This window comes from Eumetopias jubatus, unplaced genomic scaffold, assembly GCF_037043125.1.
Source record: "Eumetopias jubatus isolate StellerSeaLion01/CBP00866 unplaced genomic scaffold, mEumJub1_p1.0 scaffold_6, whole genome shotgun sequence".
NCBI lineage: Eukaryota > Metazoa > Chordata > Mammalia > Carnivora > Otariidae > Eumetopias > Eumetopias jubatus.
In genome coordinates this window covers 148,781,365-148,893,339 of record NW_028274812.1, presented here as the reverse complement: position 1 = coordinate 148,893,339, position 111,975 = coordinate 148,781,365, and the positions used below count along the sequence as shown (strand labels likewise).

At 52.6% G+C, this 111,975-nt stretch overlaps 2 protein-coding genes across 2 annotated transcripts; one reads left to right on the top strand and one right to left on the bottom strand.

The window, feature by feature from the left end:
- Nucleotides 1-29,438: 29,438 nt before the first annotated feature.
- On the bottom strand, nt 29,439-103,306 carry LOC148164225 (voltage-dependent N-type calcium channel subunit alpha-1B-like). Its single transcript, XM_088023785.1, is given in 25 exon segments — nt 29,439-29,836; nt 29,839-29,969; nt 30,376-30,616; nt 30,852-31,059; nt 32,447-32,563; nt 32,613-32,630; nt 32,751-32,868; nt 34,224-34,351; nt 35,038-35,150; nt 35,653-35,760; nt 41,621-41,729; nt 44,730-44,826; nt 50,796-50,923; nt 57,132-57,276; nt 59,496-59,587; nt 60,926-60,994; nt 61,395-61,511; nt 70,903-70,986; nt 71,403-71,513; nt 71,808-71,972; nt 72,246-72,447; nt 73,221-73,283; nt 102,862-102,926; nt 103,027-103,167; nt 103,277-103,306. Coding segments are annotated over 25 exon segments (3,198 nt in total).
- On the top strand, nt 52,297-52,719 carry LOC148164226 (ribonuclease P protein subunit p20-like). The gene has a single exon (XM_088024402.1). The coding sequence runs from the start codon at nt 52,297-52,299 to the stop codon at nt 52,717-52,719; it is 423 nt and encodes a 140-aa protein (XP_087880528.1).
- Nucleotides 103,307-111,975: the final 8,669 nt, after the last annotated feature.

The window sequence follows — 111,975 nt, the reverse complement described above, 5'->3', positions numbered from 1 at the left end:
CCACCATCCCTGAGGACAGGGGGCACAATGCTAAGTTGGAGTCCCTTGGTCCTGAAACCAGCAGGAACGGAGCTCCAAGGGCAGAGAGGAGACTCCAGGAGGATTTCCATCCAGGGAAAGGGGGCCCCCTGGAGGGCACAGAGGCAGCAAGCCCCACTGACCCACAGGCCATTTGAACAGGATCGCCTCCTGCACTTACTTAGCACGTTGTCCGTCTTCATGTGTGGACAGTGACTGGCCCACTCAGGCTGGTGCACTTCCAGAGGAGGGCTAGAAACTTTTCAGTGCTTGCTCGTGGGTCAGAGCACCAACACCCAAAGAAGCAGAGGATATCCCTCTTTCTCTGGAGCTGGGGAAGGCAGCCACCGTCCTGGGGCGGGACCGGGTCCAGGAGTGTGTTCTTTCTGAAGCCCCTGCCTTCCATGGGTGTTGCTATGCCTAAAAAAGGCCCACTCAGCCCCAGAGTCAGGAGCAGTGACAGGCTGTCTCCAACCCAGGCCCAGGACCACGACCCGAAACCATCCTGGCTTTGGGAGGACAGGTCTCCTGCAGGAGCCAGGGAGAGGAGTGGCCCCTCTCCCCTCCCCAGGTCCAGGATGCCCGGGACCTGCAAGAGCTCTTCATCTGAGGAGGAGTCATGGAGAACAAGTGTATCTCGGCTGCCCAGCAAGTGAAATAACCAAACCCCAATGCTCAGGTTCTAACACAAGCAGAATTTCAATGTACTGTTTGGGGGAAGCTTCCTCCCCCCTTATGTGGCCTTGGGGGACCCCAAGGAAAGCCTTCTTTGTTCTCCTTCCCTCAGAGAGAGAAGCTGGCCCTATGTCCCGGGGTCCCCACTGTGTCCCAGTGCTGAGGAAGAGCCACACGCAGGGGCCTGGTGTCAGGAGTGTGGTCGGCCACTGCTCCTGGGATCCCACCCAGGGGCCTGGCGGCTGCATGGAAGAGCTGAATTGCTTTTGGGGGAAGGAGTGCTCACTGCCCACACTGATCACCATCCCCCTCTGCACTCTGCAATCCAGGCTCTGTGCCCAGCTTACGTCGATCACCAGCACTCCACATGTTCCTGCCATGGGAGGGATCATTCAGCATCACCCCATTGCACAGAGGAGGAGAGCGAGGCCCAGAGAGGGGAGGTAAATGGCTCCAGTCCCAGAGCTGGTCAGCAGAGAAGCTGGAAAGCCAGCCCTCCGGAGCCCCTGCTAGACCAGCCAGAGACTCCCTGAGTTGAACGTGAGCCCTCCCCTGCCTGAGCAGCCACGCACTGGCCCCTGACCTTCATGATGGCCTGTTCTTGACCGTGAAGGTGAGCTGGCCGACTAGGAGGGGGAGTCCAGCTGGTGGGACAGGCTGTAGCTACAGGACAGAGTGACACATCTGAGCTAGCAGGAGCCACACTCTGGTCTCCCTCCCGGAGCCTGACCAGGAGCTGGAATCTGGGTGCCCTAGGGGCCAGCACACAACAGGGTCTGCACTGACCAGGGAGCCATGGCCCCCAGGGAGAGTCCACTCTGCCCTCTCCCCGCTCCTGCCTGGCCTCACCTCTCCTCACTGTGGGGCTGCAGGACCCGGAACCAGGCCTCATAGGGATGGCTCGGTTCCAGCTTGTAATGATTTCGCAGCCCCCGGAGCCCCTGGGGCCAGAGGGAGGACTGGCTGTGTACCAGGACTGGGCTGGGGAGGATGCAGGGCCTTGTGGAGAGTGAAGGATGGGGCAGGGGCCGAGTCCTGGGGCCACTGCTCATGTCTAAAAAGGGCTGAAATCCCTGAATGCCCATGGGGTCCCTCATTACAGTAACGACCCCCTTCACACTCGGGCATCCTGCTGGTGGGCCCCTCCACCCCGGCCTCCTTCCCGCCCCTCTGACTCCAGCCGGGGCTGCAGCCAGGGACAGGCTGGACCTCTGTCCCGGCTCCTGCCAGGAAGACAAGGCAGAAGGAGGAGAAGAGAAGGGGAAGGGGCAGACTGATCTTCTCCCTGTCCTGAGTCGGCCTCCACTGATGCCTCCAGGTCCTCTGGCCCAGCCCTGCACTTAGCTGGACCCTGAGAGGGAGTCTGCATTCCAGGGCAGCTGGGTGGGAGGGGTATTCAATGACCTGTGCGTCCCCAGACGTCCTACCCACCTGGCCTTGCACCCTAAGACCTGCGGCCCAGGGTGGGTGTGATTGCGGGGCCCAGTGGACTTTGGGGCCACAGAGCAGTTGGCTGTGGTGAGGGGATGTGGGGGACCGGTCAGGTGCAGAGCCATGGGTCTCATGTACATCTGCTGCAGGGCTGGTTCACCGTACAGGTGCTGCGTGCAGGTCTCCTTTGCACACCTGGCCATGACACACCTGGCTGGCCCTCTCGGTGGGGAGGTCTGGGTGCCTGGTGCACCTGTCCCCCACCTACCCCTGGAGGAGCGGCCATGTTCAAGCGTTTCCATGTCCAACCCTCAGGGACAGTTGGGAACCTGGGTCAAGAGAGGCAGGCACTGGCCCAAGACAAATGAGGGGTGCAGAACCCAAGGAGCAGGGCTGCTCTCCAGTCCTGGGCCAGCCCCAACCCTCCCATGAGGGTCGCTTTGGGGGTGAGAGCCCCTCAGATCCTCGGGGAGAGCTACCCACCCCGTCCCATGTGGGGACATGACCTTGGCATCCCCAGGCATGCAGAGGCATGTGCACCTGCACACCCACCCAGACAAACACACCACTCTGACTGCCCAGCTGGGGGTCAGAAGGGGAGGACACCCTGGGAACGAGGTGGGGGACAAGGGGGAAAGAAGAAAGAGGTTGGAGACAGCTGGGCCATGGGGCAGGGCATCACGACTCCTGGCAAGGACCTGGATCCAGAGCATGGGGAGGGGAGACAGGCCAGGCTGATGGTCAGGGGTCCCCAAGGGGCCCAGGGGGTTGCCAGGGCACTGGGAAAAGACAGGGTCTGGGTTCCGGTGTCCACCACCACCCTGGGCACTTGGGAGTAGGAAGAGATACCCACCCCCAAATCCAGAGCCCAAAAGGCCTCAGCTTCCTCTGCTGTCACTTGGGCTGCAGAGATGCAGTGTCCCAAGGGTCCCACAGGCTTGTAGAAGAGCCTGTTGGCCTTGGATCTCCATCCCTGACCCTTTGTGATCCCAGTGCTGGGAAAATGCTTTGTACTCACTCTTGGTCCTTCTCAGCAGAGGACAGACTCGGGGCTTGGGAGGCTGAGGACCTGGCTACACAGAACTTGGCAGAGCACTGGGCCACCAGTCTGGAGACCAAGGTCAGGGCCCTCCTTGTTGCAGCCTCAGGGTCCCCATGTGGAAGAGGATCCAGAATCACTGCTCTGGTCAGGGGGAGGAGGCCTTAGGAAGGAATGGAGCACCGGGACCGGAGAGGGAAACGGGGACAAGGGAGGCTTCTGAGGTTTCTCACATCGCCCATGGAACCCACAGATCCTGCTCCTGGGAGAGACACAGACACAGAGACAGAGAAGGAGACAGAGAATGAACACAGGACAGAGGGAACCAGAAGTCATAGACTTTCCTCCACCAGCTTGGAAATGACATCCCGGCATTTTGTGCCATTCTATTCCGGAGAGCGCCGTCACATAGGCCATCCACCCTGGAGGGGAGGGGATTCCACAGGGATGTGTGACCAGGATTCAGGGGTATTAGGGGCCACTGTGGGGACTGCCCAGCACATGGGCACAGACGAGGCCCTGGGATCTGAGCCTAACCCTAATGGGAGCCCCTGGAAGTCTGTGTTGTGAGAGGACAAGGTCAGAATCAGTTCATTACTACCTTTTCATGGGGGCTGGGACACAGGCAGGAGGGGGGTGGCTTTGCCTGGACCCCAGAGCACACCCAAGCCCCACTGAGCTGTGCCCCATGCCAAGCCCAGCTACTTGGCTCATCCTTGCATTGCCAAGTATGCACCAGCCTCCTGTGATAGCAGGCACAGAACATGTGTAGAGGTCCTACCCCTGATGGCATCCCTAGAACTAGATGCCGGAATACCCCAATGTGCAGATGGGGAGCCTGGGGAGGCCCTGAGAGGCACGGGGTCTGTCCAGGGTCATAGCCCTGGGCATGCGCAGGAACCAGGTCTGAACCCAGCTCTGTGTCCTCACAGCAGGGACACCGGCTGCACCCAGGCCTCCCTGGGGCTGTGGGTGGGCTGTGAGGGTGTCACTGTATGGATGGGGCATGAGGGGAGGGTGAGCATTCCGCAGTGGGGGAGGGGGTCCCTCGGGGGGCTCTTGTGTGAGGAGGAAGTTGGGTAAGGGGACCCCAGGCAGTGGTGACCTCACTTCCCTGACAACAGAGCCCAACAGAATTTGGAACCCCGGTAACCAGGCACCCACATTCCACAGACAGCCCCCTGCCCAGCTCATTTCATTGGAGATCTTAATGGCAAAATGTTCACGTGTTGCCTGCCAAGGTCCCGAGGCTGCAGGTGGAAGAAGGCGCGCCTTGAGGACGCTGTCCCCCGCTGGGGATTTCATGTCAGGACTCCCCACCGCCTCTGGCCATTTGGTCGGAAGGACAGAAAGGTGACAGCAGGAGGCCCAGAGCCGGCCACCCAGCCCCACTCGCTCTGATGACCTGTGTAGCCCCAGGTGCCCTCCCTGTGTGTGTGTGTGAGTGTGCACATGTGTGTGTGCGTGTGTATGTGAGTGTGTGTGTAAAGAGGGGTCATGGGGGTGGGGACTGGGCAGGAGGACAGTGCGGATGGCCGGGCAGGGCTGTGATGCCTTGGGGCCGGCTACCGGTCCCTGTCTTTGCAGAAGGCCACGGAGGACACGGAGAGGCAGCTGGCGGACGTGCCCTCCTCCCTGACAGAGGGGGTGACCCCAAAGGCATCCCAAGAAACAGGTGCCCTGGATTGCCAGGCAAGACCTCCGACACCACGCGGACCACCGTCCCAGGTGGTCGTCCACTGGACAGTGGTCCAGGAGCCGGAGCCCATGGAGGCCGAGGCCGAGGGTGAGAAGGGTGGGGCTGGGTGTTTGTGGTGTGTGGGGACGGGTCGGTGCGGCCCCACAAGGGAGGAGCTCCCAGAGGCTGGTGTGGGGCCACGAGCAACGACTGGGCAGAGAGCACACAGCGGGTGGACTGCAGTTGGGGAGACGACCCCGTGAAGGTTCCTTCCCGGCTGTGGCTTCTCTGGGAGGCCCTGGGCTGGGCTCTGTCTCTGCAAAGGCCCACGGAGAGCAGGCATATGGGTGAGCTTTTCTCCTCTCACAGCTGCTCCACCACCTGAGGAGCCAGAGCCCGATCTGGAGGGAGGGCTGGTGCCTGCAGTGACTTCAGGAGGAGACCAGGAGCCGGCAGGTGACCCGGCACCTGCCCACGGAGAGCCTGGCGCTGTCCAGGAAGAACTGGCACCTGCTCCTGCCCCAGCCCCTGCCCCTGCCCCTGCTACAGTTCCTGCCACTCCCCCTTCCCCCACCCCAGCCCCTGCCCCTGCCTCGGACCTAGATCCTGACCTGGCTCCTGCCCCTTCCCTTACCCCTGCCTCTGCCCCTGCCCCAGCCCCTGCCCCTGCCTGTGCTCTTGTTCCTGCCCCTGCCCCTGTTCCTGCTCCTGCCGCTGCCAGAGCCACTGTCCCTGACCCAGATCCTACCCTTGCTCCTGCCCCTGTCTGTACTCCTGCCAGAGCCACTGGCCCTTCCCCTGCCCCTGCCAGGGGTCCCGTTCCTGCCCCTGACCCAGATCCTGTCCCTGCTCCTGCCCTGGATCCTGCACCTGCCACTACTGCTGACCCTGTCCCTCCCCTTGCCCCTGCCCCTGCTCTTACCTCTGTCCCTGCCCCTGTCCCTGCCCCTATCCTGAGCCCTGCCCCTACTCCTGCTCCTGCAGGGCTCCCACAGCCACATCCAGAGCCCACAGCCCTGCAGGGAGAGCTCCTCGTACAATCACCCTTAGTTCCATCCCCGGAACCCGAGAGCCCGCCCGATTGTTTCATCCCCTCCCCCTGTGTTCTTTCTCTCTGGTACATATTAACTGTTATTTTATCCTTCCATGTCCTATATACTGTTTATTATTTGTTTTAAATAAAATTACTTGTTTTCAATTGAACACGTCTTGAGCATTAAGTACATGCCCAACGCTGTGCCACCACACCCCAGAACATTGCCGCAGAATATCTCATTCCCCAAAGGAGTCCCCGAACCAGAAGCCCTCCCTGCCCATTTCTCCTGCAGCCCAGACCCCGGTGACCCCTAAGCTGCTTTCTCTCTCTGTTCCTTTACCTATTCCTGATGTTTCTGTAAGTGGAATCACACAATAGGGGCCTTTGTGTCTGCCCCCCTATTTTCAAAGGGGACTCGTTTTCTTCTGTGTTTCTTTGTCATAAAATTTCCCTTATTTGATATTGAAATCCCCGACGGATGACACATCAGATGGAATCATAGAGGCCACTTTAGGAATTATGGGCACAATCTCGGGGCCGAGACCCCTGGTCCTGCTGGGACACCACAGCCTGAACCCAGACAGGACAGGGCTGGTTCCTCCTGAGACCCACACAGAAACCAGGGAAATGCAGAAAGCTGGAAGACACACCACAAAGGGCAAAAGCATTGCTCACAACCCAAGGCCAGAGAAAGGGTTCACCTGACTCTGGTCCAAACCACGCTCCAAGTCACTGGGTTCCACAGGGACGGAGACCAAACACATGCAAGTCCGGAAGGATAGGCACGCAGGGAATATGAGTCAGAGATGCGGGAGCTCCTGGGGAAGGACTCCGGCAAAGGAAACCCTATGGAGGCAGCGCTGGTCACCCTCAGACTGGCAGGTGTCTGGTCTGGGGACAAGCAGCCCTGGGGAGAACATGAGGAAGTAGAGGTCCCCTGGAGAGGAGGGTGACAGGCACCCCTGTCTGGGAGAACAGTGAGCAGCACCCATCCCAGGCCACAGGTGCACCCATCCTCAGCCTCGGACTCAGCCCCGGAAACTCTGGCTCGGTTTTTCACACACCTATTGTCAGGAGTGTTCATCACAGCGGTGCTGGAGAGAGCAGGGAATGGAACAGCACTAATGCCCAAGGAGATGGATGGGATCCACAGTCCCAGTTCTCATGACAGAATGCCCTGCAGCTACTGTCCCGGTGTCATCCGGGGCACAGGATCCGGGAAGCCCCTCCTGAGACCCACCCGTCCTGCCACCCTGCCCCTGGGAACATTGGGAATTGTTTGAGGAGGAGGGGGAGAGGATCCAGGATGACAGCGGGTCCAAGGAGAAGGAAGGTCAGCACTGGGAGGACAGATGGACGTGCCCTGAGCCACCATCCAGGGCCCAGGCTGTGATGCCCTCGGACTTCACCCCAACTAAGGACTCCTGATTTATGGACCCAGCTTCTGTGGTTTTACTCCCTCCCTCATTCATTCTCTCCCTCATTCATTCCCCACCTCCAACCCTCCCCTCCCTCCCCCTCCCTCCCTCCCTCCTTCCTCCCTCATTCAGCAGAGGATCTGGGGTCCCTGCTGAGTACTGAGCACTGGGGCTTCATCAGTGAGCACCCCCCAACCCACATGGTCACGTCCACTGTGGGAGGTGACGGGGGCAGTCCTCAGGGCTAGCACTGGTGATGAGCACCAGGAATCTGCTCCTGAAAACACCGGCCAGTTGCACAAAGAATGGAGAGACCCATGCTTAGCACTTCCTCTAGAAAAATCTAGTCCTGAAAAGGGATGAAAAGTAAGTATATCCTAGACTTCATGTGATGTGAGTTCTAATGGCAGGTACCTACTGATTCCTAGAAACAACAAAGAGTAAATCATCCAGTGTCGACTGGGGTGTTGCGACCCAACTTTTCTGACCAAATGACACGTTTCAGCCAACATCTCCAGGGCCTCTGAGTTTTCCCAAGGGTCTCTGCGATGCTCTGATCCTTCCATCAACCTCCTTGGGAAGCTCTATCCTGTCGTCTTCCTTGTCTCCTGCCTCTTCTGGGACCCTTCCATGGCCTCCCCACCAGGGCCACCCCCACAAGGACTCCCTGTGCCCCCTGGCCTGATGCCCACATCCCATGCTGGGTCCCATGAGCCCGGTGCTTTTTGCAAGGACTGTGTGCTCCCTCTGGGGTCACTTGGCATCTCTCTCGCAGTGGCCTGCATCTTCCTGTGCTGGGTCTCCTCTGAGCAGTCTGTGAGGCCGGACTGTACCCATGTCACGGGCATGGAAGCGAGAGTCCAGAAGGTCCAGACGACCTGCTCCCAGTCCCAGCGTGTGGAGCCTGGGTCAAGGATGGTCCGCGAGCAGAGGAAGACTTGGGCCCAGGGAGACTGAGGGAGGATGTGGCACAGTGAGCCTGCAGGAGGAGAGTGAGCACTATGTGGGCCTGGTGCTCAGACCTGCTGGGAGACCGCATCTCACCCACAGCAGCTCTGTCCCCAGGGCTGGAGGGTGTCAGGGTAGCCACCCTCCGAGGCTCTAGGCTGACAGTGACTGGCAGGAGAGGAGGTGCACCTGATGCAGGAGAGAACCCTCAGGCAGAGAGGAGGGGGCAGGTGCTCCCCCAGCAGCTGGAGGAACTCGGGGTAGCCACCCTCCCGGGGTGCAGGATGGCAGTGGCTGGCAGGGGAGGAGGCACCTGGTGCAGGAGAGAGCCCTCAGGCAGAGAGGAGGGGATAGGCTCTCCCCCAGCAGCAGGTGCACTGGGGCAGGCTGAGGGGGCATCCGTGGACAGCAGTGCCTGCAGCTGGGGTCTCCACACAGACCCCCTCCTCAGGCTCAGCACAAGCTTGTCTGGATGGCCTTTGTCCCCCAGATACAAAGTCTGGCCCAGGACCCTCCTCAAGCCCTGACTCCCAGTCCTTTGACCTCAGCTCAAGTGACAAGAAATGTCCAATAGTTTAGGTGGGGTTGGGTGCACAGGGACATTTCCTTTTCTGGCCCATGCTGTAACATTGCTGGCATTTTAAAGATCTCAGGGCTTTGATTCAAAAACGGTAGGATGCCGGGGACCCCAGTCGGCTTTCTGGAAACCTGCCTCTGGGCCTTGCAGCCCTCCCATCCCACCAGCTCTGCTCAGAATCCCTCCAGGTCACAGACCCACAGTCTTGGCTCCTCAGATGGCCCGGACGATGTACCTTCAAAAAGCGATCCCGGTGGGGCAGCAGGACACACTGTGGATTCCAGCAAATACACCTCCCAGAAACTGAGGGTGCTGCTGGACGAGCTGTCTGAAAACAGCCATGTCAGGGTTCCAGGAAGATACCAGAGGCACAGGAGTAACTGAGGAGCATCTGAAGGTCAGGTAGGGGCAGTCAGAGCTTCCAGACCCTTCTTCCCTAAAGCTCCTCATTCCTCGGCCTTTCTTCCGGTGATTCTGCCTGGTTTCTATTTGCCCCAACTGTTATCCATTGCCTTAGGCAGCAGAGACTCACGTATGCCTTTAAATGTTTTGGACATTGAATGTCCTCCAGTAGCCACTTCACTACTGGGAAAGTTGGTAGCAAGCAAGAAGTCCCAGAGGACTCCAAGGGTCTGGACTTGGTGTTTCCCTCTCCTGAGATGGGGACACCTGTGGGAGGTGCAGGTGGTCAGCTGGGGGAGGGGGGCAGGCACCTGACGTGGACAGATGGGGCATAGGTGAGGCCCGAGGCCCCCGGGGTATGTGCCTGGCATCCGGACTGAACAGGTCTTCAGAGCTGCAGACTGGCTGGGATCATCTTCAGGCTGAGGAGGAAGGTGAGGGGAACAGAGGGGACTGAGGAGGTTCGGCTCAGACAGGAGAGGGCTGAGCCACACTTTTGGGGGAAAAGCGGGGTCAGGTTCAGGCTCACAGGGACAGACCTTGAGGCCATTATGCCATGTGAAATAAGCCAGTCCCTAAAGGACCGACACTGGAGGACCCCACTTGTGAGGGATGGAGAGCACTCCCATCACAGAGGTGGAAGGAGCTGCTGGGTGCTGGGGAAAGGGAATGGGGGGTTAGGGTCTCGTGGGTAGAGGTTCAGTTGGGGATGATGAAAACATTGTGGCAATGGACCGGAAGTAGCCGGTGCAGAACAGGGAACATACTTATTGCCACTGAAACACGCTTCATGGTATCAACTGTATGTCCATTATACCATAATACAAAAGAAATGAGTCAGGACGTCGGGGCCATCGCAAATCCCTGGAGGGCCCAGGAGCAGGGAGCCTGTATCTTAGTTCTCGCTCTCACGCTCTGCCCCTTGTTGGGTGACTGAGCTCAGTAAGTGCTTGCTAAGACACAATGCAGGCAGCTGGTCCAGAGAAAGTGCACAAGTGCAAACCCACTGGGGGACACTGAGGAATCCCAAGGGGACGTGCATCCAGACGGAGCGAGTGCCCACATTTCACAAACACCAGCATAGAAATAGCCATTTATTTTTTTTAAAGATTTTATTTATTTATTTGAGAGAGAGGGAATGAGAGACAGAGAGCACGAGAGGGAAGAGGGTCAGAGGTAGAAGCAGACTCCCTGCTGAGCAGGGAGCCCGATGTGGGACTTGATCCTGGGACTCCAGGATCATGACCTGAGCCGAAGGCCGTCGCTTAACCAACTGAGCCACCCAGGCGCCCAGAAATAGCCATTTAAAACCAAGGCAGGAACCTTATATAGCCCAGAGGGCTCCACGCTCCTGGAGGCCGAGCTAGTGGCCACGGCCAAGGCCTCTGGTGGTGAGGGCACTGGGGGGTCTGAGAGGTGACTCGGCGCACCCTGACCCTGAAGCCCCATGGCTGCGGTGAGGTGTAAGGACTGGGAGGGAAGACCCGGCCAGCGCCTGTTCTGGCTCCATGGCTGCTACAGGGCTGCTCCCAGCCCCAACAGGCAATGTCTGTTTAGAACCAGAGAGAAAACCTTTTCCCTCAATCATTCTTTTTAAAGATGGTTACTCAGCATTGACACAGAAAAACCTCTGACATAAAACTGGAGCCGTTCACAGTTGCAAATGACCCCGAAATGATCAAAATGTAGTGACCACAAAGAGAGGAACGTGTGCCCCCAGGCAGGCCTCCTGTGCACAGGGGTGCCTGGGGCGTTGGTGTGCCCGTGCAAGCAGTGCTGGGCTCCACAGTTTCCCTCAAGGGGACAGAAGTAGGAATCTGCTCTGACAGCTCCGCTCAAGGCAGCACCCCCTGATGGAGACGGGGGCAGCCCCTAGTGACTTCCAGATGTCCTGGTGATTCTTGGGCACAGCCATGGATCTCAGCTTCTTCATGACCCAGGGAATGATGGGGGGCCAGCCCAGCAGCCTCGGGTCCCGCAGATCCTCCAGGGGACAGCCCAGCAGCCGCGGGTCCTGCACGGCCTCTGGGAGCAGCCCCTCATGAGTTCTGTGTGTCCTGGTGATTCTTGGGCATGGCCCGAATCTCAGCTTCTTCATGACAGGGGCCAGCCCAGCAGCCGCGGGTCCCACAGGTCCTTCAGGGGACAGCCCAATACCGTGGGTCCCATAGCTCCTCTGGGGACAGCGCCTCATGAGATCTGGGGGTCCTGGTGATTCTTGGGCACAGCCATGGATCTCAGCTTCTTTATGACCTGGGAAATGATGGGGGCCAGCCCAGCAGCCGTGGGTCCCACAGGTCCTCCGGGGAGAGCACCCTGGTGGGCCTGTGCAAGTCCCGTGCGCTCCCTCTGGGGTCACTTGGCATCTCCCTTGCAGCGGCCTGCGTCTTCCTGCGCTGGGTCTCCTCTGAGCAGTCTGTGAGGCTGCACTGTGCCCATGTCACGGGCACGGAAGCGAGAGTCCAGAAGGTCCAGATGACCTGCTCCCAGTCTCACCATGTGGAGCCTGGGCAGGGAGTGGTCCCTGAGCAGAGGAGGACTTGGGCCCAGGGAGCCTGAGGGAGGATGTGGCACAGTGATCCCACAGGAGGAGAGTGAGCAATGTACGGGCCTGGTGCTCAGACCTGCTGGGAGACCACATCGCACTGGCTCTGTCCCCAGGGCTGGAGGTTGTCAGGGTATCCACCCTCCCAGGCTGCAGGCTGGCAGGGACTGGCAGGAGAGAAGGCCCCTGGTACAGGACAGAGCTCTCAGACAAAGAGGAGGGGGCAGGTGTTCCCCCAGCAGCTGGAGGAACTCTGGGTAGCCACCCTCCCAGGCTGCAGGCTGACAGTGACTCGCAGGAGGAGGCGCACCTGGTGCAGGAGTGAGCCCTCTGCAGAGAGGACGGGGCAGGTGCTCCCCCAGCAGCAGGGGCACTTGGACAGCCTGAGGGGGCATTAGTGGACAGCAGTTCCTGCAGCTGGGGTCTCCACACAGACCCCATCCTCAGGCTCAGCACAAGATTGTCTGATGGCCTTTGTCCCCCAAAGTCTGGCCCAGGATCCCCCCTCAAGCCCCAACTCCCAATCCTTTATACTCAGCTCAAGTGACAAGAAATGGCCAATAGTTTAGGTGGGGTGGGTGCACAGGGACATTTGTTTTTGTGGCCCATGCTGTACCGTGGCTGGCATTTTAAAGATCTCAGGGCTTTGATTCGAAAACGGTAGGATGCCGGGGACCCCAGACAGCTTTTGGAAACCTGCCTCTGGGCCTTGCAGCCCTCCCATCCCACCAGCGCTGCTCAGAATCCCTCCAGGCCACAGACCCACAGTCTTGGGTCCTCAGATGGCCCAGACGATGTGCCTTCAAAAAGCGATCCTGGTGGGGCTGCAGGACACACTGCATATTCCACCAAATCCCCCTCCCAGAAAGTGAGGGTACGACTGGACCAGCTGCCAAAAACTGACAGGTCAGGGTTCCAAGAAGACACCAGAGGCAGCATCTGAAGTCCAGGTAGGGACAGTGAGAATCTCCACTTTTGCCTAGGGGCAGCTCCCGTCCCCCTAAACCCTCAGTGGGATGGCTTTACTGGGGGATTGGGGGGGACCATGCCTGGAGGACCCATGGCTCCACTGTTAGAGGTCGCCGACTTGATCAGTGCACAGGTGGGGAAACCTGGCCACACCCAAAGAATTTCTAGAAACAGTAGCCATCTCAGTGGTAGCTGACCTGGGAGGTCAACCTTCCAGCTGCCTGAGGTGGGATCGAGCCACAGACCAGCACACTAGCCAGAAATGGAAGAAGGAGAACAAGTTCTTCATTTCATAGTTTCTAAGTCACCGGTTTGTTCCTACGGTCAGTATACTTTGCATCCTGGGAAATCTCTGCCTGTCTAAGGTCATGAAAATGTTCTCCTCATGTTCTCTGCTGGAGTTCTTAAAAAATCTCTGGTTTATAGGTAAAAATCATCCGGAATTGACTTTGGTTGGCACAGCCATGCTGGGAAAAGGATGGATTTTCCCCAAAATACTAAAAATAGAACTCCTGTATGATCCCACTGTCAGGTAGACCTTTTTAGGAAATGTAAGTCAGTTTCTCGAAGTAAGATCTGCACTCTCCCACCCAATCTCCCTGAGGAGGGGCGGCCACCCTTAGCAACCCTCCCCTTGAGGCAGGCGCCTCCCTGGACAAGGGGCTACCCCAGGGCTGGGAGGTCTCCACAGCAGCACACCCAATATCCTGGATACTAGGAGACAGAGTACAGCACCAGGCCAGTGAGGGTCAGGACACACTAACCCAAATATGGCACCTTGGCAAATTAAATATAGAAGCTAAAAGAACTTTTGCATAGAGCAGAAGCAAGAAGGTCTCTCTGACCCCCAGCCATCAGCCCTTCTTCCCTTAAGCAGGTCAGAATACTCCCATGTGGAACTTTCTCTCCCCGGACCACAGGGATGACGTGCTTATCACCAGAGTCAAGGAATTTAGGACCACGGGGTCTATACGAACACACCTGGTTAAACGAACCCTTATCTTCCTAGTTAACTTCTTTACCGTTTACGAGCCCTAGTCCAAACCCCTGTGTCTGTCAATTCTTCACACACTTACTGCTTCTTTGTCTAAAAGGTAGAAGAGCTGTCTGCTCCAGTCACCTCTGCTGGTCGTCATGGTCTTGTGAGGTTCCCACCAAAACAATCAATACATTTTGATTGCTTTTCTCCTGTCCATCTGTCTTTGTCAATTTCCAGACTCAGCCAGGGACCTTAAAAGGGTTGAGGAAAACTTTTTCCTCTCTTGCAACACTGTGGGGCGGGGGGTAGGGAGTCAGAAAAACCCATCCCATCTTCCTGGCTTTGGTGAAAACGGACCTCTACTGGGAAGCAGCACAGGACAGTGCATGGCTGGAGGAGCCAGGGAGAGAGGCACATGGAACATGTAGGAGCTACTTGGCCCCCAGCCAGGGGACTTGGCCCCAGTGACAAGTCCAGGGTGTGATTATGATTATTATAATGGAAGCATCCCAAACATCAGAGCTTCCCCACGCCAGGCTTCATGATTGCTGCTCGTTGTAGTTGCTACTGTTGGTTTAGGACTTTTCTGAACTAACTTTGTCAAGTCTGTATTCTTTGCTGTGTGTATGGCTACTGAATCCCTGTGCTGTTAACTTAGTGGTCAGCCAGTGGCTGGGCAGAGAAGTCACCCCTGTTTCCGAGCTATGGGCTACAGATTGGAGGTCCCCACAACCTGTTCAGGTTTGAATAATCTACTCCAGTGGCTCATGGAACTCAGAGAAACATGTTACTTACTAGATGACCAATTCATTGAAAGGACAGAACTCAGGGCCAGGCAGCCAGAAGCGATGAGCAAGGCAAGGTGTATAGAAGCAGCTCAGAGCTTCCCCGCTCTCTGAAAGAGGCCTTTGCCCACCTCCACTCTGACCTTCGTCTATACTTCCTAACTGATGACGTCCTTCCTTCTGACTCATCTGTTAACTCGAGTGAAAGACCCGGTGGGCACCAAAACGACTCCTCAAGTACTAACCACTGCTGCCGTCCTGGTGATTCTTGGGCACAGCCATGAATCTCAGCTTCTTCACGATGGAGGGCAGCCCAGCAGCTGTGGGTCCCACAGGTCCTCTGGGGGCAGACCAGCAGCTGTGGGTCCTACAGGTCCTCTGGGGACAACACCTTAATGGGCTTATGGCCAAGCAGGTACCTGTTCAGGTGGCTCTCGTCGTGCCACACAGCCTCGATCCCATTGGCCAGGTTGACCCCCATTGTCTGGTGACAGGCCAAGGTCAGTTGGTGAACCTCTACCACCGACCCCCCAGAAAAGGCCCCCTTGTAGTCAAAGTAGCCCTTGCCCCTGGGAAATGTGCACCTGGGGCTGTGGCCAATGCTCGTAGCTGAAGTCCTTGTGGGCCGCCTGGTAGAAACCGGGGCGCAGGGTGCCGAAGAGGGTCTCCATACTCACGTGGTCGCGGAACTTCATGTCCACCTCTGTGCACACCAGGTAGTCCACCTCACAGAGGAATTGTGGAGTTAATCTTAGAAAATATATTGTCAGCCCTAAGGAGTGATTGTGGAAGCAGCTGAAACATCAGCAGCGTTCCTGTTCTCAGGCTACTGACCAAAATGGCCCGGTAGGAGCAGGATCCCATGATCCCCAGGGGCAGGGCAAAGGTTAGGAGCCAGGAAAGAATGTAACCCTCCGTGCCCCCCTTCCTGCACCTGGCGTTTGCTAGCACAAACATCCCACTCTTCCCTGATCCCATGACAGCCTCCCTGCGTGCCTGCGCGTAGAGGAGGGTGCAGGCCTGCTTCACAGCTTCAGGATACTTGCCATACCTTTGTCCTCCTTTCCCACGCTTTGAGGCGTCTGCCTTTGCTTTTCTGATAAAAAATGACGTAAAAGCGATGTGCAGAACCCAGCTGCTGCTGCCCTACTTGCAGAGGCAGCCCTGCATGGCCGCTCAGATTGGTGTCTGAGAACTTTATTTCAGTGCGCGATGACGGGAAGAGCTGCTTACAGAAGTGGCGGATCATCACGTGCTCTGCATGGACACGTCCTCCCAGCGCGGGGTGCCGGGAACCTCGAGCACCACCACCCTCCGGCCTTCCCGGAGGGGCACATGGGGCCCGGCGGGCAACTGATTGGTGAAGACGTAGTAGGTGACCCTGTGTCCCACCATGAACTGCTTCTCAACTCTCTGCAGGAACATCTCCAGGAAGACCATGTATCCACAGGGACAGGGGACAGGGCTGGAGGAGGGTCACTGCCAGAGGCTGGCGGCAGGACCCCAAAACTTGGGCCGTGAACGTGTGCACTTTCTTCAAGGGGAGCAGGCCCTGGGCTGCTTTAAGCAACAGCCACCCTCCTGGCCTGGCCTGAGCGCGTCTGCTGGTGGGGCCTCCCTACCTTCGGCTCCCAGAGATGGGAGCCATCAGGACCCCATCTTACAAAGGGGAGCCTGAGGCTTAGAGGCTAGAAACCCGTGCAGCTGATTCTACCCAGTCTGTAGGCCATAGAAACAAGGGCTGTGCCCAAAGGTGCTCAACTCATGGCAGGTGGGGACAGAACCTGCAGGGGGTCAGCCAGGGGAGGGGACGTACAGGGTTTGCCGGGGAGCTCAGCACAGGGGGAGTGTTCCTGGCTCTAGCATGCTGACTGTCGGGCTTCATGGGTCACAGGGTCACCTACCCTAACCCTAACCCTTAACCCTAGCCCCTAACCCTAACCCCAACCCTAACTCTAATCAAACATCATGCTCAATTTTGAGGACTGACAGCTCTACTCTGAAATCAAACACAAGTCCATCATGCTGGCTTTCACTCATTGCTCAGTATCGTACTGAAAGTTCTACCCAGAATGATAAGGCAAGAAATCCACATGTGGAAGAAAACAGTAGAACTAGGTCTATTCAGAGACCAGAGATGACATCATCTTATAGACAGAGCTTCCTAAACAATCCACAAATGATTACAGCCAGTTAATATCAATACACAAGAATCTCTCTTATTTGTATACATTAGCCATGAATCATCCAAAAAATAATTTAAGAAAACAATTCCATTTTAGGGAACGTTATCATTGACAAAATACTTAGGAATAGATGTAATCAAGGTGCAAGTCTTGTACGCTGAAAATTACAAAACATTGCTGAAAGAAAGGGAAACCTAAATAAATCTGAGGACCCCACGGTGATGAAAAGACATACTATTGATAAGATGGCAATAGTGCACAATGCAATGTGGAAATTCAACGTGTTCCCAAGAAAATTCACAAAGGCCTTTGGAAAGAACTGCACAAGCTAATCCTAAGAGTCATATGGAATTTCAAGGGACCACAAAATAGCCAAAACAATCTTGAAAAAGAAAATCAAAGTTCTTCCAAAGTTCAAATATTAATACAAAGCAACAGTAAATAAAACATTTTGATACTGTCATAAAGGTATGCATTCACCCTGAAACAAATAATACATTATATGTTAATTGAATTTAAATTTAAAACATTTTTAAAAATAAATCATTTTTTTAAAAAAGATATGCATACACATCAGTGGGATTTAACTGAGAGCCCAGAAATAAACCCCTTCATCTATGGTCCACTGAATTTTGACAAGGGTGGACAACATTACACTGGGAGAGAGAAGGGTCTTTTCAACAAAGGGTGCTAGACAATTGGCTATCCATGTACAGAGGAATGAAACTGGACCCTTACCTCACACCACATATAAACATTAACTCAAAATACATTAAAGGCTTAAATGTAAGAGGTAAAACTATAAACTCTAGAAGAAATAAGTGGGGATAAATCTTCATAACCTTGGATCTAGCAATGCTATTAGATCTGACACCAAAGCGTAAGAAAGCAAAGAAAAAAATAGATAAAATAATATCCTCAAAATTAAAAATCTGTTCTGGGTGCCTGGGTGGCTCAGTTGGTTAAGCGTCCGACTCTTAATTTTGACTCAGATCATGATCTCGGGGTCATGAGATAGAGCCCACGTCAGGCTCCACACTGAGTGTGGGGCCTGCTTAAGGTTCTCTCTCCTTCTCCCTCTGCCCCTGACCACTCGCACACTCACTCACTCTTAAAAAAGAAATGTAAAAAAAAAAAAAAATTAAAAATCTTTGTACATCGTAAGATACTATCTGGAAAGTGAACAGATAGCCCGCCGAATGGAAGAAAATATTTGTACATTATGTATCTAGTAAGAGTCTGTTGCCCAGAACATGTAAAGAGCGTTTACAACTCCTCAGCAAAAAGACGACCCATTTCTTAAAATAGACAAAAGACTTGGATAGACCTTTCTCCAAAGAAATCATACAAATGGTGAATAGCACATGAGTAGATGTTAAACATCCTTAGTCTTTATGGAAATGAAGGTTTAAACCAGTTAGATGTCCTTTTACACACAAGAGAATCTCTATAATCAAGGAAACTAAAATAACAAATTTTGGAAAGGATGTTGAGAAACGGAAACCCTTACACCTTGCTTGTGACAAATGGTGCAGTCTACGTATAAAATATTTTGGCATTTAGGCAAATAGATCAAAGTAGAATGACCGTATGGTTCAACAATTATACTCCCAGATACATACCCCAAAATCGAAAGGAGAAGTACCCTTATTCAGCGCAGCATTTGTCACCGCAGCCAAAAGGGGAAGCAACCCAAGTGTCCACTGACAGCCGAACGGATAAACGAAACGCGGTGCACACACCACGGAGCACGATTCAGCCTTAAAAACGAAGGGGGCTCCGACACAGGCGACAGCACGCATGAAGCGGGAAGTCATCACGCTGAGCGACATCAGCCAGTCACAGAAGGACAGACGCCCTGTGGTCCCACTTACAGGAAGTGTCCCGAGACACACAGTAGAATGTGGCTGCCGGGGCCGAGGGGAAGGGGACGGGGAGCTGGCGTCTCCCGCAGACAGAGCCGCCCTCGGGGAGAAGGAAGAAGTTCTGGAGGACGACGTGCCCCCGCGGGACCCCAGCTACGGCCGGGAACGGCGCACCGGACACGTTCTGAGGGCTCGGTGGCGGGTCCGCGGGACGGCGCCCCGTCGGGGGTAACACGCCCTGAGGCACCCCGCGGGCGGCGAGGACACGCGGCTGGGGTCTGAGTGCGGAGAGGGAGGGGCTGCGCTGCGCGGGCGGGTTTCCCGCAGAGTCGGCTCCTCTTCAAACCGCCACGTCCGCGCGGCCCCGAGAAGCCGAGCCGCCGACGTTCGTGCCGCAGGCGGAGCCCCGCCCCGACCCCGACGGTGCGGCCGCGGGGAGGACCCGCAGGGCCGAGGCCCGGGGAGCGCGAGCGCCGCGGCGGGGGTCCTTGGAACACCTGTCCTCGCCCCGGAGGAGGAGGGCTGAGCGCGCATGCCCCGCACGGGTCGCGGGGCGGGACTCGGGCGCCCCCTGCGGGAGGTGGGGACAGTGCAGGATGCGGTGCGCTCAGTTCCGTGGAGGCACCTGTCCCTTCTGGGGTCCAGCTGAATCCATTACATTTGGGAAATTCGAACTGAAATGGAGTCCAATTATCCCCTGACTTCTCCAGAAATAGAAACTATTAATTAGAAACCGTACGGAATTAAGTGAAATGCAGACACAGGCTTTACAACTAACACCAAAATTCATTTAAAATTGTAGATAAATTTAAAATGTAAAACTAGCAAAATAAAGGGGGCTCCTGGGTGGCTCAGTCGGTGAAGCGGCTGCCTGCGGCTCAGGTCGTGATCCCAGGGTCCTGGAATCAACCCTCCGTCGGGCTCCTTGCTCAGCAGGGAGCCTGCTTCTCCCCTGCCTGCTCTTCCCCCTGCTTGTGCTTGCTCTCTCTCTCTCTCTCTGTCAAATAAATAAATAAAATCTTTCAAAAAACAAAAAACAAAAAGTAAAAAAAAAGAAAATCCACATGGTCTTGGGTTCAGTGATGAGCTTTAACACACAACACCAAAAGCCAATCCACAAATGAAAAAAATTGATAACATGAACTTCCTAAAATTAAAACTTTTGCGGGGCGCCTGGGTGGTTCAGTCGTTAAGCGTCTGCCTTCGGCTCAGGTCATGATCTCAGGGTCCTGGGATCGAGCCCTACATCGGGCTCCCTGCTCAGCGGGGAGCCCGCTTCTCCCTCTCCCACTCCCCCTGCTTGTGTTCCCTCTCCCACTCCCCCTGCTTGTGTTCCCTCTCTCGCTGTGTCTCTCTCTGTCAAATAAATAAATAAAATCTTTAAAAAAAAAAAAACTTTTGCTCTGTGAAAGACCTTGCTCAGAAAACTAAAAGACAAGCCACGAACTGGGAGGAAATATTTGCAAAGCGCAAATCTGGTAAAAGATTTGTATTCAAAAAATACAAAAGACTATCAGAACTCAATGATAAGGAAACAAACATCCTAATTGATAATGGGTAAGGATCTGAACAGATGCCTGGACAAAGAAGATATTCAGATACAAAATAAGCATACAAAATTATGTTTGACATCATCATTAGGAAAGTACAAATTTAAACAACAGTGAGACAGCACTGCACACCTATCACAAATACTAAACTCCAAAAACAAGAACACCAATTGCTGGAAGGTGAGGAATGGCAGCAACTGTCCCTTCAGAAGACATTTTGGCCATTTTTTCCAAACCTAAGTTAGTCTCATGTTAAGATCCAACAATTGCACTTCTAGTATTTAGCAACTGCTTTGAAAAACTATTTCTGAACAAAAACTCACATGCAGTTATGCACGGTAGCTCCATTCATAATGGTTACAAACTTAAAGAAACCAGGATGTCCTTCCATTAATGAATCCATAAGCAAACTAAGTGCATCCATGTGAAGGAAGCAGAATATGCCATGCAAAATATACCTCTTTGGCACAAGGGATATTTGGGCTGATTAATTTTAAGAAACGCCAGACATGGGAGAATCTCTGAAAACTGGGTAAAAGTTGCCATTTGGTGAGTGAAATGTACACTTATAAAGGAACGCCCCATTTGTAAGCCTGTCTCCCTCTGTATCAGGAACAGAATTACTAAATCTCAAGAAACTCTTACCAAAAGAGAAGGCACAGACTTAAAGCTGTGTAACAACCATACCCTCGTTTACTGTGCTCACCTGAGAACATCCCTTAACTGGCCTTCCCACCACCCAAAATCTTTTGGTCTTTAGCTGAAGATAGCATTTAGGGTGAGGGCTGGGCCACTTCAAGGAATTACACCATTTTCCTGGGTATCTCCCATGAATACAGGACATATGCATGATATTAAACTTTGACTTGTTTTTCTCCTGGTAATCTATTCAGCAATAAAAAGAAATGAACCATCACCCCATACAATCACATGGATGAACTTTACATGTATTTTTCTAAGTGCAAGAATCCAGTCTGAAAAGGCTGCACACTGAGTGACCCGATTTGTAGGAGATTCTGGAAAAGGCAAAACTAGAGATGATATAAGGATCTGGGAGTGAATTCCATGATATTTTCATGATTTATACCTGCCATTAAGCATTTGACAAAACCCAAACCTTTTGGGGCACCTGGCTGGCTCATTTGGTGGAGCGTGCAACTCTTGATCTTGGGGTTGTGAATTCGGGCCCCATGTTGGGTGTGGAGATTACTTAAAAATTAAATCTTTAAAAAATACAAACATTTCTACATCCCAAAGAGTAAATAATAATCTACAGAAAGTAAGTTGTTTAGGATGTGGGAGTGTCACAGGATGGTGTGGGGGCCAAGGGCAGGCTGCTCCAAATCTGCCACTTTGACATACAGATCATTTTAAATAAAAGTTACTTAAGAGACAGCCTATGCAATGAGGACACTTAGACCCTCCTCTGTCCCCCTGGAAAGGAAATCAATCTCCCATGTGAAGGTGTCCCTATACCAGGAGGTAAAGAGATTTTGACATCACCAGAGATGGGAGATTTGGAGCCCATAAGGCTGTATAAACAACCCTTGTTACTTTTTACTAATTTACAACCCCAGCCCAAATTTTGTTTAGAATTCCTTACTAATCGAAGCTCCCAAGGTTAAGTTTTCTTTGTCCTGCGATTTCTTCACAGGTGTAGTTACTCTTTGCCCAAAAAGTATAAAACCTGGCTTCCTTGGTCATTTCTTTAGACCTCAGGTTCATTATTGGGTCTCCATGTGCACATTATTGCACTTTAGGTTTTTTTCTCCTATTTATCTGTTTCACGTCAATTTCTTTCTTCATCCCGCAGTAAGAACCTTGGACCAAGGAAAATTTCTTCCTCCCCTTCAATGGACTACAGAACGTGACACATAATCTAACTGTATTAGAAACATATGGGGGGAAAAAACCCTCACTGTAGGTTGTATGACAAAAGGTGCTGACCTAAGTAACTTTGGAAATGAATGGAATCTGTAGATTAAAGAAAAAATGTACTGTACGTACACAGTGGACTCCATTTGATAAAGTTCTCTGCCATCAGAGTGGTAGCTAACAGTTCTGAAAACACCACATCTGTAATCTGGAATGGAGCAATGAATTAAATAAAGGGCCGGTGGTGAGAGCCAGGTTTGTCACTGTTAGAGTAGGAAGTTACAGATCAGCAAAGGGAGTAGATCACAATCTCCATGTGGTGGCGGACCAGGTTGGAGACATCAGTATAAACTCATCCTTAGCTTAATATGGACGCAGACGGTTCCACACAGAAATCTTTATCATTAGGTGTGTCGACATAGGTGGGAATACAGGCATATATTGCCTTGCATTGTCCGCTGAGCATGGACATTTAGCTCCCCCGTGTAAGACTTTAATAACGTTCTCTACTACCCAGAGCTCCTTAAATAACTTGCTGATGCTAGAACTTGGACAGTAAGTATAGGAGCCAGGATAATCTTGACGTATCAGAAAGTAAGGAAGTACCAAGAAAAGAGCCACAGAGATGGAATGATGTCAATGGAAAGCAGGAGCCAATGGAAAGTGCTCTCCATCACCAAAGGAGGAATGAGCCAGCGACCAAACACTGAGGTGCTGGAACATAACCTACCCTGGTGTCCGTGCTGGTAAAAATAAATGATTCTTTTTAAGATTTTACTTATTTATTTGAGAGGGAGAGAGAGTGCATAAGCAGAGGGGAGAGACAGAGGGAGAGGGAGAAGCAGACCCCCCACTGAGCAGGGAGCCCGACGTGGGGCTCGATCCCAGGACTCTGAGATCATGACCTGAGCTGAAGGTAAACACTTAACTGACTGAGGCACCCAGGTGCCCCCAAATAGACGATTTTTTAAAAAGAAACCACAGGGCCAAAATGGAGTCACTTACGTCAGGAGACCCAAGCCAGCAAACCAAGACTTACTACCTGACCTAACTGCAGTTCCACACACCCTCACCTCCACGTAAACTTTAACCAGTCAACCTGGAAAATGAACTGAATGGCCCCTTCTGTTCCCCTTAGGGGGGGGACATTGCCTAAAATAGTGCATCCTTTTCTAGTAATTTCTTTTTTTCAATGCCCTCTCTGCCTTTAAAATCCTTCCCCTCCCTGCAGCTCAAAGGAGCCCCTTTCTTTTTGCTAAATGGGATGCTGCCTGTTTCATGAATTGTTCAATGAAGCCAATGGGACTGGGATCTTTTAAATTACTTTGTTGCCTTTTTATTAACAAATTACATAGCTTTTTATAAGCGGGATTGCATAGACCTCTCCTATAAGAATTCCAACTAATAGATGTAGATAACCATTCATCAAGTAAATGGAGCTAACTCTCCTCTCCTAAAGTGGGGGCTCAGGGCAGTTGTCTTCCTGCACATGGGAAAGAGTAACTTCCTGGTGGGGAAGCCTGACCAATGCTGCCTCAGCCAGGTGACCAGCGTTAACATGGACAGTGACAAGTGTTCCCTTGTTGTAAAGTAACGACAAAGCACTTTACCTCCCTGATCTGCTTCCTCAAAACCCATAACCCCAGTCTAATCAGGAGGAAAACAAGTAAATCCCAATGGGGGACTTTCTACAAAATGCCTGACCGGTCCTCCTCAACACTGCCAAGGTCACTGAAACAAAGCAAGACTGAGAAAGTGTCACAGCCAAGGAGAGCCTAAAGACACATGATGAACACATGTCACGTGGTGCCCTGCATGGGATCCTGGAGCGAGAAAAGGTAGAACAGAGGGAACCTGAATAAAATACGGGCTCCCGCTAAAAACAACATATCAATATCTGTTCACTAATTGTGAATATTCTGTAGAAAACTAGAAAAAGAGGAGAAATTAGGGGCACCTGGGTGGCTCAGTCAGTTAAGCATCCGCCTTCGGCTCAGGTCATGATCCCGGGGTCCTGGGATTGAGCCCCACGTCGGGCCCCCTGCTCCGCGGGAGGCTGCTTCTCCCTCTCCCTTGCTGCTCACCCTGCTTGTGCTCTCTCTCTCGCTCGCTCGCAGTCAAATAAATAAATAAGATCTTTATAAAAAAAAAAACAGACATTAAAGGTCAAATAAGGGAAACCTATTGCATCGGACTGGAAGCCTAGAGGAAATGGGTGATTTCCTAATAAAAATGCACAATAATAAAATGGACGCTAAAATAAGGAAAGAACAGGCAGACCAATGAGCCATCCAGGGCCTCATCTTACTGCTGGTTCTCCTCTCACTGTTCTGGGGTTTTCCTCTCCTAGGACAGAAAAGGAACAGGGACAGAACTGTTCTGGAGCTGCCCTTAGACCCGACCCCACTCACTGTCTTCCTCTCCCCCAGCCATACCCTGCTCAGCGAGGACACTGTGCACGGGGAGTCTCAGGGATTGTGGATCCTGATGTGTCACCCAGTTCTTTTTGGATGGCAAGGGACTGGACACACTTACTAAAGTAAAAGAAGTTAATATTTTTTAATGGTAGAAATACCTTAATACTTGCAAGAGACAAGAGTGGGTTTGGACCTGGCAGGCCCAAAGGCTCACACTCTCACAGTGTGACCTAGACCCTCTCCAACCCTCCATCCTGCTAAGTGCTCTGGGGTGGCCCCATTCATAGGCACAGTCTCTCTCACTGCATCTGGGGCCTCCCACGACTCCAGGCTGACACCCACTCACCATCCATTCTACTGGGAAGGGTTTCTCTTTCCCTTGGGTTCCATGAAAAGTCATGGCTTTAACTGTCTTTGGCCCGGCTTGGGTCACACTCTCATCCTTGAAGCCATCAGAGCACCCAGAAAATAGAGCAAGGGGTTGGGTAGACTTGGATCATACACCCATCTCTGAAGTGGGTGGAAAGTGGGGTCTGCCCTCTGGAACTGTCTGGATGGTAGGCAGGTGACATGGGGTTCCCAAAGGCAAGCTGAGATGCTGGACTTGGACGTGAGAAGAGATGCCAGGCTGGGAAAGCAGCAGATTCCGCATCACTGGTGACTGACTGCACGGCTTTGGAATCTGAAGCCCAAGGAAGGAAGGGGTCACTTCGTTAGGGTCATGGGCTGCAGCCGCCCATCCAGTGCTCTTGCTATTTTCCCATGACGGCAAGGCGCTCTCCTACTTGCTGAAAAAGCAACTTTGCTGTTGGTAGGAAACTCGAGGCTCCTGCCTTGGATATTGGGTCCTCACATCTCAGAGACTGGAAGGCACACAGACCTCACTCTTCTCCCTGGGAGGAAGGAGCCCCGGAGTCACACCTGCCCCCCACATTAATCGCTCCTCCTCAAAGAACTGGCTCATTCTCCAGTCTCTTCTCTCTCTTTTATGAAGAACAGAGAGCGAATGTGAGGATGATAAGGAAAGTATCGCTCATTGAAACAGTGGGAGGCTCAAGGATTATTCCACACCACAAATCCACACATGGCAGACTTTCTGGGGGCCACAGTCCCTGAATCATGCATGTGACTCTCTGAAACCAGGCAGCCTCACTGAGAAACTGCCTGCTGGGAGGCACAGTTACTCCCATAACCTTAATTCTTAACAAATACGTATGTCAAAGGTTTACATCACAATCGGGAGGCCAAAGGACTGCAGGGTCAGTCTGCTGTATGGCTGTATGGCTGCTGTGGACAGGGCCACATCCAACATTTGGAGGGTTAAGAGACTGTGAAGGAGGAAGCCCTTGTCTCAACCACACAGACGTTGGGAATGGAAACATCCTGTGGGGCTGTCTACACTGCCCATGGGCCTGTTACACTGCCAGGAGCACAGTCAGCTCAGTAATGGCTGTGGGGGTTGTCAGGACCCTTTCTGGCCTGAGCTGGAGGGCCACAGATGCCTCCCTGGATGGTCAGAGGCCAAGGGCTGTCCTGTCTACTGCCTGTTTCCTGCCGATCACTCAGATGGGATGAAGGATCTAGCCAGCGCCAGGGGGGGGGCCCCCAACAGCCCGAAGAAGGCTGTACATGGGGGCGGGCAGGCCACGGCAGTCAGTCCTATATGAATCCATTCGTGTCTACAGAGTGCCCTCGTGGGGTGGGGCCGTGCTGGAACTTGCGGCTGCCCAGGCAGAGTGGGGCCAGCAGCACCCTTCCCAGGTGGGAGGGCGGAAGAACCCTGTATAACCTCTGAGTCCCCCTATAACCCCTGACTGGGGATGAGTTGGATCTCAAACTGTCAGGAATCAGGTGGACATTTCACTTTTCTTCTGTCTGAGCCCAGGAGTGAAGGGCTGAAAACCAATGCTCCAGCTCACCTCTGACTCTTGTGTGACCCTGGGTGAGTCCTGTCTACCCTGGAGGCCCAGGGAGTTGGAGGAGGGGGAAGAAAGCCAATTATGCTTAAACCTAACCCCGATCCAGACCCTGGCCCTGACCCCAACCCATGACCCTCACCCCAACCCCACCCAGATTCTCAGGCTGATCCACACTTGCATCATGAACAGGCCCAAATCAGCTTTAGGGGGTTATTTTCTCCAGAGAGCTGCTCAGCTCTGCACTCCTGCCCACACGCCCATGGAGGTGGCCCTGCCTCCTGAGGACGCACAGGTTGCTGACTCCCACACCTCTTGCATACATCACCCAGCAGCATGGTGGGTTTGTTTTGATTTTTTGCTAAGTTTTATTTTAATCCAAGGACTTTGATTCATACCAAATGTCATTGTAGAAACAATAGCAGAATCCAAAGTCTGGGTGATCAATATTACTCAGGCAGCAAACTCGTCAATCACAGAATTGTTTTAAAGCAGGTCCCAGTTGTGTTGCATGGTTGGGACTTCTTTTTGGGTTTTTTTTTTAACACTGTTCTTAAATATAAAGCTTTGCAACAAACCTTTGACTTATGTCAAATATAATAAAAATTAACAAATGAGTATACTGTATCAAAAAGTACGAAGATATACATTTCATGCACATACTTGTATATATGTATATATGTATATATTTTACATGCACACATAACTTATTCAAACTACGGCCACTGCTTGACTGGTCCAGATGCAGACAACTGGTTAATGCATTTCAAATTTGGCAACTCACTATGAGATCTCAGTGGAAACATATGATAGCTGAGAAGAGAGGATACAGAAACAAAACCCAAAGTCAGGAAAACAAGACACAGTATCTCTTCCCCCACTCCCTGTAGTTTTCACCAATTCCAGTGTCTAGAAGAATCCAGACAGACTGGTGAGGCCGTGTGGGGCTAGAACAGTGATTCTCCACCCAACATGGCCTGGGAAGCAGCTGCGGTTCTGCACAGAATGGATACATTCACAATAACGTGGGCCAGAGATGAAACATCAGTATCAAAATACACATCCTTCTGCTTTGCAACAGGAACAGAGCTATCTCATGCAGAGTCTGAGATACCATTCCAGTTATTATTTCCTATTGCAGTAAAATACTCTGTAATCTTAAAGTTTCAGAGTATTGTGCCTTCCAGTAAGGAGATTCTATAAAATGGTTTGGTCACAATCATGCTGAAACCCTAGAACAGGTGGTGGTCTTACGTGATTTATTTCTATTGAATGTGTGTCTTTTGTTGCATAGCCCTATGGGTTAAGACATCCACTCACTGGGACACACCTCCACACAGAGAAATGCACACACACGTCACAGGCCAGGTTTCTTTAAGGTGAGTCACGGGGCAACAGCCAATGGGAACACTCAAATGATCCAGCGAAGAGATCATCTGACATTTCCAAACACGGAGGATGCACCAAAATCTACTCATCTAAATATTCCTTTTGTTCATGAAACAAAGGGTCTCCCGGCATTTTATGCACAGCCTCCTACCTACGGTGTTTCCCTTTTGACAGTGGCCATGAGGTTGGATTTCCCTTTCGCTTCCTGCTTTCCCGTATCTTGTGCCACAGTGCTGGGCTTCAGATGGCTCCTACCTGAGCCTCAGTCGCCAAGCTTCTCCTTGCCCCATCGCTTCCTCTGAGTTTTGGCCTCATTTCAGTCGGGCCGTCCCAAGTGCCCACACCTGCACAGACACAGGCCCTCCCTCCTGCCCGCCGGGTCCATCTCCACTCCCCCACCTCTCCCTCTTCCCACGACCTCTCCCTCTCTCTGGCCTTATCTGAAAAGAAACTTTCACAACAGATACCACGCCCTCTTTGGCAGGCATCCAGTCCCTGAGATTCAGATGTAGAACAGACTGAAAACACCCCATACAAGGACAGGCTCTACACTGCTCTGTGGCTTCCCAGGAAACCCTTCCACTCGTGGGAGGAAAACAGGGAAATGGTCGCTTCATTTCCAACTACAACCGTCCCACTGGATGTTATATGAGTGTTCTCCATGGACACCAGCTTTCTATTTGGTTGATATTTGGAACTGGAAACAGTTCCAAGGACTCACCCACGCTTCACACAGGCTTCACGTCACCGCCCCCAGGAGCCTGGCACGAGAGGGCTCAGAAGTCAGGCACTTGGTCGAGAGCAGCAGAAGCCAGGGGAGCTGGGGGGGGGCACCTAGGCTGGACGCAAGAGCATCTCCTCGCACAAGCCACACACACACTCACACACACACACACACACACACACACACAACCAAAGAGCTGAGAGCTTCCTACAGGTTGGATTTTTTTTTAAGTTCTGTTACTATTTCCTTCCCCATTTTTGTTTTTCTCTTCTTTCTAGATCAAGTGTATGGAATTGACAAAAGAGGGAAGGGTATTTCGATTAAAAACCAAAACCAACAGCAAGAATGTTTTCCAGATTTGGTCCCTGTCAAGGTTGACAGCATCTGGGAGAGGACAGAGAATGTGTGAGTGTATTTCTGGTGTCCATCTGCTGTTTCAGGTACAAAGAGCCACGCCGGATGTGTTTGTGTTTGTGGGCACCGACAAGAATGCACAGAGCCACAGGCTGGGCTCCCGAGGCTACTGCTGTTGACCATCAACTCTGTCTTATCTGGCCAGGCTTGTAAACATGCCTGGCTCCGTGCCACACACGTGGATAAAGGATGGTCTCTACCAGATCCAGACCTCCTAAAAGTGGCCCCGGGCACACCCCCCAGACGCTGGGAGCCATCACACAGGATTCAGACTGACAGGGTCCCACTCAGCACATGCAGCGACTTCCCGTGTAGGGTCTGTGGTACAAGACCCAGGCAGGCAGCATACAAGGGGACAGAGAGAGCCACGTCCCTCTCCGAAAGGGCTTTAGGAATTGGTCCAGTGTGAAAGAGAAGGTGGGGGCGGAGGGGTGGGGGGAACCATGGGGCCTCCCCCCAGCTGGCCCCAAAGGTGCGGCCCCTCCTCCCAGGGGCTGCTGCCCCTGCCTCGGTGCCCCTGCGCATCCCTGGGAGCCCAGCATGGATGATAAAACTCATCGGCTGGAACGCGCCCACTGAGCAGGTGCGCGGCGGAGGTGCGGCTAGCACCAGTGGTCTTGGTCGGGGTGGTGGTAGCTATGCCGAACCCGGCCACCCGAGCTGAGCCCCAGAGTGCAGTGGTAGCCGTTGGGCACGCGGCGGAGGGGGTGCGACTGGGAGGTCAGAGAGGACACATAGGAAGTCCGGGAGGAGCGGCCTGAGTTGGTGGCCACAGCCTCCTCGAAGGTAAGCGTGTCCTCGGGCTGGGTGCGGGCAGTGTCCTCACTGTCCAGACGCTGCCCCAAGTAAGGGTCAGAGCCGATCCTAGAGCCGGCGGCCAGGGGCTGGCTGTGGGGGTCTCTCTGGAGCAGAGCGTTGTGTTCGGAAAGGCCACGGCTAAGCCGGCCCGGGGAAAAGGTGGGGAGGCTGGTCTGTGCCCCAGCAAAGTGGACAAGCGAAGATTGGCCATCTTGTAGGTGACACTGGGAAGGGGGGTCAGCGAAGTCTGGGGGAGCTGCCTCCGCCCACCACGGCCAGGGGTGCTAGCACCGGATGTTGGCAACAAGGGGCTCCCATTCACTGAACCACCACCCAACAAGAAAATAGAACAGAGAAAAAAAAAATCAAAGTCCCAGACCAGAGGCCAATGCAGGTGAGAACCATGGAGGTGGGGGGTGAGGCATGGAGAGAGGCAGGCACCCTGGGAGGGGACTCGTAGGGTGTGTGGTGGAGGGGGGAAAGCCGCTGGTGCCGGTAGGCCTGGGGAGGTGGTTGGGGAACAGTGGGGAACAAAGGGACAGGCACAGCTCAGGGAGAAGGGAGACCAGAGGCCAGTCCAGGGCAGTTGGGAGGGGAGGATCGGGCTGGTGCGGGAGGAACGGAGCAAGGAGGGGGGGGAGCGCAGACTCGGGCCTGGGAACCAGGACATGAAGGAGGATTCGGAGCATGGTGGGGGGGGGCTCATAAGGAGGGGCAGTGAGGGGGTCCTGTCTTACCGGTCTTGGGGGTCCTGGCTCCTGCCCAGCTGTTGGTGACGTGGGGTGGCTGCTGAGGGAGGGTTTGGGCTGCGAGGGCTCCCGGCCCCCAAAGCGGTCACAGGAGTAGAAACACTGCTTCTCCGAGGAAGAGGAAGAGGGCTGCCTCCGCTCTTGGGACCGGCCCCGCTCCTGTCTGCGCTCCGTCCGGCAGCCTGTGGGCCCCTCTCGCAGGGGTGGGCCTGGCCCTGCAGCACTGCTGGGTGCTGGCCAGGAAGAGGGGAAGTCAGCACAGCGAGCCAGGTGGGGAGACAGACCCCCAGCCCAGACCCAGTCCCCAGGGCCAGCAGGGGGACCCAGGGGGAGAGCTGAGGTGCGTGGGTGATCCTGCCTGGTTCCCAGACCTGGGCCTCACAGCCCCCTACTCAGGGCCGTTTGGATGGTGGAGGCACAGAAAGGAATGCCTCAGGCCCTGGCCATAGGAGGGACCCCCGCATGCACTGCCATCTGTGTCTGCGGACAGGCTGGGCCCCTTCTCCAAGGACTTCTGCTTCCTGTCCCTGCGGCGATGGCAGCGGTGGTGGTGATGGAGCAGAGCCTGGCTGGCTGGGGCACAGTCCAGGGCAGCGCTGCAGAGATGAGCCACGTGGGGACGCTGGGGCGCCAGTGTGGAGACGGAGCACTTCTTGGGGCTGGCGTTGGGGGCCGGCTGCGGGTGGGATGTGGGTTGGCACACAGTCTGAAAGAGGGGCCTGGGGCAGGCTCCAGGGCGGCACTGCAGGCCTGGGGTTCAGGAACCACCAGGCCCCTCCCTCTCCCCAGAAAGCTCTTCCCCACCCAGGCCCACCCTTTCTCCCAGAGCACGCTGCACAAGGTGCTGTCCGTCTCTGCCAGCGGGGCCCAGAGAGCTGTTGGCCTCAGTGTCCCTGGGGGACAGGGAGGATGCCAGGAAGAGGGAGGCTGCGGGCCTGGCTGGGAGAACCCTGAGGGGTGGCTGCGTGTGATGGCTCTGCTGGGCCAGGGCCATGGGGCTCCTGCCCTGGGCTGAAATCGGGACCTGCGGAAAGGGGCCCTCCAAGGGGAGCTGACCCACAGCCTCCACTCGGCATCCTCAAGCTGGCCGCCCAGCAGGCCAGGCTCAGGCAGGGGAAGAGGGCGGGAGCCACCACCAATGGGAGGCAGAGACAAGTTTAGAGAATGAAGTCATTTGGAATGTGCAGAACCAGGAACCACAAAAGGAGGCAGGGACAGAGCCAGCCGCAGGCAAACACTGAAGGTCCCCGGCTGGAGGACATGCCCCTCTAAAGCCCCTCACCATCCCAGGAAGTGAAAGCAGGGCCCCCTGACACAACCTCAGGTCTGCAGGCCCCTCTCTGAGTCCTTGTGAATGGGCCCACAGCCCCCTTGCCCTGGAGCTTCCTGCTCGGTACTCAAAGCATCCCCGAAGGAGCAGGGGATGGAGGTGGTGCCACCTCCAGAGTCCAGAGAGAGAACAGGGCAGGTCGGGCGCCTGGGTGGCTCAGTTGGTTAAGCGACTGCCTTCGGCTCAGGTCATGACCCTGGAGTTCCAGGATCGAGTCCCGCATTGGGCTCAGCAGGGAGTCTGCTTCTCCCTCTGACCCTCCCCCCTCTCATGTGCTCTCTCTCTCTCAAATAAAATAAATAAAATCTTTAAAAGAAAAAAAGAACAGGGCAGGTCCTCCCCAGAGCATCCATGGGGGAAAGGGAGGACCAAGCTGTGAGGCACCGTGTGCATGGCGGGGGGGCCGGGGGGGCAATGCAGGCTGGCGTGGGAGAGGGGTGTCCTAGAGAGAGGGAGAGTCTGGGTCAGGGACACTGGGCTGGGAGACGGAAGCCCCAGGGCCACAGCAGGAGGCTGAGCACCGGTGGGTGGTGGGGATTCCTGGCAGGCCTCCGAGGACTCTGGCTGCACCTCTTGAGACCATCGTCCTGGGAGCTCCCAACGGGGCTGACAGTGTCCAGGCCGCAGTGCAGGTAGGGAGCCCTCACGTGGGACACAAGCCCTCCCCAAGCCAGGGCTCCTCATCCCCCACGCCCCCACCCTCCCATGACCCTGGCCCTCCCAGACCACCCACCTGAGTCTCTGCAGCCGGGCGAGGCATGGAGGCCGCGCGTCCCTGGCTCTCCAGTCCGGGTTGGGGCTCCCCATCAGGACCGCTCAGGGCCATGCTCTGCATCTGGACGTCCACAGCCTGGGCACACAGCAGCCCGCAGTCACACCGGCCCCCACCCCACTCTCACCTTCCCCCCCATCCTGGGCTCCCCGCCACACTCCTGCCATCTCCCACCATCCCTGTCTCACCCCAATCCTTATCTCATCCCCCATCCCCAGCCTGGCTCCCCAGCCCTGGGAGCCCTCCCCGGGTTTCCTGGCTGCACCACTGGGATCTCTGTAGAGTGGCCACGCTCCAGGGGTGTCCTTGCCTCATAGGGTACCTCCTGGGTCCTCTGAGTACCCCAGGAAACAGACTCCTTGATGCCACTCTCCTGGGTTTGTCTGTAGAGAAGAGAGGATTGTGCTGTTGGCTCAGAGGTCTGTGGGCCTTGGAAGGCCCACCAAGGACCTGGCTCCAACCTGCCAGGAACCTATACTGGCCCCTTCTACTCTGGGTTAGAAGCAGCCCAGACGCATGAGGCCCTTCAAGTACAAGCTCTCAAGTGGCCACACAGCAAGGGATGTGGACCCAGTACCAGGGCTCAGAGCAGATGGGCAGAGAGGGCCCCCGGACATGAGTCCGAGGGAGGTCTGGGCCCACCGCTTGCTGGTCTAGGGACACCCGGCAGGTTCCTCGGCCCTAGACAGGGCCTCCCAGGAGTAGTGGGAGGCCACATGTGCACAGCATGCATGACGCAGAGGGCGGACATCCTGTCTACACTGGTGCACAGCAGGCCCTGAGCACTACGTTAGGGGCAGTGTAGTACTCAGGGAAACCTACCTGATTAACAGTCCAAGACCCACAACCAGGCTGCAGAAAAGAACGTCCAAACATGTACAGATGAGGAGGAAATCAGGAGCCCTAAACATGCAGGCTGTGCCCAGCCTGGTACCAGGCCCCACACCTTAGCCCTTGCTGTATGAGGCAGAGCACAGGCCCCCCTCTTTGGGCTCAGCCAATGATTTCCTTTAGCCAATAAGGGTGTTAGCAGACCTGGGACCCTGCTGGCCCTGAGGGGGTGGCTGAGAGGAGCCTGCCTGCTACCACCCCCCAGCGACACACGGTGCAAGACAGGTAGGTGACTGTTAGTTCGCAACACTTGGTTTTGGGTGGTTCATTACCAAGAATTATTGTGGCAAGAGTTAGGGGTTAGGTAACAAGGACGTTACCAATTTGTCTACAAAATACAATTGCTTCAGAAATCACTACTGGAGTGGAGATCTGAGGAAAAATGTCTTAGAGGAGTTAGGAAGACTAGACACACACAGGGCCTCAACAGAATGGGGTCAAAACAAATCATTTTCAACGGGCAGTGAGGAAGCAGAGGCAGAGGCCCCTCACTGGAAAGGGAAATGGGCACGCACAATGGGAGGTGACAGTGGGAACCACCGACTGTCTAAATCCACTGACCTCAGTGCCATCAGAGGCACCCATGTAACGTTTTGGGAATTAGCTTTGGAGTCCACCATGGACCGCTCCAGCAGCCCGCCTGGACTAGCTTTCAGGCAGCATCTGCGGGGAACCATTCGGGGGGAGGTGGGCACGGGGTGGAACAGAGAGGCCAGTCTCCCAAAGTGGTGATGGGACCTGAGGGCTCCATGTCCTGCAGCACAGCCTACAGGGAGCCCCTCTGGGAGGGGGAGAAACCAGGAGTCCTGCCTCCTCCGTGCACCTCGCACCCTGGCCAGGTACTCACACGGCCCCGCCGTTGCTGAGGGACGCAGAGCTCTTCTGCCGAAGGAAAACCCGGGCTCCTCGGAGCACAGCCGGCTGTGTCTGCTCCAGCGTGGCCTTCAGAGGGTGGAACAGGGACACAGGGCCCATCTGTAGAAGGGACGCAGGGAGAGGAAGAGCTCTAAGGGCACAGACAGGTGTGCCAGAAAGCTGGCCTGACCCCACAGCATGGGTTGGTGCTCCTTCTGCCCTGCCCCAGCCCTACACAGGAGGTAGGCGGGGGCTTACTCCCAACCTGGCCTGTGAGTGACATCAGGAAAGTCATTTCACTTCTTGGAGCTTCAGTATCCCTACCTACAAAATCTGGGGACCTCATCCAATTAAAAATGGTAAAAGGTTTCATCTCATCATCAACTTGGATTGATGGGTAGAGGCTGCATGAGCCCGGACTGAGCAGAATTCTAAGGACATTTCAGGGCTCGGGGGGTGGTGGGGGGGCACTAATGGGTGTCTGCAACAGACAGGGGAACGGGGGATGTGGTGTGGGCATCAGATACTTCCCATCCCACGATGGGTGAATGTCCCTGTAAGCTCCAAACCAGGCAACTTTCTAGACAGAGTCTACGTATGGTCACTGATGGTTTGGCTGCATGTGTGGGAAAGTTGTTATCTTTGAAGGATGACGTCAGGAAGATGGGGCCCCAAACCAGCCCAGTCAGAGTCATGAGTGGAAGAAATCATGACCATGGACCCATCAGTTTGATTCTCTCTGGTCCTTGCCAATGTGGGGTGCCAGACTCTGAGGTTTACTTCTTGGAAATCCTGGAACTCGGTACCTGGGACAGGCCTCCCGTGGCCTGGTGAATCTGGGCTCTGGGGGTCTTGCTCTGTTTGTAGAAGTCAAATATCATCAGAGCTGCGAACACCTTTCCTACGGTCATCTCATCGGCTGGAGGGAGAGAAAACAGAGGGTGGGGTGTGGAGGAGGAAGGGGAGGTGGGGGGCAAGGGAACAGCCTCCACCACAGGGACTCCTGGACATGCTCAGGGAAGGGCACAGGGCTTGGCCGAAGTTGCATCTGTGGACACTGAGCACGTGTCCTCTGGAGCTGTACTGACTCTCCACAGGGCCCTCCATCTCCTCCCAGTGAAGTGGATGTGGGGTTTAATCTTTAAGCACCTCATCTCTAACTGTAGGAGTCTCCCTGCTGTTCTCTGGATTTTTTAAGTATACACCCCCACCAGGAACGTGGGTGACTGTGGTCAACAGAATAACGCCCAGGGAATCCCTTCCCACAGTCCCTGTGCACCCACTGGTAAGACCGTTCTCCCTGCAGGTGGAAACTAAGTCTAGACTATTGACGAGGTCACCCTGGCCCAGACCTCCTGGCTCTGCCTCTGGGTGGGACACAAAAGGGGGGTGAACAAGGAGAATTTCTTGCCCTCACTTACGTTTATGGGGTGGCACCAGTAACTCCAGGGTCTTCTGGGGCAGATTGGCCCACACAGAGGAAATCTCCTTCCTCATCTCTGCCTCCCACTGATGCTGCTTGGTGCCGGCTGGGGCAGGACAAGGGTGTGGAGGGGAAGAGAAATGTTAGGAGCTGTCTCATGGGCCCCCTGGGGGAGCCGGCACAGAGAGGTGTGGTGTGAGGGGAAATGGGACAAGGACTGTGCCAGGAGAAAGGGCAGAGCGGAGAGAAGCACGGCCACGGCGTCTGTCGGAGCGTCCCTGATGGGCACGTGCAGAGACAGAGGCCTGTGTGCGTGGGCCCTGGGAGTGGAGAAGGGATATGGTGGCGGTCCAGCTGTTCGTCCAGCCATTCAAAACTATCAAGAGAGCACCCTCCCATGCCAAGGACTATTCTAGGTGATGGAACAAAAGCAAAGGAGCCACCTTTGTGGCACCATGTGGCTTGACTCAACAATAAAGTGGCAGTAAGTTCAAAACCTAGTGTGTTGGGTGCAGGAAAAGCTTAAGTAGGGAGGGATGAGAAATATTAGGAGGGCTGAAATTTTGGACAGGGTAGTCAGGAAAGGTCTCATGAGAAGGTGGTGTGTGTGTAAGACCCCGAAGGCAGAAAAGGACCAGGGGGTGCAAAGGCCTTGGTGTGTCACACAACCAGCCAGGAAGGCAAGGCTCACTGAGCAGGGTGTGGGGGTGAGGGGTTGCAGGGAGCAGATGTTGAGATAGGAAGCAGCAGAGCGTGATAAGTAGAGGGATAAAATACTCTGATTGATCTTTTTTTAGCATCAGGTTTACTATGGCACAATGTACCTACAATGAAATCCACCCTTTTCAGTTATCCCATTCTATGAACTTTGGTAAATCCATAAAGCCGCACATCCACCCCACAATCGAGTCATGGTATATGGCCCCACTGCCAAAGTCCCTCTGTGCTCCCTTTGTAGCTGACCCCTTGGCCTCCTCTCACCCCGTCCCATCCCTAGTGTGTTTTCTGTCTCGGTCTGTTTTGCCTTCTCCAGAATGCCACACAAACAACGTCATCGGGTGTATTGGCTTTTGAGTAGGACTTCTCCACTCAGCGTGGTGCCTTTGAGATTCAGTCCACGTTGTTGAGTGTATAAGTAGCCTGTTTCTTTTGATTGTGGAGTACTACCTTGTGGTATGGATAGACCCCAATTTGTTTATCCATTCACCAGTTGTGAGCATTTGAGTTGCTTACATTTTGAGGAGATTATGAAATAAAGCTGTGAACATTTGCATATAGGTTTTTGTGCAGATGTATGTTTTCTTTTCTTCCCACTTGGGAGTGGGCTGGCTGGGCCGTACGGTAAGGAACTGCCAAACTAGGATCACAAGAATTCCATATTATGCATTCTCACCAGGACTTAATATTGTCATTTAGAAAAGTACTTTAGTCATATTAATAACCATATAGTGTTATCTTACTATGGCTTCATTTTGGATTTCTCCCATCCAAGTACGAACCAGGCCCGACCCTGCTTAGCTTCCGAGATCAGACGAGATCGGGCGCGTTCAGGGTGGTATGGCCGTAGACTTCATTTTGGATTTCTCTAATGATTAATGATATTGAGCATCTTTATAGGTGTTCATTTGCCTTCCATATATATTTTTTGGTGACATGTCTATTCGAATCCTTTACCCATTTTTATTAGGTTGTTTATTTTCTTATTACTGAGTTGTGACAGACCTTTATCTATTCTGGAAACTGATCCTATATCAGATACGTGGTTCAAAAATATCTTCACCAATGCTTTAGCTTTGTCTTTTCATTTTCTTAAATGTCTTTTTGAAGAGCAAAAGTTTTTAATGTTGATAAAGTTCAATTTCTCAATTTTTCTTTTATGGCTCATGCCTTTTGTGTCTTCAAAAATCTTTGCCAAACTCAAAATTGCCAAAATCTCTCTCTTGTGTTTCCTTCTAGAGGTTTTATAATTTTACATTTTACATTTATGTCTATGATCAATTTCAAGTTAATTTTTGTAGGAGGTAAAAGGTATGTGCTATGGACTGAATTGTGTGCTGCCCCCGTTCACATGCTGAAGCCGGAACCCTCATTGTGACTGTATAAGGCCGAGAAGGAGGCAATGAGGTGAAATGAGGTCAGAAGGGTGGGACCCTGACCCAGAGAGTTAGTGTCCTTATGAGAAGAGACACCAGAAAATTCATTCACTCTCTGTATGCACTCAGGGAAAGACCATGTGAGCACACAGTGAGAAGGTGACCACCCTACAAACCAAGAGAACAGGCCCAGGAATGAAACTTACCTTCCTGGCACCTTGATTTGGACTTTCAGCCTCCAGACTGTGAGAAATAAATTTCTGTGTTTAAGCCACTCAGTTGTGGTTCTTTGTTATTGGCAGCCCTAGCAGACTAAGACACTAAATGTCAAGATTTTTCCCTTTTCTGGATAGTTGTCTAAATTTTTCAAGTACCATTTGTTGAAAAAATTATCTTTTCTTCATTAATTGCCTTTACAACTTCATCAAAAATCCATTGGCAATGTAAGTATGAGTCTCTATTGTGTTCCACTGACCCATGTCTCTGTCCTGTCACCAACACGATACACCTCAATTGACGTGCTTTATAGAAAGTCTTTGATTCAGGTAGAGCAAGTTTTCTTTGTTCTCTTTTCAAAACTGTTTGTTATTCAAGTTCTTTTGCTTTTCTAGATACATTTTAGAATTTGTTTGTACATTTCTACCTAAAAACCTGTTGGGATTTTGATTGGGTGAACATTTATTCTATTGATGAATGTGGGAAGAATTGACATCATGACAATATGGAATCTTCCAATGCATGAAGATGATGCAGTGCTTAATTTTTAGATCTTCTTTGCTTCTTTCAATGTTTTGAAATTTGTAACATAGAGATCTCACATATATACTTTTTAGAGTTATCCAACAACAAAGAAGTACTTCATGTTTTTGGTGTGATTTTAATGGAACTTTTTCCCATTTCAATTGTTAATTGCTAATATATAGAAATACATTTGCTTCTTGCACACTGACCTTGTATCCTGTGACCTTGCTCTATACTTGGGGATGGTTTTAGTTACTTTTTTTAATGGCTTAAAACAACAGAAATTTATTATCTCAGTTCTGGAGGCCAGAAGCTCAAAATCAAGGTGTCCAGCATGACCGTGCCTCCTCCAAATGTTCTAGTGAAGAATTCTTCCTTGCCCGTTTCTAGATGTTGGTGGCTCCCAGCCATCCTTGGCATTCCTTGGCCCGTAGATGCCTCCATTTTATTCACTTTTTCTTAGAGTCTTTCAGATTTTCTCCATAGATAATCATGTCAGTTGTGAATACAGGCAGTTTTATTTCTTCCTTTCCAATTGGTATGCCTATTTCTTTTTCTTAATTCATTACAATGGCTAGGACCTAACGTATGGTGTTGAACAAGAATGGTGACAGCAGACATCCTTCCTTTGTTCTTGATCTTAGGGAAAAAGGGGTTAGTCTTTCTTTGTTAAGTGTGTCATTCGCTGAAGGTTTTTCATAGATATCCTTGATCAGATTGAGGGGGCTTCCTTCAGTTTCTACTCTATGCAGAATTTTTAAAATCATGGATACTGAATTCTTGTGAAATGCTTTTTCTGCATCTATTGAGATGATCATATAGTTCTACTTCTTTGATATATTAAATTATATTGATTGATTTTTTATACTTGAACTCAACTTGCATTCCTGGGATAAACCCTACTTTTGTCATCAAGCAAATAGATATATATACAGCCAGACTCAGTTTGAGAAAACTGGGTGGAATATTTTTGTGTCTACAGTCATAAGGGATACTGATCTGTCACTTTCTTTTCCTATAATGTCTTTGTCTCATCTTGGTGTAGGAGCAATGTCAGCACAATATGGTAAGTTGAGAAATGTCCTCTTTTTCTCTATTTTCTGGAAGAGTTTATATAGAGCTGGTATTATCTCCCCCTTAAATGTTTGGTGGACCTCACCTATGGAGCTAACTGGGCCGGGGATTTTCTTTGTTGGAAGGCTTTTAACTATAATTTAATTTCTTTAATAACTATAGTGCTACTCAGATTCTCTCTTCCTTTATTTTAACCCACTCAGGTTATCCATTCTTGAATGAGCTTGATATTTGGTGTCAAGGAATTTTTCCATTTCATTTAAGTTGTTGAAGTTATTGACAGAAAGTTGTTCATAAAATTTCCTTGTTATCCATTTAATGGCAGCAGGACCTGTAGTGGTGTTCTCTCTTTCATTCCTTATATTGGTTATTTCTATCTCTTTTTCTTGATTGGTCTAGCCAGAGGTTTATTAATTTTATTGCTTTGGTTTTTAACATGATCATTCTAGCTGTTCTGTTGCAGGCAGACAAGAACAGAGGCAGACCAGTCTGAAGCTACTCTAAGAATCGAGTCAAGACGTGAGAGAGGGGCTTGGACCAGGAGCTAGCAGTGGGAGAGGACATAGAAGTGATCATATTCTGGTATATTATGAAGGTGGAGTCAAGAGATATGACAGGAGATCATATATGGATCAAAACTGGGAAAAGGATTTAAAAAAAAAGAAAGAAAGAAGAGGAGGTAAGAATGACTCCAGAGGTTTTTGTCTTGAGTGACTAACTGGAAGAACAGAGTTTCCACTGATGGAGACGGGAAAGATCATGGGGAACACGTGGCAATCAAGTTTGGGCAAGTGAACTTTGGAATGCTTCCTGGGCCTCCCAGTGGAGACAGTAAAAATTCACATGAGAATGCAGAATGCAGGTCTGGAGTTCAGGAGGAGGCCTGCACTAAAAACACAAAGTTGGAATTCCCAGTATTTAGAGCCATGAAAATAGGTGGAATGATGAACGTGGCAAAGGGAACAGTCTGAGGGGCACCGTGACATTCAGAGGATGGGAGACATGAGAAAACAGAACAGGAAACATCAAAGGGATTCAAGAAGAACTACACGACCACGGAGGAAGGGCCGAGCCGCGGGCGGACGCGGCCACGGAGGAAAGGCTGAGCTGTGGATTAGGTAAAATGAGGACCGAGCACACGGAGGTTGCCGAACAGCTCAGCAAGAGTGGCTCCAGCAGCATTGCAGTGGAAACCCACCTGCAGACCGAACAAGAGAGACCAGACAGACAATACAGACCAGTCTCTCGAGGAGTTGGTCGCGAGGAGGGGAAGAATAAACATAGGGAAGCCAATGGAGGGAGCAGAAAACCTTTTAAAGATGGGAGAGATCATAGCTTGTTTATATGTTGATACAAAGAATCCAATAGGGAGGAAAAACTGACAGGGCAAGAAGCAGGGTGCAGAATTTCTGGCATGACATCTGTGGGTAGATGATGAGAACGGGACCTAGAGGGCAAGGGGGGCAGGGTACGGGACTGGCCTTGACTCATCCGCTACAAACAAAACGGCTGAGCTCAAGGGCTCGAGTGCAGCCAGGAGGGTGGTGTGGGGGCAGAGACAGTGCAGATCCCCTCTGGTGGCTCTAATTTTTCTAATTTTCACAGGAGGGTGAAGGTGGAAAGGATACACTGGAGGTTTATTCTCTCCTAGATTTGGCACAGGCTATGCAGTCCTATCAGTCAGCTCAGGAGAGGACCTGACAGGGCCCGGGGTCACTACGGGGAGCGGACAGAAGGCACACAGACGCTGCACCCTGGAAGGGTGCTACCTCATGTGAACCTATGCTCTGCCGTCACATGCTCTGGGTAAACTGGACAGGTCATCTAACCTGCACCTCAGCTCCCGCACATGAAAATGGGATCATTACAAGGCTCAAAGGCAGGGCGGTTATCAGGGGATGAGGTCAGTGCCCAACAGAGGCGCCATGAGCAGCTGTCCTTGGTCATCTCCAGACAAGCCTCCTCACCCCCCTTCCCTGCACACCCACCTGGGGGTGGCTCTGGAGGGAGACCGCCCGGTCCTGGCTTGGTGCCCTCCGCAGATGCTGCCTTGCTCACCTGGAGCCAACTCGATCTCCAGTGCAGTCCGAATGAGGGCCATCAGCGTGGACGTGAAGTGGACGGTCATGTCCTCATTGGAGATGGGCATGTTCATGCGAACCAGGAGCTAGACACAAGGGGAGCAGGTCAGGGCCAGGCCTACCAGAGTCCCTCCACCACAGGACTACAAGGTGCTGGAGGCCCCTAGAGGCTGGGCTTCACTTCCTGGGGGTGGCTTCTGCAGGCGCCCAGGCAAAGTTGGGTGGCTGGGAGTTTTGCCAGCATTCACACTCACCCTTGGACCACCCCCCCATTGGAGCAGTCCCTCCTTCTCCTAGCTGCGGAAAAATAGAAGTCCAGGTAAAGACTGTAGCATAGCACCAAGCCAGAAGCCTGGATCCCTCTGAAAGAACAGGCACATGCTTAGCCAGAAGGACCCCTGCCCAAGGCTGGAATAAGGGGCGTGGGGCCTGGGCTGAAGAGGGAGGGATCTGGGCTGCAGAACAGAGGCGAGGCACCCTGGGATGGCCCACAGACAGGAGGGAAGACCCCTGTCCTTACAGCTCTGCCCAACGTCATCTCCTCCACCGGCAGCCTGGAGCACTGGACAAGGGGCGGGTTAGCCAAGAGCACAGCTCTGAGCTCCCACTCCCAGTGAGGCATCCCTTCACCCCAGGAAGGCTTCTGCCTCTCACCACCCAGCCAGGGGGCCTGGAAGAGGCAACCAGCACCTTCCAGTCAGAAGGACCCAGAACAGATGGTACTGCACAGGGCCAGCGTGGAGGCTGGTAGGGAGAGGCTCAGGGCCATTGCACAGGAGTAAAAGTACTTCGGACCAGACTGGGAGCAGTGCCCTGCTGCTTTGCTCCCTGTTTCCGCATCAGGTGAACAGCCCCTTTTCTCTCCTCATTTTTCAAGGACAGAAGAGCGGGAGACAGATGTGTGTCTGTACCACAGACCTCCGGGTATAGCCAGCAGCTGCCCAGAGCCTGAGGCTCTGAGAACTTAGGTGGTGTCCAGGAAGAAAAGTACCCTTGGTGTGTCTGGCATGGTCTCAGCCTGGGAGGTCACCTAGCTGACCAGGTAGAGCCCTAGGGGCACCGTGACCCACCTGTCTTCTCTCACCACTCTCTTGTTGTCTACCATAAGACAGAGCTAGAGAAGGGGGCACAGGGCCACTCCCCGGGTTGTGCCTGTCCTCTGCCAAGCCCACATCCCATGACAGAGCAGCCTCTCTTCCCCTCTAGGGGGGGCCCCCAGCCCGGCCCCCAGCCCTGTCCCCAGTGTCTGGGCCCTAGATCCAATCCTCGGCCTAGTAGAGACCAGGTGGCTAGAGACACGAGCCCAGACTCTGCCCCCCTGAATGCTGGCAAAGCCCCACCTGGCACATCGAATCGTGGTCCCAGGACCTCACACATCACCTTTGTGATGCACACCAGGAAAATCGGCTTTCCAGAGCACAGGGTCCCTGTAGACCAGCACCGATGGCAGGAGGAGAGGCAGAGGGATTCCTCTCTAGGGAAGTCAGGGAGTCCGGTCCCAGCCTGAAGGGTGGGCAAGCAGGTGATTTCCAAAAGAAGAGAGCTCTGTCCAGGGCACCTTCACCAGAGGCTCTCCTCTGCCTGTCCAGGCCCTAGAAGGGCAGGGATCTCTGGAAGTGGCAGAAGGACAAGGCCAGGGTAAACAGACAGGCATCTCTGCCCTGGGCCTAGGACCTCCTGGTCATAGCACTCTGAGCATCTCCTGGACCCTACCCAGCTCCCCAAGCCCATCCATTCCTACCCACCCTGAGGCCTCCCCTGGTCTATTCATGACCAGAACCTTGGAACTGGCCAGCACAGCTGGGGAGGGGCCCTAAAGGCTAGCCCATCAGAGCCCTGCATGCCCAGCCTGGCCCCAGGTATCAGTGTGGACAGAACTCTCCTCCTTGGGAACAAAGCTACAGTCTTGCATGCAGGCCTCAGGCAGGCGCAACATGCATGCCAGGCAGGGGAGGGCTGAGGAGGACAGCAGAGGCATCTGCCGATGGCCTGAAGGAGCCACTTCCAAAGTCTGTGCTGAGCCAGGTGACAGAGGGAGGCCCAGATTGAGAGCACAGAGACAGACAGCACGGACAGAACCAGAGAGAGGAAAGCTCTGCTGGGAAGCTCGCTCAGAGAGAGGGCGGTGGCAGAGAGGCTCCAGACACATGCTGGTGGAGCCGCACGACTCGGGCTGGCTCTGTTTTCTGGGAGCAATGGGAGCTGCAGCAGGGCTCTCTGTGCGGGGCGACGAGTGGGGGGTGGTGCTGGAGGGATGGGAGGTGCCTACACACCAAAGGGCACATGGGGCAGGTGGGAGCAGGCTTGGGGCTGGGCCATGTGACCTGCCCGCCCCCCAAGGAGGGAGGCCTGGAGATGTCCTTCAGTTTACCACCTCCTTGCCGCTCAGCCTCCTGGGCTCCTCAGCGATGGAGGGAGGGGGCATGGGACTACCTGTCCTTACCCTGCAGCAGTCTCTGAAGCCCCAGGAATTACAGCAGAATGCCTCTCCCTGGCATCCTTTCCTTCTTAATGCCACAGCGCCTCCTTCCCGCTGTGGAACTTACAAAGCCCTGGGGATGCTGCCTCCCCAGGCTGACAGCAGCCCAGACCTGGGGAAGTTCTGCATGTGCGGAGCTGAGTGGGGGTTCCTCAGAAGTGCCAGAGGCCCTGCAGGCCCCTATTACCCCAGGTTCAGACCCAAAGGGCTGGATACCTCCACCCTCATCAGGTGCTTATGGGACAGAGAAGCTGAGTGCGGTCCTGAGCCCGGAACAAAAACAGCTTCTGTCTGAAAGGTGGTCTGTCCCCTCATTTCTGGGAAAGAGAAGGAAAGGAAAAAAGGCAGGTGGAGGGCTCTGGCTCCGTCTTCCTGAGCCTCTCAGGGGCTCTCAAGGGGGCACACCTGCGGGCACAAGGGGCAGGTGCAGACACCATCATGGTATCTGTGTCCCTCTGTCTGGGAAGGTAGAGGACATGGTTGGAGCAGAGAAAAGGAAGAAACAGTGAGACAGCAGAGCGGCAGACAGACAGACGGACAAGCCCCGAGAGGAGACGGGAGACCAGCCCCAGCACAGCCAGCCTCGGGGTGCAGGGTCGGGGTCTACCTTGTATGCAACTCGGGCACGGCATTTCTCCCCCAGCCCTAGGGGTGGGGACATGTGTTTCAGCATCTCAAACATGTCATTGTAACTGATGCGCCCACTGGACACCCGGCCCAGAGAGGCAGAGGCAGGGTGGGGTCCACAGGAAGGGGTGCGGCGGGAGGGGGTGGGGGGAGGAAGCAGACGAGAAAACAGATCCAGTTAACCAGCGTCCGATTACACGCCAAAAGTCAAAATACGTAAAATGAGGGACTTCTCTGCTTGACCCGATCCCCTCCTTGCCCCTCCCAGCCTCACCTCCACACTCCAGCCCCACGCAGGGCAGCGGGCAGGGGTGACATCTGAGCTAATGAACACGGAGGGATGAGGAAGGGCTGCATCGGGGTGGCTTTGGGTTGTCAACTTCTGATTTTACACTTTTAGAAACCACAGATAATGCCAAATCAGAAGAGCTGTTTCACCATGCCGGGAGAGCCGGCAGACAGAATTACGTGACTAATGAGGCCGGCCCGAGAACCACGGCAGAAACATAGCTTTCCGTCACGCTCAATTTGCTTCCAAGTTAGCCTAGAGGCTAAAGAAGTGGAGAAAACTCTACAACAAGCCAGAAAACTAGAGCTGGGGGAGCCCCGAGGCTCTAGAGACAAACTTGACCGCTGAGTCCTGCTCCAAGCCCAGAGACACCCGAGGCCGCCCAGGGCGGGGCTGCTGCTGGGAGTCAGGGCTGGGCAGGAAATGGGAGATGGGGGGGGTGGAGGGGGCAGGGGCGTGGTGGGCAGCTGGGGTGGGGTGTGGCTTGGAGCCACTTGCACCCTCCTGTCCACACCAGGGACAGGGCTGGCCCCAACACACGGGACAAGGCTGCAGATCCAGGGAGGTGTCTGGGGGCCGATGACTGTGTCTTCCGAGGTAGACAGGCCACCAGGCCTGCAGCCTCACCTCCACCCCTGGGGACACCTGCCTATGGGACCTGCTTGGGGTCCCAGAGACGAGGTCGGGTTCAGGCCACCCAGGAGAGAAAGGCAACAGCTTTTTCCTGGCAGGCACAGCTGCCCCAGGGCCTGGCCCTCCTCCCAGGGTTCCCAGCCTTGGCTGAGTGGATCGATCCAGAGGTGAAGCAGGAGGGCCCGTCTTTGGGCCTCCACTGCCTCTGTCCTCGCCTCCCTCGGGGACCAGAAGCCCCTCGGTTGTCAGGCTCTTCAGACTGGGAGGGGCCGCTCCTCCTGGCCTGCTTGTGCCCATGCGCTCCTCCTCTGGGGCCCTTGGCCTCCAGCCTGTCTGACCATTAGCCCACCCTGCAGAGCCTGGAGGCAAAGCCGGGAAAGACAGCTGCTTCCTCGGGCACAGGCAGGGCCTGGCCCCCAGCTCCCACCCAGCAGCCGACCCCTGCCCTCCAGGCCCAGCCAGCAAGCTTCGTGTGCACCGCCTCAGAAGGCGGCCTCTCCCCAGCCAGCGGGAGGGGTCGGGAGATCAGAGGGGGCACCAGAGCGTCCAGGAGGTTGGAGTGCGGGGCGGGGCAGGGCAGGAGGAAAGAGAGGTGAGGTGTCCTCATTCCCAAACCAGGCAGGGAGTGTGCGCTGTGTTTGCATTTCGGGCAGGGAAGGGTATGTCCCATGGAGGCTCTGAGTTGCAAACCTTGTAGGCCAACCTACAAGGGCAGTTCTTCCCTAAGCCGACGGGTGGCGCAATACAACGCAACAAACTGTACATATCCTTACAATGAACCCGGCAAGTGGAAAGGAAATGTCACAGGTTATGGCAACCAAGGCACGATGAGCCCGTCCCGCCCGCCCACCCAGCCTGCGACAGGAAGAGGAGCCGGGCGGCTGGACAGGCAGCTCCCTGCAGGGAATCCTGGGGCTCAGAAAGCCCCGGGAGGCAGGGCAATCCCAAGACCATTTCCAGAGCCTGACGCGGGCAGGAGGCACACCATACAGAACCAGTGCTGGCCCCTGTCGCAAGCCCCCACTGTGCACGCACTGCAACCACTGGTCCGCCTCCCCCCGGGTCTTGTTCGCCCACCCTCTCTGGCAGCCCCTGCTCTCGCTCCCTGAGTTCTGGAGACCCCACGCCTGGCTCTCCTGACCGTCTCTACCTCCTGCATCTCCTGGAGTCTGCTGGCCCGGCTAAGGACCCCCTAGTCCCAGGGTGGGCACCCTGGCCAACACCGACGTTTCTCTTTCCTGTCCAGTCAGCTCCAAGTCATTTCTGCAAAAGAGGGAAGAAAGAGGAAGCCCCACTTTGGCCTCACCCAAGGTGCTTGTTACCTCACTGGACCTAAAGGATCATGACGAAGGGTCTGGAAGCATGGTGAAGCCCCCAGCCCCAATAATCACCCAACCCAATTCACAGCCTGTTCTCTGGCTCATCTTCTCTCTTCCACCATCGAATCCCTCACACGGCAGCAGATGGAAAGTGGGGGCACCATACTGTCACTGCAATGCAAAAAACTGTCCTCGCTGTCTGTAAAGCAAAGTCAAAGCTCCTTGTTTATCCCAAATTTCAAGACCTTCTCAACCTGTCCCAGCCGCCCTTCCAGCCCCTTTGCAATGCGTTCTCTTCTCCATCAGACACAATCACAGCCCCTTCCCTTCAGCCCCGGCCCCAACCTCGTCTCTAGAGCTCAATCCATCCCGCCCTCTTCAGTTTGGCTCAAATGCCACCTCCTCTGACTCACCGGCCAGATGGGGTTTCTCCCTCCTCGAACACCCCGGGCTCACACTATGGCTCCTCTGTTCTCCCACAGTCCCGTTGGACTCAGCATCCCGAGAGCACGTGCTTGCTTCACCTACACACCCCTGGTCCCCAGCACACGGCGGATGCTCAGGAATGATGACTGGGCAGATGGATGAACACAAAGATGAGTAGACAGATCGCTTACAGGTGTGATTGTGATTCTCCTCTCGACTCTCTACCCTTCACCAAGTGAGGCAACGGGGAAGATGGGAGAAGGCGGCACCATAAAGCAACAACCCCACGCCTTCTTCATCTCCCCACCGCAGGCATGTGTGCACGCACATGTGCACATGCATACCCATGCACACCTGCACTCACACACATGTGCACACACAAGCATGCACGCCCGTGTATACCCATGCACACGTGCATTCACACACACGTGCACACATGCACTGCACACATCTGCACACAATCACGTGTGCACGCGCGTACGCATATATACAAACCATGTGCGTGTGCGCACATGTACACATATATGTCTGCTGCATATTCACACACGTGCACACAAGCACACACACGTGCACATATGCACTGCACTCACATTTGCACACACGTGTGCACGCTCATACGCGTACACACAAACCATGTGCATGTACACCCATGCACACACGCGTGCACACATGCCCCGCACTCACACATTTGCACAATCACGTGTGCACACTCGTACGTGTACACACAAACCATGTGCGTGTGCGCACATGCACACATGTATGTCTGCTGCACACGTGCATGTACGCATGCCACATGTGCACAGAAACACACCCGTGCACATATGCAACACGCACACATGTGTACACTTGTGCACACACCCACAGAGCCGTACACACATATGAAAGCTTGGGAAATTTCACAAAGTTTTGTTGTTCTTTAAGTCTCTCCAAGAACGAGGAGACAGCAGAGTGGCCACCTGGGATATAAAGCGGACCACAACCCTACATCGGCCACGGAGGCTAGGAAGGGCTCAAAGCACCCTCGCTCCTGTGCCCAGGACTCAGTCTCCTCAGCTGCCTCTGCTGGGCCTTCCCCTATCCCCTGCCATCTGGAGGCAGGCTATGTTTTCAGCCCAGGCCACTTGGGAGCAGCAAGTCTGAGTGTTAGTTGCGGGTCACATTTATGCTACTTTTGGACCATGGTCTTGTGTGCTATTTCACAGATGCCACCTCTGGGGTGACGCTTATATTTGCTGTCTACTCTTCCACAGCACTTTCTTTACCCCACTCCCAATGGCCCCTGCCTTCCAGAGGCCCCATTTTCAGAACTCTGGATTTGGGAAACAGTCTGAGCCCCCTGTGCACCATCACAAAACCACAGTCTGGCCCAAGTCCATTCCCTGTATGTCCAAATTCTGCTCCACCTGTGGCTGGACTAGGGGTAGCCCTGGGTCTACAGTTCATAAAGATTGGGGGGAAGTCCTCCCCTCTCACAGGCCTGCACTGACTTGCCTTTGTCGTGCACCTATGAACATACTGCCCATACAGCATCTCTGCTTCCCTGCAACACACCCTTTAGAAACAACGTGCCCGGTCCTCCCTTTGGCAGCACATATACTGGAAACAATGTGCCCAGAAACAGCAGCATCTCTTGAGACCACGGTGCAGATGACTCTCCTAGAATGAGCCTCAAGCCTGCCTCACTTGGAGTCTCTCCTGCTCTCTGACCTGACTGGGCCCTCCTGACCAGAGAACCCACACCTACCCCTGACCCAGAATGACACTGGGCACTGCAGGACCGATGTGCTGACGCATCAGCAAAATGACAGGACTCTCCGAGGCCACAAAACCGGTCACCTACACCATGAAACATAAATAAATCCATGCTTGTTCTGCACTGCGTGAAAATTATTCAGTTTTCACTACAATGGAAAACACCCAGAGACACTACAGGAATGGAAATGCCCTAGGGTTGCTGGTGCTACCAGTGGTTTCAGGACTTGCCCAGCCTGGGAAGGGTCTCATACAGCCTCTTCTGGATCCTCACATGATGGGGTAGGGGCTCCGGGAAGGCTGGATGAGAGGAGGGTGGGGGAGCCCAGCCAAGCTCCCAGGGGCTTGAGGGTCAGAGAGCTCTGGAGCAATCCCCTTGCTGAGCTCCAATTTAGGGAAAAACTGTGGGCAGTAGGGTCCTCACCACGACGACACTGACCATCTCCTCCAGGCCTCTACCACGCAAGGGGTGACCAAACACAGAGCTGTGCGAGGGGGACACGGGCAGGCTGGGAGCCTTGGAGAGAGGAAGTGGGAAGTGGCTACACCCCATCTTCACAGTCTTCTCATTCCCTTCGAGCGTGGGAAGGGACGGATGCCCATCCGTTTACTGATGCACTTGGTTCATTCACATTCATGTCTGCTGAGCGCTCACCATGAGCGAGGCGATGAGCCAGCCTGTGCCTTCCCCAGCAGCCAGGTGTCTTGGCCCTTCCATGTCCTGTGTTGGCCTTGCAGAGAGCATGCCCTGAATAACTACTCAAGTATCTGCTTGAGAGAATGAATGAATGAATGAATAAGCAAATGAAGAAGCGAGTGATGAAGGAACAGACAAATGGGCAGATGGTGAGTCCATGCTGCTTTGCTAGCCCCGAGGATAAGAGTATGTGTCCTGGGTGTGCAGGACTCTCCCATGGATCACGGAACACCCTTCTAATGCAAGCCAGTCCCCTCATGACATACTTGCTCTGTCTGGAAACAAACTACCCCTCACTTAATGCAACACAGTAACCCTTTCCCACCATGACCAAAGGGTCTTCAACATACTAGACCCTTCCTGGTAGCTCCTTTAATTTCAGTGAAAGTTCACCAAGCGCCTGCTATTTGCAGCCTGGGCTGGGGACACAGGTGCATGTTGGCTCCTGTTCCCAAGAGATGGCAGAGAGGGAGAGGCCTGAGCCCATGGGCGGGAAGAATGTCATTTCTGCCATGAAGGCCTCCAAGCTTCATGAGGATGGTGAGGCCCCAAGGGAAGGCCCTCCTGCTGTGTCCACACCCTCTCCCTTGAGCCCTCCATGCCCCTCATGTGACAGACCTGTGAGGAGACAGTACACTCCCATTTGGTAAGAGACTTGAGCCTCACAGACCCCTTGGAACCTCCTAAGCCTGGACTAAGGGTCTCACAGAGCATTTCTCAGCCCAGGGAGCTGTGTAAGAGCACTGTGGGCATGAGAAGGAGCGTGCCACCTAGAAGGGGACCTGGCACCACCCTCTGCAGACCCTGCCAAAACCTGAAGGGGTTTGACAAAACATGTGCCACATGACACAGGTCTGAAGCCACCCAGCCCTGTCCCGAGATCCGTGGCACAGACCACCCTGAGGACCACAGAACACGGGGGCCACTCACCATGCGGCCGGGTCGTACTCAGCCCAGACCCGGATGAACTCGTCCAGGGGGTGAGGCCCTAGGATGGAAGAGTCCCGTGTAAGGTACTCAAAATTGTCCATGATCACGGCCACAAAGGGGTTCAACATCTGCAGGACAGGAAGGAGAAGGGGTGACGTAGAGAGACCTCAGCCCGCCCTCTACGCTAGCCCTTACCCTCCAGCCAAAGTGTGTGCGAAACCATCATGGCAGCGGAGGCCACTCTGACTCAGCCAGAGCCCATCCAGCCCTGCTCCCCCCAGCCTCTGGGCCTCCCCTGCACCACCACCACCACCACCAGCCCCCGCAGCAGCCAGCCTCCTACCCCGGGGTTCTGGGTGCCGCAAACTAACCCAGGTCCCTCCCACTCCCTGCTTCTGCTGCCCTACCCTAATTCATGTTGGCACCCCTCCCGCCCCACCTCCCATCACCACCCTCTTCCCCACCTAGCCAGCCTTCAAGGAAAACAGTGACTTTGGAGTTAGTACTTTGGACTCCAGAGGCCAAAAGCTCAGCTTCTTTTTTGTTTAATTGAGTTGAAATTCACATAACATACATTTAATCATTTTGAAGAGTACAACTCGGGGGCTTTAGTGTATTCACAATATGATGCAACCACCTCTCTAGTTTCAAAAATTCTTTTTTTTTTTTAAAGATTTTATTTATTTATTTGACAGAGAGACACAGCGAGAGAGGGAACACAAGCAGGGGGAGTGGGAGAGGGAGAAGCAGGCTTCCCGCGGAGCAGGAAGCCCGATGCGGGACTCGATCCCAGGACCCTGGGATCGTGACCTGAGCCGAAGGCAGACGCTTGATGACTGAGCCACTCAGGTGCCCCTCAAAAATTCTTTATCACCCCAGAAAATGCCTCCTACAGTAAGCAGTCACTCACTTATTTCCCCTTTCTCCCGTTCCCTAGCAATCTCTGTTCTGCATCTATTGGCTTGTCTATTTGGGGTACTTCACATAAAAGGAATCCTACAATACAGAACCATATAGGGCCTTTTGTGCCTGACTTCTTTCACTTAGCGTGATTTTTTGAGGCTCAGCCATTCATTTGGGTCAGAACTTCATTGCTTTTTAAGGCTGAATAATATTCCATGGTAGGTATATACAAGTTTGTTTATCTATTCATCCATTGATGGATATTTGGGTTGTTTACAACTTTGGGCTGAACTGTTTTCCACAAAAGTTGCTACATTTTACATTCCTATCACAATGTGCAAGAGTTACTATTTCTCCATGTCCTTGCCAATGCTGGTTATTTTCCATTAAAAAATTATTATCTTTCAGGATCCCTGAGCCGTAAGGGCGGCCACAGACTCGCGATCCTCCGGCGCGCGGCTTTTCTTCTCTTCCTCGGTCCTGCGTGTCCGGCACCGCGCGCTCAGTCCGAGCGGGTGGGCGCAGCGCTTGAGTGGCTTGGCCCGGAGCGGGCCGCGTGCTCGGGAAGGGGACTGTGGACTGGAGAGTGGCACACAGCATGGCAGAAAACCGAGAGCCCCGCGGGGCCGTCGAGGCTGAGCTGGACCCGGTGGAGTATACCCTTCGGAAGCGGCTCCCCCACCACCTGCCCTGGAGGCCCAATGACATTTATGTCAACATGAACACTGACTTTAAGGCCCAGTTGGCCCGCTGCCAAAAGCTTCTGGACGGAGGGGCTCGGGGTCAGAATTCATGCAGTGAGATCTACATTCATGGCTTGGGCCTGACCATCAACCATGTCATCAGCATTGCCCTACAGCTTCAGGCAGGCAGCTTCGGGTCCTTGCAGGTGGCTGCCAATACCTCCACCGTGGAGCTTGTCGATGAGCTGGAACCAGAGACTGATACACGAGAGCCGCTGACCCGCATCCGCAACAACTCGGCCATCCACATCCGGGTCTTCAGGGTTGCACCCGAGTAATGGAAATGAGGATGGCCACCTTATCCACCCACCCCCACATAAGTAGACTCAGCTGTGGCTCTTCTTGTACTGAGTACAGTCATGGACCTTCTACCAGAGCCACGTAAGAAAAAGCCTGTCCCCTTACAGCCCAGGGGACTCTGAACTGCGAGGGAGAGTATTGTCTCTTGTTGGGCCCAAGCATTGGGTCTTCCCGAGTCTTTGTGGTCTGTGACCATTGTCCTAGACAATAAAAACTACCAAGTTGTGTTAGTATGCAGCCACCCCCCCAAAAAAATTATCATTATAGCCATCCTAGTGAGTGTGAAGGAAGTGTGTGGTTTTGAGTTTCCTCAATGCCCAAAGGTGATGAATGTCTTCATGTGCTTGTTGGCCACTTTGTATATCTTCTTGGCTAAAATGTGTATTCTGATTTTTTGCCCATTTTTTATATGGTTGTCTTTTGTAGTACCGTTCTAAGAGTTCTTTATGTATTTTGGATATTATCCCCTCATAAAATATATGGATTAGTATTTTCTCCCATTCCTTAAATTGTATTTTCACATCTTTTATACTCCCCTTTGACACACAAAAGTGTTTAATTTTGAGTAGTCTAATTTATTTTTTTCTTTTGTTGCTTGTGATTTTGGTGTTGAATCTAAGAATCCTCTGACAAATCCGAGATCATGAAGTTCTGCCCCCTATGCTTTCTTCTAAGAGTTTTGTAGTGTTAGCTCTTTCATCAATTCTGGGTTCCTTTTTGTATATGGGCTGAGGTAGGGGTCCATCTTTATTTTTTTGCATGTGGACATCCAGTTGTCTCTTCACCATGTCTTAGAGAAACTATTCTTTCCATACTGAACAACTTTGGCATCCTTGTCAAAAATCAACTGTCCATAGATATTTGGATTTATTTCCGGAATCTCCATCCCACTCCACTGGTCTATCCTTATGCCAATACCATACTGCCCCGGTATCATCCTTATTAAGATATATATAACTGACATAATTATAAGAGACTTAAAGTGCATATTGTGGTATATATACATACATAAACATTGTGAAATCATTCCTACCATCTAATTAACACATCCATCACCTATTTTTTTTGGTAGAACACTTTTGTTCTACTCTCAGAAAAATTCAATTATACAATACAGTATTATCAACTATAGTCACCATGTTTTACTTTACATCCTCAGACATTATTCATATTATAGCTGAAAGTGTGTACCCTTTTACCAACGTCTCCCTATTTCCCCAACTCTCTAGTCCCTGGCAACAACTCTTTTACTCTCTGTTCCTACGGTTTGACCTCTAAAAAAAGTTCCACATATAAGTTATACATGTAGTACGCGTCTTCCCCTGTCTGGCCTTTTTCACCTAGCATAATGCCCTCAAGATCCATCCGTGTTGTCACAAATGACAGAAGGATTTCCTCCTTTCCCATTGCTGAAAAATGTGGGCGTGTGTGCGTGTGTACACACACACCAAATCTTCCTTATCTAATTCATCTGTTGATGAACACTTAGGTTGTTTCCATATCTTGGCTCTCAGGATTTTGATTTGCATTTCCCTGATGATCAGTGATGCTGAGCACCTTTACATGTACCTGTTGGTTACCTGTATGTCTTCTTTGGAAAAGTATCTCTTCAGCCACATTGTTTTTACTCATGGTACCTTTATAGTAAGTTTTGAAATAGGGAAATATTAGTTCTCTCACTTGGTCTTTAATTCTCAAGATTTTTTGTTATTTGGGGCTCCTTGCCATTCCATATGAATTTGAGGATCAGCTTTTTCATTCCTGTAAAAAGGCCACTGGAGCTCTGACAGGGATCACACTGAATCTAGAGCTCACTTTGTGGGGACATTACCACCTTACCAATATTAAGTCTTCTGATCCATGGACATGCATGTCTTTCCATTTAATTAGGTCTTCTTTAACTCATTTTAGTGATATTTTGCAGTTTTCACTGTACAAGTTTTCATTTCCATGGGTATTTATTTATTCCTAGGTATTTTATCCTTTTGGGTGCCACCGGAAATAGAATTATTGCCTTAATTTCCTTTTCTGGTTGTTTACTATGTGTTGATTTTATACCCTGACACTTTGATTAACTCATTATTATTATTAGTGTGTGTGTGTGTGTGTGTGTGTGTGTGTGTGTGTGTTCTTCAGCATGTTCTACATATAGAATAGTATCATCTGCAAATAGAGATAACTTTACTTCTTCCTTTCCAATTTGGATGCTTTTTATGTCTTTTTCTTGCCTAACTGCTCTAGCTAGGACATCCAGCACGATGTTGAGAAGTGATAAAAAGTGGGCATCCTTGGTGATGGGTATTAAAGAGGGCACGTTCTGCGTGGAGCACTGGGTGTTATATGCAAACAGTGAATCATGGAACACTACATCAAAAACTAATGATGTAATGTATGGTGATTAACATAATTAAAAAAAAAGTGGGCATCCTTGTCTAATTCCTGCTGTTTGGGGGAAAAGTTTGTAGTCTTTCACCACTGAGTATAATGTTAACTGTAGTTTTTCATACATGTCCTTCATCATGTTATGGATGTTCCCTTCTACTCCAAGTTTGCTAAGTGTTTTTGTCATGAAAGGGTGTTAAATTTTGTCCAATGCTTTTCCGCACCAATGAGATAATCATGTGGGTTTTTTCCTCATCACATTGCTTAATCTTTGTATGTTGACAATGCATCCGTGCATTCCTGGGATAAATCCCATTTGATCATGGTGTATAATCCTTTTAATGTGTTGTTGGAACTAGTCTGTTAGTATCTTGTTCAGGATTCTTACTATATATTTATCAGGGACATTGGTCGTAGTTTTCTTTTTTTGTGGCATCTTTGCCTGCCTTTGGTATTTGGACAATGGCAGCATCACAGGATGTGTCAGGAGGTGTTTGCTCTTCTACTTTTTGAAAGAATCTGAATAGGGGGCACTTGGTTGGCTCAGTCCGTTAAGCGTTCGAGTCTTGATTTCAGCTCAGGTCATGATCTCAGGGTCATGAGATGGAGTCCCACGTCGGGCTCCACAATCAGCATGGAGTCTGCTTGAGATTCTCTCTCTCCCTCTTTCCCTCCCCCCTCTAAAAAAATAAAAAGAGTTTGGATAGGATTTATGTTAATTCTTTTTTAATACCATTTTCTAAATTGTGGTAAAACATACATAGCAAAAAGCTTACCAATTTAACCACTTTTAGGTGCACAGTGCAGCGGCATCAAGCACACTGACACTGTTGTGCAATCATCACCACAGTCCATCTCCAGAATTCTTCCATCCTCCCCAACTGAAACCCTGACCCCATTAAACCCTAACTCCCACCCCTCCCCCAGTCCCTGGCACCCGCCATCCTACATCCTACTCTGTCTCTGTGAACTTCACTCGAGGGCCTCAGATAGGTGAAACCATACAGTTATTTTTCCTTTTGTCACTGGTTTATTTCACTTGGCATAATGACTTCACGATTCATTCATATTGAAGCATGGGCCAGAACTGCCTCTCTTGTTAAGGCTGAATGATAGTCCCTTGTATGTTCATGTCACATTTTGTGTACCAATCACTTGTTGGTGGGCACTTTGGTTGCTTTTACCTCCTGGCCATTGTGAATAATGCTGCTATGAACATATGTGTACAAATATTTATTCAAGTCCCTGTCTTCAATTCTGGCATATGCCCAGAAGTGGAGTTGCTGGATTATACTGCCATTCTAGTTTCAGTTTACTGAGGAGCTACCATACTGTCTTCCACAGCTGCTGCACCTCGTCACATTCTCACTGGCGTGAACGAGCGCCTGTTTCTCCAGCACCCCAGCAAACGGCAGGTGCGGCTTTCTTTCTCTTTTTCTCTCATGCCTGTGCTTACTCATCAGTCATGTTGGCTCTGTCTTTAAAGTGCAGCTCAACCCCCTTCATCCTCACCCTTCTCTAGGCACTGTCACCTCCAGCCACCTCCTGACCACTCTTCAGCCTCTCCTGACCAGAGGCGAGAGCAAGGTTTTAAAGTATCAACCAGATTGTGCCATGCCCCTGCTCAAAGTTTCCCAGAGGTGTCTGCTCACTTGGACCTAGTCCACTTACCGCCCCAACAACCAGTTTCCTGAGGCTCATCTGCCCCAGGCACACCAGCTGGAGTGCTGCTTCTTTGTAACTCATCACCATGGCAGAGGCTAAAGACTAAAGGACAGTTGTCCCGTGGAAACTTAAAACCCTTTCTGAGAAGGAAAGGCAAGGCCCACAGGAGCTCATGACAGAGTGGGTCCTTTTAGAGGTCATCGTCTCTGGGGAAACGAGACCATCAACACAGAATCCGCTTGTAATGTGACATGAATCAGTATCAGGGATCAGTGAGAGATGGAAGGGGGGCCTGGGATGGATTGAGACAGGTGGACACATGGGCACAGTGACTAGGACTTACCAGAAAGGAGCAAAGGAAGATGAAGGAGACGAAGTAGAAGTAGGCAAAGTCGCTCCCACACTCACTGGCATTGGTGTGCTCTTCACAGGCCTGGTTGTTGAGACAAGACAGCATGATCTCATGCCAGGCCTCCCCAGTGGCACCCCTGAGAAGGGCAGAGCCATGAGACCCACAAAGGAAGGCCCAGGCCAGCCTGAGAAGAAACCTCAGAAGAGCTGGCTCAAGTGCATACGCTCCCTGGGCTCCCTCCCACAGAGAACCCACTCATATGTAAGGTCTAGGTAAGAGATGCCTGCTTCTTAAAAAGAATCCTCTGGCATTAGGTTTTCAAATTGATCATTAACTCGGAAAGAACTAGTTACTGACAACAAGGAACTGCACCAAAAGTCAGCACTATGGTGAGCGCCCCTTCATGGACCTCTGGCACCTCGAAGCCAACACAGCCCTTCCTGGCCTCCCTCACCCAGCATGTGCCATCCCAGCCTTCCCTGATTCAAGAAATGGGGGCTCCATCCCGTTTCTTAGGCCAAATATACTGCAGGCATCCCTGCCTCCATTCCTTCTCACCAGCTTCATCAGCTCATCTACCTTCAAAAACCAGCTAGACTCTTACCACTTCTCAGCACCCCGGGCTAAGCAACAACCACCTCCCCTGAGCTGCTGCAATAGCTTCCTCACGGATCTTCCTGCTCTGCCCCACCCAATGGCCAAGTGGGTCCACTACACACAGGTGAGATCAGGTCACTTTTCCTCTCAATGACCCCTCACTTACTGCAAAGCCAACATTCACACAACTGCCCACAGCTCTGTGAAACTCGCAGCCTGCTCTTTCCCCGTGGTCTCTGCTCAGTCCACTCCAGCCACACCAGCGTCTGCTGTTTCCTGAACACACCAAGAACAGCCCCACCAGCCTGAGTGGCCACCCTGGAGGACCTTTTCCATGGACTTTTGTCCCTGGGTGTGTGGCCAGCACGAGGGCCAGATGTGCACTAGACTTGCAGGCAGACCAGAGGCCTGGGCCCCCCCCCGACACTGGGTGTGCCTGCATGGCCAGCTCTCGGCACAAGTGGAGCCGACTTCCCATTAACAATGGCTAGGAGTAGGGCGCTTTTCCTGCAGGGCAGCTGTCCAATGCCAGGCCTGACTGATACTGGTGCTCACACGTGACACAGAGACCAGGGAGGAAAAGAGATCTTTGAGAACAAAGACTTAAAACTGAGGCTGGTTTCATAGGCCTGCCTCAACTCTTGCAGCACGAGGCAGGACGTTAATTAATGACGAGATGAAATGAACGTAATAGCTAAAGTCCAGAGAAATGATGTCATTTGGAGAAAGTGTAGGCCTAAGGATACTTGTCTATCTGATTTAAAAAACAAGAGTCAGACAACTCTCTCCAGGCAGCTTAGCTAAGCAGATCGGTCTGATCTCCCTCCATAAAAAGAAGAACCTCCACGGGCCCTGGAATGCATCGGCCTGGGATTCACCGCGCTGGGCATCTCCCAGCACAGGCCTCACAGCATCCTGGTGCATCTGCATGAACAAACACGCGTGTGGGCACCTCAGGAAGGGTTTTATGTCAGCACCCCTCCTCCACAAGTCCCTGCGAAGAGCTCCTTTCTTCCCTCCTAGGGTCATGTGCTGGGCTTGCCTTAACGAAGGGGACACGGAGGCAGTGAGACACATTCACCCCCTCCCCACAGCCCCCACGCCAGGATGGGCCACAGAGAGTGTGTCACGTCTCGGAACAGAAGCTGACATGCAGCCCTGTCGAGCACACAGGGAGGTGCTTGAGCCAGAAACAAGCTACTCTGCCTGCCTTGGAGCCTGGAGCCTAGGGGATTGCAGTCGTGTGAGCCACGGGGCAGGTGGAGGCACTCACTCTGGCCAGTTGAGTTCCTTGGGTCCCTGAGGAGCGTACTCTGTGTCCCCCTGCCCTGCCCCCGCCCCCGCCCCCGCCCCCGATCCCACAGACCCTGCAGTCAACAAGGTGAGCAGATGCAAAGCCTATGTCCAGCACACCGAAAAAGGCCCTGCTGGACACCTTCTGTCCTCCCAGACCCTTGGCTGCAGCTTCAGCAGAGGCCTTCTGGCCACCCCCAGGGATCTGAGCTGAGGTGGTCAAGGCCAGCCTCACCTGGGGCTCTCAGGTTGACCTCCCTCATGGACTTCCCTTCCATCTGTCCCGAGGCCCAGGAACCCTTAGCGAAGGAAGGAGGAAGAGGGGAGAAGAAGCTGGGAAGGCCCACTGAGGGGAAGCCAGCACGAGCTGGGGGTCGGAGGGGGTGGCCCTCTGGGTCGGCACATGCCCTGTCCCTCCTGAACGGAGGAGCCTCTGAGCCTGCGCTGACTCCCCAAACAACACACCTGAACAACAGCATCAAGGCTTGCAAAAACGTCCTGAAGTTGTTGTGCCGGTTGATGCTGGTGTCATCATCCAGGGCAATATTTCCAAAAACCTGAAATGAGAAAGAAGGCTACAGGCTGGTACTGTTGGGTCCTCAGGAGCTGTGGCCAGGCAGAAGAGGATGTGTGCACGTGAGGACCCACAAGGCACAGGACGCTGCCCTTAGCCACCACCACTGCGGCAGGGGCTGGAGGGGTCAGCACTTCCAGCCAAACACGTCACTGCCCGCCCCCCTGCCCAGTTCCGCATGTCTACACCTGCAAGTCTGCATGCCGAGTAAAAATGCCACCTGGAGCTAAGTTTACATGTGCTGCACTATATATAAGACAGGAAGCATTTGAAATTTCATCTTGTCATCAATGACTCCGAAGCAGTAATTTCATTGGTAATAGCTATGAGGTCAACTTGAAAGTTTCTTTCTAAATTTCTGTGCAAATATCACAATGGGCTTTTTATCCATTTTAATTGATTTATTTTTAGGGTTAGGAATGCAAACAAGTCAGTAACTGTACTTGGCTTAAAATCTGGAATCTGGCTGAAAAATTTATGAACTATCACATATTCACCAAAAACAAAGATCAGTGACCCTTCTGGTCTTATAAATTCCAAAACCAAAGCAGGCACAAATATATATATATTTTTAAATAGCATCAGATCTCAGCAAATTTTAAAGGAAGAGAACCTTTTCAATCCCTGAAGTAGAGTTTAAAAATCACTTCTCAGCTAACCTTTAAGACAATGGCTTCTCCCACTATAATTTAACATTTGGATCCATCTCCCATCCTACTGTTGAAAAGTGGCCAGATGCCAAAGATTTAAAACTGGAACACTGCTTTGTCTTTTAAATGTTTTTCCAAGTAGCTGACAAAGGGTTCTTTGGCAAAATAAAGGCAATCTAACTTATCCAAGCTGAACTTGACAGTACAGTGATCTGGTGTGATCCTGTTGACTTTTTTCTTCTGTAATATATAACTTCCTGTAAAGGATCAGGTCAACTCTCTGGACTAACAGAATGACCAGCTGGTGCTTTGCAGGCCACTCAGCACCAGGCAGATGTGCTCAAAAGCTCCACCACCGAATCAAACATGCCCATCAACACCCTAACAGCCCAACGGGGTTCCACTCAGGAGCACAGCAGAGCATTTTCCTACAGACGGTGGAGCTACGCCTCACTAGTGGACTCTGGGTGACAGGCCCAAACCCGTGGTGCCCAGCCTCCATGTCCTTATCGGTAGAACAGCCTTTCCGAGAATTAAGTTCATAAAGTGCTTCAAACATAGAAATGTTCCCCAAGTGCCAATCTGTCATTGATACCATTTGATGACCATGATCAGTGCCCTTTTGGCCCAGGGCACAGGGCCCCTTCTGCTCCCTGTCCCATCAGGCGCACCCACCTGCATGCCATGATGGTGTAGATGAAGAACAGCATGGTGATGAGCAGACACATGTAGGGCAGGGCCTGTGGAGACATACAGAGGACAGGGCGGCTCCAGGGAGGGCTGCCCAGCTACATTGCTCAGGCCTCGTCTACAGAGTGGACGGTGGCCGGGTCTCTGGGGCCACCCAGACCCCAGTGACCGTAAATCCACCCCCACTGACCATGAAGCCCCTCCACCAAGAGACCACCTCAGTTCCTTCGTCTATAATCAGTCATAGAACCCACCTCAGAGTCAGTGAGCATTACCAAGATGCTCTCTGGATCACTTAAAATGTCTTTGTAAACCACAACAGGATAACGGGTGCCAACAAGGAGCCTCCACGAGGAGGGTCTGCTCTGGTGGCAAGGAGGAGCTGGTGGCCACAGCACTGTGCATCACACAGGGGAGGGTCAGGACACGAGGGCCGTGCCTGGGCTTCACCTTGAAGGACTGGACGAAGGTCCACAGCAGGATGCGGATGGTGTAGCCTTGGCGCAGCAGCTTGATGAGCCGGGCAGCACGGAAGAGGCGGAGAAAGCTGAGGTTGATGAAATTGTTCTGTAGGGAAGAGAGGCTGTTCTCTAACCTGTGGAGACCAGCCTCCTGCAACTTCAGGTACTGCTCCCCACCCACCTCTCCCTGGTGTGCTGTGGTCCCGAAGAAAAGTGCATACAAAGAGAGATAAAACAAAACGTCACTGCTCTACGGTATAAGCAGCAATCGGCCACCAGAAAACCTTCCAAAAGTAAAGCTTGTCATTGCAAATCACTTCTCATGCAGCAAATCAAAGAAACCCCTCCGCTTTAGGCTCCCCTGCACCCAACAGGGAGGGAGAGAGAGAAAAATTCTCAGAAGCAGCTCCTTGCTGCCAGGTGGAGCCAGGAGACGAACTGTGGATGGGCCTCTAACACTGACCGCCTCTTGCAAGACACAGCCAAGCGATCCAAGTGCCGGGCAGGGCTCCTTCTTCACCGAGAGCCTCTGAAGGGCCCTTCGCTTCTCCATACGGCTAGCAAAGCCCCTGCTATCTGGGACCTGGCAGAGGGGCAAACATCTCTTCTGGGGCTGCTCCTGGTGCCTGCAGATAAGTCACCATAGGAAGGGTAAGTGTTGGCGATCCTGCTGCCCACACCACGGAAGCCACTTATGAAATCTGCAAATGGTCTCAACTCCAGAGATCCCAGGGTATCTAGCACTGCTCCCTCATCCAGGAGGTTCAAAATCAAGCAAAAAAGAAGCAATAAACTCTGGACTCCACAGATTACCTGGGAGGGAGGCTACCACCCTGGCCCAGGGGCGCCTTGAGTTATTGGCACATCCCTTTCAGGGAGCACGGCTCTGGACGGTTTCCACGACGTGGGGGTGCTTGTGGCCCTGGGCAGTCTCCCACCCTCTGTCTGCTTGGAGACCAGGTGCCCGCACGCAGCCTGACAGCAGCTTCCTGCCACTTTGGTGTTTTAACATATGCAAGCAGCTCAGGCCTAGGCACATCGTATCGCCAGATTCAGTGGTCAGATGAAGAGAAAAGAACACGACGTGTTGAATGAGAGCAGCAGTAGGAGAGCACGTGCAGGAGGCATGGGGAGCCTGGGGAGAGCTGGCCGCCCTCCCTCCAGGGCTGCCCATCTGCTCTAGGCTGGGCTGAGGCCTTTGGTGGAGAGGCAGGTCTCACTCTTACTTCTAAGGACAGTGGCCCCAACCCAGCCTTTGTCTGCCTCTTCAGTTCCCACCGGGGTGGCTGGAGACTAGACTGTCTCTGCTGGAGGGCTAGATGTCGGAGCCATGGGGTGGGAGGTCTGGTAGTCACAAGGAGGTGCTGACTGTGGTCCAGATCAGCAAGAAGGCAGGAGTGGACCTTGAGGTGTGACCCTGGAGGGCACACAGTTTGCCTAGAGCTCCCTCACCTGCTTGTGCTGGGGAAAGAGAATCTCAGTGGTACAGGATGGCCAAGAGACATCCACCCCTGCCCCGTGGGCCCCAGGTTCTCAAATGAGCCAGTCACCTTGGGAGGATGGGCACAGAGATGGAAGGGAGACTTTGTCTACAGTGCTGGGAAATCCTTTGTACAAGACAATAAAGCAGAGGAACGGGAGGGAGCTTCCAAGGGCCCGGCCTCTAAAGCACCTGCTCACTTGGGTCTGGAGGGGCCGAGACTGTGATAACACAGTTATCATTTGCCCAGCCCAAAGCGCTCTGCTCAGGCCACTGGCACAGACGAGAAGATTTCCTGGAGATATTGGGGAAAATCGAGGCTCTGGGTGAGAAAGAAGGGACGGAAGACAAGGCAGGGGAAGGCACTGTCCATCCACATAGTGCATGAATGCAAAGCTCAGCAAGTCACCTGCTACGTTTTGTTGAGACACGAGTTCTCACCCCTCCTCCCAGATGTCTTTTCTCGGGGCTCCAGTGGGCATTCGGGAGAGGGGTGGGGGTGGCAACAGACAGACAGCCCTAGAGAGCCATGAGGACAGATGGCGACAGCAGCCACAGATACTCCGAGCACAGTGTGGCAGGCAGAGCACTCCGTGGCTGTGCCCAGGGCGGGAGCTGCCAGGCAACGCCATGCGAGCGCATGCAGGAGAGCAGGGGGCAGCAAGCACACGGCAGCCTCCCACGGCTATGCATAGTCGCCTCTGGCCTCGGCCAACCCCTTGGAGATGGACATAGCTTGCCCCATCCTCCCAGAGTCCGTGGTTTCTGTCACACCAGAGAGCACCTACTACTTCCCCCACTAATTCAAAGCCACACCCTTCCTTATTGCCATCTGCCTCTGAATCAGGAAAGGTCTAGAGCACCCCAAAGATGCATCATCGCACCTCTCAATGTGGTAGCTGATTCACCTTGAGGGTACACTGGTCCCTGGTTCCTTTGAGCCCCTTGCTTCCTCATCCACAAGATGGAGACATTAGGACATTGTGCCCAGACGGTGAGGAGTCCGAGATTTAAGGGATTTAAAGGTACGCCGGGCATTGTGAAACATGGCCCCCACAAAGGGGATCAACAGGCCTCAGACCCGGATCAGCATCTCCTGCATCCAAGTACATCACTGTTTCCAGTCAGGGTCAAGCAAAGTGACCTGTGCACATCTGCTGGGGGCCACAGTCTATGCTGCAACAAACTGCTCTCCTAATCAGCTTTGTTCTCATGGGACAATGATGAAGAAAAGCAAAGCTCTGTATACCCCAACATGCGCAGCATGTCAGGTGATGATGTGTGCTCTGGAGGATGAGGAAGGGCACGGGGGGAGGGGGGTGCTCTTCCCAAGTGGACGGGAAAAGGCCACGAGAAGGCCTGAGTGAGTCGAAAATTTCTGTGGCGTCAAATGGCATTTTCTCACAACTCAAGATCTTCTGCTACACTTGTGAAACACTTTATCATTAATGTTCATTTTGTAACAGGAATCTCAAATATTTGCTACTTTATGTGAATTTCCAATGATGCCTGGGTGCAAGAGCCCTGAGCTTCACTGTCTCTGGGGGCAGACCCTCTTCCCACTCCATCAGGCCTTACACCACCCTTTTTTGAATCATGAAGACAAAATCTCCAATCCCCTCCAGCCCTGAGACCCAGAGAGGGTTCCCTATGGAAGGGCATGTCCAGGGAGAATGTTACAGGAGACATCGTCAGAGGCCACCGGGGAGAACCAGCCTTGTATGTTGGTACAGTGGGGAAGGGAGCAGAAGAAAGACGGTGCAAGAGAAACCATGGACTCTGTAGGAACAGGTCCAAACTCATGTCCTACACAAATCTCCCCAATTCTGAGCCCGATCCCGACAAGAAACACTGGGCACTTGGCCACTTCACTCAGGGGACCCTACACCTCCTCTCTAGACCCAAGGCCAGCTCCTGAATCCAGTGGCTCCTGGGAGGGCCTTCAGAAGCCCCTGTTGGACCCCAGGAGCCGAGAAGAAGAGGCCAGAGGGGATGGGTGTACTGCCAGTCTCTGACCACACCCCTCTGGAAGGCAGTGGTGAGGGGCCACAGGAAATGGAAGGAAGAACAGAAGGAGAGCAAGCAAAGCAAGGAGTTTTAAGAACTGTTGAAATTCATGAAACCAACCGTTTCCTATATGTGACGTTTTCATGGATGGATATTTGCATATTATTTACAAATTGGGATGTTTGAGCAGCAGGTGCGCAACATACAGATGGAGACATGGTTTTTGCATTGTCTGTTGGTTGGATGGCGTGAGTCAGCAGGTAGGTTAAGGTAAATCAAGAACAAAAACAGAAAACAAAAGAGAAAATGAGTCATCAACACAAGCAAAAACTCAAACTTTGAATACCTCACTGGAAAATTTGAGGATTTTAGTAAACTTTGCATATTTGGCTTAAAATGCACCAAATCAAAACATATTTTTGAAATCTGTAGGTTATGCAGACAGGGTGGCATTCATTTGCATTCCTGTTTGTAATACAAATCCAAAGATGACTCACAGACACTTATTTTTTTATTTCCAGGCAAAGAAATCAATGTCAGTTTTATGCTTGCTTGGGAATGCTGTCTCTACGTGACCCTCGTTAAGACTATTACTCTATTTTGATTAAGTTGGTGGTGGGAACTGACACTCATCTTTTTGCCTAAGGAAAAAAAAGTACATCACAAAGTAACATCTGAAGTGACTACAAATGAACAAAAATAAAGACACCACTAATCCACATGACGACTTCCTTTCATCTTTTCCCCTCTCAGCAGAACTGGGTGAAGGACTGAGCTCCGAGAGCACCAGCGGCCAGGGCACAGCAGAGCTTCCAAGCCAAGCGGCTCCTCAGCCCTCCCACCGGCCCTGCTAGGCATCGGGGGCCGACGGCAGCGGCCATGGAGGGCTTATTTGAGGCAAGGTCTGATACAACCACAAGCCCCCTTGGCCTTGCGCGTCCAACAGCTGAGGGACAGACACTGGGCTACTCCAGCCACCTGCGCCACAGAAGGTCTCTGCCTTGTGTGCGGGCCTCTCTGGAGGTGGAGGTTTCCCTGCAAGACAGCTGGGCGTTGTGCTCTCTGCATCTCTGGCCACCCCCACCCTTGATGCCTGCTCATCAGTCCGCCCTCTTGGGCGAGGAGGCACACACATGAGGAAACCCCCAGAGCTGTGCCCTTGCAGACAGGAGCGCAATGTCTGGATCCCTTTATCCAGGGAACAAAGATGCCTGTGTCCAAGGACGGGGCCCGTAAGGATCAGCAGCCAGCTTGCTCCTTCCAGAAACCACACTGGTACGAACTATTTCTGGATGAGAAGCACTTGGGCAATGCCACAATGCCAATGGTTGGTGTGACAGAACATCCTTGGTTTTTGTGTGAAAATGGCAGCTCAGAACTTTCCCCGCATTATTTGGATTACTAATTTTTTAAAACCATAAAACATACCACATACACAAAAGAATATGTATAAATATGTGTACGGATGCACATTTTCAAAGAAAAATCATAAAATGTCCATATATTCATCACCCAGCTTAAAGAAAACAGAATGTTACCATTACTTTTGAAGCCTGTCCTGTCTCCCTTTCTCCTCCCCAGATGTAGTAGCTACCCTTAATTCTTGTTAATAATTGTTTTTCTTTACTGTCTTATGACAAACTCTTAAAATGCATTATACTTGACTTTTCTTAGCCTTTTCAATGGGATGCTACCGTATGCAGCCTTCGCGGACTTGGGCAAACTTGTGCTGACGGCAAGCAAACTCTGCTTCTGAAAAGCATCCCTCTTGATGTGGAGACCACCACCCTCCAGTGCGTGTGGCACTTTACTACGTTCATGTCCCCTAACAATCAGTGCATTCCGCTGCTACTGTGAACAAGGTAGCCATGACCCTCTGTGTGAAAGTGTCTCCAGGTCACCTGCCCAGACACCCTCTGGCTTATGTGTCTAAGTCGCTGTAGGCATGCATATGTCCAGCTTTCCAGGGACTGCCACACTCTTCCGAAAAGGTTGTCCAACGAACACCCCCCAGCAGTAGCGTGGAGGTTCTGGCTGTCCCACTTGCTAACCATTGCCATGGCTGGAATTCCTGTTTGACGTTTGACAAACCAGAGGGTGTGAAATGGCATCTCAATGTCATTTCACTTTACATTTAATTACAAATAAGGGTGAGCAGCTTTTCCTATGTTAATTGGTCATTTCTGTTTCTTATTCTTTTAGTAAAATGCCCAATTATGCCTTCAGTTCATTTTTCCATTCGGTTGCTTTTGTTTGTCTTAATGATTCACAGAAGAGCCTTGCACATTCTGCACACTAATCTTTGCTAATGGTTTGGATAACCTCTCTGCCCTCCGGCCACGCCTTTGTCACTAAATGTTGGTGCATCATAGAACTCAGTAGCTCATTCTTTTCTCTCCTTTATTGATCTCATTCAGTCTCATGGATCTGATATCATCTCATATGCTCATGGTTCCCAATCCTATGACACTGGCATGAATCTCTTCTCCAAACTCTAGGCCCATCTGTCCAATGGCCTGTTGGATGATTCCTTCAGGGAGGCCAACAGGCAACTCAAATCTAACATGTACAAACTGCATCCAGTCCACATGTACAAACAGTCCACAACAAACCTGTTCCACCCACAGTCTTTCCCATTTCAATTAATGATAATCCACGTTCCCAAGTGCTCAGACTTTGATGCCATTCTTGCTCAACTTTCACAGAGACATGTGGTCCATCTGCAGCTCTACTGGAAACTACATCCGGAATGATGGTCTCTCACCTTAGACCCTCTGCCGGGCTCCCTGCTGTGGCATTCGGTGGCACTCCCATCCTCACAGGCCCAATACTCAATTGTCAGCATCCACATCACTTTTCCTTGAGAATTTTCCCAGGCCAGGACATGAGAATTAACATTCTCTGGCCCCCTCTCCCCAGCAGGCTTCAACTAGTAGCTAACAGCACTTGCTGAAAAACACCCCAGTCATCCCGCCCCTTGCTGGGATAATGGAGGCTCAGGGCTCCCAGTGAGGACCCACAGTGGTACCCGGCTTCATAGGACCATGTACTGGCTGCCCCCCTCCCTGGCCCACTTCCTTGTTCCCCTAGTATTCCAGGGATCACCTCCCAAATAAATGACTTGCATTGAACTCCTGTCTTGGGGTCTGTTTCTGGGATAACCCAACTAAGCCCTAACTTGCCTAGCTGCTTCTGCCTGTGCCCTGCACTCTATTCTCAGGCAGAGGTTTGGTCTGAAAAGCCAGATTATGTCACTCCTCTTCCTACCTCACTCAAAATAGAGGATGCAGTCTCATGACAGGTGGCCCAGTGCCCCAGGCCTTGCACCTTTGCTGCATCTGTCTTCCTTAGCTCACTCCTACCCCCAACATATCATGGGATGATCACTAAAGCCAGGAGGAAAAACTCAAGCCTGTTACATGAAGCCGTTGGCTCAATACATTGGTGTCACTAGAACCCCACACAGAGACGAGCTGGAAGACAGTGGTGAGGCAGAGTTCTAGGTGGTGAATCTAGCAGCCATGGCACGGATGGAGAAAGAAGTTGCCTGTGGTATGGATTACAGGACCTTACGCAAGAGCTAAAGCTTGGCCAGGGCTCCAGAGGGAACAAAGGTTGGGGAAAGGCATCCAGATGGGCCTAGGGAATGGATGCGACATGCAGGTCCTTGTATTACACATCAGTGTCCACCACAGAGCATCCACAGCTGTAGGGGCACTAAAAACCAGGCCTTGAGATGGTTTACCCAACAGATGACAGCCAGCCTCTATTCTCACCAGCCCCAGTGTTCACATAGTAGATCCATGAATGGAGTGACCATGATGGCTGAGATGAAGGCCGTGCCTGAGCCCATGGCTGGGCTGATCCAGCCATGACCACTACTAAACACCCAGCCCACTATGAGAAGTCAACGAGGCCTCTACAATGCACCATGCTTTAGGCTGTCAGCCAGCCACTTGGTGGTAATTTGCTTCCATGAGAATCCTTTCACCTGGAAATGGCAGTGATGTGTCTCTACTGGGATCACTCATACTCTGGGTGTGGGTTTGTCTTTGCCCATGGAATACCCTGGCCCACACCAGTACCAGGGATTTACCTATATTGGATTCCACATAACATCGACTCTAAACTGAGCAAGCAGAAGCAGGTACAAAAGGAACAGGTGACTCGGGATCCACAGGCATATAATATTCAACATCATTCAGGAGGTGGAAACCTCATAAAACACTGAAAAAGCCTCTTAAAGACACAGATTAAATGCTGGCTTGGTGATGTACCTCACAGGGTTGGGATATTGTCCTTCAAGATGAACTGACAAACAAGAGATGGTACTGGGTGTCCAACTGTCACACAGATCCAGAAAGCAAGTGGTGGAAGTAGGGGTGGCCCCTCTCACTATCCTCTAGCAACCCAGGTCAGACTTTGTTCTCATCATCTCCATAAGTTTAGGTTTGGCAAATCTAGAGGTCCTGGCTCAAGGGGTAGGGAAGGCTTCCACTGTGGATCACCAAAGTCATGGTGGGCCCCTGTCACTTGTGCTCCTCATGCCGTAAGATCAGCAGGCAGAGCAGAGTTTCTAGGCTGGCCAGGGTACTGGATGCTGGGAATGGAGAAGGGCAGAGCTACCATTACATAGGGTAGGAAGAAGTCTATCTGGAAATCAGGGGGTTCACTAGGGCCTTTCTAGTGCTCTATGACCAGTCTTAATTACGACTGGACTACTATGGCAGCCAGAACCACACAAGGGTGTGACAAGCAGGGACTTGGGCTTCATAGGGTGACAGTGTGGGCTGCCTCATCCCGTCCAGCAACTAGAGCGGCAGAAGGCTGGCCACCAGTAAGGGGACCCCAAAAGGGGTTAGGAAGAATAAGTTAATGAACATCAACTTAACCCAGACTAGCTCTAGCTGGTTACCAACCCTCTTCTCCCACACATTGTGACCAGCATCATCCTGAAGAAGGAGGGAAGTGAACCCAGTGTGAGACGTGGGCAGAGCTGAGTGGGGCCAGGGTAACAGCAGACACTCGTGCACTCCAGTGCGGTCCTGTTACCAAGGAGTCTGATATTCCTTCCTCCCCAGTGGTGCCAGAGCCTGCTTTGCCTGCACTTGGGGTGCACTCAGAAGGGCTGGAGGTATCTGACAACTGCAGCCCCCAGGTGCAGCCCTTAGTGGTGGACTAATCCGTACAGAGGCATGAGCTCTGCAGCTCTGAGGGGTGACCACCCTGTCTCCAAGCCCCCGTTGGGGATGACCCAGATGCACCCTGGCACTTGGCTCCAGATCCATTTCTGATCCCCCTTCTCTTAGCCGTCCATTTCCCCAAACTTCCCTCTCATGGTCTTGCCCGGGAGTGCTTCCTAAGAAATGACTTGTACAAGAACCCCACCTTAAGTGTCTGCTCCTAGAGAAGTCATTTAGGACTGAGATGAGATTTTTTGCCATTTAATTTTGACATAGTGCATTGTACTCAAAGAACACTGCTTTATGATTCAGATTCCTTGAAATTTGTTGAGACAATTTCATATTTTAGCACTTGGTCAGTTTTTACATATAATCTGTGTATGTTTGATATGAATGAGTATCTCATTTTATTTACACACACACACACACGTAAAACAAACCTAATATTCTAAAATATTCTAAATTCTTGTTGGTTTTAGTTCATGTACTTTGGAGCCAAGTTGTTAGATTTGTCAGACACACACAGATTTAAAAGATTCTTGTCTTCCTGGTCAGTTGTTACAATGAAGCTCCCAGGTGACTCTCAGACCACAAGCCTAGAAGACCTTTTGGAAACCACTTTCTTCTCCAAGAGAAAGCATTTCCCAAGACAATACCCAATCCCCAACTCCACCTCTGGAGAGGAGCCTCCTTCTTTCCAGGGGCTCCTGGGGAACTCTGGCAAGAGAGAAGGGGCTAACACTCAGGACCTGGAGGCGCACTGAGGAGCACTGCCTAGAAGGAAACCATTCTGGGGCCCTGCAGGAAGGACAGGAAACACTACTTACCGCAATCTCTGTTACTAAAATATCAGTAATACTTCCCAACACAGTGACAAAGTCAAAGACATTCCAGGCATCTCTGAAATAGTTCTGGAGAGAAAAAAGAGCAGTTACTGCTAGAGGCTGGTAAGCGTTCTGCCAGGCAAGGAGTTGCAGGAAGTACCCCTGATCAAGAAAGGAGCAAAGGGACAGATGGGCCACCCAGGGGGACACCACAGCTGGGTAAGCAAACACCTGTGGGTCTGGGCAGGTGCAGAACTGAGAGCTCTGTGTCCAAAGAGGAGGAGCCTCGCCCCGCCTGTCTCCAGGAACTGGGCTGGGGCAGAGCTCAGGCAGCTCAGGCTATTGGAGCAGCCCCTTCCTCAGGAGCCCCCGCAATGTCACATTTGCTCTGGGGGCTTGGGGAATTCCCAGCTCTAAGCTACAAGTCCCTGAAGATCCCCCCCTACAGAGAGGGAGCCAGAATGCAGACCACCAAAAGGCCAAGAGGGAGCCAAGGCACCTACCAGCACCCCAAAAGCGATGATCTTCAGCACGCATTCCATGGAGAACATAGATGTGGACACAATGTTCAGGCATTTCAACATTAGCTCATATTCATATGGTGCGTCACAGAACTGCACGGGGAATAAGTGCCATTGGCTGCAGGTTCGGCTGCCCCAAGACACCCCAGCCTTGACCTCCTGCCAGAGCAGAGAGAACTGCACGCCTGCCCAGGGTAGGGATACCCGTCCCTGCTCTCCCCGTTTCCTCCCAGGACACTCTCACCATCTCAGCCCACAGAGAACCCAGGGCACTGGGCTTCTGTAGGCATCCCATGCTGACCAGGACGTGATCAGCTGCAACGATGGCTCTCTCTCTCTCTCACACCCCAGCTGGCACCCACTGTCCCCCGTGCTGGGCCAACGTACCTTCATCATTAGCACCACTGTGTTGAGGGCGATCATGGCCATGATGAAGTACTTGAAGGGAGGCGAGACCACAAATGTCCATGTCTTGTACTGGAATGACTGCTTGTCCTGGGGCATGTACCGTGTCAGGGGCTTGGTGCTGATGGCGAAGTCGATGCAAGCCCTCTGCCCAGGGACAAAGGAGCACTGAGAACATGGTGGGGTTGGGGGGAACCCCACACTGCAGCACCCACTGCACCCCACACCTGTCTATTCCATCCTCGCAGGCAGCCCTGACCAGCCACACTCGGTCCCTCCCTGCCCCTGTGCTGGCCACCAGCTATGCGGTGATGAGCGAGTCCCATGTGGAAGGGAAGTCCAGTGGTTCTGCCCATCAGGGGAGCCCAGCAGAGCATCCAATGCACACGTGCACATGGGGCAGAAGAGAGAGGCACCCACCTTGTTCTTCTCCAGGCTGCATTCAGACATCACCTTGTCCCCCTGCTCCTGGAAGGTGATGATGATCAAGGCCACAAAGTTGTTGATGAAGAAGAAGGGGAAGACCATGAAGTAGACCACAAAGAAGATGGACAGCTCCATGCGGTACCCAGGGCTTGGGCCCTGCTCCTCACAGGTGGCGTCCACAGAGTGTTTCAGGACCCTGCACCAAGGGCAAACACCAACTGTCAGGGGGACCCCTGAGGAAAGAGCCATGGGAAAGTCAAGACCTGTATCACAGGTGAGGCTTGCATATCTGAGCCCAGAGATGGCAAGAGGAAGGGGATGCTCAACACTGCGGGCCCCAGGACCGCAGTCTCCTGAGGTAGACTACCCTCCCTATAGGGCTTGTTCTCAGGGCTGTTGGAGGGCCATCAAGGGGAGGTCTCCAGGGACGGGAGGTCCTAACCCCAGGACAGGTGGAGGCCCAGGAGTTCTGCCCTGCCCTGCTTACTCCTGGCTCACACCTGCTCAGGCCCAGCTCACCAGTTCATACCCAGCTTCACCTGCCTTTAAAAGTCCTGGGCTTCTGGCACAGCATTGACCCTACCTTCTGAGCGGTGGTCCTCCTAGGCCCAAAGGAAGTCCCCAGTCATCTAATGTGGCACTGAATACATACATCCCTCTGTCTACCCTTAACTGAGACCAGAAGGGTAGCACAGGGAGACACCAAATAGACCCATCCTCCCTCTGGCCTTCAGCCACTCAAAAACGATTTTCAGGAGATCACTATGCTGTGTACTTTGTCTTAATCTCATCCACTTTCCAGGTTGCCCGCTCCTAGAAGGCAGAGCCATGTCTTACCTGGTGGGTGCAAGAGCGTATGGTGTATTTGCTGGAAGACTAGAACACAAACAATGCAGAGTTTGAGACTCCCTGCCCAAGCTGCCCCTCTGCTCTAGCATGATCTGCTACAAAGAGCCAGTGAGCACTCACATGGGCCACCCTTCTCCTGTGGACACTGTGAAGAGTGTCAGCAGAACCCAGAGCACCCGTACCCTAACCCGTACCCTAACCCTAACCCATACCCTAACCCTAACCCGTACCCTAACCCTAACCCATACCCTAACCTGTACCCTAACCCTAACGTATACCCTAACCCTAACCCATACCCTAACCCGTACCCTAACCCTAACCCGAACCCTAACCCTAACCCATACCCTAACCCTAACCCATACCCTTACCCCTAACCCCTAACCCTAACCCTACACCCTAACCCTAGGCCCTAACCCTAGGCCTTAACCCTAACCTTAACCCTAGGCCCTACACCCTAACCCCTATGCCCTAACCGCTACGCTCTAACCCCTAGGCCCTAACCCCTACACCCTAACCCCCATGCTCTAACCCCTAGGCCTTAACCCCTAGGCCCTAACCCCAACCCTAGGTTGGCTCCTGAGTGCTTTGTTCCCTAGGGCTCGCTCCAGAGCAATACCAGAGGACTCACCTTCCACCCAGAAAGAAAGCCCACTGTTTGGAACTCCAGAAAGGATTCACAGCAGGAGAATGAGGAATGCCCATTCCAGAGAACCCACACTTTCAGCGGTTCCCTGGCCAAAAAGAAGAGCAAGACACTCACGCTGACCCACGCCCTTGACCCCCACCGCCAGGAACCTCGACGCAGCGCTGGCACATCAGGCCTCCCGTGTCCCTATGTCCTAACACTCAGCCTAGGTTGGCTTCTGAGGGGTCAGTCCCCAGAACCTGGCTACAAAGCCCCAAAGATTCGGGACACCCGAGCAGTATCGAGGGACTCAGGCTGCCACCCAGAAAGTAAAGGCACCATTTGCACTCCTGAAAGCAATCAGAGCAGGAGGACTCTGAATGCCCATCCCAAGGAATGCACAAATTTTGCGCCCTCTAGCGGCAAACCCTGAGCCTGACATTCAACCTCACCCAGGCCCTCAAGACAAATCCCGGGGAAGCAGGCCACAGTGCTGGTACGTCGGGCCTGCCGTGCCCCTAGGCCCTAACCCTATCCCTCGCTGGCTTCTGAGGGCTCTGGCCCCAGAGGCCTGGCTCTAAAGCCACGGGGATAGGGGTCACCTTAGCAATACCAGAGGATTCACCCTGTATCCCAGAAGGAAACTGCACCATTGGGAACCTGCGGCAAAGGTTTCCGAGTAGAACTCTGCATGCCCATCCCAGCGAAATGCCACTTTCAACGGCCCCCTGCCCGCAAACCCCGACCTGACTCTCACCCTCACCCACGCCCCAACTCATATCCCCTGCCCCCCAAAGCTTGCCCCAGAGTGGGCAGATCAGGGCTGAAATGACCCTAGGCCATAACCCTATCCCTAGGTTAGCTTCTGAGCGTCTGTCCCAAGAAGCCTGGCTCCAAAGCCCCCGGGATGGCAATAGCTAAGCGACACCAGAGGGCTCAGCTTGCCAAAAAGAATTCAAAAACACTACTTGGAATTCCGGAGAGCATTCAGAACTCGAGAACTCTGAATGCCCATCCCAGCCACCGCACAAATTTGGTGCCCTCTGGCGGCCAACCTGAGCCTGACACTCAACCTGACCCACGGCCTCAACTCAGACCCAGGGAAGCGCCTGTCATGCCCCTAAGCCGTAAGCCTAACCCTAGGTTGGCTTCTGAGCGCTCTGTCCCCAGAGCCTGGCTCCAAAGCCCCAGGGATCTGGGACACCTGACCAGTGCCAGAGGACTCAGCCTGCCACTAAAAAGGAAAACGTGCCATTGGGAACTCCAGTAAGCATTCCGAGCAGGAGAACTGTGCCCATCCATCCCAACGAACCCCAAGTTCAATATGCCCAGGCTGCAATTCCTGAGCCTGACATTCCGCCCTGACCCATGGCTTCAACTCTGACCCCAGGAATCTCATCACAGAGCCGGCACATCAGGCCTCTCATGCCCCTAAGCCTAACCCTAGGTTGGCTTCTAAGCACTCTGTCCCTAGAGCCTGGCTCCAAAGCCCCAGGGCTTTGGGACACCTGACCAGGACCAGAAGATTCTGCCTGCCACTAAAAAGGAAAACGTGCCATTGGGAACTCCGGTAAGCATTCAGAGCAGGAGAACCGTGCCGGTCCATCCCAACGAACCCCAAGTTCAATGTGCCCAGTCTGCAATCCCTGAGCCTGATGCTCCCCCAACCCACAGCCTCAACCCAGACCTCGGGAAGCTCATCACAGCGCCGGCACATCAGGCGTGTCATGGCCCTAAGCCCAAAGACTAACCCTAGGTTGGCTTCTGAGTGATCTGTCCCCAGAGACTGGCTCCAAAGCCCCAAGGATTCAGGACACCCGAGCAGTATCAAGGGACTCAGGTTGCCACCCAGACGGAAACCCCGCCACTGGGACTCTGGAAAGCACTCAGAGCAGAACTCTGAATGCCCATCCCAGCGAAACTACACTTTCTGCACCCCCTCGCGGCAAACCCTGAGCCTGACACTCAACCTGACCCCCACCCTCAAGACATAGAGCCCATCCCAAGCTCGCCACAGTTCCCGCAGACCAGGAGTGCCGTGCACCTGGGCCTTAACCCTAACCCTCACTTGGCTTCGGAGAGCACTCTCCCTAGGTCCCTGGCTCCATGCCCCGGGGATTTGGGCCACCTGAGCAATACCAGAGGACTCAGCCTGACACCACAAAGCAAAATGCGCCATTTGGCACTTCTGAAAGCACCGGGAGCAGGAGAACTCTGCATGCCGTGCCCCTAGGCCCTAACCCCAAGCCTAGATTGGCTCCTGAATGCTTTGTTCCCAGAGATCTTGCTCCAGAGCCCCAAAGGCAAGGGACACCTGAGCAATACCAGAGGACTAAGCTTGCCACCCAGTGAGAAACCCCACCATCTGGAACTCCGGAAAGGATTCACAGCAGGAGAACGCTGCATGCCCACCCAGCGCACCCACCCTTTCAGCGGTCCCCCGGCCGAAAAGAAGAGCAAGACACTCACGCTGACCCATGCCTTCAACCCTCACCCCGGGAACCTCGACGCAGTGCTGGGAGGTCAGGTCTCCCGTGCCCCTATGTCCTAACCGTCACCCTCGGTTGGCTTCTGAGGGGTCAGTCCCCAGAGCCTGGCTCCAAAGCCCCACAGATTCGGGATACCAGTGCAATATCGAGCGACTCAGGCTGCCACCCAAAAGGAAAACGCAGCATTTGGAACTCCGGAAAGCATTCAGAGCAGGAGAACTCTGAATGCCCATCCTAAGGAATGCACAAATTTTGCATCCTATGGCGGCAAACCCCGAGCCTGACACTCAACCTGACCCACGCCCTCAAGACAAACCCCCGATGCTGCCATGTCCGGCCTGCCATGCCCCTAGGCCCTAACCCTATCCCCTGCGGGCCTCTGAGGGCTCTGGCCCCAGAGGCCTGGCTCTAAAGCCACAGGGATTCGGGGCACCTGAGCAATACCAGCGGATTCAGCCTGTCTCCCAGAAAGGAACCGCACCATTGGGAACTCAGGGCAAAGCTTTCCGAGTAGGAGAACTCTGCGTGCCCATCCCAGCGAAATGCCACTTTCAAAGGCCCTTGCCCGCAAACCCTGAGCTTTACACTCACCCTAATCCCATGCCCCCAACTCAGATCGCCCGCCCCCCGAAGCTTGCCCCAGCGTGGGCAGATCAGGGATGAAATGACCCTAGGCCGTAAGTCTATCCCTAGGTTGGCTTCTAAGTTTCTGTCCCCAGAAGCCTGGCTCCAAAGCCCCCGGAATGGCAATACCTGAGCGACACCAGAGGACTCAGCTTGCCGAAAAGAATTCAAACACACTACTTGCAACTCCGGAGAGCTTTCAGAACACGAGAACTCGGAATGCCCATCCCAGCCAACGTACAAATTTGGCGCCCTCTGGCGGCCAACCCTGAGCCTGACACTCACCCTGACCCACACCCTCTAGACAAACCCCACTGAGCAGGCTACAGAGCTTGCATGTCAGGTCTGCCGTGCCCCCAGGTCCTAACCGTCAGCCTACGGAGGCATCTGAGGGATCTGTCCACGAAGGCTGGCTCCAGCAAGACCAGAAGACTCAGCCTCTCACCCAGAAGGAAAACACGCCATGTGGAACTCAGGACAGCTTTCAGAGAAGGAGTACACTGCATGCCCATCCCAGGGATGCCCCAGGTTCATCGGCCCCTTGGCCGCAATCCATGAGCCTGACACTCATCCTGATGAACGCCCTTAAGTCAAAACACCCGTACCTTGCCACAGCGTCGGCACTTCGGGCCTGTCATGCCCCCATGTCCTAACCATGATCCTATGGAGACTTCTGAGGGGTCTGTCCCCAGAGGCCTGGCTCAGTTCCCAGGGATTTAGGACACCTGACCCGTACAAGTGGACTCAGCCTGCCACTAAAACGGAAAACGTGCCATTGGGAACTCCAGAAACCATTCAGCGCAGAACTGTGCTGGTCCATCCCAACGAACCCCAAGTGCAATGTGCCCAGGCCACAATCCCTGAGCCTGACGCTTCCCGACACATGGCCTCAGATCAGTCCCCAGGAAGCTCATCACAGCCCCGGCAGATCAGGCCTGTTATGGCCCTAAGCCCAAAGACTAACCCTAGGTTGGCTTCTGAGTGGTCTGTCCCCAGAACCTGGGTCCAAAGCCCCAAGGATTCAGGACACCTGAGCCATTTCAATGGAGTCACACTGCCACCCAGAAGGAAAATCCACCATTTGGAACTATGGAAAGGATTCAGAGCAGGAGACCTCAGCATGCTCATCCCAGTCATAACCCACATCTATTGGCCCCCTGGCAGCAGACCCTGACCCTGCCACTCACCCTGAACAATGCCATCAACACAGACCTCTGGGAAGCTCTCCCCAGTGTGGACACGTACAGTTCGCCCTGACCCTAGGCCTTATAAACACAGGTTGGTTTCTTAGGGTTGTGTCTCCAGAGGCCTGGCTCCTAAGCACTATAGATGGGGACATCTGAGCAATACAAGAGGACACAGCCAGCCACCCTGAAGGAAACCATGCCAATTGGAACCCCAGAAAGCATTCACAGCAGGAGATGTTTGCACGCCAATTCCAGCGAACCTCAACATTCAGAGCACACCTGGCCAACAACCCTGAGCTTGACACTCACCCTGATTCACGCCTTCAACTCAGACCCCAGCTTGCCACAGTGCTGGCACATCGACAGCCATGCCCCTATGGCCTAACCCTAATCCTAGGTAGGCTTCTGAGGTTTCTTTCCCCAGAGACCTGGCTCCAAAGCCTCAGGGATTCGGGACACCAGTGCAATACGAGAGGACTCAACCTGCCACCCAGATGGAAAACACACTATTTGGAACTCAAGAAAGCATTCAGAGTAGGAAAACTCTGCACGCCCATCCCAGCATACCCCTACTTTCAGTGGCTGCAAACCCTGACCTTAATCTCACTGTGACCCATGTGGTCAACTCATGCCCCTGGGAAGCATTCCATGGCGCAAGCTGATTGGGCCTGCCACACCCACAGGCCCTAACCCTTACTCAGGGTTTGCTTCTGTGGGCTCTGTCTCCAGAGGCCTGGCAATAAAGCCCCAGAGATTGATGACACATGGGAAATACCAAAGAACTCAGCCTGCCACCCAGAAGGAAACTGTGCCATTTGGAAACCTGGAAAGCATTCAGAGCAGGAGAACCCTACTTGCCCATCCCAGCAAAACCCCACATTCAGGGGTCCCCTGGTGGCATACCCTGAGCCTGACACTCACTCTGACCCATCCCCCAACTCAGAGCCCTGGGAAGCATGACACAGTGTTGGCAGATGTGGCTGAAATAACCCTAGGCCATTATCCTAACCCTAGGTTGGCTTCTAAGGGATCTGTCCCCAGAGGCCTGGCTCCAAAGTCCCAGGAAATGGGACACCTGAGAAGTACCAGAAGACTCAGCCTACACCCAGAAGGAAACCTCACCGTTTGGACTCCAGAAAGCATTCAGGGCAAGAGAAACCTGCATGTCCACCCCATCAGTCTCCCACATTCAGTGGTCGGGCCTAAAATCCTGGGCCTGGCACTCACCCTGACCCATGCCCACAACTCAGCTCCCCGGGAAGCTCACCACTGTGTTGGTAGATCGGGCCTGCCATGCACATAAGCCCTAACCTTAACCCTATTTTGGCTTCTGAAGGGTCTGTCCTCAGAGGCCTTCCTCTAAACTCCAGGGATTGAGGACAACTGAGCAATACCAGAGGACTCTGACTGACACACAGAAGGAAACCTCGCCATTGGGAACTCCGGATGCCCATCCTAGCGAACCCCCACTTTCAGCGGCCCCCTGGCCAAAATCCCTGACATGACATTCATCCTGATCCACGCCCTCAACTCAGTCCCCTGGAAAGCCTGCCACAGTGCTAGCAGATCGGGCCTGTCATGCCCGTAGTCCCAAACCCTAACCCTGGCTTGGGTTCTGATGGGTTTTTCCCCAGAGTACTGGCTACAAAGCTCTGGGCACTGGGGACACCTCAATAATAGGAGAGAACTCAGGCTGCCACCGAGAAGGATCCTGCGTCATTTGGAACTACAGAAAGGTCTCTGACCTGGAGAAATCTGCACGCCTATCCCAGCAAACCCCCACATTCCGCTGTACCTCAACAAGAACACTTGACAGTTCAATATGCATTTATGATAAAAACTCTAAACCATCTGGGTATAGAGGGAACATACCTCCAGATAACAAAGTCCATATATGAAAAGCTCACAGCTGACATCATACCCAAGGGGGAAAAGCTGAAAACATTTCCACTAAGATCAAAAACAAGACAAAGAGGGCGCCTGTGTGGCTCAGATGGTTAAGCGTCTGCCTTCGGCTCGGGTCACAATCCCAGGGTCCTGGGATCGAGTCCTGCATCGGGCTTCCTGCTAGGCGGGGAGCCTGCTTCTCTCTCTGCCTCTGCCTCTCTCTCTCTGACTCTCATGAATAAATATATAACATATTATAAAAAAAAATAAAAAAGACAAAAAAACAAAAAACCAAGACAAAGATGCCCACTCTCATCACTTTCATTCAACATAGTATTGAAAGCCCTAGCCAAAGCATTCAGACAAAAAGAAAAAAAGAAAGAAAGAAAAGATGAAATCCAAATAGGAAAACTGTCAGTGTTTGCAAATGACATGATACTATATATAGAATTCCATAAAGATTCCAACAAAACTGTTAGAATAAACAAATTCAGTAAAGCTGCAGGATACAAAGTCAACATACAGAGACCTGTTGCATTTCTTTTTTTAAAGACTTTATTTGACAGAGAGAGACAGCACAAGCAGGGTGAGCAGCAGAGGGAGAGGGAGATGCAGACTCCCCACTGAGCAGGAAGTCCGATGCAGGTCTCGATGACAGCACCCCGGGATGGTGACCTGAGCCAAAGACAGATGCTTAACCAACTGAGCCACACAGGTGTCCCAACTTGTTGCATTTCTGTGTACTAATGACAAACCTTCACAAAGAGAAAATAAGAAAGCAATGCCATTTACAATTGCATCAAGAAAAAAAAAACCTAGGAGAAAAGTAACCAAGAATGAGAAAGACCTGGTACACTGCACACATGTTGGAAAAGTAAGGAAAAACACATGTACGTTGAGGGGGCGTATATGGGTCAAAGAAACAGAGGATGACACAAATAAACGGAAGCATTTGTCCTGCTCATTAACCGGAAGAGTTAATCATGTTAACATGTCCATAGCAACCAAAACAATCTACAGATGTGATGAAATCCCTACCTGAATTCCAGTGCCATTATTCAAAGAAATAGAAGAGAGTCCTAAAATTCGTATGGAATCACAGAAGACACCAAATACCCAGAGCAATCTGGAGAAAGAAGAGAGCAGGAGTCACCACACGCCCGGATTTCAAGCTAGATTACAAAGCTGTGCTCATCAAAACTGTATGGTGCTGACATAGAAACAGACACACAGGTCAATGGAACCGAATAGAAAGCTCAGGAAATGATAATCATAGCACGTTTGGCAAAGTTTACTCATTAGAGTCAGTACATTAAAGGTATATTTAGACTTAGCTCTGATATAATTATTATTAACTCTGAACGGGAATTAATATTTATGTCCTGTTTCAACAGCTGATTCCAATAAATGCATTTATTTAAACTTGTTTTATATAAACACATATTATTAAATAAGAGTGATTTAGAATCCACGTTTTTAATAAATATTAAAATCACTTTAATAAACCTATCAGGGAAAAGAAACAGAGATATCAATCATCACAACTGACAGCATCACAAAAGACAATCAGACACAATCTCTGATCTGATGGAAGAATATAGAGTAGTTCTGAGTAGTTCTGCCCAAATGTTAAACCTGTTGAAAGCTATAAATCCGGCAAGTCATTTACAAAACACACGTCAGAGAAATGTCCTAACAAATAGTATGAACATGTAATCAATAAAGTCCACACTGCATATATTCCAACAGGAAAAATACTTTCCCAAAAAATAAACTGTAAAACAAAAAAATGAAGAAGGAGGAGAAGAAGAAGAAGAAGAAACCTGAGAAACTAACCCACACATGTATGGCCTTAACTTACGACACAGGAGCAGAAAATATACAACGGGGAAAGGACTGCCTCTTCAGTGAACGGTCCTGGAAAACTGCACACTACATGCAGAAGAATGGAGCTGGATCGCTTTCTTACAGCACACACAAAAATTTTAAATGGATGAATGACTTGAATATAAGACCGGAATCCATAAACCTCCGAGAACAAAACACAGGTAGTGAGTTTCTCGACATTGGTTTTGGCAAAGAGTCTTTTAGATCGGACACCAAAGGCAAAGGCAACAAATGCAAAAATAAACAAGTGGAACAACATCAAACTGAAATTTCTACATGGCAAAAGAAACCATCAAAACTTAAAAGGAGACCTACCCAATGAGAAAAAAAAATCTGCAAATCATATGTGTGAGAAGAGGCAAATATCCAAAATATACAAAACACTCATACAAATCAAAACAGACAAAAAAATCTGTATAAAAAATAGGGAGAATATGTGAATAGATACTTTCCAAAGATGGCACCCAGGTGGCCAAAAGACACAGAAAAAGTTGTTCAACATCACTAATCGTCGTCAGGGAAACATAAGTCAAACCCGTAATCTGCTATCTCCTCACAACTGTTGGGATGGCATTTGTCCCAGAGACAGACACCAGGTGCCAGGTGTGGTCAAGGGTATGCAGAAAAGGGGACCCTGTGCACTGTTGGTGGGAATGTACATTGGTGCAGCACCTGTGACAAAGAGTATGGAGGTTCCTGGAAAAATGAATACAACTACCACATGACCCAGTGATTGCTCTGGGTGGATTTATTTGGAGAACACAAAAACACTACCTCAAAAAGATAGATGCACTCCCATGTTCACTGCAGCATTCTTCACAGTAGCCAGACATAGAAACAGAGACCTTGGGAGCATTATGCTAAGTAACTCAACACAGAAAGACAAATACCAGATGTTCATGGACGTTCCACATGGAAAAAAAAATACTGAATGCACAGACACTGAGAACAGATTGCTGGTTGCCAGATCCAGGGATGGGGGAGGAATGGGGGAAGGTGGTAAAGGCACAATGTTTGGGCGCCTGGGTGGCTGAGTTGGTTAAGCGACTGCCTTCGGCTCAGGTCATGATCCTGGAGTCCCAGGATCGAGTCCCACATTGGGCTCCCTGCTCAGCGGGGAGTCTGCTTCTCCCTCTGACCCTCTTCCCTCTCATGCTCTCTATCTCTCATTCTCTCACTCTCTCAAATAAATAAATAAAATCTTTTAAAAAAAAGGCACAATGTTTGAGTGATAAAATGCATAAGTCATGGAACGTTCTGTGCAGCATGGAGACTAAAGCTAACCCTGCAGGACAGGGTACAGATTCCCCCGCTATTTGAAAGTAGTTTCCTTCCTTCCTAGGAAGGAAACCTTTCACAGCAAGAATGGTGTAGACCAAAGGAAGAATTACCACTCATTTATACAGAAAAAAATAGCGTACTCAGACTCCAAAAACGACTTCTCTTTGGCTTTTCCTAGGCCTCGGGACACAACTTCCTAACAGATGCCCAAAATAAATAGAGATGAAGCAGAGCAGATGCTCACAGACACATTTCAAAGTGCTGGGGGCTGGACGCGGAGAGCGGTTCCCAGGAAAGACCTGGTTGAGGTGCACGCTGCCCCTGCAGTGGCTCCCCGCAAAACAGATGATGAACGCAATGCTCACTTTTCGACTTTTTTCATAAGAGCAAAATCCTCTTCAGGATTCTGGGTAATGAAGCCGGGTAATGACATAGGTCTTTAAAAAAAAAAAAAAAGCCATGTGTACCGTGAACTTTTAAAAATTGGGGGATACTTGTACTTGAAAGTTGCTGAGGGAGTAGATGTTAAATGTTCTCCTGGACACGCACATCAGCAGATCCACCGTGAAAGGCACCTTCCTGAGCATGCGGAACACAGACGACCTCCTACCCCCAGAAACCTCCTCCTTCCCCTCGCTCAGGACAACCAGCCACAGCTGGGAGTTACCCCAATTCCTCCTTTCTCCCATTCCCAGTATCTAACCCATCAGCAAATCTGGTAAGCTCCATCTTAAACGTACTCAGAATAGGACTGACCACTGCTTCCAAGGCCACCTGTCTGGTCCACACTAAATGCCATCTCTTGCCTGAGTTCCTGGAAAAGCTTCATCATGGACCTCCCCTACCCATCCTCAATCCTCTGTCATCTATTCTCAACACTGTAGCCAGGATGGCCCAGTGAAACAGGGTCCCATGGGGTCACAGCACTGCAATGGCTTTCTGTCTCCCTTTGTCACCTCCCTGAGGTCATGTCCTAGGCTGTCTCCCATGGCCACAGGGCCTTCCTGCTACTTCTGGACATACCTGGTATGCTCCTGCCTCAGGACTTTTGCACATGCTTTCCTTCCGTTTAGAATGCTCTTGATGTGATATCACTCACCTTCTTTAGATCTTGACTCAAGGATCACCTTCCTAGTGAAGTCCCACCTGGCTCTATGTGAATAGCAAGCACCACCCTTACCTCCCCTACAGCACCCCAGCCCCGTCTCCTGCTCCGTATTTCCGTAGCAGTTATCACAGTCACCAGTCCGTCTCGGCAGGGCAGAAACGAAGGCCTACACTGACGCTTTCACCACTGACTCCCTCCGATTTCCTGGTCCAAAGCCCCAGGGGAAAAGGTGCCCCAGGGCTCTTGCACAGCCAGGATGCCAAGGACCAGGGGTCCATCGACTGCACCCTGAACACTATCAGGAAAATGAGCCACATGAGGAATCCACCTGCCCATGAGACCTGAAGCCAGACACCTTCCTCAATTACAGGTGAGCACTCACACTTCCTCTCCTTGCCTGAGGTGCTCATCTGAGAAAGCTGAGCAGAGACCCATCCCAGGATCCAACTCTCCCTCTGGCCAAGGTCCTGGGAAACAGACATCTCTCCTCCCTGCACCAACCACCTGGGATTGACGTCCGGAATACTCCTGCGGTCAGGCAGAGTGGTGCACCTGTCCCTCTTTCCTGTGATATCATCACAAACCAGGCTTTGCTGCACATTTTCCAGGAAGGAGCCTGCAGCAGCATCAACAGGCCGACCAGGCTCGGCCTGAGTCTCGCACATCAGGCCCCATGGAGAAGTAGAACTGCATAGATACTGGTGTCCTGTGTGGCCTCAGAACCAAATGGCAGGAGCTGAGATTTCAGTTCCAAATGAAAAACGACGTCTTACACACAGCACAGGAATGTGGAGAGGATTTCTCAGGGGTGGGGCTCTGGAAGAACTGCTTCTGCCGGCTGAATTCACACACACCAGGCAGAGGACATCTGCTGTGCCTCCCCTGAGGAAGCAGGGGGCACAATGGGCAAGAATCGATAATGCTGCCTGTGGGCTGCTTCCCACCAACCACCCTGCTGAGCCGAGGGCTCAAGCACCAAACAGGAAGCAACTCTCTCATCACATCTGCAGCAGGAGGGCTGGCCAGGGAGTACAGCCCAGTCCCTGTTCCTGTAGCAAGCTGGCCTGCCCATCATGAGCGACGGTCCACCACCACGGCATCACAACCTCCCAGCTATCTGATCCGACTACCCTGCCAGGCTCAGACCTGCTCACACAGTGAGTCATAAGACCCAGTGACTTCTTTCCACTCCAGCTCAATGCTTCTCACAGAGAAGCAAACTCCAGCCTCACAAATGTGCTCACCATTAGCTCTGGAATTCCCTGGGTGGCGTCTACACTGGCCCACACAGGTGTCCCATCCAGACCACTCCACAAATACCCTAGGGTTTCAAGCCACTTTCAAACTGCCCTTAGAAAGGCAGGAACTGGCCCGATTAGGCACACCAGCCAGGTGACTCGATGTGCTGGAAACTCGGACAACATCCTCGCTGAACACTAAGGCTTCCAAGTCCAAGCTTCAAACTTTCGCTCGCTGGGCATTGAGCACCATGTCAGCATCAACACTGGTCTTGCCATTCACTTGTCTCCCATTCCTTAAAATCAGAAACCAAGCTCCAGTCACCACTCCATTTTCCCTCCAGAAAAATAAGGCAAATGACAGAATAAAACACTACGTGTGCACAGCACACTTCTAATCGAAATATAATTCCTTGGTCTTTCTCATACAGGCAGCCCTACATTACCCATACTAATGAGAGAGGCCACGAGTTCAATCATTATATATATATATATATTTGACCTTGTGTTTTTCTTTACGATATTTGTATCTCAAAGTCAATGTCTATATTGTTTTCTTAAAATAATAATAATAATGACATGGTCACATAAGGGTCTGGATCTCCATAGCCACACAACATGGCTCTGGTCCAGATAAGGATGAAGACACTACCTCAGCCCACGAAGCGAAGCCCTTTCCCTCAGGGATCCCCACACGCCTCACGGGATGATGAGTTCCTTTGCTACGTGGAGTTGTCCGAGTACAAAGGATGCAGGCACCCTCCAGGATTCCTTCCATTTTCTTCATAAATTCCCCAGCTCAAGTCACAAGTGACTCACCGGGTCAAGCTTCCAGAGCCAAGGATGGGCCACGTAAGCAGCCCCTCGGGGAAGGCTAACAGGGGGCTTGATTTCTGTTGGGAGCACGATGCACCACTCCACGAGCTCCTAAAGAACCTACACTCCTCCATGTGTCCCTCTCACAAAGGGCACGGCGCCCTGTTACAGCTCTGAGGCTGTGCTTACTTTAAAACATAATTTCTAATATCGGAATGTGGCTCATGGAAGAGGAAAACATAAACACCCACCAAAGATTCTCATAATATTTCAGAAGATTATTTTCCCACTGTTTAATTAAATCGGGATATAAAAACACACAGAGAGCCCCTTCCACTAGCAGGTATGATTCACTTTGGTGATGGAAAGAAGAGCAGGAAATAAAAGAGTAACAGATGTTCTGATGACCTGTCATTTCCATAATCAAAGTTTTGAAACTTCACACACACTCAAAGAAAGAAGCTCAAACAAATGTCTTGGCCTGGCACCTCTGAGACGTCTGAACTGGAGTGACAGGGACAGATGATGACGTCGTGTATGTTGGGTGAGGCTGGTGGCACAGAAGGTGCTTGGCCAGCTCTCCACCTGGGCCTCACCTGTCCTCGGCCAGGAACCTCCTCACGGCCCTCCACCTGTCACCACTCTCACCCGGGAGACCCAAAGCCACCCCTGGAGCCCGCCCTGCCCACACCCTCCTACTCAATGCACTCAGCTCTCCTCTGAGACCCCTTGTCAGCTTTACCCAGACCTGGAACTCCCCCATCCGCTGCAGAGCTCCAGGACGCCCCCTCTTCTTCCAAAATGACACTGGTCCAAGGCTTTCATGAGAAAGGTGGAAGGCTACCTAATGAAGGGTTCACTACTTTCCCCTTCTGTCGTATTTCTCTCCACTTACCTTCCTACCTGGGCAAAATGTAAGTAATGTATCAATGGAACATGGACATGCTCTGAGACCTGATTCATTGCAGCCTTCTGAGCACTCCTTGTACAATAAAACACCATATCCTATGATGGGGGGGGTTTAAAACTATTATTCACAGAATAATACAGCCCAGATCACCTCATTTTTAATTGCTCTTCATTAGGCAGAACAGTTTCTGTGGAAAAAGCCTTTCCATAGATATTAGATTCCAGCAATTTCCTAAGGAGTCAATGGAAGCTCTGTGGGATAACCTGACTCACCTAGGGTCAGGCAAGCAGTTCCAGAACTCAACCTGTGCTCCTGACGCCAAGCCCCTTGATGCCACCAGCATCCAGAATTCTCAAAGACTCTCCTTCTGACTCCACCACCAAAGAAGCTACAGAGAAAATTGGCATGTCAAAATATCTAGATGACACATTTAGAAAAACTAGAAAGTCAAGCTCAACTTTTATTTTTTTTAAATATTTTATTTATTTATTTGGCAGAGAGAGACACAGTGAGAGAGGGAACACAAGCAGGGGGAGTGGGAGAAGGAGAAGCAGGCTCCCCGCAGAGAAGGGAACCCGATGCGGGGCTCGATCCCAGGACCCCGGGATCATGACCTGAGCCGAAGGCAGACGCTTAATGACTGAGCCACCCAGGCGCCCCTCAAGCTCAACTTTTAAACAGTAAAAGGCTGCTTTGAATAATTTTGATTTTTCTCTCGACCCTAATTGTGTGGGGCATGTGGGAGCAACAGCCCCTGCTTCTTGGGGAGCAGTGATGTGTGCGAAAGGGAGGAGGCTGGGGTGGAGCCTTCCAAGCCACACCACAGTCTCTCCCTTGGTTCTGAAACCAGCAGGAAGGGAGCTCCAAGGGCAGAGACCAGACTCCAGGAGGATTCCTATCCAGGGAAAGGGGGCCCACTGGAGGGCATGGAAGCAGCCAGCCCCACCAATCCACAGGCCATTTGCACCGGATCACCTCCCTAACTTCCTCAAAACGTTGTCCGTCTTCATGTGTGGACAGTGACTGGCCCACTCAGGGCTGGTGCACTTCCAGAGGAGGCCTAGAAACTTTTCAGGGCTTGCTCATGGGTCAGAGGACCACCACCAAAGAGCAGAGGCTATCCCTCTTCCTCCGGAGCTGGGGAAGGCAGCCACCGTCCTGGGGCGGGACCAGTCCAGAAATGTGTTCTTTCTGAAGCCCCTGCCTTCCGTGGGCATTGCTATGCCTGAGAAAGGCCCCCTCAGTCCCAGAGTCAGGAGCAGTGACAGACTGTCTCCAACGCTAGCCCAGGATCATGACCCGAAACCATCCTGTCTTTGGGAGGACAGGTCTCCTTCAGGAGCCAGGGAGGGGACTGGCCCCTCTCCCCACCCCAGTTCCAGGACTCCCGGAACCTGCAAGAGCTCTTCATCTGAGGAGGAGTCATGGAGAGCAAGTGTGTCTCATCAGCCCAGCAAGTGAAAGAACCAAACTCCAATGCTCAGGTCCTAACAGAAGCAGAATTTCAATGTACTGTTTGGGGGCAGCCTCCTCCCCTCTTACGTGGCCTTGGGGGACCCCAAGAAAAGTCTTCTTTGTTCTCCTTCCCTCAGAGAGAGGAGCTGGCCCCGTGTGCCAGGGTCCCCACCGTGTTCCCAGTGCTGAGGAAGAGCCACACGCAGGGGCCTGGTGTCAGGAGTGTGGTCGGCCACTGCTCCTGGGCTCCCAGCCAGGGGCCTGGTGGCTGCATGGAAAAGCTGAATTGGTTTTGGGGGAAGGAGTGCTCACTGCCCACACCGCTCACCATTCCCCTCTGCACTCTGAAATCCAGGCTCTGTGTCCAGCTTACGTCGATCACCAGCACTCCACATGTTCCTGCCATGGGAGGGATCATTGAGCATCACCCCATTGCACAGAGGAGGAGAGCAAGGCCCAGTGAGGGGAGCTAAATGGCTCCAGTCCCAGAACTGGTCAGCAGAGAAGCTGGAAAGCCAGCCCTCCAGAGCCCCTGCTAGACCAGTCAGAGACTCCCTGAGTTGAAAGCAAGCCCTCCCTGCCTGACAAGCCACGCACTGGCCCCTGACCTTCATGATGGCCTGTTCTTGACCGTGAAGGTGAGCTGGCCGACTAGGAGGGGGAGTCCAGCTGGTGAGACAGGCTGTAGCTACAGGACAAAGTGACACGTCTGAGCTAGCAGGAGCCACACTCTGATCTCCCTCCCGGAGCCTGCCTGGGAGCTGGAATCTGGGTGCCCTAGGGGCCAGCACACAACAGGGTCTGCACTGACCAAGGATCCATGGCCCCCAGGGAGAGTCCACTCTGCCCTCTCCCCGCACCTGCCTGGCCTCACCTCTCCTCACTGTGGGGCTGCAGGACCCGGAACCAGGCCCCATAGGGATGGCTCGGTTCCAGCTTGTAATGATTTTGCAGCTCCCGGAGCCCCTGGATTTCCTGGGGCCGGAGGGAGGACTGGCTGTGGACCAGGACTGGGCTGGGGAGGATGCAGGGCCTTGTGGAGAGTGAAGGATGGGGCAGGGGCCGAGTCCTGGGGCCCCTGCGCATGTCTAAAAAGGGCTGAAATCCCTGAATGTCCATGGGGTCCCTCATTACAGTAATGACCCCCTTCACACTCGGGCATCCTGCTGGCGGGCCCCTCCTCCCCGGCCTCCTTCCCGCCCCTCTGACTCCAGCCAGGGCTGCAGCCAGGGACAGGCTGGACCTCTGTCCCGGATCCTGCCAGGAAGACAAGGCAGAAGGAGGAGAGGAGAAGGGGAAGGGGCAGACTGATCTTCTCCCTGTCCTGAGTCGGCCTCCACTGATGCCTCCAGGTCCTCTGGCCCAGCCCTGCACTTAGCTGGGCCCTGAGAGGGAGTCTGCATTCCAGGCCAGCTGGGTGGGGGGTATTCAATGACCTGTGCGTCCTCAGATGTCCTACCCACCTGGCCTTGCACCCTAAGGCCTGCCGCCCAGGGTGGGTGTGATTGCGGGGCCCAGTGGACTTTGGGGCCACAGAGCAGTTGGCTGTGGTGAGGGGATGTGGGGGACCGGTCAGGTGCAGAGCCATGGGGCTCATGTACATCCGCTGCAGGGCTGGTTCACCATACAGATGCTGCGTGCAGGTCTCCTTTGCACACCTGGCCATGACACACCTGGCTGGCCCTCTCGGTGGGGAGGCCTGGGTGCCTGGTGCACCTGTCCCCCACCTACCCTTGGAGGAGCAGCCACATTCAAGCTTTTCCATGTCCAACCCTCAGGGACATTTGGGAACCTGGGTCAAGAGAGGCAGGCACTGGCCCAAGACAAATGAGGGGTGCAGAGCCCAAGGAGCAGGGCTGCTCTCCAGTCCTAGGCCAGCCCCAACCCTCCCATGAGGGTCGCTTTGGGGGTGAGAGCCCCTCAGATCCTCAGGGATAGCTACCCACCATGTCCCATGTGGGGACATGACCTTGGCATCCCCAGGCATGTAGAGGCATGTGCACCTGCAAACCCACCCACACGCACCACTCTGACTGCCCAGCTGGGGGTCAGAAGGGGAGGACACCCTGGGAGCGAGGTGGGGGACAAGGGGGAAAGAAGAAAGAGGTTGGAGACAGCTGGGCCATGGGGCAGGGCATCAGGACTCCTGGCAAGGACCCGGATCCAGAGCATGGGGAGGGGAGACAGGCCAGGCTGATGGTCAGGGGTCCCCAAGGGCCCCAGGGGGTTGCCAGGGCACTGGGAAAAGACAGGGTCTGGGTTCCGGTGTCCACCACCATCCTGGGCACTTGGGAGTAGGAAGAGATACCCACCCCCAAGTCCAGAGGGCTATAGCCCAAAAGGCCTCAGCTTCCTCTGCTGTCACTTGGGCTGCAGAGATGCAGTGTCCCAAGGGTCCCACAGGCTTGTAGAAGAGCCTGTTGGCCTTGGATCTCCATCCCCGACCCCCTGTGATCCCAGTCTGGGGAAAATGTTTTCTACCCCCTCGAGGTCCTTCTCAGCAGAGGACAGACTCGGGGCTTGGGGGGCTGAGGACCTGGCTACGCAGAACAGGGCAGAGCACTGGGCCACCAGTCTGGAGACCAAGGTCAGGGCCCTCCTTGTTGCAGCCTCAGGGTCCCCATGTGGAAGAGGATCCAGAATCACTGCTCCGGTCAGGGGGAGGAGGCCTTAGGAAGGACTGGAGCACCGGGACCGGAGAGGGAAACGGGGACAAGGGAGGCTGCTGAGGTTTCTCACATCGCCCATGGAACCCACAGATCCTGCTCCTGGGAGAGACACAGACACAGAGACAGAGAACGAACACAGGACAGAGGGAACCAGGAGAAGTCACAGACTCCACCAGCTTGGAAATGACATCCCGGCATTTTGTGCCATTCTATTCCGGAGAGCGCCGTCACAGGCCATCCACCCTGGAGGGGAGGGGATTCCACAGGGATGTGTGACCAGGATTCAGGGGTATTAGGGGCCACTGTGGGGACTGCCCAGTACACGGGCACAGACGAGGCCCTGGGACCTGAGCCTAACCCTAATGGGAGCCCCTGGAAGTCTGCGTCACCAGGGGACAAGGTCAGAATCAGTTCATTCCTACCTTCCCACGGGGGCTGGGACACAGGCAGGAGGGGGGTGGCTTTGCCTGGACGCCAGAGCAGACCCAAGCCCCTCTGAGCTGTGCCCCATGCCAAACCCAGCTCCTTGGCTCATCCTTGCATTGCCAAGTATGCCCCAGCCTCCTGTGATAGCAGGTATGGAACACGTGTAAGGTCCTACCCCTGATGACGTCCCTAGAAGTAGAAGCCGGAATTCCCCGATGTGCAGATGGGGAGCCTGGGGAGGCCCTGAGAGGCACGGGGTCTGTCCAGGTTCACAGCTCTGGGCCCGCACAGGAACGAGGTCTGAACCCAGCTCTGTGTCCTCACAGCAGGGACACCGGCTGCACCCAGGCCTCCCGGGGGCTGTGGGTGGGCTGTGAGGGTGTCACTGTGTGGATGCGGCATGGGGGGGAGGGTGAGCATTGAGCAGCGGGGGAGGGGGGCCCTTGGGGGGCTCTTGTGTGAGGAGGAAGTTGGGTAAGGGGACCCCAGGCAGTGGTGACCTCACTTCCCTGACAACAGAGCCCAACAGAATTTGGAACCCCGGTAACCAGGCACCCACATTCCACAGACAGCCCCCTGCCCAGCTCATTTCATTGGAGATCTTAATGGCAAAATGTTCACGTGTTGCCTGCCAAGGTCCCGAGGCTGCAGGTGGAAGAAGGCGCGCCTTGAGGACGCTGTCCCCCGCTGGGGATTTCATGTCAGGACTCCCCACCGCCTCTGGCCATTTGGTCGGAAGGACAGAAAGGTGACAGCAGGAGGCCCAGAGCCGGCCACCCAGCCCCACTTGCTCTGATGACCTGTGTAGCCCCAGGTGCCCTCCCTGTGTGTGTGTGTGAGTGTGCACATGTGTGTGTGCGTGTGTATGTGAGTGTGTGTGTAAAGAGGGGTCATGGGGGTGGGGACTGGGCAGGAGGACAGTGCGGATGGCCGGGCAGGGCTGTGATGCCTTGGGGCCGGCTACCGGTCCCTGTCTTTGCAGAAGGCCACGGAGGACACGGAGAGGCAGCTGGCGGACGTGCCCTCCTCCCTGACAGAGGGGGTGACCCCAAAGGCATCCCAAGAAACAGGTGCCCTGGATTGCCAGGCAAGACCTCCGACACCACGCGGACCACCGTCCCAGGTGGTCGTCCACTGGACAGTGGTCCAGGAGCCGGAGCCCATGGAGGCTGAGGCCGAGGGTGAGAAGAGTGGGGCTGGGTGTTTGTGGTGTGTGGGGACGGGTCGGTGCGGCCCCACAAGGGAGGAGCTCCCAGAGGCTGGTGTGGGGCCACGAGCAACGACTGGGCACAGAGCACACAGCGGGTGGACTGCAGTTGGGGAGACGTCCCCGTGAAGGTTCCTTCCCGGCTGTGGCTTCTCTGGGAGGCCCTGGGCTGGGCTCTGTCTCTGCAAAGGCCCATGGAGAGTAAGCACGGGGGTGAGCTTTTCTCCTCTCACAGCTGCTCCACCACCTGAGGAGCTAGAGCCCGATCTGGAGGGAGGGCTGGTGCCTGCAGTGACTTCAGGAGGAGACCAGGAGCCAGCAGGTGACCCGGCACCTGCCCACAGAGAGCCTGGCGCTGTCCAGGAAGAACTGGCACCTGCTCCTGCCCCAGCCCCTGCCCCAGCCCCTGCCCCTGCCCCTGCTACAGTTCCTGCCACTCCCCCTTCCCCCACCCCAGCCCCTGCCCCTGCCTCGGACCTAGATCCTGACCTGGATCCTGCCCCTTCCCTTACCCCTGCCTCTGCCCCTGCCCCAGCCCCTGCCCCTGCCTGTGCTCTTGTTCCTGCCCCTGCCCCTGTTCCTGCTCCTGCCCCTGCCAGAGCCACTGTCCCTGACCCAGATCCTACCCTTGCTCCTGCCCCTGTCCGTACTCCTGCCAGAGCCACTGCCCCTTCCCCTGCCCCTGCCAGTGGTCCTGTTCCTCCCCCTGACCCAGATCCTGTCCCTGCTCCTGCCCTGGATCCTGCACCTGCCACTACTGCTGACCCTGTCCCTCCCCTTGCCCCTGCCCCTGTCCCTGCCCCTATCCTGAGCCCTGCCCCTACTCCTGCTCCTGCAGGGCTCCCACAGCCACATCCAGAGCCCACAGCCCTGCAGGGAGAGCTCCTTGTACAATCACCCTTAGTTCCATCCCCGGAACCCGAGACCCCGCCCGATTGTTTCATCCCCTCCCCCTGTGTTCTTTCTCTCTGGTACATATTAACTGTTATTTTATCCTTCCATGTCCTATATACTGTTTATTATTTGTTTTAAATAAAATTACTTGTTTTCAATTGAACACGTCTTGAGCATTAAGTACATGCCCAACGCTGTGCCACCACAGCCCAGAACATTGCCGCAGAATATCTCATTCCCCAAAGGAGTCCCCGAACCAGAAGCCCTCCCTGCCCATTTCTCCTGCAGCCCAGACCCCGGTGACCCCTAAGCTGCTTTCTCTCTCTGTTCCTTTACCTATTCCTGATGTTTCTGTAAGTGGAATCACACAATAGGGGCCTTTGTGTCTGCCCCCCTATTTTCAAAGGGGACTCGTTTTCTTCTGTGTTTATTTGTCATAAAATTTCCCTTATTTGATATTGAAGTCCCCGATGGATGACACATCAGATGGAATCATAGAGGCCACTTTAGGAATTATGGGCACAATCTCGGGGCCGAGACCCCTGGTCCTGCTGGGACACCACAGCCTGAACCCAGACAGGACAGGGCTGGTTCCTCCTGAGACCCACACAGAAACCAGGGAAATGCAGAAAGCTGGAAGACACACCACAAAGGGCAAAAGCATTGCTCACAACCCAAGGCCAAAGAAAGGGTTCACCTGACTCTGGTCCAAACCACGCTCCAAGTCACTGGGTTCCACAGGGATGGAGACCAAACACATGCAAGTCCAAGGCGGAAGGATAGGCACGCAGGGAATATGGGTCAGAGATGCGGGAGCTCCTGGGGAAGGACTCTGGCAAAGGAAACCCTATGGAGGCAGCGCTGGTCACCCTCAGACTGGCAGGTGTCTGGTCTGGGGACCAGCAGCCCTGGGGAGAACATGAGGAAGTAGAGGTCCCCTGGAGAGAAGGGTGACAGGCACCCCTGTCTGGGAGAACAGTGAGCAGCACCCATCCCAGGCCACAGGTGCACCCATCCTCAGCCTCGGACTCAGCCCCGGAAACTCCGGCTCGGTTTTTCACACACCTATTGTCAGGAGTGTTCATCACAGCGGTGCTGGAGAGAGCAGGGAATGGAACAGCACTAATGCCCAAGGAGATGGATGGGATCCACGGTCCCAGTTCTCATGACAGAATGCACTGCAGCTACTGTCCCAGTGTCATCCGGGGCACAGGATCCGGGAAGCCCCTCCTGAGACCCACCCGTCCTGCCACCCTGCCCCTGGGAACATTGGGAATTGTTTGAGGAGGAGGGGGAGAGGATCCAGGATGACAGCGGGTCCAAGGAGAAGGAAGGTCAGCACTGGGAGGACAGATGGACGTGCCCTGAGCCACCATCCAGGGCCCAGGCTGTGATGCCCTCGGACCTCACCCCAAATAAGGACTCCTGATTTATGGACCCAGCTTCTGTGGTTTTACTCCCTCCCTCATTCATTCTCTCCCTCATTCATTCCCCACCTCCAACCCTCCCCTCCCTCCCCCTCCCTCCCTCCCTCCTTCCTCCCTCATTCAGCAGAGGATCTGGGGTCCCTGCTGTGTACTGAGCACTGGGGCTTCATCAGTGAGCACCCCCCAACCCACATGGTCACGTCCACAGTGGGAGGTGACGGGGGCAGTCCTCAGGGCTAGCACTGGTGATGAGCACCAGGAATCTGCTCCTGAAAACACGGGCCAGTTGCACAAAGAATGGAGAGACCCATGCTTAGCACTTCCTCTAGAAAAATCTAGTCCTGAAAAGTGATGAAAAGTAAGTATATCCTAGACTTCATGCGATGTGAGTTCTAATGGCAGGTACCTACTGATTCCTAGAACCAACAAAGAGTAAATCATCCAGTGTCGACTGGGGTGTTGTGACCCAACTTTTCTGACCAAATGACACGTTTCAGCCAACATCTCCAGGGCCTCTGAGTTTTCCCAAGGGTCTCTGCGATTCTCTGATCCTTCCATCAACCTCCTTGGGAAGCTCTATCCTGTCGTCTTCCTTGTCTCCTGCCTCTTCTGGGACCCTTCCGTGGCCTCCCCGCCAGGGCCACCCCCACCAGGACTCCCTGTGCCCCCTGGCCTGATGCCCACATCCCATGCTGGGTCCCATGAGCCCAGTGCTTTTTGCAAGGACTGTGTGCTCCCTCTGGGGTCACTTGGCATCTCCCTTGCAGTGGCATCTCCCCTGCATCTTCCTGTGCTGGGTCTCCTCTGAGCAGTCTGTGAGGCCGGACTGTACCCATGTCACGGGCATGGAAGCGAGAGTCCAGAAGGTCCAGACGACCTGCTCTCAGTCCCAGCGTGTGGAGCCTGGGTCAAGGATGGTCCGCGAGCAGAGGAAGACTTGGGCCCAGGGAGACTGAGGGAGGATGTGGCACAGTGAGCCTGCAGGAGGAGAGTGAGCACTATGTGGGCCTGGTGCTCAGACCTGCTGGGAGACCGCATCTCACCCACAGCAGCTCTGTCCCCAGGGCTGGAGGGTGTCAGGGTAGCCACCCTCCGAGGCTCTAGGCTGACAGTGACTGGCAGGAGAGGAGGTGCACCTGATGCAGGAGAGAACCCTCAGGCAGAGAGGAGGGGGCAGGTGCTTCCCCAGCAGCTGGAGGAACTCGGGGTAGCCACCCTCCCAGGGTGCAGGATGGCAGTGGCCGGCAGGGGAGGAGGCACCTGGTGCAGGAGAGAGCCCTCAGGCAGAGAGGAGGGGATAGGCTCTCCCCCAGCAGCAGGTGCACTGGGGCAGGCTGAGGGGGCATCCGTGGACAGCAGTGCCTGCAGCTGGGGTCTCCACACAGACCCCCTCCTCAGGCTCAGCACAAGCTTGTCTGGATGGCCTTTGTCCCCCAAATACAAAGTCTGGCCCAGGACCCTCCTCAAGCCCTGACTCCCAATCCTTTGACCTCAGCTCAAGTGACAAGAAATGGCCAATAGTTTAGGTGGGGTTGAGTGCACAGGGACATTTGCTTTTCTGGCCCATGCTGTAACATTGCTGGCATTTTAAAGATTTCAGGGCTTTGATTCAAAAACGGTAGGATGCCGGGGACCCCAGTCGGCTTTCTGGAAACCTGCCTCTGGGCCTTGCAGCCCTCCCATCCCACCAGTTCTGCTCAGAATCCCTCCAGGTCACAGACCCACAGTCTTGGCTCCTCAGATGGCCCGGACGATGCACCTTCAAAAAGCGATCCCGGTGGGGCAGCAGGACACACCGCGGATTCCAGCAAATACAGCTCCCAGAAACTGAGGGTGCTGCTGGACGAGCTGTCTGAAAACAGCCATGTCAGGGTTCCAGGAAGATACCAGAGGCACAGGAGTAACTGAGGAGCATCTGAAGGTCAGGTAGGGGCAGTCAGAGCTTCCAGACCCTTCTTCCCTAAAGCTCCTCATTCCTCGGCCTTTCTTCCGGTGATTCTGCCTGGTTTCTATTTGCCCCAACTGTTATCCATTGCCTTAGGCAGCAGAGACTCACGTATGCCTTTAAATGTTTTGGACATTGAATGTCCTCCAGTAGCCACTTCACTACTGGGAAAGTTGGTAGCAAGCAAGAAGTCCCAGAGGACTCCAAGGGTCTGGACTTGGTGTTTCCCTCTCCTGAGATGGGGACACCTGTGGGAGGTGCAGGTGGTCAGCTGGGGGAGGGGGGCAGGCACCTGACGTGGACAGATGGGGCATAGGTGAGGCCCGAGGCCCCCGGGGTATGTGCCTGGCATCCGGACTGAACAGGTCTTCAGAGCTGCAGACTGGCTGGGATCATCTTCAGGCTGAGGAGGAAGGTGAGGGGAACAGAGGGGACTGAGGAGGTTCGGCTCAGACAGGAGAGGGCTGAGCCACACTTTTGGGGGAAAGTGGGTCAGGTTCAGGCTCACAGGGACAGACCTTGAGGCCATTATGCCATGTGAAATAAACCAGTCCCTAAAGGACCGACACTGGAGGATCCCACTTGTGAGGGATGGAGAGAACTCCCATCACAGAGGTGGAAGGAGCTGCTGGGTGCCGGGGCTGGGGAAAGGGAATGGGGGGTTAGGGTCTCATGGGTAGAGGTTCAGTTGGGGATGATGAAAACATTGTGGCGATGGACCGGAAGTAGCCGGTGCAGAACAGGGAATATACTTATTGCCACTGAAACGCGCTTCATGGTATCAACTGTATGTCCATTACACCACAATACAAAAGAAGTGAGTCAGGACGTCGGGGCCGTCACAAATCCCTGGAGGGCCCAGGAGCAGGGAGCCTGTATCTTAGTTCTCACTCTCACGCTCTGCCCCTTGTTGGGTGACTGAGCTCAGTAAGTGCTTGCTAAGACACAGTGCAGGCAGCTGGTCCAGAGAAAGTGCACAAGTGCAAACCCACTGGTGGGCACTGAGGAATCCCAAGGGGACGTGCATCCAGACAGAGCGAGTGCCCACATTTCACAAACACCAGCATAGAAATAGCCATTTATTTTTTTTAAAGATTTTATTTATTTATTTGAGAGAGAGGGAATGAAAGAGAACACGAGAGGGAAGAGGGTCAGAGGTAGAAGCAGACTCCCTGCTGAGCAGGGAGCCCGATGTGGGACTCGATCCTGGGACTCCAGGATCATGCCCTGAGCCGAAGGCCGTCGCTTAACCAACTGAGCCACCCAGGCGCCCAGAAATAGCCATTTAAAACCAAGGCAGGAACCTTATATAGCCCAGAGGGCTCCACGCTCCTGGAGGCCGAGCTAGTGGCCACGGCCAAGGCCTCTGGTGGTGAGGGCACTGGGGGGTCTGAGAGGTGACTCGGCGCACCCTGACCCTGAAGCCCCATGCCTGCGGTGAGGTGTAAGGACTGGGAGCGAAGACCCGGCCAGCACCTGTTCTGGCTCCATGGCTGCTACAGGGCTGCTCCCAGCCCCAACAGGCAATGTCTGTTTAGAACCAGAGAGAAAACCTTTTCCCTCGATCGTTCTTTTTAAAGATGGTTGCTCAGCATTGACACAGAAAAACCTCTGACATAAAACTGGAGCCGTTCACAGTTGCAAATGACCCCGAAATGATCAAAATGTAGTGACCACAAAGAGAGGAACGTGTGCCCCCAGGCAGGCCTCCTGTGCACAGGGGGGCCTGGGGCGTTGGCGTGCCCGTGCAAGCAGTGCTGGGCTCCACAGTTTCCCTCAAGGGGACAGAAGTAGGAATCTGCTCTGACAGCTCCGCTCAAGGCAGCACCCCCTGACGGAGACGGGGGCAGCCCCTCGTGACTTCCAGATGTCCTGGTGATTCTTGGGCACAGCCATGGATCTCAGCTTCTTCATGACCCAGGGAATGATGGGGGGCCAGCCCAGCAGCCGCGGGTCCCACAGGTCCTCGAGGGGAGGGTCCTGCATGACCGCGGGTCCTACATGGCCTCTGGGGGCAGCCCCTCATGAGTTCTGTGTGTCCTGGTGATTCTTGGGCATGGCCCGAATCTCAGCTTCTTCATGACAGGGGCCAGCCCAGCAGCCGCGGGTCCCACAGGTCCTTCAGGGGACAGCCCAATACCGTGTGTCCCATAGCTCCTCTGGGGACAGCGCCTCATGAGTTCTGGGTGTCCTGGTGATTCTTGGGCACAGCCATGGATCTCGGCTTCTTCATGACCCGGGGAATGATGGGGGCCAACCCAGCAGCCGTGGGTCCCACAGGTCCTCCGGGGAGAGCACTTTGGTGGGCTTGTGCAAGTCCCATGCGCTCCCTCTAGGGTCACTTGGCATCTCCCTTGCAGCGGCCTGCGTCTTCCTGCGCTGGGTCTCCTCTGAGCAGTCTGTGAGGCTGCACTGTGCCCATGTCACGGGCACGGAAGCGAGAGTCCAGAAGGTCCAGATGACCTGCTCCCAGTCTCACCATGTGGAGCCTGGGCAGGGAGTGGTCCCTGAGCAGAGGAGGACTTGGGCCCAGGGAGCCTGAGGGAGGATGTGGCACAGTGATCCCACAGGAGGAGAGTGAGCAATGTACGGGCCTGGTGCTCAGACCTGCTGGGAGACCACATCGCACTGGCTCTGTCCCCAGGGCTGGAGGTTGTCAGGGTATCCACCCTCCCAGGCTGCAGGCTGGCAGGGACTGGCAGGAGAGAAGGCCCCTGGTACAGGACAGAGCTCTCAGACAAAGAGGAGGGGGCAGGTGTTCCCCCAGCAGCTGGAGGAACTCTGGGTAGCCACCCTCCCAGGCTGCAGGCTGACAGTGACTCGCAGGAGGAGGCGCACCTGGTGCAGGAGTGAGCCCTCTGCAGAGAGGACGGGGCAGGTGCTCCCCCAGCAGCAGGGGCACTTGGACAGCCTGAGGGGGCATCAGTGGACAGCAGTGCCTGCAGCTGGGGTCTCCACACAGACCCCATCCTCAGGCTCAGCACAAGATTGTCTGATGGCCTTTGTCCCCCAAATACAAAGTCTGGCCCAGGATCCCCCCTCAAGCCCCAACTCCCAATCCTTTATACTCAGCTCAAGTGACAAGAAATGGCCAATAGTTTAGGTGGGGTGGGTGCACAGGGACATTTGTTTTTGTGGCCCATGCTGTACCGTGGCTGGCATTTTAAAGATCTCAGGGCTTTGATTCGAAAACGGTAGGATGCCGGGGACCCCAGACAGCTTTTGGAAACCTGCCTCTGGGCCTTGCAGCCCTCCCATCCCACCAGCGCTGCTCAGAATCCCTCCAGGCCACAGACCCACAGTCTTGGGTCCTCAGATGGCCCAGACGATGTGCCTTCAAAAAGCGATCCTGGTGGGGCTGCAGGACACACTGCAGATTCCACCAAATCCCCCTCCCAGAAAGTGAGGGTACGACTGGACCAGCTGCCGAAAACTGACAGGTCAGGATTCCAAGAAGACACCAGAGGCAGCATCTGAAGGCCAGGTAGGGACAGTGAGAATCTCCAGTTTTGCCTAGGGGCAGCTCCCGTCCCCCTAAACCCTCAGTGGGATGGCTTTACTGGGGGATTGGGGGGGACCATGCCTGGAGGACCCATGGCTCCACTGTTAGAGGTCGCCGACTTGATCAGTGCACAGGTGGGGAAACCTGGCCACACCCAAAGAATTTCTAGAAACAGTAGCCATCTCAGTGGTAGCTGACCTGGGAGGTCAACCTTCCAGCTGCCTGAGGTGGGATCGAGCCACAGACCAGCACACTAGCCAGAAATGGAAGAAGGAGAACAAGTTCTTCATTTCATAGTTTCTAAGTCACCGGTTTGTTCCTACGGTCAGTATACTTTGCATCCTGGGAAATCTCTGCCTGTCTAAGGTCATGAAAATGTTCTCCTCATGTTCTCTGCTGGAGTTCTTAAAAAATCTCTGGTTTATAGGTAAAAATCATCCGGAATTGACTTTGGTTGGCACAGCCATGCTGGGAAAAGGGTGGATTTTCCCCAAAATACTAAAAATAGAACTCCTGTATGATCCCACTGTCAGGTAGACCTTTTTAGGAAATGTAAGTCAGTTTCTCGAAGTAAGATCTGCACTCTCCCACCCAATCTCCCTGAGGAGGGGCGGCCACCCTTAGCAACCCTCCCATTGAGGCAGGTGCCTCCCTGGACAAGGGGCTACCCCAGGGCTGGGAGGTCTCCACAGCAGCACACCCAATATCCTGGATACTAGGAGACAGAGTACAGCACCAGGCCAGTGAGGGTCAGGACACACTAACCCAAATATGGCACCTTGGCAAATTAAAGAGAGAAGCTAAAAGAACTTTTGCATAGAGCAGAAGCAAGAAGGTCTCTCTGACCCCCAGCCATCAGCCCTTCTTCCCTTAAGCAGGTCAGAATACTCCCATGTGGAACTTTCTCTCCCCGGACCACAGGGATGACGTGCTTATCACCAGAGTCAAGGAATTTAGGACCACGGGGTCTATACGAACACACCTGGTTAAACGAACCCTTATCTTCCTAGTTAACTTCTTTACCGTTTACGAGCCCTAGTCCAAACCCCTGTGTCTGTCAATTCTTCACACACTTACTGCTTCTTTGTCTAAAAGGTAGAAGAGCTGTCTGCTCCAGTCACCTCTGCTGGTCGTCATGGTCTTGTGAGGTTCCCACCAAAACAATCAATACATTTTGATTGCTTTTCTCCCGTCCATCTGTCTTTGTCAATTTCCAGACTCAGCCAGGGACCTTCAAAGGGTTGAGGAAAACTTTTTCCTCTCTTGCAACACTGTGGGGCGGGGGGTGCGGAGTCAGAAAAACCCATCCCATCTTCCTGGCTTTGGTGAAAACGGACCTCTACTGGGAAGCAGCACAGGACAGTGCATGGCTGGAGGAGCCAGGGAGAGAGGCACATGGAACATGTAGGAGCTATTGGCCCCCAGCCAGGGGACTTGGCCCCAGTGACAAGTCCAGGGTGTGATTATGATTATTATAATGGAAGCATCCCGAACATCAGACCTTCCCCACGCCAGGCTTCATGATTGCTGCTCGTTGTAGTTGCTACTGTTGGTTTAGTGACTTTTCTGAACTTACTTTGTCAAGTCTGTATTCTTTGCTGTGTGTATGGCTACTGAATCCCTGTGCTGTTAACTTAGTGGTCAGCCAGTGGCTGGGCAGAGAAGTCACCCCTGTTTCCGAGCTATGGGCTACAGATTGGAGGTCCCCACAACCTCTTCAGGTTTGAATAATCTGCTCCAGTGGCTCATGGAACTCAGAGAAACATGTTACTTACTAGATGACCAATTCATTGAAAGGACAGAACTCAGGGCCAGGCAGCCAGAAGCGATGAGCGGGGCAAGGTGTATAGAAGCAGCTCAGAGCTTCCCTGCTCTCTGAAAGAGGCCTTTACCCACCTCCACTCTGACCTTCGTCTATACTTCCTAACTGATGACGTCCTTCCTTCTGACTCATCTGTTAACTCGAGTGAAAGACCCGGTGGGCACCAAAACGACTCCTCAAGTACTAACCACTGCTGCCGTCCTGGTGATTCTTGGGCACAGCCATGAATCTCAGCTTCTTCATGATGGGGGGCAGCCCAGCAGCTGTGGGTCCCACAGGTCCTCTGGCGGCAGGCCAGCAGCTGTGGGTCCCACAGGTCCTCTGGGGACAACACCTTAATGGGCTTATGGCCCAGCAGGTACCTGTTCAGGTGGCTCTCATCGTGCCACACAGCCTCGATCCCATTGGCCAGGTTGACCCCCATTGTCTGGTGACAGGCCAAGGTCAGTTGGTGAACCTCTACCACCGACCCCCCAGAAAAGGCCCCCTTGTAGTCAAAGTAGCCCTTGCCCCTGGGAAATGTGCACCTGGGACTGTGGCCAATGCTCGTAGCTGAAATCCTTGTGGGCCGCCTGGTAGAAACCGGGATGCAGGGTGCCGAAGAGGGTCTCCATACTCACGTGGTCGCGGAACTTCACGTCCACCTCTGTGCACACCAGGTAGTCCACCTCACAGAGGAATTGTGGAGTTAATCTTAGAAAATATATTGTCAGCCCTAAGGAGTGATTGTGGAAGCAGCTGAAACGTCAGCAGCATTCCTGTTCTCAGGCTACTGACCACAATGGCCCGGTAGGAGCAGGATCCCATGATCCCCAGGGGCAGGGCAAAGGTTAGGAGCCAGGAAAGAATGTAACCCTCCGTGCCCCCCTTCCTGCACCTGGCGTTTGCTAGCACAAACGTCCCACTCTTCCCCGATCCCATGACGGCCTCCCTGCGTGCCTGCGCGTAGAGGAGGGTGCAGGCCTGCTTCACAGCTTCAGCATACTTGCCATCCTTTTGTCCTCCTTTCCCACGCTTTGAGGCGTCTGCCTTTGCTTTTCTGATAAAAAATGACGTAAAAGCGATATGCAGAACCCAGCTGCTGCTGCCCTACTTACAGAGGCAGCCCTGCATGGCCGCTCAGATTGGTGTCTGAGAACTTTATTTCAGCGCACGATGATGGGAAAAGCTGCTTACAGAAGCGGCGGATCATCACGTGCTCTGCATGGACGCGTCCTCCCAGCGCGGGGTGCCGGGAACCTCGAGCACCACCACCCTCCGGCCTTCCCGGAGGGGCACATGGGGCCCGGCGGGCAACTGATTGGTGAAGACGTAGTAGGTGACCCTGTGTCCCACCATGAACTGCTTCTCAACTCTCTGCAGGAACATCTCCAGGAAGACCATGTATCCACAGGGACAGGGGACAGGGCTGGAGGAGGGTCACTGCCAGAGGCTGGCGGCAGGACCCCAAAACTTGGGCCGTGAACGTGTGCACTTTCTTCAAGGAGGGCAGGCCCTGGGCTGCTTTAAGCAACAGCCACCCTCCTGGCCTGGCCTGAGTGCGTCTGCTGGTGGGGCCTCCCTACCTTCAGCTCCCAGAGATGGGAGCCATCAGGACCCCATCTTACAAAGGGGAGCCTGAGGCTTAGAGGCTAGAAACCCATGCAGCTGATTCTACCCAGTCTGTAGGCCATAGAAACAAGGGCTGTGCCCAAAGGTGCTCAACTCATGGCAGGTGGGGACAGAACCTGCAGGGGGTCAGCCAGGGGAGGGGACGTGCAGGGTTTGCCGGGGAGCTCAGCACAGGGGGAGTGTTCCTGGCTCTAGCATGCTGACTGTCGGCCTTCATGGGTCACAGGGTCACCTACCCTAACCCTAACCCTTAACCCTAACCCCTAACCCTAACCCCAACCCTAACTCTAATCAAACATCATGCTCAATTTTGAGGACTGACAGCTCTACTCTGAAATCAAAAACAAGTCCATCATGCTGGCTTTCACTCATTGCTCAGTATCGTACTGAAAGTTCTACCCAGAATGATAAGGCAAGAAATCCACATGTGGAAGAAAACAGTAGAACTAGGTCTATTCAGAGACCAGAGATGACATCATCTTATAGACAGAGCTTCCTAAACAATCCACAAATGATTACAGCCAGTTAATATCAATACACAAGAATCTCTCTTATTTGTATACATTAGCCATGAATCATCCAAAAAATAATTTAAGAAAACAATTCCATTTTAGGGAACATTATCATTGACAAAATACTTAGGAATAGATGTAATCAAGGTGCAAGTCTTGTACGCTGAAAATTACAAAACATTGCTGAAAGAAAGGGAAACCTAAATAAATCTGAGGACCCCACGGTGATGAAAAGACATACTATTGATAAGATGGCAATAGTACACAATGCAATGTGGAAATTCAATGTGTTCCCAAGAAAATTCACAAAGGCCTTTGGAAAGAACTGCACAAGCTAATCCTAACAGTCATATGGAATTTCAAGGGACCACAAAATAGCCAAAACAATCTTGAAAAAGAAAATCAAAGGTGAAAGGTCATTCTTCCAAAGTTCAAATATTAATACAAAGCAACAGTAAATAAAACATTTTGATACTGTCATAAAGGTATGCATTCACCCTGAAACAAATAATACATTATATGTTAATTGAATTTAAATTTAAAACATTTTTAAAAATAAATAATTTTTTTAAAAAAGATATGCATACACATCAGTGGGATTTAACTGAGAGCCCAGAAATAAACCCCTTCATCTATGGTCCACTGAATTTTGACAAGGGTGGACAACATTACACTGGGGGAGAGAAGGGTCTTTTCAACAAAGGGTGCTAGACAATTGGCTATCCGTGTACAGAGGAATGAAACTGGACCCTTACCTCACACCACATATAAACATTAACTCAAAATACATTAAAGGCTTAAATGTAAGAGGTAAAACTATAAACTCTAGAAGAAATAAGTGGTGATGAATCTTCATAACCTTGGATCTAGCAATGCTATTAGATTTGACACCAAAGCGTAAGAAAGCAAAGAAAAAAATAGATAAAATAATATCCTCAAAATTAAAAATCTGTTCTGGGTGCCTGGGTGGCTCAGTTGGTTAAGCGTCCGACTCTTAATTTTGACTCAGATCATGATCTCGAGGTCATGAGATAGAGCCCACGTCAGGCTCCACACTGAGTGTGGGGCCTGCTTAAGATTCTCTCTCCTTCTCCCTCTGCCCCTGACCACTCGCACACTCACTCACTCTTAAAAAAGAAATGTAAAAAAAAAAATTAAAAATCTTTGTACATCGTAAGATACTATCTGGAAAGTGAACAGATAGCCCGCCGAATGGAAGAAAATATTTGTACATTATGTATCTAGTAAGAGTCTGTTGCCCAGAACATGTAAAGAGCGTTTACAACTCCTCAGCAAAAAGACGACCCATTTCTTAAAATAGACAAAAGACTTGGATAGACCTTTCTCCAAAGAAATCATACAAATGGTGAATAGCACATGAGTAGATGTTAAACATCCTTAGTCTTTATGGAAATGAAGGTTTAAACCAGTTAGATGTCCTTTTACACACAAGAGAATCTCTATAATCAAGGAAACTAAAATAACAAATTTTGGAAAGGATGTTGAGAAACGGAAACCCTTACACCTTGCTTGTGAAAAATGGTGCAGTCTATGTATAAAATATTTTGGCATTTAGGCAAATAGATCAAAGTAGAATGACCGCATGGTTCAACAATTATACTCCCAGATACATACCCCAAAATCGAAAGGAGAAGTACCCTTATTCAGCGCAGCATTTGTCACCGCAGCCAAAAGGGGAAGCAACCCAAGTGTCCACTGACAGACGAATGGATAAACGAAACGCGGTGTACACACCACGGAGCACGATTCAGCCTTAAAAACGAAGGGGGCTCCGACACAGGCGACACCACGCATGAAGCGGGAAGTCATCACGCTGAGCGACATCAGCCAGTCACAGAAGGACAGACGCCCTGTGGTCCCACTTACAGGAAGTGTCCCGAGACACACAGTAGAATGTGGCTGCCGGGGCCGAGGGGAAGGGGACGGGGAGCTGGCGTCTCCCGCAGACAGAGCCGCCCTCGGGGAGAAGGAAGAAGTTCTGGAGAACGACGTGCCCCCGCGGGACCCCAGCTACGGCCGGGAACTGCGCACCGGACACGTTCTGAGGGCTCGGTGGCGGGTCCGCGGGACGGCGCCCCGTCGGGGGTAACACGCCCTGAGGCACCCCGCGGGCGGCGAGGACACGCGGCTGGGGTCTGAGTGCGGAGACGGAGGGGCTGCGCTGCGCGGGCGGGTTTCCCGCAGAGTCGGCTCCTCTTCAAACCGCCACGTCCGCGCGGCCCCGAGAAGCCGAGCCGCCGACGTTCGTGCCGCAGGCGGAGCCCCGCCCCGACCCCGACGGTGCGGCCGCGGGGAGGACCCGCAGGGCCGAGGCCCGGGGAGCGCGAGCGCCGCGGCGGGGGTCCTTGGAACACCTGTCCTCGCCCCGGAGGAGGAGGGCTGAGCGCGCATGCCCCGCACGGGTCGCGGGGCGGGACTCGGGCGCCTCCCGGCGGGAGGTGGGGGCAGTGCAGGATGCGGTGCACTCAGTTCCGTGGAGGCACCTGACCCTTCTGGGGTCCAGCTGAATCCATTACATTTGGGAAATTCGAACTGAAATGGAGTCCAATTATCCCCTGACTTCTCCAGAAATAGAAACTATTAATTAGAAACCATACGGAATTAAGTGAAATGCAGACACAGGCTTTACAACTTACACCAAAATTCATTTAAAATTGTAGATAAATTGAAAATGTAAAACTAGCAAAATAAAGGGGGCGCCTGGGTGGCTCAGTCGGTGAAGCGGCTGCCTGAGGCTCAGGTCGTGATCCCAGGGTCCTGGAATCAACCCTCCGTCGGGCTCCTTGCTCAGCAGGGAGCCTGCTTCTCCCCTGCCTGCTGTTCCCCCTGCTTGTGCTTGCTCTCTCTCTCTCTCTCTCTCTCTCTCTGTGTCAAATAAATAAATAAAATCTTTCAAAAAACAAAAAGTAAAAAAAAGAAAATCCACATGGTCTTGGGTTCAGTGATGAGCTTTAACACACAACACCAAAAGCCAATCCACGAATGAAAAAAATTGATAACATGAACTTCCTAAAATTAAAACTTTTGCGGGGCACCTGGGTGGTTCAGTCGTTAAGTGTCTGCCTTCGGCTCAGGTCATGATCTCAGGGTCCTGGGATCGAGCCCTACATCGGGCTCCCTGCTCAGCGGGGAGCCTGCTTCTCCCTCTCCCACTCCCCCTGCTTGTGTTCCCTCTCCCACTCCCCCTGCTTGTGTTCCCTCCCTCGCTGTGTCTCTCTCTGTCAAATAAATAAATAAAATCTTAAAAAAAAAATTTTGCTCTGTGAAAGACCTTGCTCAGAAAACTAAAAGACAAGCCACGAACTGGGAGGAAATATTTGCAAAGCGCAAATCTGGTAAAAGATTTGTATTCAAAAAATACAAAAGACTATCAGAACTCAATGATAAGGAAACAAACATCCTAATTGATAATGGGTAAGGATCTGAACAGATGCCTGGACAAAGAAGATATTCAGATACAAAATAAGCATACAAAATTATGTTTGACATCATCATTAGGAAAGTACAAATTTAAACAACAGTGAGACAGCCAGTACTGCACACCTATCACAAATACTAAACTCCAAAAACAAGAACACCAATTGCTGGAAGGTGAGGAATGGCAGCAACTGTCCCTTCAGAAGACATTTTGGCCATTTTTTCCAAACCTAAGTTAGTCTCATGTTAAGATCCAACAATTGCACTTCTAGTATTTAGCAACTGCTTTGAAAAACTATTTCCGAACAAAAACTCACATGCAGTTATGCACGGTAGCTCCATTCATAATGGTTACAAACTTAAAGAAACCAGGATGTCCTTCCATTAATGAATCCATAAGCAAACTAAGTGCATCCATGTGAAGGAAGCAGAATATGCCATGCAAAATATACCTCTTTGGCACAAGGGATATTTGGGCTGATTAATTTTAAGAAACGCCAGACATGGGAGAATCTCTGAAAACTGGGTAAAAGTTGCCATTTGGTGAGTGAAATGTACACTTATAAAGGAACACCCCATTTGTAAGCCTGTCTCCCTCTGTATCAGGAACAGAATTACTAAATCTCAAGAAACTCTTACCAAAAGAGAAGGCACAGACTTAAAGCTGTGTAACAACCATACCCTCGTTTACTGTGCTCACCTGATAACATCCCTTAACTGGCCTTCCCACCACCCAAAATCTTTTGGTCTTTAGCTGAAGATAGCATTTAGGGTGAGGGCTGGGCCACTTCAAGGAATTACACCATTTTCCTGGGTATCTCCCATGAATACAGGACATATGCATGATATTAAACTTTGACTTGTTTTTCTCCTGTTAATCTATTCAGCAATAAAAAGAAATGAACCATCACCCCATACAATCACATGGATGAACTTTACATGTATTTTTCTAAGTGAAAGAATCCAGTCTGAAAAGGCTGCACACTGAGTGACCCGATTTGTAGGAGATTCTGGAAAAGGCAAAACTAGAGATGATATAAGGATCTGGGAGTGAATTCCATGATATTTTCATGATTTATACCTGCCGTTAAGCATTTGACAAAACCCAAACCTTTTGGGGCACCTGGCTGGCTCATTTGGTGGAGTGTGCAACTCTTGATCTTGGGGTTGTGAATTCGGGCCCCATGTTGGGTGTGGAGATTACTTAAAAATAAAATCTTTAAAAAATACAAACATTTCTACATCCCAAAGAGTAAATAATAATCTACAGAAAGTAAGTTGTTTAGGATGTGGGAGTGTCACAGGATGGTGTGGGGGCCAAGGGCAGGCTGCCCCAAATCTGCCACTTTGACATACAGATCATTTTAAATAAAAGTTACTTAAGAGACAGCCTATGCAATGAGGACACTTAGACCCTCCTCTGTCCCCCTGGAAAGGAAATCAATCTCCCATGTGAAGGTGTCCCTATACCAGGAGGTAAAGAGATTTTGACATCACCAGAGATGGGAGATTTGGAGCCCATAAGGCTGCATAAACAACCCTTGTTACTTTTTACTAATTTACAACCCCAGCCCGAATTTTGTTTAGAATTCCTTACTAATCGAAGCTCCCAAGGTTAAGTTTTCTTTGTCCTGTGATTTCTTCACAGGTGTAGTTACTCTTTGTCCAAAAAGTATAAAACCTGGCTTCCTTGGTCATTTCTTTAGACCTCAGGTTCATTATTGGGTCTCCATGTGCACATTATTGCACTTTAGGTTTTTTTCTCCCATTTATCTGTTTCATGTCAATTTCTTTCTTCATCCCGCGGTAAGAACCTTGGACCAAGGAAAATTTCTTCCTCCCTTTCAATGGAATACAGAACGTGACACATAATCTAACTGTATTAGAAACATATGGGGGGAAAAACCCCTCACTGTAGGTTGTATGACAAAAGGTGCTGACCTAAGTAACTTTGGAAATGAATGGAATCTGTAGATTAAAGAAAAAATGTACTGTACGTACACAGTGGACTCCATTTGATAAAGTTCTCTGCCATCAGAGTGGTAGCTAACAGTTCTGAAAACACCACATCTGTAATCTGGAATGGAGCAATGAATTAAATAAAGGGCCGGTGGTGAGAGCCAGGTTTGTCACTGTTAGAGTAGGAAGTTACAGATCAGCAAAGGGAGTAGATCACAATCCCCATGTGGTGGCGGACCAGGTTGGAGACATCAGTATAAACTCATCCTTAGCTTAATATGGACGCAGACGGTTCCACACAGAAATCTTTATCATTAGGTGTGTCGACATAGGTGGGAATACAGGCATATATTGCCTTGCATTGTCCGCTGAGCATGGACATTTAGCTCCCCCGTGTAAGACTTTAATACCGTTCTCTACTACCCAGAGCTCCTTAAAGAACTTGCTGATGCTAGAACTTGGACAGTAAGTATAGGAGCCAGGATAATCTTGACGTATCAGAAAGTAAGGAAGTACCAAGAAAAGAGCCACAGAGATGGAATGATGTCAATGGAAAGCAGGAGCCAATGGAAAGTGCTCTCCATCACCAAAGGAGGAATGAGCCAGCGACCAAACACTGTCGTGCTGGAACATAACCTACCCTGGTGTCTGCGCTGGTAAAAATAAATGATTCTTTTTAAGATTTTACTTATTTATTTGAGAGGGAGAGAGAGTGCATAAGCAGAGGGGAGAGACAGAGGGAGAGGGAGAAGCAGACCCCCCACTGAGCAGGGAGCCCGACGTGGGGCTCGATCCCAGGACTCTGAGATCATGACCTGAGCTGAAGGTAGACACTTAACTGACTGAGACACCCAGGTGCCCCCAAATAGACAATTTTTTAAAAAGAAACCACAGGGCCAAAATGGAGTCACTTATGTCAGGAGACCCAAGCCAGCAAACCAAGACTTACTACGTGACCTAACTGCAGTTCCACACACCCTCACCTCCACGTAAACTTTAACCGGTCAACCTGGAAAATGAACTGAATGGCCCCTTCTGTTCCCCTTAGGAGGGGGACATTGCCTAAAATAGTGCATCCTTTTCTAGTAATTTCTTTTTTTCAATGCCCTCTCTGCCTTTAAAATCCTTCCCCTCCCTGCAGCTCAAAGGAGCCCCTTTCTTTTTGCTAAATGGGATGCTGCCTGTTTCATGAATTGTTCAATGAAGCCAATGGGACTGGGATCTTTTACATTGCTTTGTTGCCTTTTTATTAACAAATTACATAGCTTTTTATAAGCGGGAGGATTGCATAGACCTCTCCTATAAGAATTCCAACTAATAGATGTAGATAACCATTCATCAAGTAAATGGAGCTAACTCTCCTCTCCTAAAGTGGGGGCTCAGGGCAGTTGTCTTCCTGCACATGGGAAAGAGTAACTTCCTGGTGGGGAAGCCTGACCGATGCTGCCTCAGCCAGGTGACCAGCGTTAACATGGACAGTGACAAGTGTTCCCTTGTTGTAAAGTAACGACAAAGCACTTTACCTCCCTGATCTGCTTCCTCAAAACCCATAACCCCAGTCTAATCAGGAGGAAAACAAGTAAATCCCAATGGGGGACTTTCTACAAAATGCCTGACCGGTCCTCCTCAACACTGCCAAGGTCACTGAAACAAAGCAAGACTGAGAAAGTGTCACAGCCAAGGAGAGCCTAAAGACACATGATGAACACATGTCACGTGGTGCCCTGCATGGGATCCTGGAGCGAGAAAAGGTAGAACAGAGGGAACCTGAATAAAATACGGACTCCCGCTAAAAACAACATATCAATATTTGTTCACTAATTGTGACAATTTTGTAGAAAACTAGAAAAAGAGGAGAAATTAGGGGCACCTGGGTGGCTCAGTCAGTTAAGCGTCCGCCTTCGGCTCAGGTCATGATCCCGGGGTCCTGGGATCGAGCCCCACGTCGGGCCCCCT

Excerpts from the sequence above, each read along its gene's own strand:
- LOC148164226 (XM_088024402.1), top strand. The coding sequence starts at position 52,297 with ATGGCAGAAAACCGAGAGCCCCGCGGGGCCGTCGAGGCTGAGCTGGAC.